Source organism: Ovis aries, chromosome 15, assembly GCF_016772045.2.
Source record: "Ovis aries strain OAR_USU_Benz2616 breed Rambouillet chromosome 15, ARS-UI_Ramb_v3.0, whole genome shotgun sequence".
NCBI classification, from domain to species: Eukaryota; Metazoa; Chordata; class Mammalia; order Artiodactyla; family Bovidae; genus Ovis; species Ovis aries.
This window is the reverse complement of record NC_056068.1, coordinates 54,771,483-54,914,113: the sequence shown is the minus strand read 5'-3', so window position 1 is coordinate 54,914,113 and position 142,631 is coordinate 54,771,483. Positions and strand designations below refer to the sequence as shown.

General features: G+C 50.1%; 2 protein-coding genes across 7 annotated transcripts; both read left to right on the top strand.

The window, feature by feature from the left end:
* The first annotated feature begins 34,716 nt into the window (after positions 1–34,716).
* LOC101109482 (guanylate cyclase D-like) lies at positions 34,717–94,195 on the top strand. The gene is given in 28 exon segments (XM_042232618.1): positions 34,717–35,065; positions 35,068–35,103; positions 35,106–35,424; positions 35,426–35,532; positions 39,605–39,918; positions 42,201–42,546; positions 43,664–43,752; positions 44,702–44,726; positions 46,009–46,093; positions 47,010–47,135; positions 48,368–48,449; positions 50,561–50,624; positions 50,627–50,754; positions 50,983–51,106; positions 51,109–51,138; positions 51,447–51,596; positions 55,459–55,508; positions 55,510–55,617; positions 58,869–59,048; positions 59,576–59,764; positions 67,282–67,456; positions 68,381–68,479; positions 69,814–69,934; positions 88,766–88,845; positions 89,320–89,370; positions 90,061–90,119; positions 92,441–92,495; positions 93,471–94,195. Coding segments are annotated over 28 exon segments (4,266 nt in total).
* LRRC32 (leucine rich repeat containing 32) lies at positions 93,843–107,687 on the top strand. Of its 6 annotated transcripts, none has more exons than XM_042233281.1 (4): positions 93,843–93,992; positions 94,656–94,740; positions 98,643–98,733; positions 103,613–107,687. In XM_042233281.1, the coding sequence occupies exons 3-4, from the start codon at positions 98,647–98,649 to the stop codon at positions 105,515–105,517; spliced, it is 1,992 nt and encodes a 663-aa protein (XP_042089215.1). In that variant the 5' UTR covers positions 93,843–93,992; positions 94,656–94,740; positions 98,643–98,646; the 3' UTR covers positions 105,518–107,687. The 6 variants fall into 6 exon arrangements, with proteins under 6 accessions (XP_042089215.1, XP_027835362.1, XP_027835361.1 ...); XM_027979561.2 differs by having other exon boundaries at positions 94,574–94,740; XM_027979560.2 differs by lacking the exon at positions 94,656–94,740.
* Positions 107,688–142,631: the final 34,944 nt, after the last annotated feature.

Below are 142,631 nucleotides of genomic sequence, written 5' to 3'. Positions count from 1 at the left end.
ATAAAAAAAATCAGATCTGTGTCAAATGCCACCTATACTTTCTCAGACTGACATAGGCTGGGAGCAGGGTTGGGGGTGGGGAGCAGGATGAGATGCTCAAAATGAGTTAAAGAGTAAATAAATGAAAAGGTGAGGGAGTGAATGATTTAATCTCAGGCACTGATCAATAGTGGCTTTGCATAAATCATGGGTCCTCAGGAAAAGGGAGGGGTAATTCCTATCTTGTAAGGTTATTATGAGAATAAAATTAAATAAGCAATTTATTTATTTATTTTTTGAAAATTAATTTAGTTATTTTAATAGGAGGCTAATTACTCTACAATATTGTAGTGGTTTTTGCCAGACATCGACATGAATCAGCCATGGGCACATATGTGTTCCCCATCCAGAACCCCCTCCCACCTCCTTCTAAATAAGGAATTTAAAAGTGCATAGTTAGTGCTCGATAAATCTTAGCTCTTATATAAATTATAACAATCACAGCACAAGAATTAAAAGAAAAAAATCAAGGACTTCCTTGGTGGTCCAGTGGTTAAGAATCCACTTCCCAACGCAGGGGGTCACAGGTTTGATTCCTAGTCCCGGAAGAGTCCACATGCTTCGGGGCAACTAGCCCCAAGTGTCGCACCTTGTGAAGCGCTTGCTCTAGAGCCCACAAGCCACAGCTCCTGAGCCCCAGGGCCCCGGAGCCTGTGCTCTGCAGTGAGAAGCCACCTCAACGAGAAGCCTGTGCACCACAACTAGAGCAGCCCCTGCTCGCTGCAGCTTCAGAAAGCACAAGGGCAGTAACAAAGACCCAGCACAGCCATAAATTCACAAAATCAATACATTTTAAAATTCAATAGAGAAGGATCAATTCTTATCATTACATATGTGGCCAGTTGCCCTATTTAAGCCTAAACAGCTAAGAAGCCTGGGCAAAGGACCCAGTGGACATCAGGCTCAAAGCAGATTGAGTGAAGGGGCCTGGAAGTTGCTTTTACAGGCTCTTGGCCAAGCGGCCGAGGTGGCTACCGAGGAGCCAGAACGCCAAACCAAGGGAAGCTGCAATGGAGAGCAGACTCAAGGGGGCCGGGGTCAGGGAGCCAGTGCTGGCCATGAGGACTGAGTCCAGGGGAGAGGCCGTTTCCGTGGCTACACACTTCACCCCAGCTTGATAGTGGGCCTGGCACATCCTATCTCCAGGTGGGTCCCTGAACCCTTGCTCCACTTAAGCATGGGCCAGCATGGCAAGCCAGACATAACAGCCCCTACCTAATTCTGGCTGCCCACACCCCCAGGCCACCACCCTGGGATATGCAGTCCAGTCTTTTCTTTCTATTATCCCACTCTACCCTTCAGCTGGAGCCTCTGCTACAACCCTCCAAGATCTCCCAGAGTCCAAATGATTCACTCACTAAGCTGACTTCAGGCAGGTTACCTGACTCATGGAGCCTCAGTTTATTCAGATGTAAAGCAAGGCTGTTCATACTTGGCTGTGGGTCTTACGAGCATTTAGTGAGAAAACTCACATGAAAATTCTCCCTTATCTTGACATTTTAAAACATTTATCTTGCTCTTCCCCTTATGCTATTGGCACATGTTCCGCATCAGAATGGCAAGTCCCTGAGGGCCACGTTATTCCCATCCGCAGTGCCTGACCCAACACAACACGTGTAGGAAGTGGCCCCACCCCTGACCCCCCCAAGACAGAGCCACACTCTCTGAGCACTTACTATGTGCCGAGCAATGTGAGGAGCATTCACTTGAGCATCAACAAGTGGTTGGCTTCTACTGTCGGTAGCACCAAGGAACACCAGTTAACCAAAGTCACAAATCCTGTCCTTGCAGAGCTTGCCTTCTAGCAGAGGGAGCAGGTGACAAAGAGCAAGTGTAGTGAGTGTTCGATGGTAACAAGCACTATGGATAAACATTGTGCAGTGCAAGGGGGCATGTGGGGTGCGAGGAGGGGAGTGGGTTACAATTTTAAATTGGGTGGTTGATGTAGGACTCCTTAGAGGAGGACATTTGAGCCAGTGCCTGAAGGAGGTGAGAGAGCTGGCCATATAGATAATTCCATGGGCGGTGTGTTCCTGGCCAGGGGAACAGCTGGGGCAAAGGCCATAAGGCAGGGCCTTACCTGGCTAGAAGGGGTGGAGAAGGCGAACAGGAATACGAGGGCAGGGCAGTTACTGGGCTACTTTGCTAAGGCTTAAGAGGCCATTGTGAGGACTTTGTTTGCCCTGAATGAGTTAAGGAGCCCTTGGAGGGACTTCCCTGGTGGCCCAATGGTTAAGATTTCTCCAGGGCCAGCCTGGTGGCTCAGTGGTAAAGAATCTGCCTGCCAATGAAGAAGACACAGGTTCGACCCCTGATCTGGGAGGGGCCCACATGCCTTGGAGCAGCTAAGCCCATGCACTGCAACTACTGAGCCTGTGCTGCAACTACTGAAGCCTGTATGCCCTAGGGCCTGTGCTCAGCAATAAGAGAAACCACCGCAATGAGAAGCCTGCACATCTTAACTACAGAGTAGCCCCTGCTTGCCACAACTAGAGAAAGTCTGTACACAGCAACAAAGACCCAGCACAGCCAAACATACATAAATACATACAATTATTGAAAAAAAATCAGACTTTGCCTTCCAGTGCAGAGGGTGTGGGTTTGACCCCTGGTCGGGGAGCTAAGATCTCACAAGCCTCATGACCAAAAAAAACCAAAGCATAAGGTAGAAGCAATATTATAACAAATTCAATAAAATTTTTAAAATGGTCCACATCAAAAAAAAAAAAAAAAAAAGGAGCCCTTGGAGGTGTTGAGCCTAAGAATGACACAATTTGATGTGGTTTATCTTATTGAGATATAATTGACATATGACACTGTATTAGTTGTAACTGTACAATGTAATGGCTTGACATATCTATATATTGCAAAATAAATGATAATCACAATAAGTTTTTAGGTAACAATAAGTTTTGTTTTTTTGTTATGATGAGAACTTTTAAGATTTACTCTCTTAGCAACTTTCAAATTTGCAATACAGCAGTAAAGAATCCACCTGTCTATGCAGGACATGCAGGTTCAGTCTCTGGGTTGGGAAGATCCTCTGGAGAAGGAAATGGCCACTCACTCCAGTATTCTTGCCTGGAAAAATCTTATGGACAGAGGAGCCTGGCAGGGTTCCATGGGATTGCAAAAGAGGGGGACACTACTTATTAGCAAGTGACTAAACAGCAACAAGGAGAAGGCAATGGCACCCCACTCCAGTACTCTTGCCTGGAAAATCCCATGGAGGGAGGAGCCTGGAAGGCTGCAGTCCATGGGGTCGCTGAGGGTCGGACACAACTGAGCCACTTCCCTTTCAATTTTCACTTTCATGCACTGGAGAAGAAAATGGCAACCCACTCCAGTGTTCTTGCCTGGAGAATCCCAGGGTCGGGGGAGCCTGGTGGGCTGCCGTCTATGGGGTCGCACAGAGTCAGACACGACTGAAGCGACTTAGCAGCGGTAGCAGCAAACAGCAACAACAAATTATTAACTATATTCACCATTCTGTAACATTATGTCCCCAGGACTTTTCATCCTGTAGCTGGAAGTTTGTAGCTTTTGACCTCCTTCTCCTATGGCTCACGTTTTAGAAGGCTCACTCTGCAGGGTTCTCCTATGAGTTCAAATCCCAGCTCCGCCTCTTTGTAGCCACATCACTGGGCCAGACATCTTGCCACTCAGTTTCAGTTCCCTCTCTGTATAAAAGCAGATGAAGAGTATGTGTCTAACAGATCTTGGCAGAAATGCCTGTCTGCTTTTAGGCCTAAGAATAGCAGTCCTTCTGAGCAGTTGGTCTGTTTCAATCTCATGGGCTTCTCACACTCACTGGCTGCTGGGAAGCAGAAAGCAAAGCTCGTGCCCTGCCCAGAGCAAACTCGTCCATCTTTAGATACTTGCAGCTTTATTCCTGTGCTTGGTTCTTCCCACACCTACTTTAAAAGTTTTTTTAAAATGTTATGCCCTTTAAATAATTTCTTCAGAATAAGTTTTTCATCGATTACAAAAAATTTACATGTTAATGTTAGATATTTTAGGAAGCAGACATGTAAAGCACCATAAAAAAATACATATGACCCAAAGATAATAATTTTTAATCTTTTTTGGTAGTATCTCTCTCAGATTATATATAAAAATATACATTTAAAATATATCTTAAATATATATTAAGATATATTATATATATATATAACAGGTGAAAGGAGATGAGGGTGGTATGTTTGGGTGAAATGACTGAGATTAAGTTTCCACCTCACATAATGGGAGTTCATAATAGAAATTAAATTTAGTCTAAAAAAAAGTTATCACCTTTTCGGTAGATCTGAGTGGTCTGCAGTTGAAATCCACTATATATACCCATGCACATACATACTCCCACAGTTAGCACTCATCTATAAGTACTCTTATGGGCTGATTTTTTTAGCTTAATAAAATGCTGGGAACATCTTTCCATGGCATTAAATATTCTATATCACCATTTTTACAACTGCCTTTAACATCCCATTGGTATTCAATACTATAGATACACCCACATGTATTTTTATAATGTCCTATAGTTAAAGTGAAAGTCACTCAGCTGTGTCCAACTCTTTGTGACCCCATGGACTATACAGTCCATGGAATTCTCCAGGCCAGAATACTGAAGTGGGTACCCTATCCTTTCTCCATGGATCTTCCTGACCCAGGAATTGAACTAGGGTCTCCTGCATTGCAGGTGGATTCTTTACCAACTGAGCTGCCAGGGAAGCCCAGACATCTTAAATCCTTTTTTTACTTATGACATTATAGGAAATCAATATGTTTATGAATATCTTACAAGGGTGGTATGAGGATTAGCTATAATATATGTAAAATTTGAAATTATAATATGTTCAAACCTTTCTTTGCCAAATTTACTTCTTCATCATTTCTTATCACAGTAAAGGTGATGATTGAATTAGAAATTTGGATGCCACTCTTGCCTCCTCCCTTTTGCCAACCCAGTCCTCAGTTGCCAGGTCTCATTCATTCTATCTTTAAAACACCTCTGGGATCAGTGAGTTCTCTGCATTCTCAAAGCTCCTCTCCTTAGTTAGGCCCTTATCATCTCTCCCCTGCACAGCTGCACCAGTGTACTCCTAGGATGTCTTCTTTGGAGTCCCTGCAAAAGCAGATCCTGATATAAGAACTTGGATACACACAATTTTTGGAATGTGGTTGTTATTGTTGTTGTTGTTGTTCCATCGTTAAGTCATGTCCGATTGTTTGCAGCTCCATGGACTGAAGCACTCTGGGCTCCTCTGTCCTCCACTATCTCCTGGAATTTGCTCAAGTTCATGTCTGTTGAGTTGGTGATGCTATCTAACCATCACATCCTCTACCGCCCCCTTCTCTTCCTGCCTTCAATCTTTCCCAGCATCGAGGTCTTTTCCAATGAGTCAGCTCTTCAAATCAAGTGGCCAAAGAATTGGAGCTTCAGCTTCAGCATCAGTCCTTCCAATGATTATTCAGGGTTAACTTCCTTTAAGATTGACTGGTTTGATCTCCTTGCAGTCCAAGGGACTTGTAAGTATCTTCTCTAGCAGCACAATTTGAAAGCATCAGTTCTGCGCTCAGCCTTTTTCAGCATCAGTCCTTCCAATGATTATTCAGGGTTAACTTCCTTTAAGATTGACTGGTTTGATCTCCTTGCAGTCCAAGGGACTTGTAAGTATCTTCTCTAGCAGCACAATTTGAAAACATCAGTTCTTCTGTGCTCAGCCTTTTATATGGTCCAACTCTCATATCCATACATGACTATGGGAAAAAATCATAGCTTTTACTTCAAGGACCTTTGTCGGCAAAGTGATGTCTCTGTATTTTATTTATTTATTTATTTATTTTTATTTTTTATTTTTTATTTTTATTTTATTTTTTTCATGTTTGTGCTTTACATTTTATTTTATTTTATTTTTTATTTTTTATTTTTAAATTTTAAAATCTTTAATTCTTACATGCGTTCCCAAACATGAACCCCCCTCCCACCTCCCTCCCCATAACATCTCTCTGGGTCATCCCCATGCACCAGCCCCAAGCATGCTGCATCCTGCGTCAGACATAGACTGGCGATTCAATTCTTACATGATAGTATACATGTTAGAATGTTATTCTCCCAAATCATCCCACCCTCTCCCTCTCCCTCTGAGTCCAAAAGTCTGTTATACACATCTGTGTCTCTTTCCCTGTCTTGCATACAGGGTCGTCATTGCCATCTTCCTAAATTCCATATATATGTGTTAGTATACTGTATTGGTGTTTTTCTTTCTGGCTTACTTCACTCTGTATAATCGGCTCCAGTTTCATCCATCTCATCAGAACTGATTCAATGCACTGTCTAGGTTTGTCATAGCCTCTTTTTATTGTGCGTCTGCAGTGCTTTTGGAAGGTGATCCTAGAAGTAAATTAGGCAATGGGGAAGTGAGGAGAAAAACCAATAGAACTGTCTCCTTGGGGCCCTTGAGGTGTCTGTAAGGCAGAGCAGGCTCCTGGGAAAGTCTTTTTCCTGGGCAGAAAATAGAGGATGTCTCTTGGAGTAGGAAACTGTCAGCAGGTATGGGAATGGTGTCCTATGCCTAGAACATGGGGGGTGGACCAAGGGATCTGGGGCCAGACATCACAGCAACTGAGACACTGGTCTTTGGCCTTAGTCTGTCTTTCTCTGGTTCATCTATAGCCACAGGGGTCTTTCTGAAACATAGAGTTCCAGGATAAAGTGTATGAGAATGAGGAAGCAGGCAGAGGGATGCTGGGACAGACTGGCTCCCACAATGGGGCTCGTTCAGGGGCTGCAGCTTGCTTCATGGGCTGCCTTGTGTCTAAGTTCAGTTCAAGTTGAGCTGGACTGAGCTGGGCTGGACTAAGCAAGCCTCAAGACACTGGATTTCTTTTGGTTCAGGTTAAATATAAAGACTGAGTCCTTAGCATCAGATGAGGTGGGGAGGTGGCTCAGGAGGCCCAGGCAAGACCCCTGGGAATCCACACTTGCTGTGGACAATCCATATGCAGGAACTGAGAGCTTACCCTGTGCATTTTGACTAAGGCGTGAAAAGTGCACAGATGCATTTAAATCAGCACTGATAATAATTAATATTCTCATCAGTCAGTTCAGTTCAGTCGCTCAGTTGTGTCTGACTCTTTGAGACCCCATGAATTGCAACACGCCAGGCCTCCCTGTCCATTACCATCTCCCGGAGTTCACTCATACTCACATCCATCGAGTCGGTGATGCCATCCACCCATCTCATCCTCTGTCGTCCCTTTTCCTCCTGCCCTCAATCTCTCCCAGCATCAGAGTCTTTTCCAATGAGTCAACTCTTTGCATGAGGTGGCCAAAGTACTGGAGTTTCAGCTTTAGCATCATTCCTTCCAAAGATCTCCTTGCAGTCCAAGGGCCTCTCAAGAGTCTTCTCCAACACCACAATTCAAAAGCATCAATTCTTTGGTGCTCAGCTTTCTTCACAGTCCAACTCTCACATCCATACATGACCACTGGAAAAAGCCTTGACATAGTCCTTTTCCTATTTGGAACCAGTCTATTGTTCCATGTCCAGTTCTAACTGTTGCTTCCTGACCTGCATATAGGTTTCTCAAGAGGCAGGTCAAGCCTTGACTAGACGGACCTTTGTTGGCAAAGTAATGTCTCTGCTTTTCAATATGCTATCAGGTTGGTCATAACTTTTCTTCTAAGGAGTAAGCGTCTTTTAATTTCACGGCTGCAGTCACCATCTGCAGTGATTTTGGAGCTCCAAAAAATAAAGTCTGATACTGTTTCCACTGTTTCCCCATCTATTTCCCATGAAGTGATGGGACCAGATGCCATGATCTTTGTTTTCAGAATGGTGAGCTTTAAGTCAACTTTTTTACTCTCCTCTTTCACTTTCATCAAGAGGTTTTTTAATTCCTCTTCACTTTCTGCCATAAGGGTGGTGTCATCTGCATATCTGAGGTTATTGATATTTCTCTTGGCAATCTTGATTCCAGCTTGTGCTTCTTCCAGCCCAGCGTTTCTCATGATGTACTCTGCATAGAAGTTAAATAAGCAGGGTGACAATATACAGCCTTGATGTACTCCTTTTCCTATTTGGAACCAGTCTGTTGTTCCATGTCCAGTTCTAACTGTTGCTTCCTGACCTGCATATAGGTTTCTCAAGAGGCAGGTCAAGTGGTCTGGTATTCCCATCTCTTTCAGAATTTTCCACAGTTTATTGTGATTGACACAGTCAAAGGCTTTGGCATAGTCAATAAAGCAGAAATAGATGTTTTTCTGGAACTCTCTTACTTTTTCCATGATCCAGAAGATGTTGGCAATTTGATCTCTGATTCCTCTGCCTTTTCTAAAACCAGCTTGAACATCTGGAAGTTCACGGTTCATATATTGCTGAAGCCTGGCTTGGAGAATTTTGAGCATTACTTTGCTAGCGTATGAGATGAGTGCAATTGTGCGGTAGTTTGAGCATTCTTTGGCATTGCCTTTCTTTGGGATTGGAATGAAAACCGACCTTTTCCAGTCCTGTGGCCACTGCTGAGTTTTCCAAATTTGCTGGCATATTGAGTGCAGCACTTTCACAGCATCATCTTTCAGGATTTGAAATAGCTCAACTGGAATGCCATCATCTCCACTAGCTTTGTTCGTAGTGATGCTTTCTTCACATTCCAGGATGTCTGGCTCGAGGTGAGTGATCATACCATCGTGATTATCTGGGTCGTGAAGATCTTTTCTGTACGGTTTTCCCTTGTATTCTTGCCACCTCTTCCTAATATCTTCTGCTTCTGTTAGGTCCATACCATTTCTGTCCTTTATCGAGCCCATCTTTGCATGAAATGTTCCCTTGGTATCTCTAATTTTCTTGAAGAGATCTCTAGTCTTTCCCATTCTGTTGTTTTCCTCTATTTCTTTGCTGAGGAAGGCTTTCTTATCTTTTCTTGCTATTCTTTGGAACACTGCATTCAGATGCTTATATCTTTCCTTTCCTCCTTTGCTTTTCGCCTCTCTTCTTTTCACAGCTATTTGTAAGGCCTCCCTGAACAGCCATTCTGCTTTTTTGCATTTCTTTTCCATGGGGATGGTCTTGATCCCTGTCTCTTGTACAATGTCACGAACCTCCGGCCATAGTTCATCAGGCACTCTATCTATCAGATCTAGTCCCTTAAATCTATTTCTCACTTCCACTGTATAATCATAAGGGATTTGATTTAGGTCACACCTGAGTGGTCTAGTGGTTTTCCCTACTTTCTTCAATTTGAGTCTGAATTTGACAAGAAGGAGCTCATGATCTGAGCCACAGCCAGCTCCTGGTCTTGTTTTTGTTGACTGCATAGAGCTTCTCCATCTTTGGCTGCAAAGAATATAATCAATCTGATTTTTGTGTTGATCATCTGGTGATGTCCATGTGTAGAGTCTTCTCTTGTGTTGTTGGAAGAGGGTGTTTGCTATGACCAGTGCATTTTCTTGGCAAAACTCTATTAGCCTTTGTCCTGCTTTATTCCACATTCCAAGGCCAAATTTGCCTGTTACTCCAGGTGTTTCTTGACTTCCTACTTTTGCATTCCAGTCCCCTATAATGAAAAGGACATCTCTTTTGGGTGTTAGTTCTAAAAGGTCTTGTAGGTCTTCATAGAACTGTTCAACTTTAGCTTCTTCAGCGTTACTGGTTGGGGCATAGACTTGGATTATTTTGATATTGAATGGTTTGCCTTGGAAATGAACAGATATCGTTCCGTCGTTTTTGAGATTGCATCCAAGTACTGCATTTCAGCCTCTATTGTTGACCATGATGGCTACTCCATTTCTTCTAAGGGATTCCTGACCGCAGTAGTAGATATAATGGTCATCTGAGTTAAATTCACCCATTCTAGTCCATTTTCGTTTGCTGATTCCTACAATATCAATGTTCACTCTTGCCATCTCCTGTTTGACCACTTCCAATTTGCCTTGATTCATGGGCCTAACATTCCAGGTTCCTATGCAATATTGCTTTTTACAGCATTGGACCTTGCTTCTATCACCAGTCACATCCACAGCTGGGTATTGTTTTTGCTTTGGCTCCATCCCTTCATTCTTTCTGGAGTTATTTCTCCACTGATCTCCAGTAGCATATTGGGCACCTACCGACCTGGGGAGTTCCTCTTTCAGTATCCTATCATTTTGCATTTTCCTACTGTTCATGGGGTTCTCAAGGCAAGAATACTGAAGTGGTTTGCCATTCCCTTCTCCAGTGGACCACATTCTGTCAAACCTCTCCACCATGACCTGCCCATCTTGGGTGGCCCCACAGGGCATGGCTTAGTTTCATTGAGTTAGACAAGGCTGTGGTCCTAGTGTGATTAGATTGACTAGTTTTCTGTGATTATGGTTTCAGTGTGTGTGCCCCCTGATGCCCTCTTGCAACACCCACTGTCTAACTTGGGTTTCTCTTACCTTGGACGTGGGGTGTCTCTTCATAGCTGCTCCAGCAAAGCGCAGCCACTGCTCCTCACCTTGGACGAAGGGTATCTCCTCACTGGCCGCCCCTCCTGACCTTGAACATGGAGTAGCTCCTCTAGGCCCTCCTGCGCCCGCACAGCCGCCGCTGTTATATTCTCATATAAGAGGATAAATTTATCTGTTGCTCGTACTTGAAAAAAAAGTATGGCACTACTGGAATATTGCCAGTGCTGGAAAATGAAAGACTCATGTGTATCATGAGATCAACTGAGAAAACAGCTGTCTGGAAGCTTAGGACTTTCCCCAATAGCCTGGTGACTGCCGTCACTCACAGGAATCTCAAAGCCTGGGGGCTCGCTTCTCAGTCTAGCTGGTAAAGCAAGCTGAGGGGCTGGCAGCCAGAGCAGACCCCTCTGGGTCCTCTTTAAGGAACAAATTTCATCATGTGTTGATTAAATAATTAGTTCAGCGGCCATTTCCTGATACCTGTTTGTGCCAGGCCCTGGGACTCAGAGGTGGTTCAGACATGATTTCTGGTGATTTCTATTTTCTGCCCAGGAAAAAGACTTTCCCAGTAGCCTGCTAGCCTACTCTGCCTTACGGACACTTCAGGGGCCCCAGGGAGACTGAGCTTTATTAATTTTTCTCCTCACTTTCCCCACTGCCTGATTTACTCCTAGGATCACCCTTCAAAAGCACTACAGCCACGCAATTAATATATGGAATTTAGGAAGATGGCAATGACGACCCTGTATGCAAGACAGGGAAAGAGACACAGATGTGTATAACGGACTTTTGGACTCAGAGGGAGAGGGAGAGGGTGGGATGATTTGGGAGAATGACATTCTAACATGTATACTATCATGTGAATTGAATCGCCAGTCTATGTCTGACGCAGGATGCAGCATGCTTGGGGCTGGTGCATGGGGATGACCCAGAAAGATGTTATGGGGAGGGAGGTGGGAGGGGGGTTCATGTTTGGGAATGCATGTAAGAATTAAAGATTTTAAAATTAAAAAAAAAAAAACTAAAAAAAAAAAATAAATAAAAAAAAATAAAAGAGGCTTGCTCCTTGGAAGGAAAGCTATGACAGACTTAGACAGCATATTAAAATGCAGAGGCTCACAGGAGTAGCTGAAATAGGAGACAGAATTCCATACTGTGATGGAGGGAAGTGTGGAAAGCCCCAGGTAGCTTTTTGAGTCACCGGGGAGACACTCTGCAAGGGTGATATGTGAGACGGGTCTTGATGAATGAGTAGAAGTTTTCTGTGTAGGAAACATGCTGGCATCAGAGCAAGAGGCTGTTACTTCAACTCCGTTTATGGAGCCCATATGTTAGGCCCCCTGCTAGTTATTGTATGCGTGAAAACAACAAAGAGAGGAAACTTGGTGTTAAGATGACTTCACATATACAGAGTCACATAGCACATCAGGGGTAGAGATAAGACTGAACTCTCTAAGTCTCAACCTTTTCCACCCTTACTGGGCATGACTCCAGAGGATAGTGCCAGGCAGTGGTGGGGACACGGCTGCTCGCTCTGAGTGTTCTCATGTGTGCGTACTCCAGATCATCCCTCTCACCCCCATTCCTCAGCACAAGTGGAGGTTGGATATGCCTTTGACTTCTGTTTTCTGTGCTTCTCTCCACATCTCAAGATGGAGACTGTGAAAGTATACACCCACAGTAAGGCCTAGGCCTGGGGCTGCTGGGGGAGGCTCTTGCTGGGACAGCTGGAGAAACCAAGCCCAGGCAAACATCAGCATATCAGATATGGTGAAGGCTGGGTCTGAAGCAAAAAGCAATAATGTGTTACCTGCAAAGCACAGGTGGGGAGTCGGGGAGGAGGCCAGAAGCAGGGGATGGAGGTCAACATACACTGTTTCTATGACCTAGACCTGGAAGCCAACACATCTTCACTTTGTGCCCTATTGGTCAAGGCAGTTACAAACACCTGTTAGATCCAAGGGCAGAGGACATGGACTCTGCTTCTTAACGATAGGAGACATCATTGCAGTCATCTTTGGAAAATAAAATTTGCCACACCACTTTGCCTCTTATGTTTTCACTTTCTTTTTTCTTTTTTCCACTTTCTTTCTGGTATCTTTTGAGGAGCATAAGTTCTAAATTCCATAGCAATAAAATTTATTGCACTTTTCCATTTATGTTTGCATAAGATGTTTTTAACATCTTATTTAAAAAGTCCTTCTCTCAAGTTCATAAAGCAATGTTCCTATATGTTTTCCAAAAAATTAACGGAAAAGTTGGCACTCAAATTTAGGTTCTTAATCCATCTGGAATTCATCTCGGTGTATGGTGTGAGGTGCAGCTCACACTTCCTTTATTGCAGAAAGTTAACCAGCAGTGTCGACACCACTCTGTGAATAGTCCTTTCTTTTTCTGCAACGCAGCTGTCATAGCTCAAGTTTCTGTGTTTCCAAGGACCTATTTCTGGGGTCTCTATTCTTTTTCATTGCTCTAGTTGTTTACCACCTGTGTCAATACCCACACTTTCTTAATTTCTATGGTTTAATGATGTCTTAATAGCCAGTAGAGCAGGTTCCTCATCTGATTTTATTTTGCCGGGGTGGGAGGTGGTGGAGTATTTTGGCTTTTTCGCTTACCTATTAAAAAACCACAATGAAATCAACTTGCAAAATTTTCGAAAAGGTCTGCTGGAATTTTGATAGGAATGATATGGAATCTATGAATTAATTTGGAGATAATTGACACTGCTAATTAATGATGATTTTTTATCCATGATTCTTCACTATCCCTTATGTTTAAAAAGTCTTTTAAAATGTTTTTCAACAAAAGTTTTCAATAAAATATTTCTTCACAAAAGAGCTTGACATCTTCTGTTAAATTTATTCCAAGGTACACATAAAATTTTGTTTTGCTGTTTATAAATGCATCTTTTAGAAAAATTACATTTTTGAGTTTTATGTTGCCAGTATATAAAACTGCAGTTGCTTGTAATGTATTTATCTTATATTCTCCCATTTGTTAAACTATATTAATTATGTTTCAGGATTGTTTGTAGATTCCATGTAGAAAGTAACAATAAACAATAAGTAAACAATGAGAATTTTGTTTTTTCCCTCCTCTCTTTCTTTTTTTGGCTGCACTACACAGCTTGTGGGATCTTAGTTGCCCAACCAGGGATGGAACCAGAGCCCTCAGCAGTAAGAGTGCAGAGTCCTAAGTACTGAGCCACCAGGGAATTCCCTACTTTCTTCCTCTCATAACTTTACACTTCTCATCTCTTCTCTTTATTGTATTGCCTTGCCTTGGGGCTCCAGAACTGGATTCAATAGAAATTGTGACAGCAGGGATCCTTGTTCTGTTCCTAATTTTAAAGAGGATGTCTTAAAAAACAATTCACTGCTGACTATAGTATTTGCTTGTGTGGGTTGTATGGTGTGAAGTCGCTCAGTCGTGTCCAACTCTTTGCGACCCCATGGACTTTAGCCTACCAAGCTCCTCTGTCCATGGGATTTTCCAGGCAATAGTACTGGAGTGGATTGCCGTTTCCTTCTCCAGGGGATCTTCCCAACCCAGGGATCGAACCCGGGTCTCCCGCATTGTAGACAGACGCTTTACCATCTGAGTTATATAGGTATTCTTTATTAGCTTTAGGAGGTTTTTTGTCTGAGTCAGCTTTAAGTTTTTTTTAAAAACTATGAACAAACATTGACTTTTACTTAATCCTTTTTCTTTAAGTCTACCTAATGAAAATATGACTTTTCTCCTTTAATCTGCTATTTATTGCTCACTATTAGTTAAGATTTAACTGTAAATGACAGAAACCCCCAAATAATAGCATCATAAACATAAGAGGCGTTCATGTCTTTCTCATATACCAATCAGGAGTGGCCAATCCAGGGGTAGTTTGGCCGCCTGCTCTGGGAAAGTCCTCAATGGCCCAGGCTGCATCATCTCTCAAAGGACTCTCCTGCCTCTTAGGGAGTGGAGGACCCACCAGGTAGGGGCATGAGGTCGGACAGTTGGCTTTCAAGAAAGGCCCTGGAGTCTGTTGCCTTAGATTTAGCTCGTATTTTTTATTTGGGATTTTTACATATGTGTTTGTATACTCTATAAGCTCACAATTTTCCTTTATCACATCAACTTTGATTTTGGTATGGAAGTATTGAATTTATTCGGGGTTATTTATTCCTTGAAAATTTGGCATTGTTCATATGAAAAACTCTTTATTTGGGAGTTTCATTGTAGGAAGATTTTTTAAAAACTTGTAAACAACCTCACATTTACAGGAAAGTTGATAGTACCCATAATTTATTTTCTCTTGAAATAATATTTCATGTTTCCTATAAATAAGGACATTTTTCTACATAACCACTATAAGACCATAAAAATCAGGAAATGAACATGTATGCATTACTGTACTCCTTAGACCCGATTCATCTTTCTCTAATTGTCCCAGTAATGTCCTTTATTTTATTTTTTACACTTCACTTTTATTTATTTACGTGTTTTTGGCTGTGTAGGATCTTGGTTGCTGCACTCCGGCTTTCTCTAGCTTCAGGATCAGGGGCGACTCTCTGGTTGCCGTCGCTGGCTTCTTGTTGCGGTGGCTTCTCTCGTTGTGGTGCACAGGCTCTAGGGCACGAGGGTCTAGTTGCAGCGTGTGGGCTTAGTTGCCCCCTGCCCCCCTCCCTCTCCAGCATGTGGAATCCTCCGGACCAGGGGCTGAATCTGTGTCCCCTGCATCGGCAGGCAGATTCTTAACCACTGGACCACAAGGTAAGTCCTAATTGTACCAATCATGTCCTTTAGAGCCAAAGGATCCAGTTCCAACTCCTGTGTTGTGCCGTGCCTCTTTGTCTCCTTCAGGCTTAAATGGACCCCCAGCCCTTCCTTGACTTTCATGATCTTGATATTCTGAGAATTACAGGCCAGTTATTCCGTAGGATGGATGCCATTCAACTTGGGTTCATCTGATGCTCCCTCATGATTAGAATTTTGAGCAGGAACATCACAGAAGTGACACTGTGTTCTTCGCAGTGCCTTCCATCAGGTGGATTTCATTTGCTCCATTACTGGTGATGTTCACTTTGATCACTCTGATGGTGCTTGCCAAGTTTCTCTACAAGAAAATTACTATAGAAAATGATCCCTTCTCCATTTGTGATGAAAAAGTATTTTGTGGGGAAGTATTGTGAGACTCGACATCAAATTCTCTCTCCCTCCCCTCCTTTCCCTTCCTCCCTGACCGGACTTCTGGTTTCTTATTTTATTCAACGAATTATAATCTGTTATTCTTATGACTTATTTTGACACACAGAGTATTCCAGATTTGACCAGTGACTTCTGTGTCCTTTTGATATATCCCCATCATTCTTTGAGCACATCCCTACTTTCCAGAATAACAAGCTGTTCTGGGCTCATCTTGCTCCTTCCTTGTCCCAGGCTTGGAATCAGCCTTTTCTACAAGGAGCCCCGGTTCCTTTTAGAAGCTGAGTGTTAAGGGTGTTCTCATTGCTATTGAAATGTTACTGCTCCCATCTCCTCTCAGTGGAGAGAGCTAGAGAGCATTATCTATCCGGAAAACCATGTGTTCATCTCACTACCTCAAATTCCGCTACAATACCACACAGAAAATTCTATTTCTCTCTTTCCATATTTGTAACTCCCTCATCCCACAGTGAGAAAACTGGCTTTCATTATGCTGAATATATTTACTTAGTTGATCATATATAACCAGTCTCTCATTACAGGCCCTGCCCTGCTCCTTCATGTGGGTAACTTCCTAACCCTTTCTGTCCTATGATACCCTATGCTAGGCCAGCCCCCATGTGGGCTCCAGGCCTGACAAAGGGGAGGTAAAGGTCAACACTTGTTTGGCTGACCCACTCAATGATCAGCCCTCAACACTGACCAATAAATTCAAATCTTATTCTATGAAAACCTCTTTTAACTTTGAATTGTCCCTGAAAAGGAAATCATTTGCTTTTGTAACTGGGAAGATAATTTTAAAAATAATGTCAAGTAAGGGAAAGACTGAGGGAAGAAGGAGAAGAGGGCGTGCCAGAGGGTGGGATGGTGGGATGGCATCATCAATGCAATGGGCATGAACTCGGGCAAACTTCGGGGGACGGGGAGGGACAGGGAGGCCTGGCGTGCTGCAGTCCATGGGGTTGCAAAGAGTCTGACACGACTGGGTGACTGAACAACAGCGACAAGGAAAACACATGGTTAACTTCTCAGAGAATTCTTGTACCCTCAGAATTCATTGCTGGACCATGGATCTGAGACCATTTTTCTGAAATGTGTGTTATGCTCCTGCACCTTTGTAAGCAGCATTCACTAGTGTGGTTACACAATCACGAAAACTATGGTTCACTGTTAAGCACCCTCAGTGTTACTGTTCTTACGCTCCTGCTCTGCCTGGTCCCTGGCTGAGAAAAGGTGACCTCTGGCATCTATTGTTCACGATCATCCCACGTCCTTCTTGGTTGTCAGCTGACGTTCCGTAGGCCTGCCCATGTGCCCACCCGCAGGGCGCTTCCTTCAGATTTCTTGGTTTAATCTGAAGAGGTCTGAGGAGCCAAGTCACTGGGCTAGATGAGAATGTGTGGACACGGATTCACCATGTTAGTGTTTGTTCAGCCCGCACCACCCCCACCATGTGTCTCTGCCTTCAGCTGCGACCTGAATCAGGTAGGAAGGCCCTGGGTCTGTGGGCCCATGCCAGCCCCCCAGCTGAAGGAGAGGCCAGGTATTCACTGCTTTGGTGCCCAGGTCTCCCCAGGCACCAGATCCTCTCCCCTTCTCTTCTTGATCCTCTCTCTTTGGGGCTTTCTGCAGGGCTCTCAGCTTTTCTTTAGGTTTCTTCCCCTTTCACTATCTCTGTCACCTATATATTTGAAACCTGATTCTGCCACTGATGTGCTGGGCCTCAGTTTTCTCATCTGGAAATAGGGTGAGGGTTGAATGCGGTGGGTCTGAAGGTCCCTCCCAGCTCTCCCCCTCCTTACCCCGTCTCTGGCTCGCATTGTTCCATTTGCCACCGCTGTTTGCTCCTTGTTTATTCATTACAGCTATTTCCCTATTTGCCTCTGATTCTCTTAGTTTAAGCGCTTCCTCTTCCTATGACTTTATTTCCATCTCTGAACATCTACCTCCTACCTTAATTTTTCTTTCTTGAATTTCTTTGTTTCTTTCTCCCTCTCTCCCTTTCTCTGTTTCTATTGCTTCCAACGCTGTGGTCTCCATTCCCTCTCGCCCTTCTCCCTGGCTTTCTACCTCTTCCCTGTCCATGACAACTTTGTTCTGAACTGTTTCTCCTTCTTACCCCATCGCTGCTTGATCACCGCTCCGTAACTCCCTGCCCAGCGTTGTTTTCTCAGCCTATCCCTAGACCAGTGTTTCTGGGTCCACCTCCCCTCCTGTCTCCGCCCAGAATCCCTTTTCCCATTCATGCCCTGGCCTGGGGCTGGGACCTCAAGCTGATGCCACGAGGTCCCTACTGGAGCCAGGCTCCTCCCTGTAATGGAAGCAGCAGCTGTGAGGCTGGCTCCAGCAGGCACATTGGGTCCAGTGGCTGTCTCTGTTTGAAGGGAGGCTCCCAAAATCAGGCACAGCGCTCAGATGGGGTGTCAGGTCCTGCCACAGCCCAAACCTGGAGAGGAGGCATTGGCTGCACAAGCAATCCCATCTCATGTTTATGCAAGTGCGTGCACACGCACACACACACCTGGGGCATAAGCACAGGCAGTCATCTCTCACTGAGTGGGCATTCAGGTTTGCCGAAAGAGTGTCCCTCTCCTTGGAGTCTACTCTTGATAGGGATAGAGGTGGATAATCAATAGCTCAGAAACCCCATTTAGGGGACTGTAAATGGAGAGGGAACTTTAGTGGGCATTGGGAGACCACAGTAAGTTAAAGATCACTTGAGAAAGCAGGTTTGCTTAACCACAAAACCAAGCAGGCTTGCTTAGCAACAAAACCACGCAGCAGAAGTAGGAGGCATGCCTCAAAACAATAAAATAATGGTGGTGTGAGGCCCACATCCTGCCCAGTGAGCTCAGCAAGTTAATGACCCCAAGACGTGCTCTCTGCACACATAAGAAACAGTAATTTACGGAAAGGTGAAATTTTAAAGACTTTCATTTTACTGAGACCTAAAGTAACTTTTCCATAGCGCTGATAGTCCTGACAAGGAACTGATGATGGAAATGTGATGTCTACTAAAAAATGAGGAAGAAGGCGGTCTTTCCCCCCTCCCCACTTTTCCATTGATTATAAAACTGTAGCCCGTAAGTTCTCAGGATGTGGTACCCACTTGTCTGCCCATTTATAAGCCTCACAAGCATCTTATTCTAATCAATCACTTCTTATCTATCACTTTGCCTCTTGTTGAATTCTTATCAGAAAGGACAAGAGCTCCTTGGAGCCCCCAAAACACCTTCTAGCAGTTTCACTCTGGCCTTATGTGCAAGTTTTCAACCCTTGGAATGTTCCCCATAGAGACACAGATCAAGGATCTGTAGGGAGAGAGAGTTCTGACCCATCCAGGGGTTAGGATCTGGCTTCCATCCTATCAGACCCACGGGTTCTGCACCTTACAGTCTGGCCCCATGCTTTCCAGAAATCCCTACCTAACAGACATTTGCTGAACACCTCCCACCTCCCAACCCTTGCTAGGCACGCCGGTCACCCCACACAAGCCTCACAGCAACCTTGAGGGGCAGGCACAATTGTCCTTCATTCCATAGATGGGGAGACTGGTTCCCAAGATCACAGGTCAGTTCAGAGGCAGAGTTTTAAGCCCAGCATGAGTCTGACCTGTCTACAGTGTCTTCCACCCACTGTAAGAACCCGATGATGAAAATTTGACAGTGGGAGGAGGAGCTGAAAGATCCTGCGGGAGCAGACCACTAGCAGCTGGTTCAGCTCTGGAAAAGGCACAAGAGTTCCAGATCTTCTGTCCCAGGAGGTGTCATATTATAGCCAGATTTCTGACCAAAGGCTTGATGTCTGCATTTTGGTGGGGAGGGCGCATGGCAGAAAGAGTTGAGGGGTAGGCCATATTGATAGCACAATTTTAAAGGAAACAAGACGTCCCCACAGGGTGGCCTCAGATGTCAGAGTCGGAAGTGGCAGGCTGCCTGTTTGGAGGTGCTGGCTGGTGGTCTGATAGCACAGGGAGGGGCCGTCTCCTCCCCCGACTCACTGCCAGGACCCTTGGCATGGAGGCAGCCTCCACGGCCTGGTGTCAGCCCTGTGCATTCAGCCCCACTCCCGGAATGTGGCTAGCTCTGCAGACGCTGGCCCTGTCTGGGGTCTTGGGGCCATGCCGAAGACTTTGACAGCACTTCAGACTGCAAACTCTCAGGGTGCTTGCTGCCAGGCCATCTGACAAGGGTGGCTCAGTTTTTCATCAGGCTGCTGCTCACGTTTTCTGGCTTCTCCCATCTACTGTTTACTATTTGCTGCTGGTTCTTCACCAGTTGACACCTCTCTGCCAACCCGCCCTCTGCTGCCTCTGTGCTGCTCAAGCATTTTGCTGGAGATTGGGGTCAATCTGCACACGTGCGACGAAGGGAGGGGCTGAGATTCACCAGACCATAGGATCCATACCAGAGAGGGTTGTTTCCACCTCCTTTTGTGCCTCCACTTGTTACCAAACACAAGTTTGTGTGCCTGAAGCACAGTGAGGCCAAACAACCCAAAATATAAGAGTGTGGAGGAGGGAAAAGTATATTGCAGGGCCATGCAAGGAGAATGGCTGGGTCACGCCCCCAAGACCCTGAACTCCTTGAAAGGTTTCACCAAAGCACTTTTAAAGGCAAGGTAAGGGAGGGGCTTGGCTGGTTGTTGCAAACTTCTTGGTGCCAGAATTCTTTGTTTGCAGCTCTCCGTGTAGGTCAGGTCATGATGTTCCTGTAAACCACAAGACAAATGTCATTCTCTGTACTACAACTTTCTGTTTCTACATGAATGGGAAAGCGTTCTACCTTTAAGGGTCAGAGCCTTGACAATGGGCTCTCCTGCCTATTTCAGGCTATACTCATTTGAAGCAAGAGCAAAGGAATACAAGGCTCAAGTCAAAGAAACAGATCTAATATGGAGTCAGATTTGTTCTTCCCTACGACACATCCTTTGCATGCATGCACGCTCAGTTGCTTCAGTCATTTCTGACTCTGTGGGACCCCATGGACTGTGGCCCACCAGGCTCCTCTGCCCATGAGATTCTCCAGGCAAGAGTAATGGAGTGGGTTGCCGTACCCATCTCCACACACACCCTCCACTAGGTTGCAAACCTCTGCCTCTCCCACTAGGTTACAGCAAGGGCCCTGACTTAGTAGCCTAGTTCCCCCTGGTACCAAGGACAGAGCTGACACAGAGTAGGGGCTCAGGAAAACTTGAACTCACGGATAGATGGAGGGTTGAATCTGAACAAGATGGATTCATGAATGGGAGGAGCTTTATCAAGGACAAATGCAAAGATCCTGCACGAGCCAGGACGACGAATGGGGCCCTGAGCTGCTGGTGGAAGAGGCAGACCCTCGGGTGGCAGGGCCTGTCACTCATCCTGGGAGCAGCTATGGAGGCTGCAGAAGTGGGTTCAGACCAGGGTGGGTATCGGCAGCTTACAGCGAATGATGTTGGATGGGCTCTTCAAAGAAGATTTAGCTTCGGGACTAGGGAACAGTCTTGATCACTCAAGAGCTTTTGTGTAGCAGAGTTTTATTAAAGTAAAATAGAACAGAGAAAGTTTCTGACGTAGACATCAGAAGGGGGATGGAGAGTGCCCCCGTTGCTAAGTCTTAGCAAGGACTTTATATACTTTTTTCAATTGGTTATTACAGTAAATCGAAAGAATGTCTCAAGGTTGTAAAGTTCTCTTCAGACCCACTCCCACAATTTACATTTTAAGATAATGGGATTAGAACTAACAATAGAAAGATCTTACCAGACTCATTCCCACAATTTACATTTTAAGATGAAAGGATTAGTCAGAAGGGTCTTAAGAAACATGTCCTCAAGCAAGATACATTGCTATATTGACTAAGACAAAGCAATGTAGAAACAAACATTTTCTCTTCCTTAAGAATTCCAGACCCTTCTTTCCTCCTTGGGACTCCGGACTTCTTATCAACCTACCTAGGAACTGACTCTCTCAGTATGGCCCCACTCAAGTCTACACTGGCCTGCGGCACCTTGGCAGGTTCTAGATACTGCCTTATGGGAACAGTTCAGTTCAGTTCAGTTGCTCAGTCGTTTCTGACTCTTTGAGACCCCATGAATCGCAGCACGCCAAGCCTCCCTGTCCATCACCATCTCCTGGAGTTCACTCAGACTCACGTCCATCGAGTCCATGATGCCATCCAGCCATCTCATCCTCGGTCGTCCCCTTCTCCTCCTGCCCCGAATCTCTCCCAGCATCAGAGTCTTTTCCAATGAGTCAACTCTTCTCATGAGGTGGCCAAAGTACTGGAGTTTCAGCTTTAGCATCGTTCCTTCCAAAGAAATCCCAGGGCTGATCTCCTTCAGAATGGACTGGTTGGATCTCCTCGCAGTCCAAGGGACTCTCCAACACCACAGTTCAAAAGCATCAATTCTTCAGTGCTCAGCCTTCTTCACAGTCCAACTCTCACATCCATACGTGACCACTGGAAAAACCATAGCCTTGACTAGACGGACCTTAGTCGGCAAAGTAATGTCTCTGCTTTTGAATATAATATCTAGGTTAGTCATAACTTTTCTTTCAAGGAGTAAGCGTCTTTTAATTTCATGGCTGCACTCACCATCTGCAGTGATTTTGGAGCCCCCAAAATAAAGTCTGACACTGTTTCTACTGTTTCCCATGAAGTGATGGGACCAGATGCCATGATCTTCGTTTTCTGAATGTTGAGCTTTAAGCCAACTTTTTCACTCTCCTCTTTCACTTTCATCAAGAGGTTTTTTAGCTCCTCTTCACTTTCTGCCATAAGGGTGGTGTCATCTGCATATCTGAGGCTACTGAGGTTTCTCCTGGCAATCTTGATTCCAGCTTGTGCTTCTTCCAGCCCAGCATTTCTCATGATGTACTCTGCATAGAAGTTAAATAAGCAAGGTGACAATATACAGCCTTGAAGTACTCCTTTTCCTATTTGGAACCAGTCTGTTGTTCCATGTCCAGTTCTAACTGTTGCTTCCTGACCTGCATACAGATTTCTCAAGAGGCTGGTTAGGTGGTCTGGTATTCCCATCTCTTTCAGAATTTTCCACAGTTTATTGTGATCCACACAGTCAAAGGCTTTGGCATAGTCATTAAAGCAGAAATAGATGTTTTTTTGGAACTCTCTTGTTTTTTCCATGATCCAGAGGATGTTGGCAATTTGATCTCTGGTTCCTCTGCCTTTTCTAAAATCAGCTTGAACATCAGGGAGTTCACGGTTCACATATTGCTGAAGCCTGTCTTGGAGAATTTTGAGCATTACTTTACTAGCATGTGAGATGAGTGCAACTGTGCGGTAGTTTGAGCATTCTTTGGCATTGCCTTTCTTTGGGATTGGAATGAAAACCGACCTTTTCCAGTCCTGTGGCCACTGCTGAGTTTTCCAAATTTGCTGGCATATTGAGTGCAGCACTTTCACAGCATCATCTTTCAGGGTTTGAAACAGCTCAACTGGAATGCCATTATCTCCACTAGCTTTGTTTGTAGTGATGCTTTCTAAGGCCCGCTTAACTTCACTTTCCAAGATGTCTGGCTCTAGATTAGTGATCACATCATCATGATTATCTGGGTCATGAAGATCTTTTTTGTACAGTTCTTCTGTGTATTCTTGCCACCTCTTCCTAATATCTTCTGCTTCTGTTAGGTCCATACCATTTCTGTCCTTTATCGATCCCATTTTTGCATGAAATGTTCCCTTGGTATCTTTAATTTTCTTGAAGAGATCTCTAGTCTTTCCCATTCTGTTGTTTTCCTCTATTTCTTTGCACTGATCGCTGAAGGCTTTCTTATCTCTTCTTGCTATTCTTTGGAACTCTGCATTCAGATGATTATATCTTTCCTTTTCTCCTTTGCTTTTCGCCTCTCTTCTTTTCACATCTATTTGTAAGGCAAAATGATAGGATACCAAAAGAGGAACTCCCCAGGTCATTAGGTGCCCAATATGCTACTGGAGATCAGTGGAGAAATAACTCCAGAAAAGAATGAAGGGATGGAGCCAAAGCAAAAACAATACCCAGCTGTGGATGTGACTGGTGATAGAAGCAAGGTCCAATGCTGTAAAAAGCAATATTGCATAGGAACCTGGAATGTCAGGTCCATGAATCAAGGCAAATTGGAAGTGGTCAAACAAGAGATGGCAAGGGTGAACGTCGACATTCTAAGAATCAGCGAACTAAAATGGACTGGAATGGGTGAATTTAACTCAGATGAACATTATATCTACTACTGCGGGCAGGAATGCCTCAGAAGAAATAGAGTAGCCATCGTGGTCAACAAAAGAGTCCAAAATGCAGTACTTGGATGCAATCTCAAAAACGACAGAATGATGTCTGTTCGTCTCCAAGGCAAACCATTCAATATCACAGTTATCCAAGTCTATGCCTCAACCAGTAGCGCTGAAGAAGCTGAAGTTGAACGGTTTTATGAAGACCTACAAGACCTTTTAGAAGTAACACCCAAAAAAGATGTCCTTTTCATTATAGGGGACTGGAATGCAAAAGTAGGAAGTCAAGAAACACCTGGAGTAATAGGCAAATTTGGCCTTGGAATACAGAATGAAGCAGGGCAAAGACTAATAGAGTTTTGCCAAGAAAATGCACTGGTCATAGCAAACACCCTCTTCCAACAACACAAGAGAAGACTCTACACATGGACATCACCAGATGGTCAACACCGAAATCAGATTGATTATATTCTATGCAGCCAAAGATGGAGAAGCTCTATACAGTCAACAAAAACAAGACCAGGAGCTGACTGTGGCTCAGATCATAAACTGCTTAATGCCAAATTCAGACTTTAATTGAAGAAAGTAGGGAAAACCGCTAGACCATTCAGGTATGACCTAAATCAAATCCCTTATGATTATACAGTGGAAGTGAGAAATAGATTTAAGGGACTAGATCTGATAGACAGAGTGCCTGATGAACTATGGACAGAGGTTCGTGACATTGTACAGGAGACAGGGATCAAGACCATCCCCATGGAAAAGAGATGCAAAAAAGCAAAATGGCTGTCCGGGGAGGGCTTACAAATAGCCTTATGGGAAGGAAAAGGGCAAATAAAGCACCCCCTCTTCTCCTTGGGGTCCTCACCCAGTCTCAAGGAAGCCCCACGCTTTACAAGTCACTTTCTAAAACAGGAGCACTGCTTTAGACCTTCCTCCTCAGGATCAGGGTCAGGGGGCCAGTTCATGATCAAAGACCTCTCACTCTTTTGTGCTCCATGGAGGACTCTCCACTTGATCCAGCGAAACACAACATTGGTTTTCTGTTCATTTTTTTGGAAGGTCTTGGCTTTCTGCAGGTTGCTGCCAGCTGACAAGCTCATTCCAGGGTAATTCAAGCCAGGCCTGGTCCCTGTGATAAATCCCTGGCAAGGATCACAAATGACAACAATACATAAAATAAATGCCTAGGGAAAAAGTCAGCCTTCTGAAACAGATGGCACGTTTACACCCAGCAGCCTGAGGAGATGCAAGTCAAGTTCCACATTAAAATGTTAATTTCCTACATTCCAGAGGTGCACCAGGAGTTCCTGGGCAGGCGGGTAAGTGGTTATTTGGTATCCACCCCAGGTGGCAGTATGAGTTCATTTAACCCAGCGCTTGTCTCTAAGAATACTTCCTCAGCCTCAGAGCAGCTTCTGCCTTCAAGACTTCCACTCTCAACTAGAACTGTCTCCATCCCCCAGAACCACATTGATCCTAACAGAAATTTCTCTAGTCACATCAGGGTCCTTGGTGTTAGTTGCTCAGTTGTATCAGACTCTTTGTGACCCCGTGGACTGTAGCTGGCCAGGCTCCTCTGTCCGTGGGATTCTCAGGCCAAGAATACTGGAGTGGGTTGCCATGTCCTCCTCCAGGGGATCTTCCTGACCCAGGACTGAATCTGGGTCTCTTGCACTGCAGGCAAAGTCTTTACTCTCTTAGCCATCAGGGAAGCCCACGGTCCTTAAAGATCATGTTTGCTTCCCATTTTGTACTTGCTGGGTGGACTTGAGTAAGTGAAACAACCATTCTGGGCAATGAACACATTCTTTGTAAGTGCTGAGGGCATCCAGCATACTGAGCGCTCTCTGCTATACCTCATTTAATCCTCATGACACATCTAAAAGGTACTCTTATTTCCCAGTTTCACAAAAGGCAACTGGGCTCTTGTGTGTGAAGTGTTCTCCCCAACGCCCACTATTACTGGATGCAGGTGTGAGGGTTTGTCTCTAAGCCTGTGCGCTTAGCGCCTCACCCTGAACCCCATGGTCTCTGACCTGGTCTTCTGTTCTTTCACCTGCCAGAGCTGCCAAGATATACAGACCACGACCAGGGCTGGCTACAGTCCGCACCCGCCCTGACCCCACAAGAGGCTTTTATTGCCAGGAAGCTTTCAATTCAGTTCAGTTCAGTTGCTCAGTAGTGTCTGACTCTTTGCGACCCCATGGACCCCATGGAGTGCAGCATGCCAGGCTTCCCTGTCCATCACCAACTCCTGGAGCTTGCTCAAACTCATGTCCATGGAGTTGGTGATGTCATCCAACCATCTCATCCTCTGTCGTCCCCTTCTCCTCTTGCCTTCAATCTTTCCCGGCATCAGGGTCTTTTCCAGAGTTGGTTCTTTGCATCAGGTGGCCAAAGTATTGCCTAGGCCAATTATTGGAGCCTTGGTGCCCTCTGCTGGATAAAGACTGGAAGACCAGTCCGAGTCCACCCTGTTACATTAACACCTTTTCCAAAATGGCATTTATTTTTTTCATTCACCCATCCACCCATCTTCTACCCATCCACCCATGCACCCACCCCCAACCATCTCAGTTTCACCAATGTCTGGAAGCATCACCCTCAGAAGGTATATTAAGCTTTATGAACCTCAATTCCTTCTCTGTAAAGTTAACTCGCCCAACTGATATTCAATGTGCATATGGTCTGTGCCAGTCTTGGCTTTGGGGCTGCAGCAATGAATCGGACTGAAGAGGCATCTGCCCCTTCAAGCTTTACACTATGAAGTTATAAAGAGGCTTAAATGAGGTGAGAATATACCACAATGCCACCTAAGTGCCCTTTATGTCATTTCATGTCATTGCCTATGGGAGAAATGTGAAAGGATTTGGAGATGCTTTCTTGGGAAAAGTAAAGATGAGGAAATATTTGACATTATATTAAAAAAAAAAAAAAAGCTGCACATACTGGGGTTGAGGGCATAGGGTCTGGAGCTTCATCACCCAGTTCTAAATCCCAGCTCTGCCCCTTTGAGCTTTGTGACCTGAAGCAGCAAAATGGAGATAGTAATACAACACATACTTATTATATGTCTAATAAGTGCCAGGGAGGGTCTTAAGGACTCAGAAATGAACAAGACAGGGAAGGCCTGTCCTATTTCATAGGAACATGATGATGCAATGAATCGCTATATGCCAGACACCTATAATGGTCCTGAGCATAATGTGCTTGCTATTAGGACTATCTCGAGTTGTTGCAAAGACTTTGTGGATGATATTTACCAGTATTTTGTGTTTGATGATGCCCCTTGACTGTCTCCAGGAGATAGTGAAGGACAAGGAAGCCTGGCATGCTGCAGTCCAAGGGGTCACAAAGAGTCAGACAGAACTTATCTACTGAACAACTTGACTGGGTTTGATGACCACCAGAGGGGGCAGGCTTGCCCTGTTGGCAGAAAGTGTAGAACACGGAAGTGGAAGTCAGAGGGGCATGGGTTTCTCAGTGCAACAGGACAGGAGATTTAGCAGCTGAGTGGCTCACAGCAGGGCAGCGGCCCAGGGAGCAGTGAGTGGCCAGTAATGAGTGGAGGTGTGTAGACGTGGTTGGAGGTACGTGGAGTTCCTGTCCTGTCTGAAAGGTGGCACGGAAGCAACTTAAGTTCCTTCTTCACTAAGAGCTTCTGTTTCTCTGGGGGGCAGAGAAACATCCAGCATCCCTGGAGAGAGCCTGGATTCCAGTTGGGTTTGGCCCATGAGAAGCCCTAGCAGCAGTCAGAGAATAAGACATGTGGGCTGGGGTTTCTACTGCCCTGGATTCCTCCCTGTAGGGACGCCATAGTCTGGATGTGTCCTTTCACCTTTCAAGACAGCCAGCTGCCTTCTGGGCTCCAGAATACTCTTTTCCTCATCTCTTTGGGCCTGGGGAGACAATGGTTCTGCTACCATTGTTCTCAAGTTGCTGCAATAGTCTTTTTTTTTTTATTTTTTTTTATTTTTTAAATTTTAAAATCTTTAATTCTTACATGCATTCCCAAACATGAACCCCCTCCCACCTCCCTCCCCACAACATCCCTCTGGGTCATCCCCATGCACCAGCCCCAAGCATGCTGCATCCTGCGTCAGACATAGACTGGCGATTCAATTCACATAATAGTATACATGTTAGAATGTCATTCTCCCAAATCATCCCACCCTCTCCCTCTCCCTCTGAGTCCAAAAGTCCGTTATACACATCTGTGTCTCTTTCCCTGTCTTGCATACAGGGTCGTCATTGCCATCTTCCTAAAGTCCATATATATGTGTTAGTATACTGTATTGGTGTTTTTCTTTCTGGCTTACTTCACTCTGTATAATCGGCTCCAGTTTCATCCATCTCATCAGAACTGATTCAAATGAATTCTTTTAACGGCTGAGTAATACTCCATTGTGTATATGTACCACAGCTTTCTTATCCATTCATCTGCTGATGGACATCTAGGTTGTTTCCATGTCCTGGCTATTATAAACAGTGCTGCGATGAACATTGGGGTACATGTGTCTCTTTCAATTCTGGTTTCCTCGGTGTATGCCCAGCAGTGGGATTGCTGGGTCATAAGGTAGTTCTATTTGCAATTTTTAAGGAATCTCCACACTGTTCTCCATAGTGGCTGTACTAGTTTGCATTCCCACCAACAGTGTAGGAGGGTTCCTTTCTCCACACCTCTCCAGCATTTATTGCTTGCAGATTTTTGGATCGCAGCCATTCTGACTGGTGTGAAGTGGTACCTCATTGTGGTTTTGATTTGCATTTCTCTAATAATGAGTGATGTTGAGCATCTTTTCATGTGTTTGTTAGCCATCCGTATGTCTTCTTTGGAGAAATGTCTATTTAGTTCTTTGGCCCATTTTTTGATTGGGTCGTTTATTTTCTGGAGTTGAGCTGCAGAAGTTGCTTGTATATTTTGAGATTAGTTGTTTGTCAGTTGCTTCATTTGCTATTATTTTCTCCCATTCAGAAGGGTGTCTTTTCACCTTGCTTATATTTTCCTTTGTTGTGCAGAAGCTTTTAATTTTAATTAGATCCCATTTGTTTATTTTTGCTTTTATTTCCAGCATTCTGGGAGGTGGATCATAGAGGATCCTGCTGTGATTTATGTCTGAGAGTGTTTTGCCTATGTTCTCCTCTAGGAGTTTTATAGTTTCTGATCTTACATTTAGATCTTTAATCCATTTTGAGTTTATTTTTGTGTGCGGTGTTAGAAAGTGATCTAGTTTCATTCTTTTACAAGCGGTTGACCAGTTTTCCCAGCACCACTTGTTAAAGAGATTGTCTTTACTCCATTGTATATTCTTGCCTCCTTTGTCAAAGATAAGGTGTCCATATGTGTGTGGATTTATCTCTGGGCTTTCTATTTTGTTCCATTGATCTATATGTCTGTCTTTGTGCCAGTACCATACTGTCTTGATGACTGTGGCTTTGTAGTAGAGCCTGAAGTCAGGCAAGTTGATTCCTCCAGTTCCATTCTTCTTTCTCAAGATTGCTTTGGCTATTCGAGGTTTTTGTATTTCCATACAAATCTTGAAATTATTTGTTCTAGTTCTGTGAAAATGTGGCTGGTAGCTTGATAGGGATTGCATTGAATTTGTAAATTGCTTTGGGTAGTATACTCATTTTCACTATATTGATTCTTCCAATCCATGAACATGGTATATTTCTCCATCTATTAGTGTCCTCTTTGATTTCTTTCATCAGTGTTTTATAGTTTTCTATATATAGGTCTTTAGTTTCTTTAGGTAGATATATTCCTAAGTATTTTATTCTTTTTGTTGTAATGGTGAATGGAATTGTTTCCTTAATTTCTTTTTCTACTTTCTCATTATTCATGTATAGGAATGCAAGGGATTTCTGTGTGTTGATTTTATATCCTGCAACTTTACTATATTCATTGATGATCTCTAGTAATTTTCTGGTGGAGTCTTTAGGGTTTTCCATGTAGAGGATCATGTCATCTGCAAACAGTGAGAGTTTTACTTCTTCTTTTCCAATTTGGATTCCTTTTATTTCTTTTTCTGCTCTGATTGCTGTGGCCAAAACTTCCAGAACTATGTTGAATAGTAGCGGTGAAAGTGGACACCCTTGTCTTGTTCCTGACTTTAGGGGAAATGCTTTCAATTTTTCACCATTGAGGATAATGTTTGCTGTGGGTTTGTTGCAATAGTCTTTAGATACTGCTGCTCCCACCTTTAGGACAGGCCTTTGTAAACAACCACCCCAAACCCCCAACCACCACCCCTCCCCCTCCCCGGAGTTACCGTAATTTGAGTCTGCCCTCACTTTCCTGCTGGGACTCTGTCTGGTGCCAGGAGTGGCCTTAGGAACCTGATCCTCCAAATAGGATTCTTCAATTGAGTTGGTCCTGTATTTGAGCAGGGCTTCCCTGGTGGCTCAGATGGTCAAGTGTCTGCCTGCAAGGTGCGAGACCTGGGTTCGATCCCTGGGTTGGGAAGATATCCTAGAGAAGGAAATGGCAACCCACTCCGGTACACTTGCCTGGAAAATTTCCATGGACTGAGGAGCCTGGCAGGCTACAGTCCATGGGGATCGCAAAGAGTCGGACACGACTGAGCAACTCCACTCTCCCTGTATTTGAGCAACACAGGGATAATCTCCTGCCGGGGGAAACAGGATGCAAGTAATCCATGGCACTAGCAGCAGCCCAGTCGGCACAGTAACTCGGTTCATCAGCGGGTAGTAGCAGGGGAGGCAGTGCAGGTTGGAAGGCCATTCTCTGGCGCATCAGATGGCTGTGATGCTTTGCTCGGTGACAACAGTCCTGGTTATAAAGATAGTGGAGGCACTTGGCTTCTTCCTATAGCCTGCGAGAGAGAGAGAGAGAAGAATGTATATGCAATAAATTAAAAATTATGATCATAAAATTGAAAATGTGTGTGAACAACAGAAGATGTCCACAAGAACTTGAAGGAGTCCCTCCTGTCCTGTGAGTGCTAAGGTCTAACTGAGAACCAAACTTGGGGTCTGATGGCAAAAGTTGCAAGGTTGCTGAATCTCTGCCCCAAATCTCTTATATTGAAGGAGGGACACTAATAGGGAAGGACTGGGACTCCAAGAGAGAAGGTGGAGACGAGGAGACATGGGTGGGGCTGGGGATTTTGATCTGCTGACTCCCCTAAGCCTCCTTCATCAGCAGAGGCAGCCCCTCTCTACCTAAACTCCCTCTTCTCCATGAAAGCCTTTCAGTGGTCACCCTGGGAGCAGTTTCTTAATAAATCACTTCATGGGAAATAGATGGGAAACAGTGTCAGACTTTATTTTTTTGGGCTCCAAAATCACTGCACTTGGTGACTGCAGCCATGAAATTAAAAGACGCTTACTCCTTGGAAGGAAAGTTATGACCAACCTAGATAGCATATTCAAAAGCAGAGACATTACTTTGCCAACAAAGGTCCGTCAAGTCAAGGCTATGGTTTTCCAGTGGTCATGTATGGATGTGAGAGTTGGACTGTGAAGAAAGCTGAGCACCAAAGAACTGATGCTTTTGAACTGTGGTGTTGGAGAAGGCTCTTGAGAGTCCCTTGGACTACAAGGAGATCCAACCAGTCCATTCTGAAGAAGATCAGCCCTGGGATTTCTTTGGAAGGAATGGTGCTAAAGCTGAAACTCCAGTACTTTGGCCACCTCATGTGAAGAATTGACTCATTGGAAAAGACTCTGATGCTGGGAGAGATTGGGGACAGGAGAAGGGGACGACAGAGGATGAGATGGCTGGATGGCATCACTGAGTCTGAAAGTGAAAAGAAAGTGAAAGTGAAGTCGCTCAGTCGTGTCCGACTCTTTGCGACCCCGTGGACTGTAGCCTATCAAGCTTCTCCGTCCATGGGATTTTCCAGGCAAGAGTGCTGGAGTGGATTGCCATTTCCTTCTCCAGGGGATCTTCCTGACCCAGAAATTGAACCTGTGTCTCCCACATTGCAGGCAGGCGCTTTACCGTCTGAGCCACCAGGGAAGCTATTTGGAGATTCTCAAGGATTTCTCTGTTAGCTCACTTGCTAAAGAATCTCCACATAAGGTCCACATTAAAAGAGAAGATAGAAAAACCTCTATTATAATTCCCAAAGAATCCAGGTGGTATGATGAGCACTCTCCAGGATGTCCTTTCCTTATATACAAAGTAGGAATAGTAATGATAATACCTGTCTCAGTGCGTTGTGCAAATAGTGCCCAGCACAGGGCTTGGTGCGTGGTGGATGCTCAGTAAGACCAGTTTCTGTAGTGCTCGCCCATCCTTTTTCCCTCCTGGGAGTCCTGGCCAGGTGTGGAGCTGTCCGGAGTGCTGAAGACATCCTCCCTACCTCCTTGCCTCCTTCCCTGCCTCCCTCCCTCAGGTCCTCTCTCCTGCATTCCCTCCTTCCTTTCTGCGCTTGGCTCCCCAGAGGCCTAGGGTCTGAACAGATCAAATTTTCCAAGTGACTTCTTCAAGCCCCTGAGGGGGACAGGAAGGAATGAACCATATATGAGACCCTCTCCACTGGCAGAAGTCTTGGAAAGATGACAGGAAGCAAGAGTGGTGACTGTATGACCGTGCAGGCCAAGGTCGGAATGGAGGGGGATTCGGGGGGCTGAGGGGTGGGGGTGGGGTGGTGTCCTAGGACAGCCTGCATGGAGAGCTTGACATCTGAGGGCCTCATTCAAGAGCCTTAGGGTCTGCAAAGAGACAGTGAGTCATGCCCAACAGCACAGTGTGGCAAGTGGGTCTTTGGGGGAAGTTTTCCTGAATGAAGGCAAGAAAGACCAGGTTGGGAGGCAGGAGGGTGACCTTTGGATACTGGGGTCTAAGAAGCCCCAGCTCTGACAGGAATCACCCACCCTTCTTCCCTGGAATATGTTGGCCACATGTCTGTTAATGGAGCTAAAGGTATCTTTATCTTTTTAGGTTATGGTAGTATGGAGTTTACTAGCTTCATATACTTGTCCCTATGAGCCACACTGTGGCTAATCCTTGGTGTCCGCTTCCTTGAGACTAAAGCTACAAATTGTCTCCCCTAGGAGACCATCCCCTAGGAGGATGGCGCATGAACCTATTGTTAGAGGTGGGCGCACTGGCAGCTCACACATCCCTGGGGGAAGCCTGGAGAGGGGATGCGGCCACCTTCAGAGATGAAAGTCACCTGTTTCCTGGTGTCTACTGACAACTAAAACATTGGTGATGAAGGATCTTTGGAGACCTAAATATCTGACTAAGCCCTCCCTGTACAGATGGTACAGAAAAGGATGTGAATACTGTCTCATGAGTCAGGGGCAGAGCTGGGGCTAAAGTCAGCTTCTGCCTTGGCCAGAGGCTCGCCTCACTAAGGACCTAAGCCTTCAGTGACCCCTGCAGGCCACTGGCTGCAGGATTTCCATGACACTGAGCAGGACCAGCAGGGCTGAATGGCCAGGGGAGCCTGCAGCTGCTTTGTGGGATGGAGAAGTCCACACCCCTTCTGTACCCGGTTCCCTGTCTGTGCACAGAGGAGTTGCTTCAGATGCTTAGATCTCTAGGATTCTTGAGCTCTGATGTTCTAAGTGTTCAATAAAAGAGATGATTTTTGTCTTTGACTGGGAGGTGGGAGCCTGGCTCCAGTCTCAACTCAGCCTTAACTTTTGATGAGAACTTGGGCAAGTCGCTGCCCTGCAAAGAGTCAGTCCCACACCCCCACCCAAAAGGAGGATAAGTGATCTCTCCTCAGTGCCTGTAGAAGCACCAGGCAAAGCAGTGGATCGCAGGTGCTTTGGGAGGTAGAGACTGAAGGCAGAGGTGCCTGTCATCAGTACTGGAAGCATATGTCTATGTTTCCACCCGGAAATGATTCACTGTTTGTGAGCCCAGGACAAGCTAGCTGCTCCGATGGGTTCGTCCCTTGGGGCAGGATGCTAGGAGAGAGACCACTTAGAGCATCACAGAGGAGGGAGTGTACAGAGGGTCCCTCAGAGACTGGTAGATGAGCAGCCCTCCCCGAGTCACCAGCCTCTGAGATGGGAGAAATGTAGCATCACAAGCCAGAAGGGCTCAGAGCTGGCCAGCCTGGCAAACTGTCTTCTACAGATGGGGAGGCTGAGGTTTTGAATGGGGCAGGGGCAGGACTGAAACTCAGGCCTTCACTCACTTGTCCAACTCTCTCTACTTCATACATTTGCCTCCCCTCAGAGATCCAATGATGGTGATGATAGTGGTGGTGATAATGATAACTATTCCATTTAATAAATGCCTACTCACTTACCCACTCACTGCAATGACCATCCTCACTGTAGCCCCTTGAGCCACAAACACACAATGGGAATGCTACCCAGACCCAGGCGCTGCTTGTGCTGTGGGGCCCTCGGAGTCCTGCAGAGTTAAGTGCTATGGATGGGTTTGAGAGGTAAGAGGCAGGGGAGGTTCAGACAGAGAACTTGGCCTACTTTGGAGGATGAGTGAAGGAAGAAATAATAATAGGTTGAAAGAGGTAAGATTTATTGAACATATAAGTACCAGGGACTGTGCTAAGTGCCTCACCTTGCGTCATTTAATCATCACAATAACTCCACAAGGTAGGTTTCATTATCCAAATTCTACAGAAGAGGAAAATGAAGCTCAGGAACTTCAGAGATTGGCCTAGGGCCACAAGGATGGGAAACAGTGACTGGTTCTGGCTGGCTCTGACTCCGGAGTCCACCCTCCAGTCTAGGACTGAGTGTGAGCCTTGCAGGCTGTGAGCCAGTTCTGGGAAGGAGGTTTAGGTCCCCAGATCTGGGGGTCTTTGGGCATCAAGGATCTGAATCCTTCATTTTTACCAATGAAGAGGCTGATGTTCTGGGGGCAGGAGGGCTGTCTGCCCCAAAGCCATGCAGGAAACACTGGCAGAGAATGCTGGAAAGCATGCCCTGACCTTACCCTTCTTTCCCAGGACTGTGGGAGGGCTTTATCCTGAAGATCAGTCTCAGATGCTGCTGCATGGAAAGGCCCGCCAGCCCCGCCTGGGCCTGTGGGGGGCCACTCTCAGCCTTCCGAGCACAGTCCCTTCCCTGCCACTTCTCTCTGTGCTGCTTTGGGGTGCTCTCCTGTGGGCTGGCTCCCTCCCTGATCGGGCCTGGGGGACAGAGACCTTCACTCTGGGGGTGCTGGGTCCTTGGGACTGTGACCTCATCTTTGCCCAGGCCCTCCCCAGTGTGGCTGCCCAGCTGGCTGTGGACCGGCCAACCAGGACCACTCACTGATGCTGGGCTCACGCCTGCTTCCATGGTCCTTCCCATGGGCTGGGACAGCCCTAGTGCCCTGGCCACATTCCTGGCCCTCAAGAACACCATGGCTGCTTTCGTGGGTCCTGTCAGTCCTGGTTACTGCCCAGCTGAAGCTCTGTTGGCCCAAGGCTGGGGCAAGACCCTCTTCTCCTGGGCATGTGGGGATGCAGGGGGAGGAGGTGAGCTAGTGTCCACCTTGTCTTTGGCTGTCCACGTGCTGCTCTCTGTCATGAGACACTTTGGCTGGGCTCATGTGCCCATCGTGTCCTCCCATCAGGACATCTGGCTGGCTACTGCCCGGCAGGTGGCCATGACTCAGGACACACGGGCTGCCTGTGGGGCTGGTGACCTCTCTGGGACCCGGGGAGCAGGGGGCCACGGAGGTCCTGAAGCAGCTTTGCAGTGTGGATGGCCTGAAAAGTAAGTGTATGTGGGTGCCTTCCTCCTACCCTAGCCCAGACTTCACATGGCTGGTGATGGGGAGTTTTCTTGTATCAGACAGTAGGCTGAGCCCTTGACAACAGGCCCACATTTTACGCCAGAGCAGCCCTGTGAGCTATTAACAGTTCTGCCGTGGTCTGCACTTTGCAGCTCAGGAAAGGTATGTAACAGACCCAAGTCACACAGCTGGCAAGCAGTACAGCTGGATTCTGAGCCCCAGTGTACGTGTCAATTGTGGAGTGGGGGCCAAGGGCTTTCTTGGTTCTTCCCTGGTAGAGTGAAGAAAAAGAGAGTGTAGTAGGACCTGAGCCCCAGGAAGGGTGTTAGAGCCATTCTTAGTTTCTTGAAGTTAGAGTCAGAACCTTCATGGATTTGTTGACTGATGGAAGACTTCCTGCATTCATCAAGTCCCTGCTCTGCTGGGAGCTGGGCTGCCTGGTGAACGGGATAGACAGTGCCTTCTCTAGGAGACGACAGAGTGATGGAGACACAGGTGTATAAGCAGGAGATTATGACAGAGGTCACGGTCACCCCAGGGAGTGGAGGCCTGGAGAACAACAGGAGTATGCGGCTGGGCCCTGGGGGAATCTGAGGAGGCTTCTTGGAGGAGGTGGCATTTGGCCTGTCTTTAAGGAAGTAGCTGGGCATGGAGAGTCACGGTGGGGTGGAGTATAAGGGAGGGGCAGCCTCTGGAAGACAGAAGATGCTTAGTGTTTATCTGAACTAGAGCTTTTTCAAACTGTGGGTCATGGCCTATTTGGTCAAGAAACCAATTTAGTGAATCAAGCCTAGCACTGCAGGAGACTTCCCTGGTGGTCCAGTGATTAAGAATTGTGCTTCCAATGCAGGGGATGCGGGTTTGATCCCTAGTCCCACAGGCCATGTGGCATCACAAAAAAATTAAAAAATAATTTTAAAAAATATAATAAAAGTGAATCTAATAGAAATTAATTAAAATCTAAAAAAAAAAGATAAAATTACACACACACACAAAAAGAGGAAGCGACTGAAATAGAAAGAGAGGGACAAGAATGGAACTGACTAGGATAGGATAAATGTGGTGAAGGTGAGAATGGAGGGCAGACAGCTGGGGAAAGTGTCACTCTGCGAAACTTCCAGTTTCCTGGGCTACTCCTTTCCTACACCCAGCTTTCAGAGCACACCAAGCTAAGATGCACTTCTTACTGCGGCGCTGGCAACAGTTTGAGAGCCACAAAGACCAAGCGCTGTGTTCTGTCTGTTTGGAATGTGAGGCCAGTGCCAGTGAGGAGGGCCAGGGTGGGCAGCCTCTGAGCTCGTGAGGCCTATAGTGAATTAGAGATGAGTGGAGGGGGAGGCCTGGCCCAGATGTGCCCACCGCCCCTCAAGACAGGCTTCTCTGAGCCCAGTTTGGCGGGGAGGGGAAATGGGCTAATGAGACCTACTTCACAGGGTCGAGTGCTCTGTATCCACTTCATTCCTACACGGTCACGGAGCATGATCCTCGCTAGGCTCTGGGGACACAGAGGGGAACTGGCCGGGGAACAGCAGGGCGAGCTGAGTCTGGCGGGAGACAGATGTGGATATGGGAACAGAGGAACCCAGAGCCTGGGGGGAATGATCTGCAGGGGTGTGGGCAGGGCTTCCCAGAGGAGGTGACACTAGGGGAGGGCCTGAAATGGAAGCTGATGGCAGAGGAACCACTGACAGAGAGGCCAGCTAGAGCAGAGTAATGGAGGTAGCCTGGTAGCAGGGTTAAGAGGATGAGCAAGTCCTCTTCTGTGTGGCTGGAGCATGGCGGAAGTGGAGGGGGGGAACCTCAGTGGACTCTTGCTCCACCCCTGTTATAGGGGTTGAGTTCCAGCCACGCTGGTAACCAGGAGGCAGAATAGTTAGGTGCACATTCTCTGAAATCAGATTACTGAGATCCCTTTCCTGGACCCATTTCCTACCAGCTGCATGACCTCAGGCAAGCCACTAAACCTCTCTGTGCTGTGGTTTCCTTGTCAGTGACATGATTTTAATGAAAGCCCTTACTTCTTGGGGCTGTGAAGATAAGATGGACTATTGCAGATAAAGGGCTTGACTGTAATCAACGTGGACTTTGATTTTTTTAACCTCCCCTGTTGTGTGGATTAGCTCCCCCTTGTGGCCAAAATGAAGAAAAGCGCCTCAAGAGAAAGGAGAAGCTGAAATAGAAGCACGGCAGAGGGGAGGGGACCAAGATAGTCCCGGTTTTGTTTCCATTCAGTCCTGGTGGATCTTTCTCCCAGGGCCCTACCCACTATTTGAGGGGCAGAGAGGGGTGGCTCGAGGCCATGGCCCGCATATCATGGCCACCCAGGAGTCAGCAGAGTCCAGGGTTCCTGGTCTGTCTTCTCTACGAAGGCCCCCGATTTCTGGATAGGAATCCCTCCTCAGCATGGAGACCCTTGGTCTTCTTTGATGGCTCCATATTCCTGGATTTTTCTGGAGAAACAATTTCAGTAGGAACCTGGCCCCAGCCAAAACAAGTGGTGGCCCTTTTTTGGCAGGGATTGCAACTTTTGTCGGGAATCCAAGATGCAAAAACCTTTACTTGAGCAGCTACATGGGGCCTTTATTTTGGGCAGGATTCTCTTCCGTCCTGGGTGCTTGGGAATGGAATTGCCTGCTTTATGATCATGGGCTTTGTTTCTGTTACATAGGCCAAGGGGAATGTATTCATGTCTGCTTGAGGATGCCTCTCAGAGCCACAGTTGAGATTACAAGCCAATGATAAACGGATAAACAAAATGCTTATACAATGGAATATTGTGCAGCAGTAAAAATGAATGAGGTACTGATACAGGCTATTACATGGGTGAGCCTGGAAAACATTATGCTAACTGAAAGAGGCCAGACATAAAAGGCTGCATATCGTACAATTCTATTTACACGAAATGTCCAGAAGAGGCATATTCATAGACAGAGAAAGATTAGTGGTTGCCTGGGGTTAGGAGGAAAGAGAAATAGGGAGTGACCAGTATTGGGTATAGGATTTCTTTCTGGGGTGATGAAAACGTTCTAGAATTAAATAGTGGTAGTGGTTTCATAACCTTGTATATAAAACTACTGAGTTATACCCTTTTTAAAAGGTGAATTTTATGATATATGAACTATCTAACATTTTAGAAAATGTTAAAATATAGAAAGATTACAAGTTGGGAGCCAGCCTTCCTGAGTTCCAGTACTGGTTCTATCACCCTGGTGGCTGTGTATCCTGGGGAAACTCCTTAACCTCTCTGTGCCTTGGTTTGCTCATCTGAAAGTAGAGATAATGATGAACATACTTCTTTTTTTAATATTTATTTTTATTTATTTATTTGGCTGTGCTGGGTCTTAGTTGCGGTATGTGGGATCTTTAGTTGTGGCCTATGAGGACCTGGGCCGCCTGAACTGGGATCACGGCGTCTTAGGCACTGGACCACCAGGGAGTCCTGAACATACTTCTTCATATTGTTGTTAACTGAACGAGTGAATGTTTTTTAAAGTACTTTAGGACAACACATAATAAGATGTCAATAAATATTAGCAATTTTCAGAGCCAGTGGCAGAGGGAGGGTGAAAATTTGGTCAGAATTACTCAGTGGGAAGATTGGAAGGTACATATTAATATAAATTTATCCTCAGCTGAAGGGTTTTTTTTCACCAGATTAAACCTGGGTTTATCAACCTTAGCTGTTATTGTTGCGGGGGTATCAGATAAAGGGGAAGTTCCTCTTTCGCCCAGACTGAGACTCCCCTGGTGGCTTAGACGGTAAAGAATCCGCCTGCAATATAAGAGACCTGGGTTCGATTCCTGGGTTGGGAAGATTCCCCTGGAGGAGGACACAGCAACCCACTCCAGTATTGTTGCCTGGAGAATCCCCATGGACAGAGGAGCCTGGCAGGCTACAGTCCATAAGGTCGCAGAGTTGGACATGACTGAGCAGCTAAGCACCAGAGTGAGGGAGTGGGAGGAAGAGAGGGACAGCAAGAGGGGCCGGCTGGACCTGAGGGTCGCCGTTGCTCGGCAGCGCCACAGAAGCTTGGGGAAGGCCTGGAGGGTGAGCCCCGGCCTCTCCCCCGGTTGTGGTGCTGCGCATGCTCTCAGCGCTCCTGGGCGGCTCTGAGCAGACTGCCCTGCTGAGCAGGCCATGGGCCCGGGGCCTGACAGACAGGAGGCTGGCCTTCCTGCCCTACGACACGCTGCTCTTCACCTTGCCCTCCCGTGACCGCTCCTCTCTGGCCCTGGGCACTGGTGGGCCCCTGCAGGAGGCGTGCGATGCTGTGCTGACCATCAGCTTGGAGTCTAGCCTCAGAGACAAGGCCTTTGAAGCTTCCGGGGCAGATGGAGAGGCGGCTGCGCACCTGGAGCCAGAGCAGGTGGGTCGGCACAGAGCCTCATGGGGCCCAAGGGGCAAGGGTCAGGCCGGCGCGAACGTCCCTCACCCGCCCGGCCAACCAGTTCTTTCTCCACTGTGGGCACATCACCTGGCCCTTATCTGACAGTGTCTCGCTCTGTCTGTCTCGTTCTCTTATAGGTGTGAGTGTGTGAGCATGTGTGTGTGTGTAAGCATGTGTGTGTGTGTGAGCATGTGTGTGTGTGAGTGTGTGAGCATGTGTGTGTGTAAGCATGTGTGTGTGAGCATGTGTGTGTGTGTATGTGTGTGAGCATGTGCGAGTGTGTTAGCATGTGTGAGCGTGTGAGCATGTGTGTGAGTGTGTGAGCATGTGTGTGTGTGTGAGCATGTGTGTGTGTATGTGTGTGAGCATGTGTGAGTGTGTTAGCATGTGTGAGCGTGTGAGCATGTGTGTGTGAGTGTGTGAGCGTGTGTGTGTGTGAGCATGTGTGTGGGTGTGGGTGTGAGCATGTGTGTGTGTGAGTGTGTGAGCATGTGTGTGTGTGAGTGTGTGAGCATGTGAGTGTGTGAACATGTGTGTGTGTGAGTGTGTGAGCATGTGAGTGTGTGAGCATGTGTGTGTGTGAGCATGTGTGTGTGAGCATGTGTGTGTGTGAGTGTGTGAGCATGTGTGTGTGTGAGTGTGTGTGTGTGTGTGTGTGTGTGTGTGTGTGAGCATGTGTGTGTGTGTGTCCATCTCATTGTTTCTCATCTCTCTCTCTCTCTCTCGGCCACTTTGTTGATTCTCCTTCTCTTGTGGCTCTCTTGCCCCCCCCATTTTTCTGTCTTCATCTCGGTTCCTCTGATTCCCATCTCTAGTCCATCTGCTCTTTCTCACACACGTCTTCCTCCCCGTCCCCACACTTCTCTAACACACTGTGGACGTCAGAAAGAGAGAGTGATGGAAGTATGGGAGAGCGGAAAGGTTTCCTGAAGTCACTGCTGTGGATCTGAAGAGTATGAATGGTTGGGGATGCGGCTGCCGGGCTAGTTTTGATTCACAGGACTCAGCTGCCTGAGTCTCTCCCAGGATGGCTGCTTCCTGGTGATAAGAAGCCAGTAGTGCCTGGAGGTGGTGATGGGAATGCGGATGATGAGGGAGGGTCATTCAACCAGTCATTCATCTGACGAATGTGGGTTGAGTCCCTTTCACATGGCTCTGTGCCAGGCATCAAGGATATGAGGATGGGTAGACAGCCTTGGCCTTCAAGAAGTTTCCATTCTGTTAGGGTGAGACTGACGATAACCAAGCAACTTAATAAACAAATTCAAGTAGTGACTGTGTCATCAAGAAAGTAAAACAGGATAAAGTGACAGAGAGTAACTGGGATGGAGTAGTGTCAACAAGACACAGGACAGGCAGAGAAGCTCACGTGGAGGAGGCGGCACTTGAGCTGAGTTTTGAATGATAGGAGACGGCCAGGTGAAGATCTGCATGGCAAGCAACCAAGCAGGGGAAACAGCAAGTGCAAAGGCCCAGAGGCAGAGTGAGCAACAGTGGCCAGGGAAACAGCTGTGGGAGTGTGGAGTGGGGGGACTGTCATGAGTGATGGGGAGAGGGCTCCGAGGTGGGCTTGGCACCCAGTCGTGTGAGGCTTTGTAAAGTGGGTAAGGCATCTGAAGTTATCATGAGTGAAATGGGAGACAACCAGCAAGGTTTATGTAAGAAATGATTTATGTTTTTTTAAAAAAACATGGTTTGCTTGCTTCGTGGCGAGTGGTCTGAAGAGTGCTGGGTGAAGCAGGGAGGCCCTTGGGAGGCCCTTGGGAGGCTCCTGTGTCAATCAGGTAAACAGTGAAGGGGGTTTGGATCCAGCTGGCTGGAGTAGAAGTGGTGAAAAGTCAGTTAGATTGGGAATAAATTCTGATATGAACCTAAAAAGATTTGATGATGAACTGAAGAGAGAGAGAGAGAGAGACAGGAACTGGGAATCAAGCCTAGGCTTGCGAAACTGGACAGGTGGTAGTTCCAGTTCTCCAAATTTGGGAGGAATGGGGTTTGGTGCAGCAGAGCCACGAAGAACCTTGCAGACCTGGGAGTTTGTTTTAGAAGCATCAGGTAAGTGGCGAGGGTGGTGGTGGTGGTCGTGGAGATGGTGAGGCTTCTGAGTGGGGACTGAGGTCATGGGACTAAAGAGAGAGGACTGTGTTGTGGATGGGAAGGGGGTGGTGATTCAAACAATTGCTGAGGGCAGGAGAGCCAGGACTCAGAACGTCTGGGAGCCTATGCTGGGGGTTATGGAGCTGAAAGGCCCTCTTCCTCAGGTGCCCCCGCTCTTTGGAACCATCTGTGATGCTGTTGTCCTGCTGGCCCATGCCCTGAGCCGCTCTGAGAGCCATGGGGCAGGACTCTCAGAGGCCCACTTGGGGGACCACACAGGGCCTCTGGATGTGGCTGGCTTTAGCCAGAGGATCCGGACAGATGAGAAGGGGAGGAGGCTGGCTCAGTACGTCATTTTGGACACAGGTGGTCGGGGAAGCCAGCTGGTTCCCACCCACATCCTGGACACAGACCCATGGCAAGTGAAGCCCCTGAACAGAGCTATCCACTTTCCAGGAGGAGCCCCTCCAGCTTGCAACTCCAGCTGCTGGTTTGACCCTAATACACTATGCAAAGAGATAATTCATCATTTACCCATCCACCCATCCACCCATCTGTCCATCTGTCCATCCATTCATCCATTTCTCCATAATCTGTCTATCCATCATTCATTCACTCATCCATCCATCCATCATTCATCAAGGCTGTCCATGTGGACAGTCATGTGAGGAGCAGGAGCAAGGAAGAGACTTGACCTGCCGCTGAAAAGACTGAACCAGGCGTTGTGAAGCTCCAGGGAAGCCTAGCAAGGCCACCCCTCAGCCCAGCAAGCTAAAGCATTTGTAGAGCACGTTCCCACCTCTCAGCGCTCCTAAACTTCACCACAGTTTTGTGACAAGGACACTATCCTCTAAGGGCCCCAGTGGAGAACTGAAGCTCAGAAAGTTTAGGTAACTTGCCTAAGGTTACCCGGGGGGCCCCAAGTCTATCAACTCCAAGGGCAAGATTCCCTTTAGCTTATGACCACTGGGGAGTGTGAGACATGAGACCCACACATTCTCATTTCTGACATTCATCCACCCAGGCTTTGTTCTCTGATGAAACTGCACCGACACACAGCGCACAGGTGGAGATGCGCACACTCCTACATGTATACCAAATGCACCCACATTTCCTCATGCACACTTAGTTGCGGTGACTGCTGTTGGGGGGTAACTTCAGGTCGGCCAGGCTTGCTTACATCCCTGCCTGCCCCAAACCTTCAGCAGCCACCCCCCTACCCCATAACCCAGAATCTGCTGTCCTTCCTGCCCCATCTCCTGACACTGTTCCTCTTTGTCTTTCCCCCAAACACGTGACACCCTTTCCAGCCTCCCTGAGCACGTGTGTTTTCCTCATCCTGGAATGCTCTGGCCTTGCCTGGCTAAATCCTTGTTTTCCTTCCAGAATAACTCTCCAGTCTGTGCCATGGAGCGGGGGTGCGGGGGGTGTGGTATGTGTGCAACCACTGTGCTCCCCACAGTCCCTGGGGGCATAGCTTCCTAGGGTGTGTGTCCTGTGTTGGGGAGACCAGTACCATCTGTCCCCAAACTAATCATAGGAGGTCACACAAAGAAACTTTCACCCAGTTGTTTCTTTGCCTCTCTTTTCTTCTACAAATATTGACTGAGGATTTACTGGGCATCAGGCATGGTGCTCAGCCCCAGGGAAGGAGGAATGAATGAAACATTGTCCCTGCACTGGCTTAGAGCACCTGCCCTCCACCCCCAGGACACGGTAAGCTCCATCACGGTGCTGGCAGTGACTCTGGATCTTATCCGCTATTGTATCTTCAGTTCTCGGCACTGAACGCAGCACACAGCACTCTAGAAATGTTTGTTGAGGGATTCATTGAATGAATGAGCAAACTCCTGGCAGAGGGTAAAGTCTGTGAGCCAGGGCCGGTGGAGGTGTTTATGAAGATAGCCATCAGCCTCTGGCTGCCCCTGTCAAAGTTCTGGCCACATTGTATGGTGTTATCTCTGCTGTCCCTGTCTCTGTCACTAGACGGAAGTCCCCGGAGAGTGTAGCCTGGGGCTGGTCTTCAAGAATACCAGCTCTAGGAGGGAAGGGACGATGCTTCATTCAGGTTTCTGCTACCGCTCAGCAGCCTCTCTTGCCTGGATGCCTAGATGGCGTCTTCAACTTGACATTGTCTGAAACTGAACTCCGGATCTGCCCCCAGCCTCCTCCCATTTTCCTCCCCAGGATTTCCCACTGCAGGTGACAGCAACCTCATCCTCCCTAAGGCTCAGGTACCCTCGTCTCCCCACACCCAGGCCCAGCCTATCAGAACACCCTGGGGGCTCCATCTTTAGAATTTGCCCAGAAGCAGAGCCCTGCTCACCACTCCCCTGCCTCCTCCCTGGTCCAGACCCCATCATCTCTTGCTGGATTACCACAGCAGCCTCCCAACAGGCCTCTGTGCTTCTGCCCTTGTCTCTGGACCTCACAATGGCAGTTGGAGGATCTTTGGAAAATATTTTAATAGATCTGGCTTTCCCCTGCTCGGAGCCTGCAGAGGCTCGCCTCGCCAGAGTACGGCCAGAACCCTTGCCACCCTCGGCTCCCTGCCCTCCATCTTCCTCCCATTGAACACACCAGCCACGCTCCTGTTTCTTTGTGTTTGCTTCTCCCTAGACCTGGTCGGCTTTCCTGTCTATGCTTCCTCTCTTACCTCCTCCAGATCAGGAGTCAAGCCTCCTTCCTGGGTGAGGGGCAGGGCAGATGGTGGTTGGGAACCTAGGCTCTGCCACTCAGAGACAGTTGCCTGTCTTTCTATTCCCTCTTCCATGGAATTGTGATCATGACCATATGTACTTCCAGAGGTCACTGTGCAGAATAACTGAGTTGAAATATGTGACATCCTTAGAACAGGTGTTTAGCTCAGTACAATATACAGGAGTATAATAAATGGGCTTCCCTGGTGGCTCAGTGGTAAAGAATCCACCTGTAAATACTAGAGATGCAGGTTCAGTCCCTGGGTCAGGAAGATTCCCCTGGACAAAGAAATGGAAACCCACCTCAGTATTCTTGCCTGGAGAATCCCATGAACAGAAGAGCCTGACAGGCTACAGTCCATGGGGTCGCAAAAGTGTTGGACAAAACTTAGCAACTAAACAACAGAATAATAAGTGCTACAAGCTACTTGCTACTGTTATTATTATCAGGACTAAAACTGGAGGAGGCTCATCTCATCAGAGGGCATACGGACAGTGCTGTCCTTCAGCAAAAGGAAGGAAGGGAGGGAAGCAAGCAAGGAAGAAGAGATAGTCCCCCACTTGCGTGACAGTGGAGATCATTATCCTCTCTCCAGAACAGGGCCTGGCATTTTGCCACCTTGCCAGCCCAAGCTGATGCTGGAGTTGCCCAAGTGGCCCTCCCCACCCTGCCCAGCAGTCCCAAGAAGACTTTACACACCCAATCCTGATATGAGAGCTAGAGAGATTAAGATTCAGTGTAAGATTCAGGCTCTTCTAAGAGTCAAAGTGAATGACACTGAACAGGGCTGCTGAAATAGGTAATGAGCAGCGCATGGTGGGGGTTACTTAAGAAGCAGAGTAATCATTGATAGGGATCTACCATTTTTATTCAGTATCTTGCCTGTCTAGCCCCTGTGTAAGGTGCCCAGGGGCCCCAAGTTGAATAAGAAACAGGCCCTGCTGTCCAGCTGCTCTGTCTAGTGGGAAGAGCCCAGCATCCTGGCAGATGAGGGTCAGAGTGTAGGACAGTCATGGGGTCTGTGCAGGGTCTGTGGGGCCCCTGCGGCCAGGAGCCTGAAGTGAGAACCCTAAGAGCAGTGCTGGGAATCAACTGCGTGTGTGATGGCCAGGCCACAGTCCAGGGCCATTCTTTGCCTTCCCCTGGAGGGCTGGCACTGGACAGGAGTGTGTCCCCATGCGCCAGTAGGTGCGGGAGCTGAGTGAAGCGGCTGAGCACCTGTGTGGTTGTTAATTACTGTTGGGACTCATGCCGCCCCTGCTTCCCGCACAGGTGAGCAGCCCCCCGGAGGCCTCCTTGTACTGGCCCTGGCCTGTGTCCTGGGGCTGGCCGGCAGGGCCCTCACTTGCCTCATCAGGTAAGATCCTGGTCTCCTGAGCCTTGCTCTGCCCTCTGTGCCCCCAACCCTGCTGGGCCTCCCGGCTGTGTATACAGCCCTGGCATCTGCAGGGAGCTTCATCCCAATCTTCATCCCAACCTCAGGACAACCCACCCTCCTGTCCATCTTAGAGCCTCGGTCAGGGCCCTGTCAAAGTTGGCATGCCTCTTGGGATTTAGAGAGACCTGAGGAAGAAGCCTGGGACCTTGGACAAGACCCCATCCTTCCTGAAGTTTGGGCTACACACCTATGTATTGAGGGCTTGGTCAGGATGACCCCAGAGTTCTTCAGCTTTGAAAACAATCGTCTGCGTCTGAAGTCCTCTGTACTCCCTGAGCCTCAGCTACATCCAAGAGGGACAGCCCTCTGCCCCCAGGCGGGTTGGCAACACCGAGGCTGGGGACCAGAAGACACATCAGGCCTGGGGTCCATCCAGCCCAGAGCCAGACTGAGGGGCTCCGAGGGGTAGTGCTCAGTGGTGCCCTCTCAGCCCAGTAGGGACTGATGAGGGGGACAGGCAGGGAAATGGGGAGGACCAGGAGGGCTCTGGGTCAGAGACAGCTCTGAGGAGCCAGATGGGGGGAGTGACGACAGCTCCATGTTCTCTGTGCTACACTTTGCTCACCTCCAGATGGAGCATCTGGCAGCTGCAGCTGGTGTAGGGCCCCCACCGGGAGGCCTTGCACCTTCATCCAGCAGCCCCTGAGCAGACAGGTGGGTAGGCAGGCACCAGGCTGCCACAGCAGGCGCCAGGCTTGAGGGGGGGGTGCCGCTAGGAACCAGGCTAGGGGAGGCCAGGCACCAGTCTTGGTTGGGGGGCAGACACCAGGCTGGGGGGTGGGCAGGGCATGGACAGAGCTGCTTTAGCTGTTGACCACACCTATCGCCTCCAGAGGTTGCAGATGGACAGTGTGAGTCAATCAAGAAATATGGCAGATGGCGGGAGTCTGAGGTCTGTGGCTCAGCGGTCAGCAAGGAGCCTACCGGCCCTCCAGGAGCCTGCCAACATGGCTCTGTACCAGGTGAGGGCCTCTGCCACCCCCAGGCCCAGGTTTTGAGAGCTCTTGTCAGTTTGGGAGAAGCTGAGGGAACCCAGCATCTCTGTATGCCCCACTCCTGCTATGACATAGGAAACTGAGGCTGAGGGACAGACAGTGACTTTTCTGGGTCTCACAGCAAGTCCGCGGCAGCGCTAGAAGTGGGAAGCAGACTCCCAACTCCCAGTTACCCATGTTTTGTGACCTGACCTTGGGAAACAACCAGTCCCCGGCCACTTGGACCCGGGCATTGCTGGTGTGAGTCTGGCCCGGGACCTCTCTCAGCACTGGGCCAACTGGGCTTTGGAAAGGGGTGGTGCAGTCCGGGGTCCCCTAGGCCCTGAGTGTGGGGCAGCACCTGGGCCCAGGACAGCCTCTGGACAGAGCCTGGGTCACCAGCTGACAGGACAGAGGTGAGACCAGTCAGATACTAAAGTTGCTGAGGACACTGATTTCTCCAGAGCTGGCTTCTCAAATCCAGCGATTAACTGATCTCTGACTCTCCTGTTCTCTGTCTCACGGTGGATGAAGCGGGTTAATAGTTTCTACAGGAAGCCACATGAGGCTCGTGCTCCTTCTTTCCACCTTCTCCCTTGGAGAATCCCATCTTTTTTCTCTTCTGCTGAAAGGAGGCTTTCAGGATGTACAAAACATGTTTTGACTGCTCCACGGAAAGCACTTCGGGCCAGGCTGAGGAGGCAGGAATCCACCAATGATGAGAGGAGAGAGGGCGAAGATTACAGAAGTTCTGGGCGAGGACTGAGCCCCAGCTTGAGGGGCTCTGCCTCTCTCACCCTCCCCTCTTCCCCTAGGGTCTCTGGGTCACAGAGCCCCCCTCACTTCGCTGGGTTTGGAATGTTGCAGGTGCCCAAGGCCAGGAGCTAACATGTTTTCTCTCCACAATCTTGTTAGCCTTCTTCATGTAGGTGAAGATATCATCCTGGCTTTACAGAACTGGGACATGAGGCTCAGAGAACTGAAGTCCCTTGTCCAAGGTCACAGAGCTAGAAAGTGGTGGAGTAAGGACTGGATCTCGGGTCTGTCAGCCGAAGGAGACAAAGTCTGACTTTTTATTTCTGATGCCCAGGCTCTTCCTGGCTTGGAGCACACAGAAAGCACACAGGTATGGGGAAGAAGCTGAGGCTGAGAGAGGTGGAGGAATTGACTCCAGTTGGGGACCAGCAGTGGATAAACTTTTGCTGTCTTTCCTTAAACCGGGAGAGTGGGTGTGGCTGAAGAGATTTGAAGGTGAAACAGCCCCTGAGCTGCGGCCAAGCTGCCTTAGGGTCCTGAGAAAGGTAAGGCAGAGGGCATGGAGGGTGGGCTGCGGAGGGGTGCTGTCAGGAGACCCCTACCAATCTGGATTGGTCCCTACTCAATGCAGAAGCTTCTAGCCTCCAAAAAGGAAGGGCTTACTATTATCATGATCACTGGCCCGTTGTCATGACAGATATGCACCATCACTTCAGCATCCCACACCAGCATCCCCCATGTCATACCCCCAGCCCATATGATCATCACCGTGACTACCAGGGGCACAGACATCTCCACCGCTATCATCACAGGGTACGATCAGCACTGCTGAAGGACCTCATCTTGTACCTTTCATCCCTCCATGCATCCGTTCATCCGTCCACTGTTTTTTGAGCCCCTTCTATGCTCTGGGCTTTGGGGACACAGCAGTGGAGAAGAGAGACAGGATCCCTTCCCTCGGGGAACTTCCAGCCACTTGTCATCACTACTCACATAAGCCCCTTCACCTCTGAGATTATCACCATCCTGAGAAGCACTGTGGGATGGAGGGCAGAGCATGAGATTTGAGTCAGGAAGATCCCAGATGGGATTCTGCCTCCCTAGGACACTTAGTTTTCCTGTAAAATGGAGCTAATGAAATGGGAGTTAGGAGGGCTTCCCTGGTGGTTCAGACAGTAAAAAATGCAGGAGTCCTAGGTTCAATCCCTGGGTCGAGAAGATCCCCTAGAGAAGGGAATGGCAACCCACTCCAATATTCTTGCCTGGAGAATCCATGGACAGTGGAGCCTGGCAGGCTACAGTCCTTGGGGTCACAAAGAGTCAGACACAACTGAAGCGACTTAGCACACACAGAGAGAGTATATAGAAAAACCTAGAACTGTCTCTGGCAAGAAGAGTGCCTTTAGTAAATGGTGAATTTTATTATTATTTCCAACATCATGTCATCTGAAATCAGATTCAGAGAGATTAAGTGATTAGAGATTAGGTTAGACATTCCCCAGTGGGTATCTTACAACTGAGACGTGTAGATGCTTCTTAAAAGAGAAGGTCCTATATGTGGTCAAATGAGTTTAGAAATTGCTTGGCTTAGGCACAGGACTTCTCAGAACATTTAATAAGTCTGTTTTGGTTATCTATGACTGTGTAACAACTTATCCCAAAATTAGTGGCTTAAAACATCAACCATTTTATAATATCTTACAATTTTGTGGTAGGAAATTTGAGCAGGGCTCAACCAAGCTGTTCTTCTGTTCCACTTGGCCTTGACTGGGGGTTACTCAGTGGGCTCTTGATGCCTTGGCTGGGTGGTTAGAAAAGTGGACTCAACAGAACTTGCTTCTCCACTCAGTATAGTCTCAGGGCCTCTCCATATGGTCTCACCAGTGGGGTGACTTGGGATGGAGGGACTTCTTATGAACACTCAGTCCTCCAACAAAGAGGGCTCCAAGAAACAGGAAATGGAAGCTGTCAGTCTCTTAAGACCCGGACCCAAAACACACAAGTTCACTTCCACCATATTCTACTGGCCAACGCAGATTCAAAGAGAGGGGTCAGAGGCCCAGCCTCTTGATGGCAGCAGGGTTAAAGGATTTGAAGCCATTCTTACCTCACCACATATACTAGTCAGCATGCAAACCTCTAGGGAGGTAGGGAGAGTGTTCAGGTTCCCTCACTTAGCTGACCCCTGAACTGTATCTGAGAGGAAAGCCATGCCAGTGTTTCCTCTTTCCTGCTCGGGCAAATGCTAGCCTAGCTGGCGGGGCTCGAGTTCTCTGACCTGCTCGGCTGCTTTCTGCTTGTTCCTGATCCCTTCGGTTCTTCTCCTCATCTGTCTCTGAGTCTTGGGGAGAGATTTCACAGTTTTACGGGCCATGATGTCACTTAGGTGGAGAATAGGCCTAGATCCATATTCTGTGGTGTATTGAGTTATTCATCCATGATGCTTCCATGCCCTCATTCCACTGGCTCATCCATCTGTCCATCCATCATCCACCCGTCCATCCACTCATCCTTTACCTACCCCTTCCATTCATCCATCCGTCCACCTATCACTTCCATCCAACATTTCTGAGGCCTCTCTGTGTTCAGCCCTGTGCTGGGTTCTAAGTACAGGGGCCAGATGTCCACCCTTTGAGAGTCCCCAGGGGCTGCTAAGGTGCTCTTGTGCTGGAACATGCGGGAGCTGCGGCATGAGAACATCACCACCTTCCGGGGCTTCTTCATGGCCGCTGGGTTAGTGCTCTGGTGTTGGAGCACTGCGCTCAGGGCAACCTGGAGGACCTGCTGAGGAATGAGGCTCTGCGGCTGGACTGGACCTTCAAGGCCTCCCTGCTGCTGGATTTGATCCATGTGAGAACCCTTCCCAGGCCTGGAGCTGTGGGGGCAACAGGGACGGAAGGGAGACAAGAGAGGCTCATTTCCCAGGCTTCATTTTTCACTTTGTCTTATTGAGAAAAATTTGAACAGTGTGGCAAAGGGTGAAGGGATGCAGGGAGATGTCCTGGGAATTCTGAAAGAAGCAGGAGTCCTTCTCATTCACCACAGGCCTAAGGGACCCTCATGATTCCGCTCTACTAGGGGGAGCAGTATCTACACCATCAGCCTTTCCCTCATGGCCGCCTCAAGTCCCGAAACTGCGCGGTGGATGGGCGCTTTGTGCTGAAGGTCACTGACCACGGTTATGTGGAGCTCCTGGATGCTCAGAGGGCTCCCCACCCCAGCCAGCCCCAGAGGGTCAGCTCAGGGGTGGGCAGGGGGCTGCCAGTAGGTGCTGAGGCCTCTGTTTAAGCCAGGCGCTTGGAGGGAAGGCGAGGGGGAGATGCCTGGTCCTCCAGCACTTCCTGTGGTGTGACCTGGGGTGGATGGCTTTTTCTCTCTGAGCCTCAGGACCCTTACCTGTGAATGGGGGAGGGCAGAAGCACCTCCCTCCTCTGGGACTGTTGGGACAGGGCAATGACACAACTTTATGAAGCACCCACCCAGCTTGGCCAGCTTGGGTGGTCCGCCAGTGACGGCCATGTGGCCCTGCCTTGTGGTCGCAGAGCTGCTGTGGACGGCTCCAGAGCTGCTGCGGGGGCCCGGAGCACCCAGGCAGGGCACCCTCAGAGGAGACGCCTTCAGCATCGGCATTACCCTGCAGGAGGCGCTGACTCGAGGCCCGCCCTACGGTTCCTCAGGGCTCCCAGCGGAACGTACACCATCCTCCTCCTCCTTCCTCAGCCTGTCTCTGGCAGAGTCCCCACGTAGTTGAGGAGCTCTGTGAGCATCAGGAAATCAGGGCCTGAAAATAACCACAGAGACACACATGCCTGATTTGATGATGAGAAATGGGTTTCTTTGGCTTAAGCCAAGCAGCCTTTAGCAACTACCAAAATGGCAGCTCACCGTCTCTAGAGCTAAAAACATTGGTTTCTGGGTAAAAGCCCAACCCCTTTCTTCCTCTCCCAATGTTATTGCCATGTCCAGAGGTCGTTATGCCCTAACCACCAGGCTGCCCAGCACAGACTTTGTGTCTATGGAAACCTCAGTTCTTCCCCTGGATCACTTACTGCATGACCTTACACTAGTTACTTACCTTCTCTCAGCCCCAGTTTTCCCATCTTTAGAGTGGGGATCAATTTTAAAATGTGTCAGGCATCCTATCCTTGTCTGATGTCACCAGTCTGCTGGGTGTTTGGAGACTTGGTCTTCTGCTTGAGTGGGGAAGCTCAGAGTCTGAAAGAGATTTACTCAGAGTCATGAGATGAATTGGTGTAGAGCTGGGCTCATGTCCATGTCCCCCAAAGGCTGTGCTCTGGACATTTCACTCCCTGAGACCCGGAAAAGTGCAGCCAGGAAGCAGCAGGTCCGGGATTGACAGCCCAATGCAGGGGTGACCCTGGGGTCCCCGAAGTCTGAAGAGCACCGTCCTGAAGGGCCCTGCATGGCAGCATGACTCACAGACCCCATCTGGCTGTTCGCCTTCCCACCCCCTCAGCACATATCTTTGTGCTTCTGGGGTAATCACTCACACCTTCCCCGTCATCACCTGGTCTTGCACATTCTTTCCTCTTCAGACCCCAGTGCCAGGGCCCAACTTCAGAAACGCTGCGTCTGTGCTCCCTCTCAGGGCTCCCTTTCAGTAGCCTGCGGCACCCTCCCGCCCCAGCTGCTTCTGTCCAGTCCTGGGGACCTGCATTTCAGCCCGCAGCACAGGCAGTGATGGAGTGATGGAGCCCGCTTTCCTCCCACCCCAGATGGAGAATCTACCTCACAGGGAGGCCTGGCCTCACTTCTTTTCTCCACTGAAGTATTGCTCCATGAATCATGAGCATTCTGGGTCCCAAATTTATGGGGTGGAGGAGTGGGAAGGGGAAGGGCTTGATCACACCATTTGTTCAACTCTCCTTGGCTGCTCCGCCCCCACCAACTCGCTGACATCTGCCTGCTGTTCAGACTTGGGGGACCCCAGGGTCACTCCTGCATTGGGCTGTCAATCCCGGACCTGCTGCTTCCTAGCTGCACTTTTCCGGGTCTCAGAGAGTGAAATGTCCAGAGCACAGCCTTTGGGGGACATGGACTTGAGCCCAGTTCTACACCAATTCACCTCATGACTCTGAGTTAATCTCTTTCAGACTCTGAGCTTCAGTTTTTTTCCTTTGTAAAGTAGGGACCATGATGCCTAGCTCCAAGAGTATTTGTGAGGATTCAGTGAAATGCTTTAGACAAGAGCCTGGCACACGCTAGACCCTGGGTGGTCTTAGGAGTATGCGAGTGGGGAAGAGCCCAGGTTCTTTCCACTCTCCTACTGAGAAGTGGACCTCCTTGCTCTAAGAAATAGCATCTTTGAAAAAAAAAGATTAATTAATTTTTATTTATTTATTTATTTATTTATTTATTTTTGGCTGTGCTGGGTCTTCGTTGCTGTGAGTGGGCTTGTCTCTAGCTGCAGTGAGTGGGGGACTACTCTTTGTTGGGATGCTCAGTAATTGTGACTCACGGGCTCTAGAGCTTGGGCTCAGCAGTCGTGGTGCTTGGGCTTAACTGTTCTGCAGCACGTGGTATCTTCCCTGACCAGGGATGGAACCCCTGTCCCCTGCAATGGCTGGCAGATTCTTAACCACCAGACCACCAAGGAAGTCCCAGAAATAGCATCTTTTTAAGATTCTGTGGTGAGGGTGGACACTCGTGGTTTCCTAAGCACTGTCACTTGTGTCATGCCAGTGGACAATGCTGTGAGGTGGTAAGTGCACTTTTTTCAGAGATGAAAGCAGTGAGGCTCAGAGAGGGGCAGGACTCCCCAGTAGGAAGCTGTGGGTCTGGGATTCCAGTGCACTCAGTGGTGTTGCCCTAAAATCTCCTGGAATCATCCAGAAAGCATCTTTTCCACGGAGGATGTACAGCCTCTTGCCAGCAGGACTGATCCATCCCAGTGATGGGCTGGATGTGGACAGTGGGCTCAGCATGGGGAGGGAAAAAAGAGATCTGGCCTGGCCTGGGCTATGGATTCCCAACATGACCACCTGTGAGAACTCCACTTTAATGACAAAAAAGTTTGGAGCCTCACATGCTACTATCTGACTTTTAGTATCTGGTGACTGAGAAAATGCCCAGAAACAAAAATCTGCTCTGAAATATGCAACACTTTGAAATGGATCTGTATTTTATTCATCACAACACCATTAGAATGCTTTTGAAAAAGAGCTGGACATGTGTGTGTGTGTGTGATATTATGGGTTCCATCTGTGCACACTCCTTTATAAGCATATACCGCTTCTTAGATCCTCTACTGAGAGGCCCTCAGGGTCTGACGCCTGCAGACTAGGAGCCTCTGGGCAGAGAAAAAAGTGCAGGCCGGGAGGCTATCAGGCCCAGTACTAGCATCTACTTTTTACTGGCCCTGTGGCTCAGTTGACTGATGTTACCACCTCCTCGGAACCTCAGTTTCCCTGTCTGTAAAATGGGACAGTGAATCATGGGCTTCCCCCAATAAGGAGGTTGGCAAAGGGAAATTCAGAGAGAAGCTTCTCTTCACTCTCCAAGGAACTTTCTCTCCAAGGAACCCACCTCTTTGCCTCCTCTGAGGAGGGTCCCAGCCCTCCTCAGAGGTGACCCTGTTCAACCCCTAATGGCCTGTGAGGTCTGTCCTATTATCATTAGGTGAGGAGATTGAGGTTCAGAGACATAGCTTAGCTTGCACAGGATTAGAAGGATAATCTTGACATCTCCTCCTGTGCCGCTGAAGGCCTGAGCTTTGTACCCAGCCTCTCCTCCTCCCGGTGTGCCCATGAATCTCTCAGCTCCCTGAGGCACCCTTAGGGCTGCCCGAGGTGGGAAAACCAAGGCACAGGGTGATAGCGAGTGACAGAGACAGAGCTGGATCGCTGATCCATCAGATCGCGACTCAGTCTGTGGTCTGTATCATGTGGGATGGGCACGGGAAGAGCCACAGCAGGGATTGTCCTGGGGAAAGAGTCATGATGATGGTGAACATGCAGGGCAGAGAGTCTTGCCTCACAGTTGTGCAGAGTCCACCCCAGCTGGCCTCCGGGTGGTGGGACTGCCAGACAGACCTGCAGTGCCCAGGTCGGGAGCACATTCTCGGACATTGCTGGCAACAGAGCAGCAGCAAGTCGTGCAGGGTTCACGGGCTGGGGTGAACTTAGCACCCCAATATCCAGCACCTGTCGTTTCCTTCCTTAGCACTCATCTCACGAAGGCAGTTTGTTAAGCTCACTTCATAGATGGGGAGACCAAGGCTCAGAGAGATGGCTGTGTTGTTCACCATCTCATGGAGAGGTGGTGGTGGATCCAGAATTCAAGCCCCGTCTCCAAGCTCCGAGCTGAGACCCTTTCCCCCGCCACACTGTGGAATGGGCCCAGGAAAACAGCAATCCTGGACCACTGGCCAGCATGCCCTAGAGCAGAGAACAAGCGGCTAAGGAACACTCTCACAGCCTGATATCCATACCCCACAGGCCCACCCTGCCCTCCATCTCAGGATCCCAGGCCAGTGCCTTACCACCAGCCGTCCTGGGGACCTCAGCCCCACTGGCCGGTCTGTGTTTGTTGCAGAAATCATCAGGAAGGTGGTATCTCCCCATCCCCTGTGCCAGCCCCTGGTGTCCCCTGGTGTCCCCTGGCCACGGGCCACCTGAGTGCATCCAGCTAATGGAGCAGTGCTGGGAGGAGGCTCCAGAGGACAGACCCAGTCTGGACCAGATCTATAGCCAGGTCAGTGCCACCAGAGGAGCTGGCTACTCACAAGAAACAGCCAATCAGTTCACCTCACTTTGCCCAGTGAGGGCCCCCCTATCCCGGGGCCTGGAAACCCTGTGCATAGAGCGGGCAATGGGCCAGCATCATCACTCCTGAGGGTGGAACCCGAGGTCTACCATCTGAGGGAATCTTTCTCAGAACTCTGGGTTCATAGACACTCCCTTCCTGAGTGACAAGCTCCATGCTAAGTCCTGTGTTTATATTTTATACCCCCCTGATAGCCCTCCAAGGAAGCATTGCTATTATCTGGGGTTTACAAGAGAGAAACTGAGGCATGGCAAGGTGATGGGACTTGCCAAAGGTAACCAAGGAAGTGAAAGGTGGGGCTGGAACATAGACCCACGTTTGTCTCTGCAGCACTGATGCTAGAAACCCCGACCCCATGCCAGGCCTCCTGGCACCAGAGCAGAGGGGCCATTTTCAGCCACGGAGGCAGCACTGGTTCCTGCATCAGGGAGTGGAAGGTGTGGTGGGGGGTGCCCCTCCTACCCCCGGCCTGCCTTGGGGACTGCACCGGGAGGGGTGAGGCAAGTCTGGAGTTTGCTGGGTGGACGTGGTGTGTGTGGACCCGACTGAGCCGGCTAGCGGCTCTCACAGGGCCAACGCACCAAGCCTGCGGTGACAGCTTTTGTGCCTCCTATTTCCTGCCCTCCACTCCCCAGCCACAGTGGAATTTTGCCAGGGAGAGGTTCAGTGAGCCGGAGGGACATCCAGACAGGTGAAGAGGAAGCAAGAGATAGGAAGCCAGGAGAAACGCACAGGCATCCTATGGGAAATCTGGACCTCAGAGTGAATGAGCTCTCAGTGGCCCCTGTGAGGGGGGTGGCAGACCTAGGCCAAAAGCACAGGCCTCAAAACACCAGCCTAGAATCTTTCCAGGGTTCGAGATTGCCGTGGCTAGTGAGGTGGGGAAGAAGGCTCTTACCCTGAGAGGGGCGACTGTGGGGAAAGCCTGCCTCAGGTTCAGCGGCAGAGAAGGCAGAGACTGGTACATGATGTGCTCCACACGCAGAAGATGAGAACCATACCACACTGTGGGGAGGCGAGAGCCTGTATTCAGATCTGTGCTTCCACTTACCTAATACTTGACCTTGGCCAAATCAGTTCCACCGTTGAGCCTCAGATCTCCTTAGGTGACGTCTAAAAGGACTAACTCTGATCCAGCTGGACACACTGGTGGGGCCATCAAGTGAAATAACTAAGAAATTTTAAAAAAGTATTTTTTCTGAGGAGAGAATGAGGAGAAAGAGCACTCACCCGGGAGCTGAAAGACTTAAATCGTGTTCATAGAAGATGGTTCTGGGAGTATCAGCCAATGTAAGTAAGCAAGAAAATGTACGTTCTAAAGGAAGAGGAAAATGGGCTTCCTCGTGGTTTAGTGGTAAAGAATCTGCCTGCCAATGCAGGAAACTCGGGTTCGATCCCTGGGTCAGGAAGATCCCTCGGAGAAGGAAATGGCAACCCACTTGCCTGGGAAGTCCCATGGACAGAAGAGCCTGGCGGGTTACAGTCCATGGGATTACAAGAACCTGGCATGACTGAGAAGCTAAACAACAACAACAAAGAAAAAAATAATTGTGTTTGCATATCCTATGATTTTGTTCCTGGGCAATGCAAGGGAAACAATGGAAAACACACTCCAAATGATAAAATAATTCAGTGGGGTGGCTGGTGATAAAGTTGATATATAACAGAACTCTGTTTGAAACTCAGTTCCACCGTTATGTTGTTCTCAGCAAGTTGCACTTCTCAGATCCTTTGTTTCTTCATTATCAAATGGGAGCCCCCCTTGCAGAGTTGATCTTACAGTCAGCTTCTTGTCCATGTTGCTGTCTCAGGGTCAGCAGCTGTCACACCCATGGCAAGCGACCTAAAGCTTGTGCCTCTGCTTCTCATGGCCAGTACAAAATATGTGCTTTTCAGGGGCTGCTGACACTCCCCACCTTACAGACATTTGCCTGAGAAAAGCAGTATTAATGAAGGTTGGAATAAACACCTACACACACACACACACACACACACACGTCAAGATGCTGGATTTAGACAGGAATAAACTCTTCCACTTTGATCATCATTAATTTGATTTTCCTACTGATTGCACTTTGGTAAGGTACAAACCACACTGGGGAAAGTTCTAGTAAGTCTCCTTAGGAAACAAAGTTTCCTCTAAAGTTGTTGTTGACGGTAGAGTTTATAACACCATCTTACAAAGACCTAGGAGAGGTATTTATCTTTGCTCAGCACCAGCAGTAATTGTGTTCCTTCTGGGAAACTAGTTTAATGCGCCATTGTCTCATGGACTCCATATATTATGTAATCGCTGTTTCCCTCTTTTCTTTGTTGCTGCTGCTAAGTCACTTCAGTCATGTCCGACTCTGTGCAACCCCATAGGCGGCAGCCCACCAGGCTCCCCCGTCCCTGGGATTCTCCAGGCAAGAATACTGGAGTGGGTCGCCATTTCCTTCTCGAATGCATGAAAGTGAAAGGGGAAATTGAAGTCGCTCAGTCATACCTGACTCTTAGTGACCCCATGGACTGCAGCCCACCAGGCTCCTCCGTCCATGGAATTTTCCAGGCAAGAGTACTGGAGTGAGGTGCTATTGCCTTCTCCTTTCTTTGTTGCTAGGGAGCTTATATCCAAAATTGTGACCAAATTATAGCCTGCATTTTACATATAGACCTCACTCCTGGATTGACTTCTTTAGCTTTTGCTTTCCTTTGGTCTCAGTGCTCTTACATATTTATAATTTTGTTTTGTAAAAAAATTTTTTTAACAAAGACAGAAATAAAGAGGTAGAAATAGATTATATACATGAACAACCTACAATAACGCTTCTATGTATCTACCCATCTATCCATTCACCCAACCAACTTATCTTTGAGATAAAGAATGCCTACTCCACAGTGTTTTTGTAAGAACCAAAGTGTTTGTTAATGGTGATACAATGCTGGGCATGGGTTCCTTTGCAAAGTCCTCTCCATGCCTGTCTGCCTCACAGAGAACTAGCCCATTTTCCCTCCCTGCTGTCTCTGCTTTCCCTTGTCAGAGCTGCAACTCTTTGCCTATTACCTACCTGCTCCCCACCATCCAACTCTTCCAGGAAGGGGCTATATCTGGTTCATTCCTGTGGCCTAGATTCTCAACCTGAGGGCCAAGTGCTCTAATGATCTTCATGGAGAAATTGGGATTTTCATTCCATTTTCAGTTCAAAAGCATCAACCAAGGCAAGAAGACCAGTGTTGCTGACCCTATGCTGCGGATGCTGGAGAAGTATTCCCAAAGCCTGGAGGATCTGATCCGGGAGCGGACTGAGGAGCTGGAGCTGGAGAGAGAGAGGATAGAAAGGTTGCTCTCTCGGATGCTGCCCCTGTGAATGGACTTGATTGTGCCTCTAGCCTCAGTGCCTCTGAGCATGGGACCTGGGGAGCTGGGACACAGCAGGTACTCAGTAAAGCTGGGTTCCATGAACTGATTCAGTTCATTTGTTGTTTATTTATCCATCATATTTTCACAGAGCCCTTGCATACTCTATGAGCATGGGACCTGGGGAGCTGGGACATAGCAGGTACCCAGTGAAGCTGGGTTCCATGAACTGATTCAGTTCATTTGTTGTTTATTTACCCATCATATTTTCATAGAGCCCTTGCATGCATTGGGCACTGTGCTGTGCACATGAGTGTTGAGCTTCTGCTGCCTCTTTCCTTTGGGAACAAGGACGAAGTGCAGTGTCCCCCATCTGATTTCAGAGGAAGTAATGTCCAGAGAGGGGCAGGGGAACCAGCACACAGCAGACCTGTCCCAGACCCCCTGACACTCATCCCAGGACTTTCCCACAGATATCCCTCCCTCACTTCCAACTGTGGAAAGAGGGTCCTCCCACCTTGTGACTCTGGCCCTTCCTATCCCTTCAAGTCTGTGACTGAAGCTCTGAAGATGGGGGCAGCTGTGGAGCCAGAGTCTTTTGATCAGGTTACCATATACTTCAGTGACGTGGGCTTTACCACCATCGCATCCCTGAGTGAGCCCGTTGAGGTGGTGGGCTTGCTCAATGACCTCTACACACTGTTTGATGAGGTTCTGGGCAACCATGATGTGTATAAGGTAAGAGGACTGTGAGGCAGGCATTCCATCTCTTTCTCTCTTCTACACTGTGTTTGCATCATACCTATATTTCCAGTCATTTACTTATGCATCTTTTATCAATAAGCTATTCCTGTATAACTAACAACCCCCAAACCCAATAGTGTAAAACAGTACGCATCTATTCTTCCCCACAAGTTATAGGTCCAGCTAGAAAATTCTCTGGATTCGGCTGGGCTCACTCATACATCCACATCTGTGGTCAGTGTGGGTGAGAGGCAGCTCTGCTGATTTTGGCTGGACTCTAGGTGCCTTGGCTGAGACAACTCAGTTCTGGTCCATATGGTACCTCACCCTCCAACAGGCGAGTTGGTATTATTTAAAAGGTGTGGCAGAGTTCTGAGAGAGAAGGCAGAAGTCCAGAAGTCTCTTGAAGTCTAAGCTGAAATTGGGTACATTATTTCTGACATATTCTATTGGTCAAGGTAAGTCAAAAGGCCAGCCCAGATTCAAGAAGTAGGAAAATAAATTCTACTTGTTCCAGGTGAGGGTCGACAGATGAATCAGCTTCTGTGCCTGCCCACAGGGAGCTCTCAGTGCTGTCGGTAAAAGAGGAAGACAACCCACTATGAAATTGATGATCTGGGGAGGCAGAGGAGGCTGAGAGGGTCTCTAATCCAGCTAGGAGTAGATGTTTAGAGTAAAGGAAGGCAAGGAAGGCTTCCTGGAAGAGGTGCTGTCTTCCTAGCATTGTCCATCCTGGGTGTGGTTGCTCAGGGCAAGCAATGGGGTAATAATGTACTAAATTTTGAGGCTTGAGAGGGTGGCCCTAGTAAGTGTGAGAAATGCTAAATGGGCTTTGATGGCTGGACATGAAGTGGGCTATCAGTGGAAGTGGGTGGGAGATCCTGGAGAGGGCAGCAGGGGCCTTGGCAGAGTCATCAACCCCCTCCAAGATCTAGTCATCTCTCAGTCCTGGGTTTGAGACACCAGCTTCTGTGTCACTTTGGTGACACAGGGACTTTCCCCTCTCTGGGCCTCTGTTTCCTTATCTATTAATATAAAACAGGAATAATGGTTCATGTCCCAGGGGGTTCATAGACGATGGGCAGATTGTCTCCCCCTGGTAGAAATTCTGTGTAAAGCTGTGAGCCTGTGAAAGTGAATAGCCTTCTGTCCTCTCTGCCCGCCACGAGGGCCTTCCCAACCCAACCCTGTCGCTATTCGGATCCCATTGTTTGGGGTCCCAGATCAGCCTCAGACATGGTGGAGGAGGTGGGGAGGAGCTCCCAGGAGACAGCCATACCCTGGCTCCCCGTCCTTCGCCTTCATTTGTGACCTGTCAGCCCCCTTCCTGCCACAGCCCTCCAGGAAGACTGGGGCTGGAGAGGGCCAGGCCCTGGGCTGAGCTGAAGCCAGGAAGGGAAGCATGCATGGGTGGGAAGTTTCAGAGGTGAGAACTCACTCTTCGAGGTGCCAGGTAACCTGCTGATAGCATTACACACAGTATCCAGGCAGCAGTAGTCACCAGCATTTATTGAGTGCTTACTGTATACCACACACTGGTATGCAGTCTAGATGCCTTATGTGTATTGTACCATTTGATCATCATAGCAACATAACAAGCTGTGAGGTAGGTCCTAGCACCCCTAATTTACAGATGAAGAAACAAGGGGTTGAGCAGCTGTTCTCAGCAGGACGTGAAGCTGAGACTTGAACTTGGACATTCTGGTCCTGAAAACTAGCTTCCTCAGGGCTCATGGTCCTCCCAGGACCCAGACCTCCTCAGGATAAAGCCACAGGGTCACAGGTGGCCCTCCAGGCGTGGGCCCCGCCTCCCTCCCCAGTGACTCTCTCTCTGCCTCTGTGCCCTCTGCATCCCTCACACAGGCTTTGCTCTCTTGCTCTCTCTAGCCACAAGGTCTTCACACATGCTGTTCCCTCCTCCTGGAACCCTGCTCACCCTCCTCTTCTGCTCCCTCCTGGTGTCAGGTTAGCTTCCCTGCCCTCGCACACATGGTTAGGAGCGCTTGTGTGAGGCTCGCAGAACAACCCCTGGACGTGTCGGTTCCAACCTAAACCACTCTGTCCCCAGTGCTTGGCAATGTCCAACCTGTGGTGGGTCCTCAGAAAATACGTGTTGACTAAATGAGGAGCTCACTAAGGCCCAGAGAGGGAAGTGACTTGCCCGAGATCACACAGCTGATAGGTGACAGAGCCCGGACAGGAGCCTGCCAAGTCCACCTCCACTGCCCAGATCTGTCCACTGCCCCACGCTGGCCAGCGGAGACCTGAGCTGCTGACATTCCTAGCACGCAGCTTCCCTCCCATTTCCTATTCAGGACTCCACGTTCCTGCCCCAGCCCAGAGCCTGAGGCATTCTCTGTCATGCTGGCTGTGTTCCCCTCTTGCCTCCAGAGCCTAGGAAAAGATTCCTCATCCCGTCTTGCGGGGCCCTGCAGCTTTGATGTGCCCTGAGTCACCCCTGGCCTTGTCTCTTCCTCTCCTGCTAGTCTTTTCTCACACATGCGTCCCTCTCAGCTCTGAATCACGCTTACTGATCTGCTCTGAACTCTGGCCAGGAGGTCTGCATCTTTCTGGCAGAGCGGAATGAAATAAAACAAGGCCTGCACACCCGTCCAGATGTGGGGAAACGGGAGGCCAGGTCCTTCCCAAGTGCAGGCGCCTCTCTCATTGCTCACTCAGCTGCCTTGGATTCCCCTCCATTCCAGCAGGATCTGGTTACTGCTCTTTAATCCGGTCTGGGCTGGGAGGCGGCCAGGGGATCATTTCCTGGTTTCCCAGGGGTCTGCGATTCCCTCCCAGCAGGTACTGAAAGAGCACTTTCATGGACAGAACTCCACAGCAGGGCCCTGTGGGCTGCCGGGTTGGGGGGGTGGTGGCTGGGGGGGTGGCGGGGGGTTGCACGCAAAGGTATGGAGGGAGAGTGGGTAGGAAGGGGCTTTTACTCCAGTCCTCAGCCCAGAGGGTGAGCCTGGCCCCGCCCAGATGGCTGAGTCACTCTGAGCACATCACTTCACCTCTCTGAGCCTCAAGCTTCCATTTGTAAAGGAGAGGTGAAAGTGACTCTGGCTTAGGCTAGCCCTGCAGATCGAGCAGAATGTGAGAGAAGGTGCTGTCATTCACGCCAACACGATGACGAGCACAGCATGTTCTGGCATTGAGGCCTCCTCCTGAAAGCACAGAATAGGGGGAGGTGGCGCCAGTGGCGAAGAATCTGCCTGCCAATGCAGGGCATGCAGGAGATGCGGGTTCTATCCCTGGATTGGGAAGATCTTGTGGAGGAGGGCAGGGCAACCCACTCCAGTATTCTTGCCTGGAGAATCCCATGGGCAGAGGAGATTGGTGAACTATAATCCACGGAGTCGCAAAGAGTCAGACGTGACTGAGCAACTGAACTCACGCAGACGCACAAGTTAAGCATCAACAGAGGACTGACCTGGCCTAGGGATTGTCACAGGATATCTCATTTAATCCTCGCAGTGCCCCTCAGAGGGATGTATTATTATCCCTACTGTACAGATAAGGATACAGGCTCAGAGAGGTAGGTGACTCACCCAAGGTCACACAGCAGTTCAGGTCTGTGTCTGTTGGTATGGAAGCCTCTCCTCTGGCTGTGTTCTCTCCGCTGCTAGAGGACCACACCTGGGTACAAGGAGCTGCAGCTCTCAGTTGCAGCTGAGTGCCCCCAGCGACAGAAGTCTCTGGTGATCGTCTTTGGGAGTCTGAGCTTCTAGAGAGCAGAGCCTGTGCCTGGTCACCTTTCTGCTGCTGGAGTTGTAGGATGGTTATTAATCACATCAAACTGTCCCTTCTCGCTCAGGTAGCAGACAGGTGGAGGGCTAGAATTCAGCTTAGCAGCTTGGAGAATATAGGCTGGATGTGTGGCCACCTCGGGGCTTTCTCCTGCTCCTCCGCGCCAGTTTGGACCTTGGGTCACCCATCTGAGGCAGCGCTGGGTGCCTAGAGCGAGTGTACTGTTCCTGAACTGCCCCGGCACACCTGGTGAGCTGGGAGTGGGGCTAGCGAGCAGTAGGACTCTTGGGCTGCTTCGGAGAGGCAGGACTTGGCCCAGACATCCGTGCTAACCATGTGCAGGGCAGGAAAGAGGGAACCCCGCATAGCAGGCAGATTCTCCCCGCAAGAGAGAGAGAAAGGGCCCAAGCCATGTGCATCAAGAGGCCGCATAGAACATGGGCTCTGGATTTGCACTGCACACGCTCACATCTGTGCCGTGTGATGGTGGCGAGTGACTTAACCTCTCTGGCCCAGCTTTCTGTTTGCAAAATGGCACTAGTACTTGCCTCACAGAATTTTTGTGAAGATCAAAAGCATTAATATTTGTAAAGGGTTTGAAATTGTGTCTGGCAGGTAATGACTGCTGTATAAATATTTAAAGGAGCGCTTACTTAGTGCTTCTTCCCATCTTGCCAGTCAGATAATGCACTCGTCCTCCTGAGAGGAAGAAGAGTGTGGGCAGAGGGAAAGCCAGGGCTTGCTCATGTTCTTCCCCATGGGCTGTGAGGTGGGAGGGCTCTCCTCTGCGGAAACGTACACAGTAGGGGGGCAGCTGTGTCCTGTCCCTGCCGCATTCATGCCAGCCCGCAAGTAAGTGCTGGGCGACAGTGAATGATGGAAGGGAGATGGAGGGCACAGCCCCGAGGAAGGAAACGTGTTTCCCAGCTGATGATGAGGAAGGCTTTATGGTCTCAATATGATGTGAACTGGGCTGATGGAGGGCCCAGATCTCAACAGATAGAGATCTCAGCAGATAGAGAACATTTCAGGGGCGATCAGGGCCTGGAGGTGAGCAAGTGCTGAGTGTCTTTGCGTAGAGCAGAAAGGTTCCCATTTAGCTAAAGCATGGAAAACCAGTAGCAATTGTTGGGAGTAAGTCAGGGAATTCCACAAATCATGGGAATCCCTGATCGCTAGCTCCGTGGGGAGTGAATTTTAAGCCATTGGCTGTAAGGAGCAAATTTAAGTATCTGAGCTCAATAGGGCGTGATTAGGGCAGATCACTTCTGGGTACCAGGGCAGAGATACCCCAAGTGAGGGAGAGGGAAAGCTGGGGGACAGAGCTAGGAGGGCACTACTGCTGCTGCTGCTGTCGCTTCAGTCGTGTCCGATTCTGTGCGACCCCATAGACAGCAGCCCACCAGGCTCCCCCATCCCTGGGATTCTCCAGGCAAGAACACTTCTCCAATGCATGAAAGTGAAAAGTGAAAGTGAAGTTGCTCAGTCGTGTCCGACTCTTAGCGACCCCATGGACTGCAGCCTACCAGGCTCCTCTGTCCATGGGATTTTCCAGGCAACAGTACTGGAGTGGGTCCACGGTTAATGACGGGGAAGGAGATGTACTGAATTACAGCACCCCCTGTGGACATGAGAAGCATCATCATTATTATCACTGTCTCAGTTCAGTTCAGTTCAGTCACTCAGGCATGCCCGACTCTTTGTGACCCCATGGACTGCAGCACACTAGGCCTCCCCATACATCCCCAACTCCCGGAGTCCACCAAAACCCATGTGCATCGAGCCAATGATGCCATCCAACCATCTCATCCTCTGTCGTCCCCTTCTCCTCCTGCCCTCAATCTTTCCTAGCATCAGGGTCTTTTCCACTGAGTCAGCTCTTCACATCAGGTGGCCAAAGTATTGGAGTTTCAGCTTTAGCATCAGTCCTTCCAGAGAATATTCAGGACTGATTTCCTTTAGGGTGGACTGGTTGGATCTCTTTGCAGTCCAAGGGACTCTCAAGAGTCTTCTCCAACATCACAGCTCAAAAGCATCAATTCTTTGGTGCTTAGCTTTCTTTATAGTCCAACTCTCATATCCATACATGACTACTGGAGAAACCATAGCTTTGATTAGATGGACCTTTGTTGGCAAAGTAACATCTCTGCTTTTTAATATGCTATCTAGGTTGGTCATAACTTTTCTTCCAAGGAGCAAGCGTCTTTTAATTTCACAGCTGCAGCCACCATTTGCAGTGATTTTGGAACCCCAAAAAGTAAAGTCTCTCACTGTTTCCATTGTTTCCCCACCTATTTGCCATGAAGTGATGGGACTGGATGCCATGATCTCAGTTTTCTGAATGTTGAGTTTTAAGCCAGCTTTTTCACTCTCCTCTTTGACTTTTATCAAGTGGCTCTTTAGTTCTTCTTTACTTTCTGCCATAAGGGTGGTGTCATGAGCATATCTGAGGTCATTGATATTTCTGCCGGCAATCTTGACTCCAGCTTGTGCTTCATCCAGCCCAGTGTTTCACATGATGTACTCTGCATATAAGTTAAATAAGCCTGGCGACAATGTACAGCCTTGATGTACTCCTTTCCTGATTTGGAACCAGTCTGTTGTTCCATGTTCCAGGTGTTAAGGGAGAGTGCACGTGCTTGGCTGGAGAGAAGGCTCCGCTCTTCAGGTCCCGTGATGCTGGCAGGTGCCTGCTGAAGGAGGGGAAGTGCAGGAGCGGGGCTCTTTAACTTGCAAATGGGAAGATTCAAGAAGTAGAGTGGCTACCTTCAAGCTTGGCTGGCCTGGCCTGTGACAGGGGAGAAGGCCACGGCACACATCTGTGTGCCATGTGAATTGAAACGATATCTTCAGAATAGAGAAGGAGCTTGAGAATAGGAAAGGTTTGTGGCTTGAGTTCCGAAGGTAGAGCTGGAGCCAGCAGGGGAAAGGCAGTTGCCATTCAACTCAACTTTTGTAAATTAGAGTTGCGCCGTCTATGGGGTCGCACAGAGTTGGACTCGACTGAAGCGACTTAGCAGCAGCAGCAGCAGAAGGAGAAGCAGCCACCTCAAGAAGGAGATGTGAACAGGCCCAGACAGCCACTGGGGAGGCAGATGGGTGGCCTTTTAAAGCCCCTCCTGGTTCCAAGACTCTGGGATTCTGTTGTCTCCAAAACTGTTGGTGCAGGAGATGATGGTGGTGGTGATGGTGATGGTGGTGATGGTGATGATGGTAAAGACTGAAGTCTCTGCTTATTGAACATCTATGATGAAACTGCCCCTTTATTACTTTATCTTTAATATGCATTTCGTATAAGAGGAACAGAGGCTCACACAAGTGAGGCGGCCAGACTTGGGTAAATGGCAGACCCAGGGTGTATACCCATCTACTGGATTTCAAACTCTACATTCTTGGAGTACACCTTGGAAGATCAAGGGCTGGGGAAGGAGGCTATGCAGCCAATATACGTGCGCTTCTCTCCAGATGAAGCCCTGGTCTGCTGCTGCAGCATGGTGCAGTTGGGACACCCAGCTCTGCTGCCAAGATGCTCATGGCCTGGGCTCAAAGGAGATGAGACAGGCATGGTTACCTTCAATTCAGACAAAGGTGATCTTAAACATGCAGATTTAATCATTGCCAGAGAGGCTGGGAAAGACGCCACTGTGGGCCAGAGACTCGAGGGGTGGGCCAGGGGTTCCTGAGAGGCGGCCTTGTGTGGCACATGGATCAGTCCAGGGAGGGGAGTGCTTGTACTGGAGCACGAAGGCTGTGACTTCCAGGTGGAGACCATCAGGGATGCTTACATGGTGGCCTTGGGACTGCCCAGGTGCAACGGGAGCCGGCACACAGCCGAGATCACCAACATGGCCCTGGACACCCTCAGCTCTGTGGGTGACTTCCTGATGAGGCGTGTGCCAACTGTGCTGATTTGCATCAGGGCTGGCCCTCACTCAGGTAAGGGCTTGGGGCTGTGGGAGCCTCCCAGCCCTGCCTGAGGCGCTGGCTGGGGCAACCCAATGGGTTATGAAATTCTGAGATTCTAAAACTCCATAATATAATTTTTAAAAACAATTTTCTTCTATTATTTTAAGCTTCTAAGATATTATAAATCAAAGAATCTGTTTTGCTTCGATTCACTTTTTTTTTTTTTTTGTCTCAGCATCTGTCAAGGGCATCTAAGTCCCTGGTGAGAAGCTGATAGAAGAGGCAGGACAGAGACCTTCTGTGGTCAAGCAGACAACTAAATATCTGTGGGGTGGGGACTAGGAGATGCCTCGGAGTCTTTACTATAGTATATCCTTTTCATGCCCCTACCCCATAAAGTCCAAACTCTCAGACCCACACAGCCTCCAAGACCCTTGCTAATCTCTGCAGCCTCATGTCCCACTTGGTACTCCATCCATACTCAGCCACTTGCAATTTCCCACAGGCATGTGGGCTCTCTGCTTCTGTGGCTTTGCACCTGCTGTTCCCTGCCCACTCATTTTCTTATCCTTCAAGACTCAGTTGATATACCTCCTCCTCCAGGAAGTCTTCAGGGTTGGGTCAGAGTCCCCTTTCTGGACTGACACAGCTCTGGTGCTTCCCTCTTCATGACATTGGTTATAGTTTACACATCTCCCCCTGCCAGGCTGAGGGCTCCCTAAGAGCAGAGCCTAGATTTTTCTGTGTCCTCTTACCCCCAGCCCAGAGCCAGGCACAGATGTCACCTCTTCTCTTGGTGTTGCTGGAGACGCCACACAGCTTCATCCTCACCCTGTAGCTGGGGCCCAAAATGTAGGGTGGGGACAGCAGTTTAGGGGGAAGGGTGAGAAGGACTAGACTGTTGCAGGGACTTCTCTTGGGTCTAGGAGCTCACTGGGCACATTTGAGTTTCAGGGCCCTGCGTGGCAGGGGTCGTGGGTGTCACCATGCCTCGGTATTGCCTCTTTGGGGACACTCTTAACACCACATCCCGGATGGAGTCTACAGGGCTGCGTGAGTGTCTCATATTTCTATTCTGTCCAGGGAGGAACTCTCTCAATAACCGCTGCTGCTGCTGCTGCTAAGTTGCTTCAGTAGTGTCCTATTCTGTGTGACCCCAGAGACGGAAGCCCACCAGGCTCCCCCGTCCCTGGGATTCTCCAGACAAGAACACTGGAGTGGGTTGCCATTTCCCTCTCCAATGCATGAAAGTGAAAAGTGAAATTGAAGTTGCTCAGTCGTGTCCGACTCTTAGCGACCCCACGGACTGCAGCCTACTAGGCTCCTCTGTCCATGGGATTGTCGAGGCAAGAGTACTGGAGTGGGGTGCCATTGCCTTCTCCAGCTACAGCCTGGCTGTTTGAACCAGTGCTTAGTAACCAACCCACCACCGGATGGCAGCGTACCCTAGTTACCAGTAAAGCCACTGCGGTATAAGGAGATGATGTATGTCGCTTTTTTTTTTTTTTTTTTTTTAAACTTAGCACAGGGCTTTTGTGATGATCTCATGAGAGAATTAGCAGGGAAAATAATGACGTGAGGGGCAGGAAACCTGGGTCCTCCGCTGGACCCAGCATGCACAGTGTCCTTGAGCCAAAATGCTCTTCCTCTAGGTCTTGGTTTCCCCATCTTTAAAATGAATGGGCTTCCCAGGTGGCTCAGTGGTAAAGAATCTGCCTGCACTGCAGGAGACGTGGGTTAGATCCGGGGATCAAGAAGGTCCCCTGGAGAAGGAAATGGCAACCCACTCCAGCATTCTTACCTGGAAAATCCCATGGACAGGGGAGCCAGGAGGGTACAGTCCATAGCGTCGCGTAGAGTCAGAAACGACACACACACACACACACGCAGTGAGTGGACCCCTTTCGATTTTTTGAGATGCCGTTTTAGCTGCTTCTGGCATCAGGAGCCACTCTGATGGCTGATTATAGCAGTGAAAAAGCCCAGCCTCTGCTCTGGCCGCGTAGACTGTGTGCGCTCTGATGTCGTTCCATACGCATCTCGCTTAACCAGATGTGGTGGCCTTAGTAGGCAGTCCTGCCCTTAGAAGTGAAATAACTGCTTATCTGCACTGTTCAGCCTTCAAAGACTTCCCTACAAGAAGAGATTATGTTCTGACTTCAGCTTGTGTTTTGACTTCAGCTTGTGTTCTTCTTAACCTCAATGCACGTAATTTGCTTTTCCTTGAGACTGCTGCTTTAGTGCCCAACAATCTACTGGGGGACAAGAGGGCCAGGCAAAGGGCGTTGCATGAATCAGAATCGTGTGCCTTGCTGGCTGGAACTGGGGGCCGTTACAGGCGCTCAGTGATTTTACCAAACACTAGGTATGCTCTCACCAGGTAGTAGCTTGACTATTACCTTTCTCCTCTGCATACAGAATTCATGTCAGCAGAAGCACCTTTGAGACACTGCTCAGCCTTGATGAAGGCTACAAAATTGACATCAGAGGGCAGACTGAGATAAAGATGCGAGACTTTCTTTCCTGGGATTGATTGGAAATGTCTCTAGAGGTCCAGTTTCTGTGGGCAGTGGGAGAGATTCTCACCTGACTGATGTCGCTGAAGCAAGGCCAGCCTGGGAGCTGATCGCCTTCTGTGTCCTTCTGACTCCCCTAGTTCTGCGGAAACGTTTCTTCCTAGGAGCCACACCCTCATATGGCTCCTCATGAGAAGTGCCAGGGCAGAGAAGTTACTTCTACTGATGGCCTACCTGGACAGCATACTGATGCCCAACAGATATTAACATATTTATTACCACAGGAATGATGAAAGGAGGATCCATGTCCCTACTGTATAGTTGAGGAAATTAAATTGGAGATGCAAAGAGATTTGTCCAAAGTCACAAAGTTGATCTTAGATCTGGTGGCTCCAAAGCCTGTGCCTTCTCCATAGCACTGCTGGGCTCCTACTCATCCTTCAGAACCTGAGCACAGACCTCAGCTCTCACTGAAGCCTGCCCTGACCCAGGAATACTCTTCTTCTTCCTTTCCCCCAACAATAACTATCCTGTCTTCTCGGTGCACCCACCAGTCCCCAGCTGACCCTCTGATGTTCTAGAGTGATGCTGGGTTGTCCCTGCCCATCAGCTCTGAAAAGGCAGGGATTGGTCTGTCACCTCTGTATTCTTTTTTAATATTCACATTCAATAATGGTACCACCCTGTGAATGACTTTTTTTCCTACCCTATCCCCTTTCATTTCCCCAATTCCTCAGGTAGAGCCGGGCCTACTGAGTGACTGAAGCAGTCAAGGCCTTTAAAGGCTGAGGGCTGAGACTGGGCCCCAGCAATTGGGTGCCCCATGGGACTGACTTCATTACACAGTGAGATGTCAGAGCAGGAGAGGGCAGCTCAGAGATGAACAGTAACTTGCCCTGGGTCACGTAGCCTGAGAGGGCCAGTGTGAGTGGAACACTTTGCTCTGGAGGCTGAGGTTATGAGACAGTGAGCTGGAGTAAGGGCAGGCATGTCTTGTTCAGGGGAGTGGGTGCTAGAAGTCCTGAGGAGCGGAGGATTCTGATGACAGGAGGGGACACAGAGTGGGACTGGGGAGGGCAGCATGCCAACCTCAGGTTCTGTGGCCTGACCTGAGGGATCCAAGGGCCTATACCCATCCCTGGGCCAGGCGGGATATGAAACTTCTAGGACAGCCAGCCCTGATCCCTGTACCCCTCATGGCCCCTCCACTTCTAACCTCCAGGCAGCTGCACCCCCACCCCAGGGAAGATCACCGGAAACTTTGGCTGTTCGAGAGACTCATAGATCACAGAATCCTGGGATCTTAGCATTCCATGTCTGCTGGTTATAGAATTCAAATTTCATTATTTATTTACTTCTCTAGTGGATAAACATAAATTCATTGAATCCTCACAACAACTCTGTAAAGTATTTAGGAAATGGAGGCACAGAGAGGTGAGTGTAAGTTGGTCAAAGTCACACAGCTAGTAGGTGATAGAGCTAGGATTTGGACCCCGACAGTCTGCCTCCAGGCTCTAGGCTGCTCTCCCAGCAGTGGGAATCATGCCTCTGCCCTTGCTCTCTGCTTGAGGAGGTCTGCTAAGCTCCTTTCCTCTCTCTTCCAGGGGAAGGGCTGGTGAGGAAGGCGGGCTTCCCCAGACCCTCCCCACACCTCTGGACATCAAACCAGGGTGAGTAAGAGGAATTTCCCCCCAAAGCTTGGCCTCTTTTGTTTGAAATTTGACACTTGTTATTTTTCTAATTATAAAGGTATTACCTGCCTAGTGTGGAAAACTTGGAAAATACAGGATTATTTCATGACTAAATAATCTCCATCGTTCCACTCCCGAGAGACAGCTGCTGTTAGTACTTCAGCGTGGTTCCTGCCAGCCTGTTTCTGGGAGGTTTTTCATGAATGAGATCATTCTGTCTCCATGACTTCTCATTCTGCTCTGTGTTCTCTGCTCAGCGTCCTGAGCGCCCTTCTGTATTATTCAGAGCACTGCACATACACACTTGTTCTTACAGCATCGGGATTGCAGCACGTGGGCACCACGACTGGCTCAACCTCCCTCTCGTCGCCAAGCATGGAGACTCTTCCCATTCTGAGCCGGTTAGAGGTGAAGCGAAAGTGTTAGTCGCTCAGTGTCCCACTCTTTGCGACCCCATGGACTAGCTGGCCAGGCTCCTCTGCCACCGAATTCTCCAGGCAAGAATACTGGAGTGGGTTGCTGCCATGCCCTCTGTTGCCATTTCCTTCTCCAGGGGATCTTCCCCACCCAGGGGTCAAACCTAGGTCTCCTGCATTGCAGGCAGACTCTTTACCATCTGAGCTGCCAAGGAAGCCCAAGGTGATAGGTTGATAAATATCACTGGGCGTCTGTCACCAGTCAGACTATTTCTGCAGATGAGGAATTTACAGATCATATTTTAGGAGGTCAAAAGAAGCAAATTCTCGGAGAGCTGGTGCCTGCCTTGCAGTTGGGCTCTTCCCTTTGTCCTCTGTCCTCTGCGATCCCACATCCTTCTCTGAGGGCAACGCAGGTGAGGTAGGAGGGTGCTGTGCTGTGCTCAGTCACTTTAGTCATGTCCAACTCTTTGCAACGCTATGGACTGCACCAAGCTCCCCTGTGCATGGGATTCTCCAGGCAAGAATACTGGAGTGGGTAGCCATGCCCTCCTCCAGGGGATCTTTCCCACCCAAGGATTGAACCTGGGTTTCCTGCGTTGTAGACAGATTCTTCACCATCTGAGCCACCAGGGAAGCACCCCCCTCCGCCATCCCCAACTTCCTATAAATAATAGTGAGTGGGTGATAAGTCGCTTCAGTCATGTCCGACTCTTTGCAACCCCATGGACTATAGCCCGCTAGGCTCCTCTGTCCATAGCATTCTCCAGGCAAGAATACTGGAGAGGGTTACCATGCCCTCCTCCAGGGGATCTTCCCGACCCAGGGACTGAACCTGGATCTCTTCAGTCTCCTGCACTGAGGCAGATTCTTTACTGCTGAGCCATCGGGGATGCCTGGTAAGGGGGTAGCAAGTACATTTTACCGTAACGTGCTGTTCCTCACTCCCTTCCACTGGAGCCACAGGCAGTCTGCAGAGGCCAGAGGGCACAGGTGCTGCCTCTTGTTGAGAATTAGTTTCCTAGAAATGAGGAGGACCTAGGGACCACAGGGGCCCAGGGGCTCACTCCACCAGAGGGCGGCTGGCCTGGGGATGGACAGAGCCCCATCAGGGGCCCACAGCACAACCACATCAGAGCTTCCTGAGCGGGGCCTTTCCTTCATTAGAACTTACAACTGGCTCCTCTCAGCATTTCCAGGACAGGCTCCATCCCACACTGCCCCCCTGCCATCTCTCAAAGATGAGAAACCCCATGTGGGGCAGACACGGGCTTCCTGGGAAAAGACCAGTGCTGAAGCAGCCTCGGCGGCACACCCTCCGTGTGGAAGGACTGGTGTGGACAGGGGCTGAGGGCAGACAGAGTGGCCATTCCCTACCCCTGCTGCTGGGGTGCCCCAGGCCTTAGGACCCCAGGGAGCCCAGGCAGAGCCATGCCTGGGGGCAGGCAGTGCCCTATTCATCTCCATCCCTGGGATCCAGCGAGGAAGGAAGAGGGGGACACACACACTGGCATATGGAGAAGCCCCCAGGGTGTAGAACACACACAGGTGCACCCTTTAAAAAAAATAATAAGGACATTCCAGACTGCTGGGTGCAAAACCAGCTCGTGTTCACAGAAGCCTCCACAGAGCCTTGGGTCCTTCAACTTGGCAGAAGGCTTGCTGGGTGAGGACCAGGCTCCGGCTGGGCTGTGACCTGGAGTAGGCTCTTGACCTCCCAGGGCCTTCCCCTGGGCAAGTGGCTGCAGCCCCCTGGCCCTGCTCAGTCCCTCCAGGTCCTGTACTCCAGCCGCCTTTCCAGCCCCCAAGAGCCGCTGTCCTCTGACCTTACTATCCTCAGCAGCGGCCCGTTTCTGCTTCCACATGCAGACACTTTTCTCAGAAGGCCCATCTGCTGACGCTGACCTCACTTCCTCATCACCCACTCCCGCCCGGCCCCCGCAGCCTGACTTCCACCCTCACCTACCCAGAAGGCTCTGTGAGGTCACTGGTGACCTGAACCCATGTCACCAGCTCCATGGGCAGTTCTAGTTCCCAACCTGACTGCGCAGTAGCATTTCCCCCGCCTCCCTCTTCCTAGAAAGGCTCCCCAAGGCCTCCGAGGCACCCCGCCTGTGCACCCCGATCTCCATCTCCTCCTCCCCTGGCTCCCTGCCGCGCCTCTCCTCTCCCCAGGCCTTCCACGCTGAGGCTGCACAGAGCTCCTCCACGAGGTGGCCCTTCCTCTCCTGACACTGATGACACCCCCCTCCCCTCCGGGTCTCGGCCCCCAGCCTGCCCTGAGCTCCAGGCCTGTGGAGCTTTCGCTGCCCCCTCAACAGTTTCTTCTGGAGCTGTCACACGACCTCAGACTCGCCAGGTCCACCAGACGCCTGGCCTCCCCCAGAGCTCTCTTCTCATGGGTGGCCTCGCCATCCACAATCAGAAAGCCGCACATTGTCCCGGAGACGTCAGCCAGTTCCGCCGCCCTGCCTCCATCGCAGCCCCAAGCTGACAGCTTCTCCATCACCTTCTCTGTCCTGGCCGCCGCAGGAGCTTCTCAGCTTTCACCCTTATCCATCTTTGCTCAGTAGCCAGAGTGATCGTTAAATAACGACACACACGTGACTCACATGGCGGTTCCCTGTTTAACACCCTCTGGGTCTTCCTACCTGAACTCTTTCATGTTGCCTCTGAGGCCCTGCTCTGTCGGGCCTGGGCCTGCCCCGTGGGCTCAGTTTTCTAGCACCTTGTACTGTGAGTTACCACCTCGGGGCCTGCCTCATGCCCTTTAGGACGCACTGACTGAGCTTCCCGCCTCAGGGCCTTCACTCTCGCTGTGCCCTGCGCCTGGTCCCTTCTGGTCCTGCAGGTCTCAGCTTTGTTGCTGCCTCCTTTGTGAAGAGGCTCTCACCACACACTCTAATCAGAGTCCTGCCGCCATCCCACCCCCATCTCCCAGCCGTGTGTTCCTGCAGCTCTTGTTACTCCTTGATTTTCCTTGCTGATGCATTTACGGAATTTACAGAACTTCCCCCAGGAGGGTCTGGCTGGCTGGCCGATCCGCCTGCAGGTCTGCAGGTGACAGACTCCCAGGGAGGTGAGCTCTCATCTCTCTCTCCCGACTCCCCCGCTTCATCCAGGGAGTGGGAGCCAGCAGGTCTGGCAGCTATGTGTCACCCCAAGCTCTCTCAGCTGATGACTTTTCCACTCCAGGCCAGAAACTTTAGAAAGTGCCAGCAACGTTTTCATCTTCTTGGCTTGGGGAGGAAAGAGCGGAGATTAGGCCCAGCAAGCTTGACCTGACCTGGGAGTCTCCCAGGCCTCTCGGAAGCAGAGAAGAATCGCACATCCACTTAGGCCCACGGACTTAGACACAGCAGGTGGGGGAACGGGAGTCCAAGCACACCCGACCGTGCACACACATCCTGCACCCTGCATGAGTATCAGATACATGTGCACATGGAAACACCACCACGTGCCCCTCCGTTTACTGGGGGGTGAGATCACGGACAGACAGACCCATAGACCCACGGAGAGATGCTTAGACAGCCACACAGAATCTCTGCAGGAAGGACCAGCTGGGTGGGAACTCGCCTTGGACTTTTGTTTATGAGGCAGTTACCAAATCTTTGCTTGAACTGTATGCTGAAACTTGATTTTTTTTTAAATAGTTTGATTTTTAAGTCAAGTTTTCTAACAATGCTTCCATCCTTACTTTCTGTATTTGCCGTATCTGCTGAAGTTACTTACCTTTATTTTGAGGGCTGTTTGGGGAAGCTGGGTGAGATCAGGGGATGGGGAACCCCCTACCTCGTGATTTGATATAGCCATGACCAAGGCCGCAGAGCTCACAGAAGGGCCTCCCGTCACCTGTCACAGAGACACTCCACACTGGGACCTGTTTTCCGCTCTGCCCTTGACAACTGTGTTCAGAAGTGCCTCTGCCAAGCTGCTGTGAGGCCCCGGCTGTCACTCACCGCCTTGCTCCCTTCTCCGTGCACAGGCAATAACACCATTCCACACTCCTCTGGGCATATGTGGGAGGCAGGTGAGAAAATGAAAGTGTGAGTAGGCTGGGGAGCCAGTGTCCCTGCTCTGACTTGTGTTAAAACCCCAGAGCCACAGAGCTCCTCACCCCAGAGCATTAGGGCACAGAGCTGGGGCTAGCTGCCCAACTCCTGGGAGGCCTCTGGACCCACGTGTAAAGGAGTGAGCGGCTCTTCACCTCCCTGGGCCCCGTCCCCTAGAGATGGAAGTGTGGACGGCAGTGGTGTGTGCCTGTGGCTGGGCAGCTGCGGGAATCAGGAGACGCCAAGGACAGTAAGGGGGCTCCTTGTAATCAGCTGTGGGCTCTGAATGCCCACCACTGTTGTTCTGAGTGGTAGATTTATTATTCTTGTCTATCCTTTTCCCCTAGGGATGCCTGGCAGGAGCTCATAAACTAAGAGATCAAGGTGGCCTTTGCCAAAGCCCTCCAGAGCGCAGCGGAACCCTGGGGTGCAGGGAGGGCCTCGGCCAGGCCCTGAGGAGCAGGATGGAGTGTGGCAGGGGCCAGCACCAGCCCAGAGACTCCTGTACTTGGACACCCCCAGGCCCTCTCCCTCCTCCACGCCCTGCAACAAACTCCCTTGCTGAGTTCTCTGGCAGCCAACCGGCTCCCATTAACATGTGCCCTAGGGCGATAGTCACTGATGGCTTGCCTCTGTGAATCCTACGGGTAAACTTACCTCTTGACACAGATATAATAAAAAAAATAGAAATAGTCCCTTCCTTTCATGTTGTGCTTTGTTCTTGACAAACGGTTCTGACTGTCAGAGCTCATTATAGAGCTCACTATTCCTTCCATCGAGAACGCTGTCCCCGTTGTACAGTCACAGTGCCCAGGCCCAGAGAGAGGAGGTCATCCTGTTCCTGTCACATCACTTCTCAGAGCCTCTGTTTTGTCATCTCTAAAATGGATTTGGAGAGGTTCCACACGAGGCTTGTTCCTAACGCAGGGCTCTGTCCACAGCAAATGTTCAGAGCGAGCTGCCTCCTTCCCCACCTCTCCTCCCTAGCTGGCCTAAGCTCCGTGAGCACTGTGTTGGGAGTCCAGGTCTTGGACTCCCAAGATCTCAGGGAAGGGTAAGGAGGGGAGTGATAATTCCTGGGCTCTTAGGAAAATGAGACTTCTGTCCTACAGGAAAAAAAAAAAAAAAAAAAAACAAACAAACCAAACCACAACTAGCTCATTAAACTGGCTTCCAACATCAAAGGGTTACTTTCCAAACCCCCGAGGCTGATTTCAGAGCAGCCAGACCAGGCACACATGGAATTCATTTCCTTGACTGAGGGGAGATGGTGCGGGCCAGGGGACAGGTTAAGCCCTGAACAAACTCGTCCTTCTTCAAGAGACCCCTGGGGAGGGCGGAGCTGGTACTAAACTGAACTGGGAGTAGTGTGGAGAATGTTCTAGTGGGGGCTGTGCCGAGTGTGTGTGTGTGTGTAGATGTGAGAGGGATGTCAGTGACGTGTGTGGAGCCATGAGCTGCCGTGTCGTGGAAAGTGTTAGACTCCACTTTGGGAGATGCCCCTGCCATCCTGACCTGCACAGCTTTGGGCCTAATCTTTTTACTCTGCAGTTTCCTCAAATGCCAAGTGGGATGGGTCACCCTTACCTCCCATGTTGTTGTGAGAATTCATGGAAAGGACTGGAAACACCACAACTGGGCCCCAGCAAGCCTATGGTGTCCATGTTGAGAAGGGAGGGTGTCCACGTGCCCATCCTGGGACGCGCCCGGGGCTCTGTGCATGACTGTGTCTCCGCGTGCCCCTGTGGCCTGGCCAGAAGCATGTCCCTGGTTCCTCCACTGAACTCTCCACAGCTCACAGAAGGCCTGTGGGTTTTCTCTCCAGGCCTCAGCCTCTTCATCTGTAAAAACTTCTGGTCTAATCGCCATGAGGCCCCTGGCGTGAGCCTCTGTGCGTACCCATGGGCACACAAGTGGTGAGTGGAGAGCTAGCAGGGGGCAGACACAAGACCAGAATTCAAACCAGGATTCCATTCCACTTTCCTCCCAGGAGCTGGTCTGTGGGCACCTCTATGCCCCTAGTGCCTCACTGCACACTGGGGATCAGCCCGTGGCCCCATGTGCCTTACAGGGCCGCTGAAGGTCACAGGAGCCAGCAGTGAAAGCTTGGTGTCCCCGGGAGGGTGCTGCCACCGTGACTCAGGGCTCACGTGTGCAAACAGACCCGGTGGCTTCGTGTACGTCATGTGGATGTCAGCACTCGGGGCCCTGAGCAGGCAGGTTTCCATGCACGTGACTGTGTCTGCATATGTGTGCTTATCTATGGACGTCTGTGTGTGTGCTGTGCATCTGTGTACATGTGAACTGATATGTGTGTGCACTTTGGTGCGTCTGCACGTATGCTGCCTTAGCTGTGTACATCATGTGTCTGTGTCTCTCTGGGCACCAAAGTCTGGGAATAGCGGCCAAGCTTCCAATATTTGTGTCCATGCCCACAGTGCGGGTCTGCAGGTGTGGTGTGTGTTGCCTTGTGTGTATGTGGGTGTGTGACCGGGGGTGTCTGGATCCGGCCGTGGGTGGGTGTCCTTGCTCTGCCCTCCAGGATGGTAGTGTGGAAGAGCAGAGCTGCCTGTGCTGAGAAGGGCTAAGGCGGCTCTGTTCTCGGAGGCCTCTACTCAGACCCTCCAGGGTAGAACCTGGGGGCTCCAGGGAGAAACTCTGGTGCTAAAGCCGACACACTGCCTATGAATAGACTCTGCGACTCTGGGGTCCTCATCTCTCCCCAGCCTCCCCCCATTAGTAGAGGAGGCGGTCACCCACGGGGACAGGCAGTGCCCACCTGGCTCCTGCACTGTGGTCCCTCCTGGGCTGGGCCGGTTTCCTCTGTCCCAGAGGCTTTGGGGCTTATTTACTTTACAGTCACGAGCTGCCTGCTGTGGGCCAGCCCCTATGCCTGGAGCTTCCACACACATAATCTTAACCCCAGCCACTCTCGGGACAGGAGTTGTTTACCCACTCTCTTGAAGTGAAAACAGAGGCTCAGAGGAGTGAAAGGACCTGTCCGTGCCACCGCTGTCTCCTGATGCAAGGCGGCTGCACAGCTGCTACTGAAGCCAGGAGAGAACATTCAGAAGGGGTGGCCTCAGGGGCGAGCGACTGTCTTCTCCCTGAAGGAGCTGAGGCTGAGGAGGCGCTTGGAGCTGGCCCTCCCCTCTTGAGGAGCTGGCCTAGCATTTGCATGGGGCTTCCGTGCATAAGCTCAGATGGAACCCCAGAGATGGGGCCCCAAGTCATGACTTTCACGATGAATCAGTGCCAGCTGGTCCCCATGAAGTCCCCTACTCTCCTCCACCAGCCTGGGGCCATCCTCCTGTCCCTCGGGGTCAGTTCCCAGCAATGGGACACCCCTGGCCTCTCTGGGGACTGGGGTTCTCGATATGACAGATGGGGCCACGGGACTCTGGAAGGTCCTTGCGGGGCCTGGTCTGGAGTGGTTCAGTTCATGGTCCTTCAGGCCAGCACAGTTTGGGATGGTCTCCTTGGAAACAACAAATGCTTTAGCCTGGCATTCAAGGCTCTCCTCACGCTGTCTTTAGCTCATCAGCTCCCTGTCCTCTGACATTCTGGCCACGTCAGGCCTCTTACTCTCCCCAAACCCTTCACGATGCCGCCGCTTGCTATTTTCGCTACCTAAATGACCTTATCTCTTTTTCAACATTTGGTGAACACATCCTTCAGTGTCTACCTAAAAAGCTATCTCCTGGGAATTCCCAAGCTGTCCAGTTGTTAGGAATCCATGCTCTCACTGTTGAGGGCCCAGGTTCAATCCCTGGTGGGGGAACTAAGATTCCACGGCCTGCATGGCCTGGCAAAAAAAAGCTAGAACATTTTCCTAGCTTCCCTCTGTATGTAATTAGTAGTTGCCTTGCCTGACCTTCACATCAGTAGGAACCTTCTCTAGTTCATTGCTTTCCTCTAGTGCCCAGACAGAGGTGTGCATTGGGAGACTGAATTGATGAATGATGAATTGATAACTGATGAACTAGTTAGCCCAGAGGTTTCAATGAATAATCTCCTCTCCTGCAACACCAGCTCCTGAGTCTCCTGCCTAGTCTCTCCTCTGCTGTATCTGTATCTGGGCTTGCTGAGTTTAAAGCTTAGGCAGGATCCTCCCCACCAGGGAGGTACGGGCAGTGTGTCAGCCTGTGGCTTCCCTGGCTGCCCTGTCTCTCTTCCCCACCTCTAGCCTCTGCTCTGGCCTGGGTGCTCTTCCCCAGCCCCTCTGCTTGCCACCCCTTCTGGCCAGCTCCTCCGCACCCTCCATGCCTCTGCTTCTCTGCCACTTCCTCCAGGAAGCCTTCCCTGAAACCCTCCCTTCCACCCCTGCGTACTGTAGGAAGAGCCCCTCCTCTGCCCTCTTAGCACCCCTCAAGTCACCCTGTCCAGCCCTGTCCTTGCATACGGGGGGTTTCCTGTGGGCAGGGCTGGGTTGAAACCCTCTTTCTGTGACTTCAGTGGAAGAAGAAATATAACAAGGCAGAGGAGGTAAAGAAGGCCACAGTGATGGTAGGTGAGCATTGCTTTAAGGAAATAAACCTGCCTGCAAATTCATACTCATTCAAAGACTAGAGATGAGTCTACACACTTACAAGGGGGTGGGGGATGAAGTAACAAGAGCGGCGGGAAGGCCCTCACGTGTTCTCGGCCTGTTGTGTGCGCACTGTATCAGGGAGCTGTCCTCGCAGCCCTAGCAAATGGGTGCCTTCACCACAGTGGCTCTGGAGTTCCTCTGGGGCTACGGGACGACAAAGCCTGGGTGCTTTCTGGGGAGCCGGCCATGCTGCCTCTTGTCCTGGCTCTGCCTCCAGACTTGCTTGTAGAAGCCACTCCTACTTAGGGCTCCAGTCTCCCGGTCAAGACATGGACGGGTGGACTCCTTTCCCAGAAGTTTCCTTGAGTCCTCGAGACTCTTCAGAAGTCCACTAGGGGGCAGGCAAGCTGTTCCCAAAAGAACCAGAGCCCCTGCTGCAACCCCAAGATTCCTAGCCCTTCCCCAAGCCCTCAGGGTCCCTGGGCTCAGCCCTCCAGCCCAGGAGGGAGTGATGGGCGGGACCCCACCACGCCAAGGAGCCGTGCTTGAGGATCTCCCTGACGACGGATGGACAGGACAACAGATCTCAGCATCTGTCACCATCAGAAAGGCCCAGCCCAATTTGGCATGTGCCAGAGGTTTGTCTGGTCTCTAGCCATTTGCATTTCTTGCTAAATAACACAAAGTTGATGCTAACCTCATCCAGGGCTCTTTTGGACGCGGCCTCATGCAGCCTACCACGCGCTCAGATGAGAGTGAGCGGCAATTCTGGCAGTTCTCTTCCACTGCTGACTTAGGCCTTTCTACTGGGCTCCAGCTTAGTGCCTGGCCACCTGTCAGGCATCTCCCCAGTGAGCCACAGATTACCTTGACTATACCCTTTCCTGTTCCCTGCCCAGGACCACAGGTGACCACCCTCGCTTCCCTGTCCTTCCCATGACCCTTTGCTTCACCTCCCATAATCAATCCTCAAGTCCCACCTACCATGATGAAGTCTGCCTTGGTCTAGGCTCCATCATCTGGGTCCTTGGCAACTGCCCCAGCCTCCCTGTCGCCCTCTGGCCTCCGTTCCCACTAGCCTATGCTGGCCCCAGTTGACCCCCCGGGCAGCCCTCCCCATGTCGCTTTCCTACTTAGCATGTCCCCCACTGCTGATGACCAGGGCCCTTCCTAGAACTCCTACCAGTGGACCCTCCCACCATCTCCCCCAATGCCCAGACTTTCCCACCCCCATGTCCAGTCCTGTCTTACCCCCTTAAACTGCTCAGACCCCCAGTTTTAACCTAGAGGATCTTTACTGTAAACGTATTCCTATTAGTTATTATAATAATGCCCCTAAGACCAGGGAGCAATAGTCTGGAAACTGTGTAACCTTGCCCTGTCACCACTGTGTCCAGGGGCAAAACCCTTGCAGTCTGAGGAACATCACAATAACCACTTGGCCCATTTCCAGACTTGTCTTTAGGTGCCTGGCCTGGGTGGAGCTAGATCATGGCCCAGGCTCTGTTCTCATGCTTGTCCACCTTGAGCCCACACTCAGTACTTGATACAGCCCTAAAATCAGGCCCAACCTCCCAGTGCAGCAATGAGACATGTGGAGTTTGCTGGAGATTTCCTGGGAGCCAGAGAAGAGAGTATGTCCTCACCCTTCATGCAGCCAAGCTTCATGAACTCTGAACCTCAGTTCTCTCTCCCAGGCCCCTCCCTGGCAGCTGCCTGCTCTTCCCGCTGTCCCTCCCTGTCACCCTCTGTTGCTCCCAGTCAACCAGCACCTCATCTCAGCTTCCTGCTCCATTGGTAGTTACCCAAAGAGCAACTGCAGGATTGATCAAAGGACCAGAGCCTGGAGCCTTTTTGAAGGGCTGATTCAGGCCTTCTAAACACTGGGCTCCCCCGGCAGGCAGCCCATAGAAGGGTCTTTCAGTTCAGTTCAGTTGCTCATTGTCCAAATGTTTGTGACCCCATGGACTGCAGCACGCCAGGCTTCCCTGTCCATCACCAACTCCCAGAGCTTACTCAAACTCATGTCCATTGAGTTGGTGATGCCATTGAACCATCTCATCCTCTGTTGTCCCCTTCTCCTCCCGCCTTCAATCATTCCCAGCATCAGGGTCTTTTCCAATGAGTCAGTTCTTTGCATCAGGTGGCCAGAGTATTGGAGTTTCAGCTTCAGCATCAGTCCTTCCAATGAGTATTCAGGACTGATTTCCTTCAGAATGGACTGGTTGGATCTCCTTACTGTCCAAGGGACACTCAAGAGTCTTCTCTAACACCGTAGTTCAAAAGCATCAATTCTTCAGCACTTAGCTTTCTTTATAGTCCAACTCTCACATCCATACATGACTACTGGAAAAAAACATAGCTTTGACTAGATGGACCTTTGTTGGCAAAGTAATGTCTCTGCTTTTTAATATGCTGTACTTCACTGTAAAGAAGGACCTGAGGCAGTCATGCAAGGTAGACACGTTCCCCTCGTATTTTCGATGAAGCTACTGAACTCAGCTCAAGGTCACCCAGCAAGTCAGTGGTTCCAAAGCCCCCGGAACACACACCATCCTGGTTTCCTTGTCAGCTGCAGCCACACACTACACAGAAAAAAGTGACGCACACTCAGTGATAGCCTCAGTCACCAGCCGCGGGGTGAGACCAACCAAAGGAAGTGGAGTGAGTCCTGGGGTGAGGTCCGGAGGGGCAGGTAGCTGAGGCTGGGGACCCGGGTGAAGCCAAGACCAACAGCCAGGGGCCTGGATGGTGGATGGAGGAGCTGCGTGTTTTGTGGACAGAGGTCAAGTTTGGAACCTGCAGTGTGAGTGGGGCAGCGGGAGAGTGAATTAACTCTGACCATCCAGAAGCCTTTTAAAGAGCCAGTTTGGACACTGGCCAGGATGTCTTCAAGGCTCTCCTTGTGAGCAGCCCAAGGGAGCATGGGTGTCTCATGTCTACAGCCACAATCTCTCTTCTCTTGGCCCCTGGCCTTGTATTTCATGGACATGATGCACCCTTTCAGTCGGAAGGCTTAGCTTTTTTTTCCCCTTTTCTTTTCGTATGCATGTGCGCATGCCCATTCATGTCTGACTCTTTGTGACGCCATGCGCTGCAGCCCACCAGTCTCCCCTGTCCATGGAATTTCCAGGCAAGAATACTGGAGTGGGTTGGCATTTCCTGCTCCAGGGGATCTTCCTGATCTCCTTTACTGACAGGCAGATTCTTGACCACTGTGCCCCTGGGAAGCCCCTTCTTTTTGTATGGGAGCCCCTTAGCTAGTTCTTACAGTCCTCCCGTCTGCCAGCTCTTTAATGGAGACAGAGACAGAGGGGAGAGATGGAAGCGGCTGGGAGAAGGGAGAAGAGAGAGGCGAAGATAGGGAGTTTGACAGATGACTGCACAGAGTTGGGAAAACCGGAAAGGAGAGAGAGGACAATGGAGGATGTATGTGGCCGCTTGATAGGGACTCTGGCCTCACGAGTAGTGAAAGAGACAGGAAAACGGGAAGTGTGACATATGCTTGGACCTCCAGGGCCATCAAAGAGTTTTAAGCAGCAGAGTGACCTGGTCAAACCTGTGTTTTAGAGAGACTCCATCTGGCCACCATGTGGCGGGTGAATGGCTGGCTGGCTGGATGAACAGGAAAAGGAGACTCTGGGGCAGGAAGCTCTCCTGAGAGAAGGGTGAGAAGAGAAATGAGCAAGGCCAAGGAGGAGGGAGACCCATTTAAAGACCAGGAGGAGGAAGGGGTGGGGGTGAGTTGCCACAAAAGTATACAGGAGGTGGCGATGGAGAGGCGGGGAAGAGGACAACGAGAGGGTGTTACAAGGAGCCACTCTAGCAGGCAGCAGAGAAGAATGCAGCCAAGTGACCAAAGGAGCTGGGCACAGAAGAGCGTCCGTCTGTATCAGTTCCAGATGTGGAGGCTGGGTGGAATGATAGGGCTGGAGACAGTGGAGGAGCAGTGAGGTGAGTGGGGGAAATGGAGGTCACAAGAGTAGACAACAGCCTTGATAGGTTTAGCCAGGAGGAGACTAGAGGAAGGGTGGGCAGTGGCTGGTGGGAATCTGGGAGGCCAGTAGTTGTTGTTTAGTTGCTAAGTTGAGTCCAACTCTACCATCCCATGAACTGCAGCATGCCAGGCTTCCCTGTCCTTCACTATCTACTGGAGTTTGCTCAAACTCGTGTCCACTGAGTCGATGATGCCATCCAACCATCTCATCCTCCGTAGTCCCCTTCACCTCCTGCCTTCAATGTTTCCCAGCATCAGAGTCTTTTCTAATGAGTCTGTTCTTTGCATCAAGTGACCAAAATAGTGGAGATTCAGCTTCATCACCAGTCCTTCCAATGAATATTCAGGGTTGATTTCCTTTAGTATTGACTGGTTTGATCTCTTTGCTCTCTAAGGGACTCTCAAGAGTCTTCGCCAACACCACAGTTCAAAAGCATCAACCTTCTTTGTGGTCCAATTCTCACATGCATACATGACGATGGAAAAAACCAAAACTTTGACTATATGGACCTTTGTCAGCAAAGTGATGTCTCTGCTTTTTAATATTCTGTCTAGGTTTGTCATAACTTTTCTTCCAAGGAGCAAGCGTCTTTTAACTGCATAGCTACAGTCACTGTTTGCAGTGATTTTTGGAGCCCAAGAAAATAAAATCTGTCACTGTTTCCACTTTTTCCGCTTCTATTTGCCCTGAAGTGATAGGACTGGATGCCATGATCTTAGTTTTTTGAATGCTGAGTTTTAAACCAGCTTTTTTCTCACTCCTCTTTCACCCTCATCAAGACACTCTTTAGTTCCTCTTTCCTTTCTGCCACTAGAGTGGCATCATTTGCATATCAGAGGTTGTTGATATTTCTCCCGGCAATCTTGATTCCAGCTTGTGATTCATCCGGCCTGGCATCTTGCATGATGTACTCTACATATCAGTTACATAAGCAAGGTGACAATATACAGCCTTGATGTACTCTTTTCCCAATTTTGAACCAGTCTGTTGTCCCATGTCCAGTTCTAACTATTGCTTCTTGACCTGCATACAGATTTCTCAGGAGAGAGATAAGATGGTCTGGTATTCCCATTTCTTTAAGAATTTTCCACAGTGTCTTGTGATCCACACAGTCAAAGGCTTTAGCATTTGAAGTAGATGTTTTTCCAGAATTCCCTTGCTTTTTCTATGATCCAACAGTTGTTGGCAATTTGACCTCTGGTTCCTCTGCCTTTTCTAAATCCAGCTAATACATCTGGAAGTTCTCTGTTCATGTACTGCTGAAGCCTAGCTTGAAGGATTTTGAGCATTACCTTGCTAGGATATAAAATAAGCACAATTTTATATGGTAGTTTGAACATTCTTTGGCATTGCCCCTCTTTTGGATTGGAACAGGGAGTTGTGAAATAAGGGGGTGTCCATGCTGATGGGAGAACCTGCAGGGAGAGAGGCTGTTCAGATTTCCCAAGAGGCAGCCTCTGCCAGCAGAGAGCACAGCCCATCCCCCAGGAGGCCACATGGGCCCTGATGCAGGAGAGGTGAGGTTGATTTTTAGGGTCTAGTTCAGGTCTCAAACCTAATTCTCCTACCCGCTTGGGTAGAGATGGCGAGTGGGAAGAAGCCACACAGCCCAGAGGAAGCCCAGAGAGCAGGAGTCTATAAGGCTGAACACCCATTCCTAAGTTTCCAGACCTAGAGAGAGGGACTGGCTTTGGAAACAAGGCATTCCCTCCTCAGGAGACAGGATCCAGCCCTCTGCACGCTGGAGCCCCAGCCCAGCCTCCAAGTTCCTAGAGTCCTGAGGCCACAGCAGCCCACAGGGATGAATCACAGGATCCCTGGGGCGCCACGGCGGTCTCACCGTGCCCTTTCCCCTTCTTCCCTTTCACACCCCCGGGAATTGGCACTCTTGGGAGCCACTTGACTTGTGTGTGGTCTGCTTCTGAGAAAATCAGTGTCGTGAGCAACGTGAGCTCACAGTCTTGCTCCATGAGTGAGTGTGTGCACACGTGGGCGCTTGGGTCTGTGTGAGGGCACCTGCACACACACATATGGTGTTTATCTGTGCACTATGTCCTGTGTGTGTGCGCAATGAGTTTGGGAATCTGGGTATTCCAAGTCTTTGCTGTATACTTGGGATTTGAAGTACGTGTGTGGAGTGTTTGTGACTGGTGTTTGTACGGGAGACATACGCACTGTGCACGCATCGTGGATGTTTAATGTGCGGGCTTGTGATGTGGCATGCATGGTAGATATCTGAGTGTTGAATTTGTGGGGGGTTGTGACTGCGTGTGGTGGCTGTGTGACTTTTGAGGGTGTCTCTGAAATGTTTGAAATATTTGTGTCCGTGTGACATTTTTCTGTGAGGTGGATGCACGCTTCCTGTGTTCAGGAGCTGTGGCCCTGTGCGTCCGTGTTGTCTTTGAGGATATTTATGAAGGCTGTGTGTGTGTGTTGAAGGGAGAGTGTGCTTTTGCAGGTGTTTGTGTCTATGGAGGGAGCGTGTGTGAGGAGGGATGTCACGGGGCGGGGGGGGATGTGACAGCCCCACACAGCAGAAGGGGCAGAGTTCCCGCACTCAGTTCACCATCTCCTGGTTGGATGACCTGAGCTAGCTACTGCCCCCTCCAGCCTAAGATTCCCACTAAAGACCAGTACCTGGTGAATTCTAGGAAAGCCCTATGGTCTTGAGGAGGAAGGCAACGTGAGCAGGACAAGAAGGGATCGCCGAGAGCTACACTGAGGAGAAGGAGGACATTCCCCGTGACAGCCCAGGATGTGGCCAGGCCTCCACCCGCTTGCCCAGCCCCCGGGGGCCCCACCTGTGCCCTGGCAGGACGCGACTGCCACCTCCTTTCACTGCCCCAGAGGGGCAGCCACAGCCGCGTTTTAGGCAGGTCTCCTCCTCACATCCCTCGAGCACAGATTGGAGAAGCTTCCTGAACCACTTGACTCCCGCCCTGAACTAAACTCGTGTGAAGAAAATAGAGCTGCTGCCCTCAATGGAAAACAATGCCTGGTTACGAACCACAAGCAGTTCCACAGACGGGCGAGTGCCATGGGCTGGAGGGCACTTGACACCAAGGGGCCCTCTCTCCCAACAGCCCTAGTTGTCCACCCACGTTTGCTCCAATTTAGACATGGAATGGGTTCAGAGCGGTGAAGCCACGCGCCCAAAGTCCCACAGCCATGCATGCGCAGAACAGTGAGGACAGGACCCCAGGTTTCAAGTCCCTCTCTGAAACTGGGGCTGCTTCTCTTCCTCAGTTCTGCCCTCTCCACGTCCCTCCTTGCCCCATCCAAGAGGAGGGAATATACAACTCGACACATATGGGGGATGTCATGATAAATTTTAAGAATTCTAAATGACATGCTCTTTTGGCTAATAAATGCTCCACTAGTGACAATACAACGGAGTATTAAGTGGGTGGACCCTAGAGCCCCACTGAGTGGACTCATCCAAAACCGGCTGTGCAAATTAGAGCTAATTACCTAACCTCTCTGGGTTTTCTCATATGTTGTCTGTAAAATGGAGGTAATAATAATAACCATATCTACCTCACTGAGTGTTGTAGGATTAAATGGGTTACAATATGAAAGTTTCCTGAGAAAGCTGCCTGGGCCAGCCCATCCCCTTCTCAAAAGTACAGAGGCCTCACACCCATCTCAGAATTTCACTCCTGGTGAGAAAGCATCAAAATCCTGTTAACCATAACCTTTATATTTCAGCCCTTCATTTCTGCAACTCAGTGGGGAGGGGCTGGTGTTACCTTCATTTCACAGAGAGGCGAAGGTAGCACCACAGTGAGGGGACAGCCCGCCTGCCCCATGCCCACTCAGGGCTTTTCAAAGGGCGCCTGCACCCTGGCAGCATCGGCACCCCTGGGAGGTGGCTCAAGATGTAGGTTCCAGGCCCCAGCTCAGACCTACTGAAGCAGACTCTCGGGGGCAATCTGTCCTCACAAGCCTTCAGAGATGATTCTGATACTTTAAGAGGAACTGGGCAAGGCCTCTGAAAAGATTGCTGAACCAGAAATACCTCACGTGAGGCAAGTGAAGGAAAGTGGAGGGGGGAGGGGAATCACCCCCTCAGCTCACGTGTGACCTTAGCCCACATCCTCACACTCTCTGGGCCTAGAATCTGCTCTCCTTCCAGGAGTGATAGTACAGGAGGCAAGCAGGATTCTCTGAAACTTCGGGAGGTGACCGTTATCTGTGGGAATCGTCAGGGTCCAGGTGAGCCAGTGTCTGAGTTCTGTCAGGCCCTGGGGCTTCGACCACCTAGAAGAAGACGAGAGTCCACGGCCTGCAGGGGTGTAGCACCGTGGGGAACCCAAAGTCTGAGAGGACTGTGAATCTGGAAAGGGACCTCCAGAGAACCCCGAGAAGCAGGGTCCCCCCACTATGGCTTGTCCTATCCTGGCCACAGTGGGTCAGGGTCAGGGTTGGGGCACACCTGGGGGTCGGGACACACCTCTGCCTGGGTCCTGAGCCCACAGTGCTGTGGTCCCTCTGACGCAGGCCCTCCCCGTCATTGCCTCCCACCACTGGGTGCTCCATCTGTCCACAGGTCCTTTCAATCTTCCACAGACTTTTATGTGAGGAAGACCATGTCGGTCACGTTGACCCGGCCCCCATTCCATGGCTTTCTACAAGTCATCCTCTCAACAGCCCCTTGAAGTGAGCATAATGACTGTCCCCATTTGACAGATGAGAAATCGAGACTGCCAAGAGAGAATGACTGCCCAGCTCCCGTGTTCGGTGAGGGGGCTGCCCCACAGCAGCCTTGCCACTTATTAATGCTGCCTTCAGGGCGCTCATGTGTTTGCAGCTGTCTCACCCGGGCTTGGTTCTGTTGCTGATGTGTTAACTTGGACATGACACTTTATGACATCACGGACCCTAACCAAGGCCTGTCCCAGTAACTCTGGATCCTCAAGAAAAGGGTTCGTGTGGTTTAACCTCCAAATGGTTAAAACAGACAAAAAAGCTGTGAGGCTCAAAGGGACAAACCCTCAGGTTCCCAGCAGCCCGAGGCTTGCAGAAAGCTGTGGTTTCATGGTCCACAGAGCAGCAGAGTCAAGCTGTGGAGACGCTTCTGATCCTGCCCTGCCAGCTTCACTCACTCTCAAATTTTCTCACCTAACGTCCCCCCTTCTTCCTCGGGGGCTCTGGGAGCCTCCAGATCCTCAGCCGTGGTTCTCGGCTCCTGTGTGGTGGCCGCGGGGTAGACAGGGTGCTCCCAGCACCTGGTTCCCCTGCATGGACGGCTCCAAGCAGACGAGCAGCCAAGCTGGCCACGCAAGGGGTCCCTGGAGTCTGAGGACCCGATGGGAAGGGCTGCCATGCCCCACCCCACCAGCGGTGTGACCATGGGCAAGTCACAGAACCTCTCCGAGCCTCGGTCTCTCTTCTGTCAAAAGGGAGTAACCACTGTCCTCCTTTTGTCAGGTGGCTGTGAGGAGGAGATGACCCGAGTCAAGTACCTGGCGCCACGCCCGGCCCTGCAAGCCCTCATTTTTCCCCGTTAAACACGTAGGCTAGTTTTCAGAGGAAGGGACACTCCAGCTGTCTCTTTATCAGGATTTGTTTCCGAAGCACCCCACGTTGTCTTTTGGCTCACAAACTCCCGACAGCTGACACCCGCCAGGATTTTCTCTCCTATGCTACTGTACCTCTGCAGGGCGGCCCATGGCTATTATGCTCTAAGCCTAGCTGCCTTAGGAAGCAAGGGGGGTAGGCAAAGAAGAACTGGGGAACCCAGGGTTTTCCCACAGAAAGCAAGGCCCCGAAAGGGGCTGATGAGGGAACTCCCTGACTCCCCAGGGCCCACAGAGGTGCTGGGCAGGGCAGAGAGTGAGGAGAGCCACACTCTTGCACTGAAATCTGGTCTGGGAGTCTGGAGATCCAGGTTCAATTCCTGGCTCCCAAGCTGTGTGACTTGGGCCAGTTATTTAACCTCTCTGAGCCTCAGTTTCCAAGTCAGTAGTTGAGACTAAAGATACCTGAGGCTGTCTGTGGTTATCTTTATCCCCCATTTGCCACAGGAGATGAAGGACTGGCCTGCAGCGGGTATTCAGTGAAAAAGGCAGCAGAAACTAAGTTGGGGGTCCAGGGTGCCACAGTCCTTCCCATCCCATTTCTATGGTTAGATGAGGCCGCAAAGGCTCAGAGAGGTTTAGCAACTTGTCCGAGGTCACACAGTTTGTGCACATCATTGCCTTCCTGGGCCACTCACTCCTACTTGGGATCCTCGGGTATCAGCTTGGTCTCAGAAACCCTCCCAGGGAACTTTGAGCCTGCCTTGTTGCCTGGGAGGGTTTTCTCATCTCAGAGTGATAGTCCTAGAGACACAAGAAAAGACGCGTCTCCTGTCTTCACTGAAAGATTCTTGGGGGAACAGAAGCATTTCCACAAAAAAACCAACACACTGAAGTTGAGCCTCCCATGGAAGGGCTGTCTGGGAGAATTGCTGGAGGGGTGCAAGTAGGCACTAAGCAAGGTTGGATGGAATGTTAGTTTTGGTGGCCTTTAAAAGAAAGCCACCCTCCACGTGGCTGCCATGAAAATCCGAGCCTGCTCAGTCCTGCCCTATCCTTCCCATTCAGATCCAGTTTCGACTCCTGGACTTGGCCTGTGAGTCTTCTGGACTCCATCATCCTACATTCTCATTTGCCTCCCATCTGGTCTGGGGGCTCTACAAGGGTAGGTCCTGGACATTTTGATTCCGGGACCTGCCACAGAAGGAAGGTTATGCTTCCTGGGCAAGGATCACAGGCCAGGCCCCCATCAGATGTTTACACACATTTCTGTGATTTAGGCTTCACAAGAAGCCGGAACATCAGGTGTTACTATTATTCTCACTTTGCAGATCAGTAAACTGAGGTCAGAAAGATCAAGCAATATGCCAAAAGTCACACAGCAATGTGATCGCTGAAGACGTGAAGAGATGAAGGAAGGGGCGCTAAGTACATGGGGTTCCCGCTTTCAGGCCCTGGTCCCCAGAGGCATCTGCAGCGGGTAGGCTCGCTTGATTGCCCATCTGTCTCCAACTCCTGGGGAGCCCCATCTAGGCACTGAGTGAGGTGGACCCCTGTGAACTGACTAACCACAACCACAGTCTTCGGAGGTGTGTGGGAGGAGGAGAGTGGCTCTCCCCCAGCCCGCCATAGCCCCAGCCCCGCCCTACCCCAGCCCCAGCCAAAGCTCTGTGCCAGCCCAGCAGTTTCTGCTTGGCAGCAGCTCAGAGAAGAGTGAAGTGGCGCTGGATGTGGGGGGAGCAGGTTGGGTGGGAGAGCCTGAGAACTGTCTGATTCCAGCTCAGCCATGTTCTGCCAATGCTGCAGGGCTGCTGTGAGGCACTTCCTGGGCATTTGGCCCCTTGGACAAGGATCTGGAAAAGGAAGCGCACAGGGAGTGGCAGAAGCATCATTAATCAGTACAATAGACAGCCAGAAGTTGCCTAACAACCACCGGGTGCAGGCCCCAGGCTGGGTCCGTTATTCTTAGTTTAGGCACCAACCTGAGAAGAAGCTACTATCTTTCTCACTCTACTGATGGGGAAACTGAGGTTCCATTGGATGAGATGAGGACTAGAGCTGGGGGTAGGTGGGGGGAATATTAGTGATGACCAGCAGGGCCCTCCGTCAGCATAGATCTGAGGTTCCTGGTGGCGAGGAAGGAGAAGAAGGTGTAGACACCCTTCCCATGTCTTGTGACCTTTCCTACCCATGCTCTCCTAGCAGCTCAGGTCCCCTCTTAGCAAAGCTTTGCCGATCTCCTCCTCTGAGTCTACGTTAGGCCCTGCCCCATCCCCACCCTGTTCCCCTAGTGCTCACAGATTGTCATCTCTGAGCTGTCCCCATCTGCCCAGGCCTGTACCCACAGTGAGCCAGATGGGAGGAAGCAAAGGCAGATGCCATTGAGAATTCAAGGAACTCGGCTTGTTAAGTCCAGCTTCACCCTGATTTCCCACAAGGCTGTGGGTGGTCCCTTCCCCATCCGTAAAATGGGGCACTGTGCTACTTTCAGGGCTGGTGGCCATCAGGGAAGAGAAGCGTTGAGGAAGAGGAATTCTCTACCACCCTTGGAACCGGGGTCTGGAGGATAGCTGTGACCCTCTTCTGCTTGGCACCCCTCCCTCGGGTCCACACTCAGCAGGGCAGGGCAGCTGTGATTTGGCAGAGTCAAGGCATCTAGAAGAGGAGGTGGCTTTGGGGAAGATGTGTAAAAGACAGTGATACCACTGTGCTGCTTCTTGAATAGCACTTGAAGACAACCTGAGTAAGATGGTGCTGGAAATGGGGATTCAGTTTGGCCAGGGTTGGGATGATCCCCTGGAGGAGAGCATGGCAACCCACTCCAGTATTCTTGCCTGGAGGATCCCATGGACAGAGAAGCCTGGCGGGCTACAATCCATGGGGTCACAAAGACAGGCCATGGATGAGCGACTAAGCACAGCACAGCTAGCTTTTTGTGAAGACTGGGCTGAAATCCCTGTCTCTTATAGTCAGTGTGACTTTGGATGTGCCACTTAACCTGAGACTCAGTTTCCCCAAATGGGGACCTTACTAGTCCCAGACAGGTGATTTTTATCTATACTCGACGACCTCATCCCTAACTTGTTTCTCCACCTGAATCCTGGAGACTTGGATGGTACCTTTCCACAGCTGCTTGAGGGTCCAGGAGACGCTGGAGGAGGCTCTGAACACTACAGCCCAATCCAGAGAGGGGACTGTGGACCCACCAGAGGGGATGGCTGCGGTGTGGGGAACCCCCTTGGAGCCGCCCCAGGGCCAGTGAAGGGTCATTTCCTTCCGTGTTCAGCCCCGCCGTCACCTCTCCTGTTTGCCTCCCCTAAGTGCGGCGGCGCCAACAGCGGGAGAAATCGGGGGCAGGCCGGATTTCCTCTGCGGACCTGCTAGAGCCACCCGCCCCTCCGGACCCCGCGGGGCCACGAACTGCACGTGCAGCGGCGGCCTCGGTGGCACAGCGCTTCCTTAGGGACCCCTCTCCTTCCCCGTCCTTTCATCCTGTCCTCTTCGACCCGCCCCTCCCCAGCCTCGCAGTTTCGGCCGCGAGAAAATGCTTCCTCCCCTCGCCGGTTCCGGATAAACCGAGTCACGCGGGGGCGCGCCGGCCGGGCGCTAGGACCCCGCGGCCGGGCCGAGGGGGGGCGTGGTGGGGCGGGTCGGCGGGAGAGGTATTTAAATTGGAGCCCCGGTCGCCCTCTCGTGGATCGGGCTCCCGTGGGGCGGTGGAGCCGCCGTGCGCCTCCTCGGGCCGTGACCCCGGGGTCTGGCGCGGGGTGGGACGGGGAGGGCAGGTTTGCGCAAAATGTGCCGGGGCTGCCCGGGAGAGGAGCGGCGGCCGCGCTGAGCCAGGTAGGAGCCGCCCAGCGGGCGAGGCTGGCCGGCCCCTCGGGGAACTGGCGGTCCCGAGCCCCTCTCGAGCACCCGGCGCGGAGCTGGGCTGGGGCTGGTTCATCGAGACACTGATCCTCAACAATCGCCCCCCCACCCCACCCCACTACCAATACTTTGTGCGTGGGGCCAGGGTTGACCCTGCCTCGGCTCCAGGCTCCTAGCTCAGCGGATCTTTCCCGCGAAGGGCAGGGCGAGGCCGGCGTTCCCATTTGACAGATGGGAAAACAACCGCAGAAAGGCCAGCACTTGCCCAGGGAACACACAAGCTAGTCAAGGGCCGTTCAGGATTTGTCTCTGGTCTCCTTCTGCCCTCTAACCCTGGCGGGGGGGAGGGGGCTGGGGGCGGGTATGTGGGTCTTCCCATCCCACCGCACCAGATAGCCTGCCCATCTCTAGGGGTGCAGAGGGTGAGGCACCCACCTCTCTCCTAGGGTTTCCGCAGCCAGCCCTCTTCATGGGTGGTAGGACGTGAGGGACCCCCACCCCCACTCTCAGCTGCCTGAAATTCCGCCATCACAGACACATTCCTTTGGGTTAAGGTCTAATTCCCCCGTGGGCTGCACATGTCTCCAGAACGGGGCTTGCCCTTAGTGATTCACTGCTGGCTGGGAACATCCACAGCAGCTCTCCCAGGACCCGACTCTGCCCGTGATCCAGGCTGAGAGGAGGGAGAGGAGCACCCAGGAGCAGCCCGAAGCCCGGCACTGTGAGCCTGTCTGCTGCTGTGTGGGTTGGGGGTTGGGGGATGTGTGGAGTGAGTTAGAAAGGAGATCTTGGCCTGGTGTTGTGGAAACACTTGCTTTAGGAGGCAGACAGACTGGATTCTGATCCTGACTCTGCCATTAACTGCCTATGTGACCTTGGGTAAGTCATCTCCCTGAGCCTAGTTTTCCTCGTGGGCAAATTCTGTAGGAGGCAGGCAGCTCAGCACCTGCTGGAAAAAACACAACACACAGATGTGGGCTAAATCCCAAAACATTTATGAGCTGGGTAACTCTGGGGTAAGTCACTTCACCTTTCTGAGTCTCAGTGTTCTCATATGTAAAATGGAAATTATAGTAACTGCTTCACTGGGCTGTTGTGAGAATTAAATGAAATGATACGTGTCAAGTGCTAAGAAGAGTATCTAACATCCTTAAACACTAGAGATGGGCTTTATGTTTGTAGTGCCCCTCCACCTCATTTCTCTCTATCCCTCTCTCTCTCTCGCACACACTTTCACACACACCTACACATTTTCTTGGCACTTCTCCTCCCAGAGTCCTAAGATGTTTTTTGCCTCCTCTTCCCTGGGCCACTTGTCTGGCCAGAGGCCTTCCTCTTGAGCGCTCCTCGCCTCACCTGGGCTGCTCAGCCCTGCAAGTTTGTTCCCTCTGGGAAAGACAGTATGTGTCCAGGATACCTTCACAGCCATCTCTGCTTGATCATCACAACCACTGGGGGCAAACAGTGGCAAAACAGGAACCAGGCTACTTGCTTTACAGATGGGACATGGAGACCCTGAAAGGTGAAGGGACATCCCCCAGGGCACAGGGCTGGTGAGCAGTAGAGTCAGGATGGGAGCCTGGGTCTCAGTGATCCCAGTCCTCCCTTTTGAGAGCGAGTAGCCCTCAAATTCTACACACTGTCTGGGTACTGCTGAAGGGTGCCCACCATCAAGGGGCCCCTCTCCTTTGGATGGCAGGGCAGAGTTCCACATGCTGCAGGGAAGGGCCCCCCTGGATGTTCAGCTGCCCACCTGGGAGATAAGATGGGATTTGGCAGGGGAACAGGAAACAAGAGCCCCTTTAGAAGGTTCAGAACTAACCCACGTCCTCTCTTATCCTTACCTACCTTATCCTTACTCACCACTTGGCCTTTTGCAGTGGACTGCTACCCCTCACTTTTCTGTTTATTCAATAGATCTTTAGTGAGCACTGCTTATTAGACCCCTGTTCTCAGAATAAGAAATAAGCTATTAGGAAACAACCAAAACGAGGAAAACAGTAAAACATATGCAGATCTGGGGAGGTGGAGGGAGCAAGCAGGGCAAAGGCCCTGAGGCAGGAGGGCACTTGCTTGAGGAATGGAGAGAAAGCTAGGACTCGGTGAAGGGAGGGCAAATGGTAGATGGAGTTAGAGAGGAGGTTGTGTACATCTGGATTTTATGGGAGGCTTTCAAGCAGTGAGATTCATGGTCTGATACATGATTTAAAGACATCACTCAGGCTACTATGCTTAGGGCAGACTGGAAGAGATCAGGGTGAAAACAAGGTGTTGCTGGGATTGAGGCCCAGGGTCATGGTGGTGCCTCAGTCTGTGGGGTGATGGGCAGATCCAGAATCTGGTTTTTTAGGAAGAGCAGACAGAACCTGCTGATGAGGGGAGGGAGTGTGGCAGGGAGGTAAAGGGAGGGTCCAGGAAAGAAACTGCTTTCTCCAGCGTCACCGTGTCACCGAGGCGCCGCGTGCCGATTCTCACTGCCTTCCTGGACCTGTGCAGTGTGAGATGGGGCCCAGTGGAGAGTAAGGCCCCTCTGCCCTGGGGACACACCCCATGGTGATGGGGGAGGGGTGAAGGGAGGGGAACCAGGGGCTGATGGGATGCTTGGCGCCAATATATAGCCCAGACTCGGAGAACCAGAGAAGGCTTCTTGGAGGAGGTAACGTCTAGGCTGAGACCCAAAGAATGAGGAGGTATTCAGCACAATAGAGGGGAGGAAGTGAAGGTTAGGGGCAGTGAAAAATGCTTAGAGAACTGAAGGGAATTTGAGGCTTCCAGAACACAGAATAGGAGAAGGGACAGTGAGAAATGAAGCTGGAGGGAAGAGCTGGTGAGGCAGGCACACTCCTCAAGGCCCTCGAAGGCCCTGCTGAGGGGTTTCCACTCAATTCTGAGTATACTGGGTTTCAAAAGGGTGGTGATGTTCTGCTTTTTAAACAGCAGAACAGAATTTCCTGTAAGAGCCCAACCTGTAACGCAGGTGAGAGGAAGAACAGCTGTGGGGCAGGGAGCCCATGGCCCCGGGGGAACCCAGGGAACAGGGCTTAAAAGACACCACTGCGTTCTTTGCCTATCTGAACAAGGAAGGACCTCAGAGCACCCATCTTCATTTACAAATCATAGCAAGGATGTTTATGGGTTCTAACAGTAAAGACTCAGCCCATAAAGGTTCTATACATGCATCTTCTAAAGCATCCCTCAGATTCACAATTCAGCACTTACTTATTGAGCACCTGCAGGAGACCTTATAGCGTAGAGGTTAAGGGCACAGATCCAGAAACCCAACTTCCTGCGTCTGTCACTTGTTATTTGTGTGACCTTGGGCATGTTGCTTAATTTCTCTGAGCCTCCATTTTCCTGTCTGCACAGTGGGAATGGTGATCATAAAACCAAGTCATTGAATTATTGGGGAGAGTAAATGAGTTCATAGCTGTAAAGTGTCGAAAAGAGTGCCTAGAGCATGAGAGCTCTGTGTGTGACACTTTCATAGAATACGTCTCATTTGATCTTTAACAAAACTTGGCAAGGTTGGCATTAGCCTCAGAAGAGGAAACTGAGGCTCAGAGAGGTGAAGCGGCTTGTGCAAAGTCACATAGCAGGTAACTGGAGGAGACAGAGGAAGCAGTCTGGTGTGGGTGACTCTGAGTCCAGTGCTCTTGGAGAGCATTATATGTCTCTCCTTGTTAATGTTTTGAATGTATTTATATTATGGTCACTTCTGGGCCTTTATCTGTGTCCCCAGTTCCCAGTACAGAGCCAGACATGAAGAGGCATTCAGTAAAGATGTGGGCGAATGAATGAATGAATGAATGAAATTGATGGACTGAGCTGTTTGTTGCTAGCACTTGACCCAGGTTCTCAGTGAATGAGCCCGTAGCAGCACTGGGATGCTACCCATCTGGGGGCTTTGTGGTGCCCCTCAACCTCAACCAGGCTGCTCATAGAGAGAAGGGCTGGCCCAGCAGGCCTGGGTGTCCCACTGTGCAGGCGGTGGCTTCAGTGAAAGTTAAGGGCCTGGCAGCCTGTTCCTGGGGAAGTCCACGGGCCACAGTGCTGGGGGCAGGGCAGGCCTCCTGGCGGGGCTTCCTGTCAAGGCTCCAGGCTCAGCCTTCAAACAATGGCAGGGACTCGGGGATCAGAAAATCAAAAGAGAAAGGGCAAAATAAAGTTCTGCGGGTGGGGGGATTGAGGAATTCCGTTTGGAACTTGAGCTCAGATGGGGGGCCTGCTTGTGGCCTGTGTGGACCTGGAGTCAGAGGCCCAGCCCTGAGCTTGGCCCAGGGCAGCCTTCAGGCCTGTCTGTCTCCTGCTCGCCTCCTCCATGCTGTTTCTGCCTGATGGGGCCTTTCAAAACCCAAATCTGACCTTGTCACCCACTGCTTAAAAACTCCTGTCCAGGGTAATGGCTTAGCCCCTCCATCTGGCACCGAAGGCCCTTTGTGATGGGCTGCAGCGCTGTTTCCCACCACCTTCACAAGGGGCCCCATTCACAGCACCTTCTGTCCAGCTCCCGCTGTGGTCTGGGGTTCCCTGAGAGCAGCTGCAGACAGAAGGGGGCGGTGGGAGCCCGCGGTGGGAAGGAGCCTGCGGTCTTACCATCTCCCCCTTTCCTCCTACCCTGTGCAGAGCCATGAGCCACCAGATTCTGCTGCTTCTGGCCGTGCTGACCCTGGGCCTGGCTACCTCCCAACACCGAGACAAGGTGCCCTGTAGGAAGGTAAGACGCTCTGCCTCGGAAGGGAGAGCTCCTCATATCCCCTGCCCCCGGGGGTCCTACTGCCCCAGAAGCCAGAGGCTAGAGGGCTCAGAAGAGGAAAGGGGATCCACTTAATGGCATTAAAGCTGACATTTAATGAGCACCTACTAGAATGTCCAAATGCCCTGTTTACTATTAATCCTGCCAGGTAAGTATAATCATTCCAGTTTCAGAGAATTGGAAACCCGCTTGGAGAAGCTAGCCAACTTGTCCGAGGTCATTCACTTCTGGCCTTTAGGGACTCTATTTCCTCAAGCCGCCCCCACAGGGCAGTGGGTCCAGCTGGCTGCTGAAGAATATGTGTGTATGCATGCTAAGTCACTTCAGTCGTGTCCGACTTTTTGTGACCCCATGGACTGTAGCCCACCAGGCTCCTCTGTCCATGGGGATTCTCCAGGCAAGAATGCTAGAGTGGGTTGCCATGCCCTCCTCCTGGAGATCTTCCCGACCCAGGGATCGAACCCACATCTCTTACATCTGCACTGGCAGCCAGGTTCTTTACAACTGGTGCCACATGTGAAGCTCTGAAGAATATGTATATGTGTGGGGAACCTGGGGTGGGCAGCTGGAAAAGGCTCTTCTGTCCTGGGCAAATCCCCTTCCTAACTGGGCTCCTTAGCTTGGGCCCAACTGCTGTATTCCTGTGTGATGCCTCTCACTTATTACTGCCCAGATCAAATGCCGCCTTCTCCAAGAAGCTTTCCCTGACCCCTCCCAGGCCATCTATTTTCTGGGCTCCCACAGTCCTAAGCCTCCCTCCTTCTCAACACTGAGCACATGGGGTAGTTGGTAAATGGGTCCACGCCTGACTCAGCTACCAGACCAAGAGGTCCTCAAGGGCAGTGACAAGGTTTGATCCATTTTGTCCCATTTTCCTGGAGTCAGGGAAACTAGCTCTGAGGTTACTGTGACCCTGTGGGATACAGAGAAAAGAGATTATCTAGCCTAACTGGAAGGCTGGACAGTCACTGAGGTCAAGGCCAGAGCTTGGGCTGGGGAAGGGACAGGGCCTCCAGTAGCCTCATTTGGACCTGGGACTGGAAGCTCGTGACACAGAGTTGGTGTTGTTTTAGTCACCCCGTCATGTCTGACTCTTTTGTGACCCCATGGATTGGGATTTTTCCAGGCAAAGGAGTGGGCTGCCGCTTCCTTTCTCCATGGGATCTTCCCAACCAAGGGACTGAACTTGCATCTCCTGCATTGCAGGCAGATTCTTTACTGCTGAGCCACTGGAGAAGCCCTAGAGACACAGGGTGGGCAGCTGCTTCGGGAGGTGCCTGTGCTAGCAGCCAGGGCCAGCAGCACTTCCCTGGGGTCTGCAGTGTCTGCCATCACCACCTCACTCGTGCTCCTTGGAGCCCTTCTAGGGTTCCCAGAATCCAGAGTAATGGGCAGAGAAGGACCGACATCGCCACATGCAGCCCCACATCCTACCTGGGGCAGAAGGCTCAGAGGGAGGAAGGGCCTGGGCCACCCAACAGGCGGAAGGGAACTGGGTGAACTTTGGATTTGGGGCAGAGGAGATAACAGGCAGGAAAGGACTTTCTGAACTCCTACGGAAGGCACTATGATGCTTTTCAATACTAAAAAGAAATGGCCACATGCCGAGGGCTAGCAAGGGGCCTACACGAAGGACTATCTCTCATTTTGTCCTGCCCAGAACTCCTCTTTTCAGCTGAGGAAACTAAGGCTGAGAGAAGAGATGGGACCCCCAAGGTCATACAGACAGGAAGTGACAGAGCCAGGATTCAGACCCTTCCCTCCCAAGTGTATGCTGTCCGCTGCCGGGAGATTCTCCCTGCTCTGCTTCCCTCCGTGTGCAGATAGTATGATGGGGTTGAGTGGAACCCTCTTCCCTCCTTAAACAAAAAAGAAGCTGGGAAATGGCATCCTGGCGCATCAGAGAGAGTGGATAGGGGGTCATCGGGGGAAGCTCGGAACCAGACTAAGGGTGGATGCTCCCAAGATCCCTCCCCACATGTCACTCATGCTGGGGGCTTGGCAATCAGGGAGCAGTGGGTGCCCCACAGACGGTGTCCTGAGAGCTGCCCTGGCCTTCAAGCTCCTTCCTGGACTGAACTGGAGAGCTGAGCAGTCCTGCCTCGCGGCAGCCCCCTCTGGGCCTCTGTGACAGGGGTTCTGGGCACTGGGCGGAAAGCAGGATTGGGTGCTAGACTGGGCCAGCTTTGTGTCCTGGCTCAACTCTCAGGGGCTGGTGCCTCAGGGGACCTTTGAGTATCCAGAGGTGAAATGGGGCTGGGTGTATACATGGGGTAAGCGCTCCCCACCCCACACAACACACGTTATGTCTGTTCATTTTGTTGTTTCTTCTTTAATCAGGATGGTTCAGGGAGCTGAGAACATGGATGAGGAGTCTATACCCAGTAGCCCCAGCTGGCAGAGAGGTTGTGAGGGAGGAGGAAGCAAGGAGCTAGGCAGGTATGGCAAGGTGGCTAAAGTATGAGGATTCTAGTTTGCACTGGCGCCCAGTGGCAGGGGTTGTCCCTGGGCCTCTGAGTAATGCTGGTCACTGTGCCGTGTGGACTTGGAAGAGTCGCACATGCCTGATGGAAGACAGCCCGTTCCTCCCCCCGTCCCTCCCGCTACCTTGGGCTCTTGGGAGGAAGCTGAGAGCTGGGCCAGGCAAGGAACACCCAGGCTGTATTCCTACCCTGTCGGCCCGGCTGCTGACTTGTGACCTCATTCAGGTTACTGCCATCTTTAGGCTTGGTCTCCCCATCTGGGGAGGGGGTGGGCTGAACCCTTTGCGCTCTAATAGTCTTTGACTTTAGTCTGAATAAATGGATCGTGTGTCCTAAGCTGCTTCAATCATGTCCGACTCTTGCGACCACATGGACTGTAACCTGCCAGCCTCCTCTGTTCATGGGATTCCCCAGGCAAGAATACTGAAATGGGTTGCCATTTCCTCCTGCAGGAGATCTTCCCAATCCAGGGATCAAACCCTATCTCCTGCATTGGCAGGAGGGTTGATTACCACTAGCGCCACCTGGGAAACCCTGAATGAATGGATCATCCCTTTTCTTTTATCATTCAGAAAGGTGACTGAGTCAGTCCCTCAGACCTGTATTAAGCTGATGATGTCTTTCATCTACTGAAGAATGTATTGAGCGCTTTCTGGTGCTCAGAAAGGCCAGGTCCAAATATCCACTCAATCAAACCCTTTGCCCGGAGCTCACTTTCTAGCTGGTCCACACACAGATAGTCACAGGGAGAAACAAAGGGAAGCATAGGGACTGTGAGAGCCCAGAGGAGGCCCCGACCTGCCTGGCATTTAGGGAGGTCTCCTGGGTGGAGGAGACCCCGGTGCTCAGCATACAGAGTTCACGATCCTGCTCTGGTTGGGCAGAGCACAGCCAGCTCATGGAGCAGCAGGAAGGAGGCTGAGAGGTGGGTGTGGGAGGATGCAGTGGGCCGTAGTCAGGTGTGGGCTGGGCTAGGGTGGGTTAGGAGAAGATCAGCAGGGACCACAAACGTCGAACCCTGCTGAGGGTCCTGGCTCTGCCTGGAAGGGGTTTAAGTCAAGGGCAGCATGGTCAGTGTGGACTTTCTGACAGTTGCCAGGCATTTGGCTGGCAGACCCGTCAGAAGGGGTCAGGGGAGACAGGCTGGGGTGGAGTGGGCCTGAGCTGGGTGCTTATGGAAGTCAGAGCCTTTGCTGGGAAAGGCTGGGGTTCCTGGTGTGCCGGAAATGACAGAGGGAGACTGCATTCACATGGAAAGAATTCTGGCCCCTGAAGGCACATGTGGTGGAGGACAAAAGTGGGGTCTTCGGTTGTTATGAGACTGGAGTTCAAAAGCTACTAGCTCTGTTCCTTACCAGCTGGGTGATCCTAGACCCTCTCTTCCCCTTTGTGAGTTTGGGTTTCTTAAAGAGGCGTGATCATGTTTGATGGGCAGGCTACCATGACAATCCAATGAGACCATGGGTCTGAAAATGTGAAATAAAATATAAAATGCTGAGTAGGCACTGGGGAAGGATGAGTTACATTCTGGATCAGAACCAGATGGAGCTCACACAGCAAAATCAGCTCTTGTCAACAAAGAATATGGGTTGGGACTCTGGTCATCTTTTTCCCTGCCCCAACCCCATCTCTGGGGGCCCATCTGGACTGGACCATGAGAACTGAAGCCACTGAAGGGGTGAGGGTGGGGTGGGGTAGATGGGGCAGCAGGAAAGAGGTCACATCTAGGGAGTTTCAGCAAGGAAGGCAGGCTCTGGAACCAGAGCTGTGCCCCATGGAGTGAGGGTTTGAATGAAATCTGAAATTGCGAGACCAGAATTAAAACAGAAGACTAGAGTGGAAAGAGCATTTTTCCTTTTTGGAAACATTTCTCCCACAGTGGTTTCTAATCTAACATCAGCTGGGTAAGTTTAACTCTCTGGGTCCGTAGAAGGAACTTGGGATGTGGAACGAGGAGGCCTGGGTCCCAGCGTGGCCCTGCTCCTCACTGGCTCTGGCTCATTCTAAATGATACGTGGCTTAGTTTCCTGTAAAATAGGATAATAATCAGTACAGAATTTTTTTGTTTTTACATTTTTCCTTCTGTCTATCATCTGTATGGTCTACCCCTGAAAGCTTCCTTGAGTCCCTCCCTGATGCCAGTCCTGCTGTACTGAGGACCAAAGACAGCGGCAGGGAGGGGTAGGGATCATGCAGACCTAGGGGGATTAGGCTGAATCATGCTGGGAGGACAGAAGAGAGGCGTAGTCAAGCCTGGTAGGGGCTCAAGTCATCCTTCCTAGAGGCGAGTGTCGGGTTCTACTTCCTACCGCATGCACTAATGCCCACTGCTCTCCCTGCCCTCCCACCCTCCCCAGGTGGACAAGGAGGTCTGGTGCCAGGGCCGTGGCCTGCTCCAGGTCCCCTCGGTGCTCTCACGGGACATCGAGGTCCTCAACTTATCTGGGAACCAGCTGCGGAGCATCCTGGCCTTGCCCCTGGGCTTCTACACGGCACTTCGTCACCTGGACCTGAGCGCCAACGAGATCAGCTTCCTCCAGCCAGGGGTCTTCCAGGCCCTGCCCCACCTGGAGCACCTCAACCTGGCCCACAACCGCCTGGCGGTGGGCACGGCGCTGAATACTGGGGGACTGGGCCCCGTGCCGCACCTGACGTCCCTGGACCTGTCGGGGAACAGCCTGTACAGCGGCCTGGTGGAGCAGCTGCTGGGGGAGGCGCCTGCCCTGCACACACTCTCACTGGCAGAGAACAGCCTGACGCGCCTGGGCCGCCGCACCTTCTCGGGCACACCCGCGCTGGAGCGGCTGGACCTTCACAGCAACGTGCTGATGGACATCGAGGACGGCGCCTTTGAGGCCTTGCCCCGCCTGGTGCACCTCAACCTCTCCAGGAACTCCCTCACCTGCATCTCAGATTTCAGCCTCCAGCAGCTGCGCGTCCTGGATCTGAGCTGCAACAGTATCGAGGCATTTCAGACGGCCCCGGAGCCGCGGGCCGAGTACCAGCTGGCCTGGCTCGACCTACGGGAGAACAAACTGCTCCACTTTCCTGACCTGAGCGCACTCCCGAGACTCATTTACCTGAACGCGTCCAACAACCTCATCCGGCTCCCTGCGGAGCCACCCCGGGGTGGAGGCGAGGGCCTCCATGCGCCTTCTGAGGGCTGGTCATCCTTGCCCCTCTCCAACCCCAGCCGCAATGCCAGCACCCAACCCCTCTCCCAGCTCTTGAATCTGGATTTGAGCTACAATGAGATTGAGCTCATCCCGGAGGGCTTTCTTGAGCCCCTGACCTCCCTGCGCTCCCTGAACCTCAGCCGAAACTGCTTGCAGAACTTTGAGGCCCGGCCCGGCTCCCTGCCCTGCCTGACGCTCCTGGACGTCAGCCACAATGCGCTGGAGACACTGGATCTGGGCTCCAGGGCCCTGGGGTCCCTGAGGACGCTGCTCTTACAGGACAATGCCCTGTGGGACCTGCCCCCGTACACCTTCACCAGCCTGGCCAGTCTGCAGAGGCTTAACCTGCAGGGGAACCGGCTCAGCCCCTGCGGGGGCCCCGCTGAGCCTGGACCCTCAGGTTGTGTGGCCTTCTCTGGCATCTCCTCCCTCCGTGTCCTGAACCTGGCGGACAATGAGATGGAGATACTGCGGGCTGGTGCCTTCCTCCACACGCCACTGGCCGAGCTGGACCTCTCCTCTAACCCTGGGCTGGATGTGGCCCCAGGGGCCTTGGCGGGCCTGGAGGGCTCCTTGGAGGTCCTGGCCCTGCAGGGCAATGGGCTGGCCATCCTGCAGGTGGACCTGCCCTGCTTCAGCTGCCTCAAGCGGCTCAATCTGGCCGAGAACCGCCTGAGCCGCCTGCCTGCCTGGACACAGGCTGTGTCCCTGGAGGTGCTGGACCTGAGGAACAACAGCTTCAGCCTCCTTCCGGGCAGTGCCATGGGCGGCCTGGAAAACAGCCTTCGGCGCCTCTACCTGCAGGGGAACCCCCTCAGCTGCTGCGGCAATGGCTGGCTGGCGGCCCAGCTGCACCAGGGCCGTGTGGACGTGGATGCCACCCAGGACCTGATTTGCCGCTTTGGCTCTCAGGAGGAGGTGTCCCTGAGTCATGTGCGTCCCGAGGACTGTGAGAAGGGGGGTCTCAAGAATGTCAACCTCATCATCATTCTCACCTTTGCAGTGGTGTCTGCCATCCTGCTCACCACGCTGGCCACCTGCTGCTGTGTGCGCCGGCAGAAGTTCAGCCAACAGTACAAAGCCTAGAGAGTTTGGAGGCCACACACGGGCTCTGTCGGGAGACCCTGCTGGGGCAGTGAGGGAGCCAGAGGCACGGAGAAGGGTGGGGACTGACCCACGACCACACAGTAAGCCAGGGTCCAAGCCCCCCGGTCTCTCAGTTCCAGCCCAGGGCTCCTTTCCCCATGTCCTGCTGCACCAGTAGGTGACCCACTTCTCAGGCCGCACATCATGTGGTCCAGCTGTGGAAGCCGGAAGTTGGGGAGTTTCAGGAGTGACAGAGTGTAAGGCTGACCCCATCAGATCTACAGATCTTTGTCAAGCATCTGTTTTGTGCCACACCCTGCCCTGGGCACCGGGGGCGCCGGGGAATGAGACACATCCCTGCCCTCAGCGTTGCCCAGTCTGAGTGGGCAGGTGGTCGCAGAGTGTGTGGGCACCACGTGGAGTGTGAAAGCCAGGGCTCCAAAGTTCTGCAGCCCCAGCTGGCTGTGGATAGTCCTGCCCTGGCCGGACCAGGGCACGAAAGGGGCAAGACCAAGAGGATTTGTCTGAGACATTTCCAAACAGACTGTTTGTCACATCTTCTGATAATGACTTTCAGCTTCTCTGGAACATGAAGAGCTTGTGACCGGAAGAGAGCTGCAGCCACTTGAGTAAGGCTTGGATCCAGTGCTGTTAGGCAGGCTGCGGCAGCTCTGGCAGGGTCAGTTAAGAGGCAGTCTCCCTGGGCTCTGGCCCAGAACTGGACTGGTCTGTTTCCTGCTCTGAACAGGTGCTTTACTACCTGGCACCCTCAGGTTGCACACATGGGTCCAGATAACTGCCCTAGCCGCACCCCGCCACCCGCCATTCCCTGCCCAGGTCCTGCTCAAGCCTGCTGCTCCAGCTCAGCCCCACCCTGGCCAGTGAGCCAGGAGTGAGACCCTTAGGTTTCTGGTTCTATTTTACACCACACTTGGCAGCAGTGACAAACCCAAGCCTGCATTTGCCTCTTTATGACAACCCTCTGAGGTTGGTATATTATCCCATTTAACTAGAGGCTCTGAAAGTCTCCCTCCAGGGATCTCCAGCTAAGAAATGCCAGAACTGAGCTCCAGGCTCACATCCTCCTGTGTCCAGAGCCTGAGCTTGGCCACTGCAGGGGCTGCAGGCAGTAAGATGGACAGGAAATGGCCCCATATGGCTGGAAAGGGGCCAGGGAGCATCTGGGCACACCCTTTCTCCTTCCTCTCTCCCAGGCGGGCAGAGAGAAGACGGACAGCCACAGGCCCATTCCTCCTTCTGTGCCTCTGTTTCTCTTATTCCATCCTTTGCTGACTGGGTGGGCTCTCCTATTCTCATCTAGCCCTTCCCTCCCTCCTTCTTCCTCTGTTGAGCATAGCCTGGAATTTGAGACCATGGAGTCCAGGCTCCCTGGTACATAGGTAGAACAGCTGAGACTTAGGAAGAGAATGAGGCTTGCTCAGAGCTGCTCAAGTCAGGACAGAGCCTGTGAAAAGAGCTGGATTCAGACCTCACTGAGGGAGTCAGGGCTGGGGGGCTTGGGGGTTGGACCTGGGCAGTTTCCTTCTCTCTCTCAGCTGTCACATCACAAGACGATGCTGGCTCCAACCTCCCTTTCTGGTCCTCATCATGCAGGGAATTTTTCCCCCTAGAAAAACGCATAGAAAAATCCCATGCAGATATAACCCATGGAATCGTGGGCTGTCTGGGGACAAAGGAAGCCCTGGGATGAACCCAGGAATCTGTGTCATTATCTTCACCTTCTTACTGTGCTTGGCCTGCATTCAGGCTCACGATGGTGCTCGGTAAAGTATGAGATGATGAAAATGGCCCTCTGTCCACCCCATTTTACAGATGAGAAAACAGGCTGAGAGAGGGTCAAAGACTCAGGGAGTCCATGGCAGAGCAGGGCCAGAAGCTGGCCTGGTGGCCTGGCCCCAGCCGGGGGCCCTCGTGGTGAGTGGGGCAGCTGGTGGGTCCAGCCCTGTTCGGGATCATGACCACAGGTGCTCACTGCACACAAACACTCTTCCTCAGGCCTGAGGGCATGGCGTGGGCCCCTTCATGCCTGATCTTTGAAAACACTACAGGATGCTGCTTTCACCTCCCGGGAGCCAGGCCACAACCCAGGCCTCAGGACCCACTCTTTGTGTAACCCACATGAATGTATTAAAAAATAATTTTGGAGAAATGGTGCAGCCTGCCAGCCTCCTCCTTGCTGCTGGGAATCTTTGCATCCACTTGAACCCTACCCTCCTCTACTTCCCTTCCAGCCTTTGAAGCCTCATGGCAGACCCCTGGGGAGACAGGCTGGGGACCACTGGGTGGGAGACTGAGGCCCTGGGTCTCACCATCTTGACCCTTGGTGCCTTAGCCACCATCATGCCCCCTGCCACACCTCTGTCTCCTCATACTCGGCAAACCCCGTTCCCCACCTGCGAAGAAAATGGTGACTTCCAGCAGGAACCTGTTAGTGCCTTTCTCTCTCTGCTTTCTCTGTACCCGCTCCCCACCCTGTTCAGAGGCAGCACTGGGCATGTCCTGTCCTCTCTCACTCATTTATTTTCTCACTTTGCTCTCCCTTCAGCCTCTCCTCTCTGCTTCTGTCTTCCTCGCAGATTTCAGCTGTGCTCAAGTCTTGCCCATCTTAAAAACAGTACAAAGACCCTTAAACCACTTTCCCCCTTCCTTTCCCGACATCATGGATAAACTTCTCAGTAAAGTAGCTTCCTCCCCCTCCCCTCTATCCTAATCTATTCCAGACCGCTTCCAGCTGTCCCCAGCAATCTCCCCAACCCAGGGCTGAGGTCACCAAGGTTGTACTTTTCAGACCACGCCTCCCTGACCCCTCCACTGTGGGGCCCACCTCTATCCCCCTATCACCCGCACCCTCCCCTTGGGACACTCCCCTGACATCTAGGACCCTAGATGCCCCTCCTTTTGGGGCTTCGCTGTGTGCTCATCTTCCTCAAGCCATCAGAATGGCAATCAGCAGGACTCTTCTCCCAGGAACATCATCATCCTCACTGATGTGGCTGCCCCATCGCTCTGATGAGGCCCACATCTCTGTCTCCAGCCCCAGGCCTTCCTGAGCATCCAGCCCTGCTACCCTGATCCCCAAAGGCCTCCCCAGCTAGAGAGTTAAAGACCTCCCAGGGGCTGGAGGATTGAGAGTGAGCAGCCAGGCTGCTCAAGGTTGAACTTGGAAGAATCAAGAGGGGTCAGAAGAAGAGCATTCATGGTTCCTAGAAGGGAGTTGGAGGGTGAGAGTGTGGGCTGTGGGGTCTAGGGGAAGCAACAAGAGCCACCTCACCTGGGGTGGGGGTGGGAGTCCGATGAGGGGCACTGAGGCCAAGTATAGAGGGCAGAGAGTGGGCCCCCGGCCTCTCCCACTTTGCAGCCCCCTGTGCTTATCTTCATGTGGTCCCATCACCCCTTCTCAGCTGCCTGACAGCGAGACACCACCCCCTCTGCAGGTGCCCACCTTCTCTTCTCCACCTTCTCTCCCACAGGCTCCGGCTCTGCCTCCCCCATCCCCCAAGTACCCTGGAGATTTCTCCAGCCCAGCTTCTTCTCTGGCCTGTGGCCTCTCACCTCTCTGAGGTTTCTGCTCCCAGCTCCTAGTCTCCAAAGGAAAAATTGAAATGCCTATTTCATGGATAGGGTGGGGGGGTGAGCATTTATGTGACTCAATGCCCTGGCACACAGGAGATGCTCCTTGATGGCCCACGGGAGGACAGTAGCACGGACTGAGCTCAGCCCAGGGCTCTGCGGGAGCCTCCAGGCCCCTAACCTCTTTTCCTGGCAAACAGAGGCGTGTGCTCACCTGGCCAAGACCCCCAGCAAGGCAGAAATTCCTGTTTTCAGCTGAACATGGACACAGCTGCCAACTAGGTCATCAGAGCATCCGGCAAGCTCCAGAGAGAGACCAGGCCAGTGCACAGGCCCTGTCACAGACAGACTGCAGTGCCAGGTCACCAGGCTCACTTGATCCAGTGAGCTGTTGCGGCACTCCACCAGGGCCAGGGCCCAGCAGGAGCTAGGCTTGCAGGCCAGGTGGGCGGGCGGGAGGCTAGCAGCCCTGGCCCACCAGCTGCTGCACGCTGTTGGTTCCCTATGCTGGCTCAATCCCCTTCCCTGGAATCCAAGATCCACTGTCTGCTCTCTGCACCCTTGCTGTTTAGTAGCTCACAGGTCCTGCAGCCCTCCAGCTCCATCTCTCTCTGGCTGCCTCCCACCTCTTATTCCAAGCTGACCCTTAATTAGCACCTCCAGGTTGGGGCCTGCACTGAACGCTTGACATACATGGCCGAAGATAATTCTAACACACTTTAAAACCGTTTCTGTAATTGTCATCCTCACTTTAGAGACACCGAGACTCAAGATCCCACAGCTATCAAGTGCCAGAGCTGAGACTGAACCCAGGTTCACCCTGCTTCTCTCTGGAGCCAGTGGTCTTATCCATTAGGCGGCACTGCCTCCTGACCCTCTCAGCTCCCAGCTCTCTCCCACCTCCTCTACTCAAAATGTCTCACCCATCCTGACCCCTTTGCCAAACCCCTCCTTTTCAGCCCTTGCCAGTATCACCTCCTCTGAGAAGACCATCCTGATTTCCCTCCTCCAGCCACTGACAGCTCTGGCTGCCCTTGGGCCGCAACATCAGGGTGTCGGCCTGACCTGCCACTAGACCAGGAGCTCCTGGAGGGAGGTCCTACCCAGAGTCCCTCCTGTATCCCCGGGGCCCGTGAGCCAGCACAGAGGCAAGTTCAAAGAAAAGGCTTCCTGAATGGATGGCCCTGCCCTCTAGGACCTAAAGTCTTGTGGGGATTAAGATCAAACCAGGAATGGGTGACCGGCTTCTCAGACAGACCCCGGAGACCCAGTGGGACTGCTTTGGGGAAGAGGAATCTTCTTTCACCATCCTCGTTCCCCTCGGTTCCTCTTGCCTCTAGGACCCTGGCTTCTCTTCTCCATCCCCCATTTGCCCCCCACTCTCCTCTTCTCCTTCCCCTCCCTCAGTCATCTCCCCTCCACCCTCATCTCCCTGGGATCAGCTGGGGCTGTGGTGCTGAGAACATGGAGGGGAGGGAGGCCCAAGCTGTTTATAGGAACTGGAGCAGCTCCATCCATCAGCTCTGTTTGGAGCTGGAGACCAAGCATAATAAATACCTTGGCTCCTCCCCAGTTGTGCTTTCCCTGAACTTGGCCATTCGAACTCCAAATCTCTCTGGCCTGCTGGTTCTCAGGACCCAGCTCCCACCCCACCACACCCTACCCCCACCTCCCATCAAGCTGCCCTGGAAAGAGCCCTGCCGCTGGGACCAGATATGCAAGCTGAGCCTAGGCTGTGCTGCAGCTTTGCTTTGGAAGCAAATCATGCCCTGCCTCTGTGCCTCCATTTCCCCATCTGTAAAATGGGGTCATTATCACTGCCCTCTGAACACACAATGCTGCTCACACATTAGGCTCGAGCATCCGCTTGGTGCTGGGCCCTGGGCCCCTTGAGATCCCTGGGAACAGGCAGGCAGAGCCTCTGCCTATTGGGCAGAAGGAGGGGCCGCACCATAGCACAAGCAGGAAGTGGTCAGCACCACGAGGGAGGTCCAGACTTTGGAAGTTTGTTTGCAGCAGGGAGCGGCCCTTCCAGCTGGAGGAGTCAAGGAAGACTTCGAGGACATCTGGTCTGGCCCTGCGAGGAAGGGGAGGATTTCAACATGCAGAGATGGGGAGAGCCTCTGCCTGGCAGACCAGATGCTGGGCAGCGGGAAGATGCGGGCCTGAGGGTGGTGGGGGCAGAGAGAAGTCTCCATCCACCCGGCTTCCACCCTGTCACTCCCAACTTTGTCCTCTTCTCTGATCCTCCAGCACCTCATGCTTTTTGAAATCTTTCCTCCTTCCCTAGAGAGCTTTACATTCACCCAACTCTCCCAATTTGTAGCTGCATTCCCGGAATTCTGCAGTCCTGTCTCCACTCCCAGCCTCCCTTTCTCCCCAAAGTCATCCTAGAAAGTGGAAGATTCAGATCAGGGGAAAAGTCATTGGCCAATAGAACGTGTTTCTGGAATGAATCAGGGAATAAATGAATAAAGGAATGAATAAAAGAGTGAGTCAATAAAAAAGAATAAGTGAGTAGGAAATTGTTTAATTCAATTGACATACTATGCTGTGCATACAAGCTCCCTCCCCTGGTGGTGCTGTTTTTTGAGGGGATGGGTGGGAATAGGCAATAAACACATGCTCACGTGCACACACACACACAGACACACACAGACACACACACACACACACACACATAAAGAGGAAATAATAAACGTCTCCTTCATTGGCAGGTGGGTTCTTTACCAGCAGCGCAACCTGGGAAGCCCATATATATGATACATAATTTTAATAAAGCTACTTTTCAAAAAAAACAATGATGTTTCATGTTTCCACAATCAACTTGTGAGATAATCTTTTCCTATGCTTCCTGCCAGAAATGTGGGTAATAGCTACAGATATAAAGCAGTCACTCATTGTTACTTTACATTGCATTTCCCTGCTACTGAATCTGAGCGGTTTTTCATTTGTTTGTTGCTTGTTTGGATCTATTCTTCCATGAATTGCCTGTTTTTGTCCTGTGTTCACTTCTGTTGAGTTATTGGTTCCTTATCAGCTTGTTAAACCTCACTATGCATTGCAGTTTTTAACTTCATCTAACATTTTTACAACATACATTTTCCAAATCTCTCATCTGTCTGTTGACTCTGCTTATGTATCTTTGTTCTAAATTGCTTTTTGGAGCCTCATTTTTCTTTCATAGCTTCTCAATTTGAATATTTCATTCAGATTGTTCATATAGTCTAAATGTTTTTTTTCCTTTTTTACATTTAAATCTTTAAATAATCTGAAATTATTATGAAGATGGAAAAATTACTTGCTTCTGGATGTACTATTTCCTTTCCTGAAGGAAATGAGTCTTGAATATTCATTGGAAGGACTGATGCTGAAGCTGAAGCTGAAGCTCCCATACTTTGACCACCTGATGCAAAAAACTGACTCATTGGAAAAGACCCTGATGCTGGGAAAGGTTGAAGGCAGGAGAAGAAGGGTACGACAGAGGATGAGATGGTTGGATGGAATCACCAACTTGATGGTCATGAGTTTGAGTAAGCTCTGGGAGTTGGTGATGAACAAGGAAGCCTGGCGTGCTGCAGTCCATGGGGTCTTGAAGAGTTGGACGTGACTGAGTGATTGAACTGAATTGAATGTACTGTAATTGTGAGAGCATCATGTATTAAATAATCAAAAGCTCACTCTGTCAAATGCTAAATTCTGATATATATTTGGTATCTATTTCTGTATTTCCTGTTCTGTATATTTCATTGATCTACTTCTCTATTCCTATAATAGAGAAGTTTGTTGTTTGTTCTGATACAAAATAATGCAAGTTCTTTTGCACTGTTATTATTTTCCATAACTTTTTGGCTATTTCCAGGTATTTACTCTTCCATATAAACATTTCACTCTATTTGGAACTGACCTGGGGAGTTTTGACATTTCTATGATATTAAGTCTTCCCATCCAGGAGTATTGGTACTTCTTCCCATATATATTCAGTTCTCATGTTCAGTCCTTCCACAAGACTGTATAGCTTTCTTCATATAGGCCCTACGTTTTTCTTGTTAAATCTATTCCTAACCTATTTTGGATTTTTTGTCAAGATTATAAATGGAATATTTTTCCTATTTTCATTTTTATGTGTTTATTGTCAGAATAGAAAAAAAGTACATAATTGATTTTTGCATATTTATCTTGTACCCTAAAATTGATGTAGCCCATCAATTTTTCTTAATTCAAATAGGGTTATTTTGTTTGTTCATTTGGGTTTTGTTTTTTGCTTCTCTGCTAGAGGCTCTTGGGTTTTCTGGGTACACAATCACTTAATTGACCTTGTTGTTCCCATAGCTCCCTTGATGCCCTCATCACTGTAGCATCTGTCTCCAGCCACCTCTCCTCTCCTGGATGGCAGCCAGGTTGCAGCGACCCCCACCTGCACCGTAACCCACCATGGAGCTCCTGCTCCTATGTTTTTTCTCTTTCTAAGACCAGGGCTCCAATCCCGTCTCTGATTTGCAGGAGTAGAGTGGAGGTGTTACACGGCAGGGCAGGGTGGACACTCAGAATCCCAGCCGATTTGTTCCACAGAATGATTCGTTCCACACTAACTGAAATTCTGTTCTCCTCCTAGAGCAAAGGTTGAAAAGTGGTGGCCTTTGAGCCAGATTTAGCCCTCAGACATGCTTTATTTGGCCCACACAGTGGTTTATAAAAATCTGGATTGGTTGCCAACATTTAAAACTTGAAAGAGTTGTTTTATATGGGACCATATAAAAAAAGATCTAGATTTCTGATTTATTTTTTTTTAATCATGGAGAATCTGAGAACCTGGGTCCCCAGCCCACAGGACAGTGAGTGGCAGAAGCTGTGAAACTGTATCTCCCATCGAGACTGTGAGCGCCTCAAGGGCAAGCGGCCATCCAGCCCTTCCTGTATCCCAGCACCCGACACAGAGCCTGACTCCAGGCTGGGGTCATGAAAGTTTAATTCCTTTCCTTTTGTATCATGCACAAGTTTCAAGAACAAGTGAGTCAGGAGGCCCATACAGGAAGGGCTCTGACCATGGCTGTGCATAAACACTTTGGCAGTCTGATGACCCTGTGGACCCCTTTTCAGAACAAGGTTTTCTAATTCATAAAACAAAAAAAAAAATACGTGATTGCAAAGGAAATCAATCCTACTGAACGCAGCTTTCAAACTACTAAAAAATAATTGTGATTGGATGATACATGCTTTTTATTAACATGTTAAAATAACAAAATCTAGTTGCAGATATGATAATTACTATAACTTTGAAGTGCTGTTGAGCATGAGTTCAACAGCTGACATGAAAACATCTGTGATTTCTATAGGTAGTGGGGCTGCTAACCTCCCATTACCTCCCATTACCTCCTGGTAATGGTTCAGGGATTTGTGGCCCACGTTCAGGATGGAAAGATCTATTACATTTTACCTAGAGGCTAGTGATGAAAAGGAAGATATAAATTTTTCTCATCTGAGTTCACCGCCCCAGGAATTCTACCCTTGTGTCCCAAGGATCTCAGGTCAAGACTCCTGCTTTTGGGAAAAGGCGCTAATGGCAGCTATGACCAAATCAGTAACAGGGAAACAGTCCCATAGAAACCACCGCAATCTTGGGCATTCTCGTCCAGGGCAGGGTTGGGATGTAAATTAGGTCACTTTTTCTGGAGGGCTTCTTGACAATATGTTCCAAGAATCCTAAAAATGTGCATCTGCTTTAACCCAGCACTTCTGTTTCTAGGAGTTTATCCTAAGGAAACAAAAATGTAGCCAAAAGAAAATTGACTGTGAGGATGTTTATCATAGCCAAGGGCACATCCAGCTTTTGTGGGGCCTGACGCTTATACAATTTAGAGGGCCCTTTTCTCAAAAAGAAGACAAAATATTGTTAAGCTCCTCTCCTGGGCGTGTAAAAATGTTCTGTGCAAAGTGAGGTTGTTGTTGTTCAGTCGCTAAGCTGTGTCTGACACTTTGGGACCCCATGGTCTGCAGCACGCCACTCTCCCCTGTCCTTCACTGTCTCCTGGAGTTTGCTCAGATTCACATCCATTGAGTCGGTGATGCTATCTAACCGTCTCATCCTTGACCACCGCGTTCTCTTTTTGCCTTCAACCTTTCCCAGAATCAGGGTCTTTTCCAATGAGTCGGTTCTTCACATCAGGTGGCCAAAGTAAGTGAGGACCCTACAGTTAAAGTGCCATCAACTAGACCTAAATTGGCCCAATCATAGCATTGTTAATGAAATCTAAAATTAGAAACACACTGCCAACAATCAGCGTTCAAGATAGTAAGTCACAATATATCTATACAAGGGGAAACTGATCAGCTGTTTTAAACAGTATGAACATAGACATGTCTATTGACATGTGTTTATTGACATGAAGAGATGCTCCAAACAGTGTGAAGTGGAAAAGCAGATTATAAAACATGGGTGAGATCCCAGTTTTGTTAAACTGCATGCTAGTTATGTGTAATAGGATGCTAAATGGGACTTCTCCTGTCTCAGAATTACTGCAGGACTCAGCAAGAGATTGCAATATCCTCACGCCATCACCTGCCTCCAGACTTACGCTGACCCGAGAGAGGAGAACAGCTGCTGAGACTTTCCACCAAGGGACAGTCCAAGTGTTGTGCTTCACCCCATGTGGCTCAAGCCACCAGGACTTCCTTAGAGCTCAGAGGACCCAGTGCCTGAGCTCACCTCTCACACAGAAAAGTCTGAAGATGAGGGGACCATGGGAGCTGTCCCTGGGGAGGGTGGGTTTGGGGGATGCGCCTTCCAGAGTTTGGCAACAAAAGAGAGGACTGTCTCCCAAGGGACCTACGGGACACAGTGCAGGGTACTAGGCATGAGTCATCCCCAAGTATCCTTTTGCAACAAGTCTGCTCTCCAGGGCAGGGGAACTAGAGAAGGACCCCCTCAGCAAGAATGGAGGGGGGCAAGAGTGGAAAGGGCAGGTGGTCAGCCAGGGAATGTGTCATAAGCCCAGGGCCCAGTGAGGGGAGACCACAGAGGGAGCTCCATATACCCACAAAATTGTTTACTCTGTGACAGCAAGAACTAGAGTTTGGGTATCTGCTGCTTAGAGGGATCTAACTACAGTTTACAAAGTCTTCCTTCCAAGCAGACTTTCACTTTCCTTGATCTCCCCGACTCCCACTCAACCCTGAGCCCAATCTGAAGATGCAGAAGAGAGAGAGATAAGATTCCCTTTCCCCACCGCAGGTTTCTGAAGTGTGTCTGCCTGGGAGCTGTAGGGGAGGAGAGAAGCTTTGAGAAATTCTTTTCATTTGTCTTTTTGTATAACTGAGATATAATCTAGTCATGGTAAGCTATGTTAGCCACTCAGTCCTGTCCGACTCTTTGCAACCCTATAGACTATAGCCTGCCAGTTCCTCTGTCCATAGGATTTTCCAGGCAAGAATACTGGAGTAGTTTTCCATTCCCTTCTCCAGGGGATCTTCCTGACCCAGGGATCGAACCCGGGTCTCCTGCATTGCAGGCAGCTTTCTTTACCATCACCCTTAATACACAATCCTGTGAGTTTTGACAAATTCCTACTGTTGTGTAACTACCACCACACCCACAATGTAAAACATTCCCATCACCCTAAAAAGTTCCCTTGCACCCCTCTATTATCAACTCCTTCCTCCATGCCAGCCCCTAGAAATTACTGATCTATTTCTTGTTGTCATTTTGCTTTTTCCAGAATAAATGAAACCGCACAGTCTGTAGCCTTTTGAGTGTGGGATCTTTCACTTAGTACAACCCACTTGAGTGTCATCTGTATTGCTGAATCAAGTTTCCTTCTCGTTACTGAGTAGTATTCCACTGAGTAATACATGACCCTTTGTCCAGCCATTTACCTATTGAAGAACATTTGAGTTGTTTCTAGTTTGGGGATAGAATTATAAATACAACTGGTATAAACATTCATATATAGGATTTCTGTGTGAACATAAGTTTTCCTTTCTTTTGACTAATAGCTAGCTAGGAGTGGGAATGTTGGGTTCCATGGCAGGTGTGTATTTAATTTTCAAAGACACTGAAAAACTGGTTTTCCAAAGAGACTGTACAGCGTTCACTTCCCAGCAGCCATGAATGAGTTCCAGTTGCTATTCATCTTCAGCAACAGTTTGATATTGTTGTTGCTCTTTTTAATCCATCTAATAGGAGTATAGTAGGAGACTAAAATTTTGTTTTAATAGATTTTTTAAAGAGCAGTTTTAGGTTCACAGCAAAGTTGAGCAGAGAGTACGAAGGGTTCTCACATATTCCCTGTCTCCCCAAAAGCACAACTTCTCCCCACTGACACCCCCACCACAACAGTACATTTGTTATAACTGATGAACTTACACTGAGCCAGCATTATCACCCAGAGCCCATAGTTTACGCTAAAGTTCACTCTTGGTGTTTGACATTCTTGGTGTTCTCAGTGTTCGAATTTGGACAAATGTACAATGACATGTATCCTGCATTGTAACATCGTACAGAAGAGTTTCACTGCCCCCAGACTCCTCCATGCTCTGCCTATTCATCCCCTTTCCCAGCATCCTCTGGCAACCACTGATCTTTTTACTGTGTCCATGGTTTTGCATTTTCCAGAATGTCATATAGTTGGAATCATACAGTATGTAGCCACTTCAGATTGGTTTCTTTCACTCACTAATATGCTTATAAAGTTCTTCCATGTCTTCATGGTTTGATAGTTCATTCTTATTTAGCTCTGAATAATAGTCCATTGTCTGAATGGGCCACAATTTATTTGTCCATTCACCTATTGAAGGACGTCTTGGTTGATTCCAAGTTTTAGCAATTATGAATAAAGCTGCTATAAACATCTGTGTGCAGGTTTTTGCGTGAACATAAAATTTTAACTCATTTGGGTAAACACCAAGGAGTGCAATTGCTGGGTCATATGGTAAAAGTATGTGTAATTTTGTAAGAAGCTGTCAAACTCTCTTCCAAAGGGGCTGTGCGTGCCTGCTCAGTTGCTCAGTCGTGTCCGACTCTTTGTGACCCCATGGATTGTATGTAGCCCACCAGGCTTCTCTGTCCATGGGATTTTTCAGACAAGAATACCATTTTGTATTCCCACCAGCAATGAATAAGAGTTTCTATTTTTCCACATCCTCACCAACATCTGGTGTTGTCAGTGTTTTGGATTTTGGATAGTCAAACAGCTCTGTAGTGATATCTCATTGTTGTTTTAACTTGCAGTTTCCTGATAACATATGATTTTCATGCTTATTTGCAACTGATATATCTTCCTTAGTGAGCTGTCTGTTCAGGTATTTTGCACATTTAATAAATTGCGTTGTTTGTTTTCTTAGTGTTGAGTTTTAAGAGTTCTTTGTATAATAGTCTTTTATTGGATATATCTTTTCAAATATTTTCTTCCAGAGACCGAAGTTTTAATTTTAATTGGACTGGACTTTTTTTACCTTTTAGTTTTTAAACATATTCAAACTTGCAGAAGAATGCAAGAATAGTACAAATAACTTCCAAATATACTTCACTCAGTTTCGCCAGTTGTTAGTAATTGTCGACATTTTGCTTTGTCATGTTCTATCTCTCTCTATACACACTTTCCCCAAGCTATTTGAGAATAAGTTGTATAAATCGTTACCCAAATCTTTAAACATCTTTTTCCTAAGAAAAAGACATTCATTTCCTCTGAGAAAAAAGACTTTCTTTTTCCTAAAGAAGAGTTCAGTTCAGTTCAATTCAGTCGCTCAGTCGTGTCCGACTCTTTGCGACCCCATGAACTGCAGCACGCCAGGCCTCCCCATCCATCACCAACTCCTGGAGTTCACTCAAACTCACGTCCATCGAGTCAGTAATGCCATCCAGCCATCTCATCCTCTGTCGTCCCCTTCTCCTCCTGCCCTCAATCCCTCCCAGCATCAGAGTCTCTTCCAATGAGTCAACTCTTCGCATCAGGTGGCCAAAGTAGTGGAGTTTCAGCTTTAGCATCATTCCTTCCAAAGAACACCCAGGACTGATCTCCTTTAGAATGGACTGGTTGGATCTCCTTACAGTTCAAGGGCCTCTCAAGAGTCTTCTCCAACACCACAGTTCAAAAGCATCAATTCTTTGGCGCTCAGCTTTCTTCACAGTCCAACTCTCACATCCATACATGACCACTGGAAAAACCATAGCCTTGACTAGACGGACCTTTGTTGGCAAAGTAATGTCTCTGCTTTTGAACATGCTATCTAGGTTGCAGTTATAAAATTCAGGAAATTTAACATTGCCATAATACCACTATCTAATCCAATTCACTAAGTGCTCCAATAATGTCCTTTTTAAAATTAAAATTTACTTCTTTTTAACTGGAGGATAATCACTTTACATTAATGTGTTTCTTTTTGCCAAAGGTCAACATGAATCAGCCACAGGTATACATATATCCTCTCTCTCTTGAGACTCCCTCCTACCCTCCACCCCATTCTACCCCTCTAGGTTGTCACGGAGCACTGGATTTGAGCTCTCTACATCATACAGCAAATTTCCACTGGCTATCTAATTTTACATGTGGTAATGTATATATTTCAGGGCTACTCTCTCAGTTCACCCCACCCTCTCCTTCCCACTGTATCCACCAGTCTCTTCTCTGTCTGCATCTTCATTGCTGCCCTGCAGATAGGTTCATCAGTACCGTCTTTTTAGATTCCATGTATATGTGTTGATATATGATATTTGTTTTTCTCTTTCTGACTTACTTCACTCTGTGTAATAGGCTCGAGATTCATCCATCCTGTTAGAACTGAGTCATATGTGTTCATTTTTATGGCTGAGTAATATTCCACTATGTATACGTACCACAACTTCTTTATCCATTCATCTGTCGATAGACATTTAGGTTGCTTTCATGTCCTAGTTATTGTAAGTATTGTAAATATTGCTGCAATGAACATTGAGGTACATGAGTATTTCAATTATGGTTTCCTCAGGGTATATGCCCAGTAGTGGGATTGTTGGGTCATATGGTAGTTTGATTCCTAGTTGCCTTTTTTTTTTTTTTTTTTAAGGAATCTCCATATTGTTTTCCATAATGGCTGGATCAATTTGCATTCCTACCAACAGTGCAAGAGGGTTCCCTTTTCTCCACATCCTGTCCAACATTGATTCCTTTGCAGCAATTTCCTCTCTAGCCCAGGATGAAATCCAGAATCATTCATTCTGTTTGGTCGCCATCTCATCTCCACTAATCTGAAGCAGTTAGTCTTTCACTGTCTTTTTCACTTTATGACGCTGACACTTTGGATGAGTCTGGACAAATAATCTTATAGACTGGTTCTCAGTTTGGGTTAGTCTGATGTTTCCTCTGTCAGGTTCTGCCTTTTTGGCAGGAATACCACAGACATGAGGTGTCTTTCTCAGTCACCACATCAAGAGGCACTTTAGACTCCACTGAATATAGCTTTTAAAATGCATTAGGGGAAAAAGAAAAAAGAATGGAAAGAGGATATTCACCAAAAAATGAGTAACATTTCAGGTGATTTTTATTTTCTTATTCAACTTATCCATATAATGGACTCATACCCAGCAAACATTTAATCTATCTACCCACCACCTCCAAATAGCCCTTTCAGCCACTTCAAACTAGATCTTGGTCCTTGATGCTCCATGGAAAAAGAGGTCACAGTCAAAAGGTTGTTATACAACATAACCTTTGTCTTCTGAATTTCTAATATCCCAGGTCCTTCCACTTAAGGGATTACCCAAGGCTGCTTTTATCAAAAACAGTTTTCACCTTACACTCATAAGAACTAATGCTACTACCCTTTCAGACATTTTTTTAAAGATACAGTTAACTTACATTAGTCATGAATGAAAAGAAAAAAAGTTTATATATGTTTTTTAAAAAAGGTGAAAAATCACTTGCTTCCATGACATTTTGAATACTGGACCAGAAACCTCAGCAGCCTGAGGTGGGAGTTACTCATCCCTCTGCTCCATCCCCAAGACTGACAGCTGCCACAGAGGTCACAGGGGTGGGGTGATTTATACGTCACTGCCTACATCATGGAAATTCTCAGCGTGACATCTTCAGAAGGAGGAAGAGCTTGGAGACAGGCACCTCAAAGGGGAAGATATCTCTAAATTAGTCATCGGGCACACATTTCTTTCTCCGAAATGTCTTTCATCTTCTTTTCATCCTCATGTCCCTGAGGGTTCAGACCTCTGTGATCTTTCACCTGGATGGTGGCCCCAGCCACTGACCTCCCTGGCCTCCCTGTCTTTGGACTCTTCCGTAGCTAAATAATCTTCCCAGAGCCCCTCTGTTGTTCCCTCTCTTATCCATGATTCTCCACCACTCCATTGCCTTCTCATTTAAATACATTCCCAAACCCTGAAACTCTGATGCCCACTTTTCCCAACCCTCTATCCCACCCTGCCTCCATCTCTCCCAGAATCCCGAACCCCATCTCCCAGGCAACAGTGAGTTACTCACTCACTCCTTTAGTGTGTATCCTGCCTCTGAATTTCGCTAGCACCATTGTCATCCCTCTAATGCCTTCTCCGGATGGCTCTGCCTGTCCAAAGGGCCAGACTTCAAGGGCAAGCATCAGAGCTACCTCTCTCAAAAAATCTCCAGCAAACCTTAATTAATGACTCCTGCGGGCCAGGCTCTGCGCCAGGCCTTGAAGATACAACAATGAGAATGACATTTAGCCTGCCTCCAAGGGATTCACAGTCCAACTGGGAGTCCAGAAAGATAAACACGAACAGAGAAACCAAGGGATAATATGGGGACAGGAATACTGTTCATTTATAAATAAATATTAAATAATAAAAAAGAAAAGAGGGCTAGAAACATGATATATGACACAGAAAATAAGTTGCCTTTTTAGGTGGTATGTCAGTTTGCTCAGGCTGCTGGAACAAGGCACCAAAAACTGGGAAGCTTAAAACAAAAGGAATACATTGTCTCCCAGTTCTGGAGGCTGGAAGTTCAAGATCAAGGTGTTGGCAAGGCCGTGTTCCTCTGAAGGCACTAGGAAAGGAACTGTTCCAGGCCAGTCTCCTGGCATCTTGGTGGGTCCCTGGCATGTACAGCACAATTCTGGTCTTCACAGGAAGGTCTTCTGTGTATGTGTCTCTGTCCAAACTTTGCCTCTTCTTTAGGGTGCCTGTCACATTGGGTTCGGGGCCCACCCTACTCTATTTTGATCTCATCTTAATAATGAATGTCTGCATCAACTCTATTTCCAAATATGGTCACATTCTGAGATGCTGAGAGTTAGGACTTTAACATACGAAATTGTCGGGGGGGAGGCACAATTCAAACCATAACAGGTGGACAGAGACCAGAGGCCAAAGTGGAGGGCTGAGCATGGAGGAGTAGAACTGGAAGTTTCGGTTCAAGCTAAATTCACCCATGTGAGAAAGGCAGCTGGGTCAGAAGAGGGGTTGGGGGGAAAGACAGAAATGGTTCATGGAAATTTAGAAGAGTGTTATTGCTGTGTGGCACGCATTGACGTCTCTTCCATGTTCCACAAAAGCTACTTCAGCTCTGTACCCTGGAGCTGGGGAGGGGATTGCAGCTATGCTGACCCCAAAGCCAGGTCAGGAGGCCAGGGCTCCTGGTAACACAGGCTAAATCTACAGCATGGAGGAGCTGGGGTGCTCTTGGCTGAGGGAGCAGAGTAAGGAAGAGCCTACAGCACCAGCTCTATGAGGGAAGAAAGAAACAAACACAACCAGCTCTGCGTGGCATCAGGCTTTGCCATATGCACTCATTTCTGATGGCATGGTTGATTCTCATAAACACCTTATAATGGTAGAATTTATTGTCCCTATTTTATCGACATGGAGGCTCCAGTGTGGTGTGGCCCACTAGAAGACCTACTGCAGGCGCCAAAGTTTGAACCCAGGAAATAAAACAGCAAAGCCCAAACTCCTTCCGGAGGTACACTCTGACCACAGCCTCCTCTTCAGCAACTTGGGGCACCTCATGTGCACTGAGCCCCAGCAAGCCAGGCCAGGAGGATATAGTCATAGCCCTTGGCTCACTTCTGATTTCAGACAAAGGTCACCTCCCACAGCCAGCATCTTACCCCAAGCTTGTGCTGCACATCTCCGCATTGGCTGCAGGCTCTTCAGCACCTGACTAGCTGGGGCAGGCTATGCAGACAAGGGGCGTAAAGGCCCTTATCCAATGGAGTGAGTGTCCGGAGCAACTTTCTGCAGGTAGACGATTTCTGGGAGGTGTTCCGTAGGCTCCGCAGGGTCCTGGTGCAGCGCAGCCCCATCGCACAGTGCACAGATGATAGAATACACGAGGGTGGACTTTTCTCCCTTCCCTGTCGCATTCTTCATACCCCTTTCCTCCTGCTTCTCAGAATCACTTCCCTATAAACTGCTTACACTGGGACCTTGAGTCATGCGTTTGGAGGAACTCAGACTACGACAACAGTGTTGATGCTGGTGGGAATGAGGAGGAACCCTTTCCAAGGGGCCCCTCTGAAAGAGACTCAGAGGCACGCATGAAGAAGCCTACAGAGGCTCATGGATCACAGACCATCGAATAGGGTTTTGCTTCCAAGGCAAAGCTGGAGAGGGAGGCCTGAGTGTATGACTGAGGTTAGAGACCCAGGGCTCCTTCTAAGCATGGAAGAGACATGCTTAACTAGATTTGTACTTCTGAAAGATCAGGCTAGCTGCTCAACAGAGGATGGATGGGAGGTAGCAAGACTGGCACCAGTGAGAGAAATGAGGAGGCCGTTGTTGCAACTGAGTGTAGATAATGAAGCCTGGACTAGGGGAGTGGAGATGGCCAGGGGAGGAGAGGGCAGGGTCCAGAGCAGTTTAGCAAGTCAGACTGCTGGACTCATGAGAACCTGTGTAAGGTCAGAGGTTGAGGATGGAGAGAGACTGTCAGAGATGACTCCAGGCTTCTGGTGTCTTCCCTGATGGAGGGGACATGGGAGGAGGGGAGTGTATTGGGTGTCAGTGATCCTGGGGCACTTGGAGGCCTGTGTGTGGCACTCAGGGGACAGCCTGGGTGTGAAGCAGATACAGGAGGCATCCACCTAGTGTGTGCATCACTCACGGGCCTGTTCCTGCTGCTGAAACCAAGAGGGGTCACCCTGCAGCTGCTGCTAAGTCGCTTCAGTCGTGTCCAATGCTGTGCAACCCCATAGACGGCAGCCCACCAGGCTCCCCCGTCCCTGGGATTCTCCAGTCAAGAACACTGGAGTGGGTTGTTATTTCCTTCTCCAATGCATGAAAGTGAAAAGCGAAAGTGAAGTCCTCAGTCGTGTCTGACTTCGCGACTCCATGGACTGCAGCCTACCAGGCTCCTCTGTCCATGGGATTTTCCAGGCAAGAGTACTGGGGTGGGGTGCCATTGCCTTCTCCAAGGGGTCACCCTAGGTCACTCCTAAGTGTCCTGCAGCTTGTGGGGAGAACCTCTGCCGCTTCTTCTTCCTTGTGTCCCCCAGCTGGGGGAGGAGGAGACAAAACCTAGTTTCAGACCCCACCCCCAACCTCGGGACACTCTGCTTCTTCTAGGTGGAAGCCCAGGAGACCCAGCATGTCCCAGGAGATGAGGACTCCAGAGGAACTCAGTCCTAGCCCCTGGAAACCCGTTTCATTGTTTTCACAGCAGCACCAGCCCAGAAAGGCAGGAGGTGCTGGAGACTCGACGGGGAGGCAGGAGACTCAACGGGGAGGCAGACTTTGCCAAGTCACCCTCCTGTCTCAGGTGGGTGGGGATGGGGCTGTGGGGAGCATCCCAGTGGAGATGGGGAACATGGTAGTAAGGCAGGAGAAGGTCCAGCTTGGTCTCAGCTGGGATCCCAGCAGGAGATTGGGCCGTTCAAGGTGAGGAACTGAAGAGAGATGAATGACATGATGGGCAGATGAAGGGAACCGACAGAGGGTGAGGAGCGATGTCCAGACCAGCAACGGAGGGGCTGGAAGCAGTTCCCCACTTGCAGCAATGGTGTTCCCAGAGCCAGCAGAGCCTGCACTGTGGCCAGGCGGGAGGAGCAGAGAGACTGAATGCTTTGCCCTCTCTCTCCTCCCTCCCTGGCCTCCCGCCATAGCTTCTTCTTGGCTGAACCTAACAGAAGGGTGAAGCCTCCACAGAAGTCAGCCCCCCGGGACACAGAGCAGAACGGAGGACAGAGCTGGGGCGTTTGGAGAGTGACCAGTGTGGCATGGATTCTGGTGAAAGTGCCAGCTGCTCCGCTTTCCAGATGTTCAAGGAGGCTTTTCACCTCTTCATTTTCCTCATTCGTAGAGAGACAACTGGCGAGATGCCTGCCACATAGAGAGCACTCAATGTTTCCTTTCCATGGTCCAATCTCTCCCACAGTTCTACTCAGCAAAAAGCTCCCTACTCCATGTACACATGGGCACTCCCACTGCACCTCCAATCCTGTTTATCTCCACGTCAGACGAGATGTTCTTTGAAGCATCTTGCTGTGCAAGGCTTGGGGTCTGAAGACTTGGGTCAAGGCCATGGCTCCATCCCCTACTTTAAGAAAGTCCCTTGACATGTCTGAATCTTGACTTTTCTCATCTACTAAAATAGTCACCATAAACAGTGCATTTTTATTATTTTAGCTCATACCCTTGGTACACCTTCCCATGTCCTCTGAGATTCTCCTTCAGGAGGAAGCTGTGGGTGCTAATTCACATGAGTGTGTAAATGACTGACAACTCACTCAGAGCTCTTGCAAGGGCCTGGGAGGACAAATAGCTGCCTCACTCATCGAGATTACAGGGTGTCTCTTGTTCATATCTGCATCACTGGTACCTCACACAATGTCTTCCTCATGGGCAGAGGGTAATGGTTTGTAGAAAGGCTACATTCTCCTCTGATGTACCTCTGTGTTCTGGATACCCAGCTGGAACCTGGCCCACAAGGTGCTCATGGGGATTCTCCAGGCAAGAATACTGGAGTGGGTTGCCATGCCCTCCTCCAGGGGATCTTCCCAAACCAGGGATCGAACCCGGGTCTCCAGCATTGCAGGCAGATTCTTTACCACCTGAGCCACCAGGGAAGTCCATGTGATCGGTATGTGAAGGGATTGCTGAGTTCAGTGGGGCCCCAAAGACCATGTGTGAGCGTGGGGGTTCCTGGCTGCCACAGTTGGGGGCGGACAGGATCACACCTCTCTGCATGCAAGAAGTCAACGCCTTGGCAACAGCTGCAGCCAGCTGGCACTAGGTCCCGGCAAGAGTCATTGTTTGGCCAAAACAGGAAGCCACCAGAGGGGAAGTGTGGCCTCGCCTCAGTGAACCCCTGAAGAATGGCCCCTGAGAAACCTGGGGACGTGCTGGCAGGCACGGACCACACTGCAGCTGTATCACCACCACCTCAGGCTGGGCAGCAGACCTCACCTGACCTGTGTGACTTGGTGCCGGAGAACAGGGCTGAGAGCCAGGGTCTGGGTTCCAGTCCTCTGTGACCTTGGGCAGTTACTGCCCCTCTCTGAACAGATTTCCTCATCTGTCGAGTGATGCATCGAACTACACATTTCACCAAATGGATCCATGTCTGGCAATCTCATTGGCAGTCCCTCTGGCTGCCTGTTTCCTGTTGCCTTTTAGAACAGACCAGGCCCATGGAATGACCGCTTCCCACCAGGAGAGGGGAGGCATGATGGTTCAGATGCACGATTAGGGAAACACCATCTCCTCATTTCATTACATTCTCCCGACAATTATGCCAAGAAGAGAAGGTGGGGTTAGCCCTCCCATCGCACAGAGGAAAACACAGAAGCTCCAAGTCAGGATTTGAACCCCCAGCCCTGGCCTTGGGTCCCAGAGCTCCTGGGAAGCCTTGCGTCATGAGTGAGTGCATACTCAGGCTGGAGAGGCAGGTGGCCTTCCACACCACAAGATGGGCTCTGACCCTGAGCCACTGGGGACAGGCGCTGTGGATACCCAGAGGAGCTTGACTCAGGCTCGCAGCTGGAGGTCTGCTGTTTGTTTGCTGTGTATTTTTCTCAGTTCAGGCTATGCCACTTACCCACTTGTGTGACACAAACAAGGCACCCCACCTACCCTCTGCCTCAGTGACCTCAGCGGTCACCTGGAGAGGATGCCCATCCTGCTGACCCCAGGCTGAATGGGGGTTGGATGAGCCAAGGGGGGACAGAGGCTTATCATCCTGTAGACATGTTGGTTGCCCATCCAGCCTCTACTGCAGTCTGCCTGCCTTACTTACAGGACTTCAATTCTGCTCAACCTCTCAACCTGCAAGTTTAACACTGCGCGTGCTTAGTCACTTCAGTCGTGTCCAACTTTTTGTCACTCTATGGACCATAGCCTGCCAGGCACCTCTGTCCATGAAATTCTCCAGGCAAGAACACTGGAATGGGTTACTGTGCCCTCCTCCAGGGGATCTTTCTAACCCAGGGATCAAATCTGCATCTCTTACGTCTCCTGCATTGGCAGGCAGGTTCTTTACCACTAGTGCCACATAGGAAGCCCAATTAATCTAAGCCAATTGATCTAAACCAACCAGCACAGGCATTCTCTGAGAGACTATCACCAACTGGAAACATGACCCAGGTTGTCCTATTCAAACTAAAGAAAAGGACTTTAGTCCAGAGTTGGGAGAGAAGTCCTCTCTTACACTTTCTTGCTGGACATTTCACACGGAAATGTGTAGCCTCTGTTGTCACTGATAGCTGTCATGGGGCCACAAAGAGAACCAGCCAAGGACAAGAAAGAAATAGAAAAGCTTATGTTCTTGATTATACAAGGAATTGCTGCTGGAGCCAGAACCACCCACTGAGGGCTTGTAGTGGTGAGAGGTGATACATTTCCTTGTTATATTTAGACGCTAGAGACAGTTTTCTCTTACTTGCAGCCAAAGGCATCTTCAGTGCCCCTCATTATCGAGCAGGTTCTGGTGCACAGCAGGAGAATGAGCTGCCTTCCCGTGTTGGGTCCCTCATGTTATTCAAGCCTTTGGACGGTTGTGAGGGTGGTTGCAAAACCTCTGGGCACCCAGCCAGAGCTGATGACTTGTTCACAGCTTTTTGGAAGCTCTGCATTCTTTCCTCTCTGTTCCTCGAGCCAGAGACAATTCCTCCCTCCCTGCAGCTGGCCTCTGGCCTCGGCCCAGCCACCCCACCGACATGAATGCTGCAAGATTGATGGGAGTGAAGAGACTGTGAGCCTAGGCCCCGAGACCCCAGCCCTGGCTGATCTTTCTGCTCAGCCTCTGTTTTTCTCTCTCCTCTTCCCTCCAGGGACCTCGGCCTCTTCCCAACTTAGGATCAAAGAATTTTCAGAATATAAGAGCCCCTAGAAACGACCTGGTACAAGCTCTTTGATGTACAAAAGTGGAAACTGGGGCCCAGATGGAGGTGAGAAACTTGCTCCAGATCATATGGATCTGGGACTAGAACCCAGGTCCCTTGATTCCCAGTCCAAGACTCTTTCCCATAGGCTATAGAAACGTCATAATTTGACATAACTTTTTCTTTTTTGAATATTGACGGTAGAGCTGGCATCACTTACCCCAGCGCTCCTTTTCTGTCCCTGTGACCGCTGCTCTGATTTGGGCTTCCCAATCTCTTGCCTGGTGTTGGTTTCATTTTAAGTCTGTCCCGTTCCCATCTACAATTCTACCATCCACACAGCAGCCAGAGGGATTGTCTTTAACACAGACCTGATTCTCATCTCCCCGCTTCACTGCATAGGCCGTGTGACCCAGAATCTATAATCTGGTTTACAGATCCCCTCAGGACTGGTCACTGCCCAACCTCATCTTCCAGGTAAGATCTATATTCCCCACTACGAAACTTGATTGATGCCTCCTCCAGGCAGCTCTCCCACATCCCTCTGTAGTGAACAGTACTGTATTAGAGTCTATCACAGAGCTCTTCTCAGGGTGGGAGGCTCTGACCCAGATGTCTGCTCCCTGGATGGTGAGTGCTTCCAAAGCAGAGGCTGCATCTGCTCAGTGTCCCTGCCCGCCTGCCCTCTCCACCAGATTTGACCTTGCCCTGTACTCTCCATCAGGCTCGAACTTGCCCATGTGTGGTTTCATCCTGTTGGTTCCAGTAATCTGTCAATCGTCCTGGGAAGGCAAGGAGCTCAAGGGCGAACGGCAGGAGATTCTGATTCCTCCTCCTGAGTGGGCTCCGTCCTTCCCATCTTTGCCCCTCCTCAGAACTGACTTGGGTGTGAGTATGTCTCTGCTCCAGAGCACAGACATTAGACACTAGCCTGGGGCTATAGGAAGTCACAGGGGCAAAGCTTAGCAGACAGTGTCCTCTGAGCATAGCCAAAAAACCCTGAACTTGGAACTCAGTGCTGGGATTCTAGGAGCTCCATTTCCAGGAATCAAATCCTAAGGGAGAAAATTTCAGAATGTGAAAAAAGATAGACATGGGAAATTTATAACAGCAAAAATCTGGAAACAATCTAGAAGTCTAGCAATAATTGAAAGGTTAAACATATGCTCTAATGGTGAAATATGGTACCGTCATTATTATGTTTGCAAAGAGTTGTTATTAACATGGAAAAGTATTAAGTGAAAAAGAACAGAATATAAAGCCATATATATAGTATGACCATAACTGGAAAAAAAATACATAAAGACTGGGAGGAAATAGACTGAACACTAAAAGTGGTTGACTTGGGGTAGAAAGATTAAATTTTTCCTTGGCTTATACTTTCCTGACAACAAATGTCCGTCTAGTCAAAGCTATGGTTTTTCCAGTAGTCATGTATGGATGTGAGAGTTGGACTATAAAGAAAGCTGAGTGCCAAAGAACTGATGCTTTTGAACTGTGGTGTTGGAGAAGACTCTCAAGAGTCCCTTTGACAGCAAGGAGATCCAACCAGTCCATTCTAAAGGAGATCAGTCCTGAATATTCACTGGAAGAACTGATGCTGAAGCTGAAACTTCAATACTCTGGCCACCTGATGCGAAGAACTGACTCACTGGAAAAGACCCTGATGCTGGGAATGATTGAAGGCGGGAAGAGAAGGGGACAACAGAGGATGAGATGGTTGGATGGCATCACCGACTCAACGGACATGAGTTTGAGTAAGATCTGGGAGTTGGTGATGGACAGGGAAGCCTGGCGTGCTGCATTCCATGGGGTCGCAAAGAGTTGGACACAACTGAGCAACTGAACTGAACTGAACTGAAACTTTCCTGTGCTTTCCAAAGTTTCTACTGTAAACTCATACTCATTTTATAGTCAGAAAACTTCTACTATAAACTTCTATTCATTTTATAATCAGAAAAACAAATTAGACAAGGGAAAAAGATCAGTTCTAGTTCTAACTTTGGTGATAATCAGACACATGACTTGGGGCAAGTCAACCACCCTCTATGATTTGACTTCTTCTGTTTGTTCACCTGTTCCTTCCTTTTTCCATTCTAGGAATCTCTCCAAAAGGCCTCACCTGTGCCAGCTGGGTACTAAGGACCCAAAATTGAATCAGAACATAGATATGTGAAAAGATAGTTAACCTTGTTCATAATGAGAGAAATATAAATTAAGCCAAGGGTTATGTTTAAGTTTATCAGATTGGCAAAGCCTCAGAAGTTTGACAACATACACTTTTGGCGAGACTGTGGGTAATGACATTCTCTCATACTGTATGTGGTGGCTATACAAAAAGGGGCAAGCTCTCTATGGAGGGGATTTGGTAATTTCCGGAAAAATTTCATATGTGCTTCTTCTTGAACATTATTTGTCACTGCCTTTCTTTGGGATTGGAATGAAAAAAGACCATCTCCTGTCCTGTGGGCACTGCCGTGGTTTCCGAATTTGCTGGCATATTGAGTGCAGCACTTTCACAGCATCATCTTTTAGGATTTTAAAGTCTTAGGTTTTATTTAAAATACCAATATGAACTCTTGGTGTGAATTTTGTTAAGCCGCAAGCATATCCCAGCTCTGCACCCTGAAATAACTGGACATAATGACAGCCAAATAGCACAGAGCACTCCTCGCACCCAGGTTTGTGGCCTCTCATGTCACTTCTCCTTTAAGAAACCAGAACTTCTTGGATAGATAGCTGATTCCAGATCTGGGCCAGAAATGCACAAGACAAATCTGGACATCTTGTCCTACCAGAAAGTCAGGAAGCTACTAAACACTACTTAGGATTCAGATCGAAAGGACTCAGAAGTCAATTAAAGAGATCCCTACTGGCCAAAAATGGGATGATTTGATAATAACTGTAATAGAGTAAAACATATCAAATGCACTAAAACTATAAGATAGGAATGATACAAAAACCCAAAACAAACAAAACCCTGTTGGTCACCTTTAGAGAATATTAGAGACTCAACTCCTTATTCTGAAAGCTGATAAATAAGAGGAAAACATCAAGCACTTTTCTTACAATTCATGAATAGATTGTACCTCAGAGAAACCAGAGTTGATGACAGAAGTTTCTCTCTATAGAAATATTCCAGTTAATAAATGAAGAAGAAAGTAAAATATTGTTTTGAAAATCTCAAAAGTAGTGGATCTAGGCAATGATCTTCAAAGTCGTTTGGTGCTGGTTTAGTCACTAAGTCATGTCTGACTCTTGCGATTCCATGGACAGGGGAGCCTGGCAGGCTACAGTCCATGGGATTCTCCAGGCAAGAATGCTGGAGTGGGTTGCCATTTCCTTCTCCACGAGATCTTCCCAACCCAGGAATAGAACCTGGGTCTCCTGCATTGTAGGCGGATTCTTTACCAACTGACCTACAAGGGAAGCCCCTCAAAGTCTTTTAGAAGCCTCCCAAAGAAAAGATAGATAATGAAATATTACGTGCCTTTTGAGGGAAGCCCGGTAGTCTCCCCTCTTATGCATGATTTCACCTTCCACAGTTTCCAATACCTCCTGTCGACTGTGGTCCAAAAATATTAAATGGAAAATTCCAGAAATAATTCATAAGTTTTAAATTGTGCACTGTTCGAAGTAGCAGGAGGAAAGCTCACATCATCCCTCGTTGTTTTGCCCGGATGTGAATCATTCAGTCCACTTGTCACTGAGCAGCCACCGGTGTTATCAGATCGACTGTCGCAAGTAGCGCGGTGTTTATGGCCAAGTGATTCTGATTTTACTCAATAATGGCTCCAAAGTGCAAGAGTAGTGATGCTGGCACTTCAGATATTCTCTTTCTGTGCCTAATTAATATTATACATTAAAATTCATCATAGGTATGTATACATAGGAAAACATATGGTGTATATAGGGTTTGGTACTATCTGAAGTTTCAGGCATCCACCAGGGGTCTTGGAACATACTCCCCGTGGATAAAGGGAGGCTACTGTACACACACCTCCTATGAAGAATTCTTTCTAAAACTTTAAATATGAATGTAATTAAGTCTTTAGATCTGTCCATTTATAGAGAAGGCAGGGGACTGAAGAATATGTTAAACACCACCATGGGGGATGCAGCGGGAAAAGTCCAGAATGTGAAAGACTATCGGGACAAACAACATGGTTTATTCCACAAACGAGGGAAGAAATAACAGAAGAGGGAGAAACCTATAGACTGGAGAAATACCAAAGACCCAACAAACAAGCAACGTGTATGGACCTTGCTGGATCCTAATCTAGAGCAAATCAATTTTAAAAGACCATTTATGTGACAATTGGGAAAATTTAAACCTGACTGGATATTTGATAATCATTTTAAAATATTATGGAAATGTATGTATGATAATGGTATTCTGGTCATGCCATTATAATTTAGAAATACATACTGCAATATCTAGGGATAAAATAATTTGATACTTTGGATTTGCTCCAAATAATAAATCCAGTGGGGGAGGACTTGGGGGGTAGAAATGAAGCCAAGAGTGGCCTTGTACACAGGGTTCTTTGTACGGTTCTATTTTTGGGTATGCTTAAAATTTTCCACAATAAAATGTCTTTGCAGCTCTCACGGAGGTGGGGAGGAAGACTCAGAGACATCAGCCAAGGAGGTCAGTTTCCTCTGAGGCAATGGCGGGGGCAGATACCGGAGCACGGCACCTCCCTCCGCAGTGAACAAGCAGGAATGGGCATGCAGAGGGAGGGGCTCCCATAGAGGGAACAGCACGAGCCTGGGCAAGAGGGTTCCCTAATCTGGGACATAAGGAGAGTGGCTAAGACAGAGATGGGGGGAGGGCCTTGAAGGCCCCCTGCAAAGCCACGGAGGGCCTTGAAGGCCCAGCCAGGAGGCCCAGGAAGGGTTTATGCTGGTGAGTAACACCGTGGGCTGTGTTTCAGCCATGTCACCCAAGCAATCGGACAGGCTGGGGGAAGGAGCCTGAATGGGTGTGGGGAGATCCGAGCAGAGGCTGGGCAGGGGTCCTAGAAAGACTCCAGGAGGCCTGAGCTGAGGTGGCCAGGGGACAGGCTGGAGCAGCTGCGTGGCTACATGGAGGAGGTACTTGAGCAGTTTCTGGCTCAGGCAACTTAGTGGATGTTGGTGCTATAATTAAAATGGGGCAATGTGGGGAGCAGTTTAGGTGCCCCCATCTAGAGCCCTGGCTGAGAGGCAGGGGCCTGGGTTCTGGCCCTAGCTCTGCTGTGTGGCTGTGGCCCTCAGGGCATACCTCTACCCCTTTCTGGCCCAGGGGTCCCCATCTCTGAAGCCTCAGAGCAGAGGTTCTCCAGTTCCCCTTGGCCTGTGCGTGCATCCTTCTCGCCTGCGGAGTTGATGAGTCCTCATCTTGCCTCGCTGAAAATCCAGTTGTGTGATGTCAATGGCATTTCCCTTCAGAAAAAGGAAATGAGGTTAGCGAGCGTGTTACCAGGAAAGGAAAGTGAGGTGGGCCCCACCTTCGGCAGCCCCATGTGCCCCACCTCACCCCCACCCTGGGCATGCTAGGCCCCTCTGCCTGGAGCTGGGGACCGGACACAGAAATGTCAGTCATGCTTCAGACAAAGACACTGATACAAAACGGGTGAGTATTGACTATGACAACTTTGATTTCCAAGCAGGGCTGGGCTACCCCCAACAGAGTCAGCATCTTGTCTGGTGCCCACAGCCCTAACCCCAGCCACATTGGGCAATGGGGGGTCACAGGAGGCTCCAGGGTCTCCTTAAATATCAGCAGGGCCCTAATGATGAGTTCTTTGTACATGAAGAGGCAGAGGCCCAAAGAGGAAAAGGGACATGGCCAAGATCACAGGGCAAGTCAGAGAACACAGGTATGGGTTACATGACACCAACGGGGTCAGTTGGTCCCGGACAGCCTGTCATGTCATGCCACAGAACTCCCAGAATGTCCTGCTCCTGATGGATGTCCCCAGAAAGTCCTTCTCTGGTTACAAATATTAAGTGTGTTTATTAAACTGCACCACTCCCAACCCTAAGCTTTTGACCATCTGGACATTCTTTAAAAGTCTGTCATAAAGACAAGATAAAAAACAAATTCTAATCCTTCCAATAAAATTGCTGTGTACATCTGAACTGAAAAAAAGAGCCCTGAAATTAACAAATTGATAACTTGGTATGTGCAGCAAATCAGTCTTCTGTAAGGCTGATCCCTTGGCAAATGGATCATTAAGTGGATACACTTCAAGGGACTTGATCTTGAGCCTCCCACTGATTCCACCTATCACCCCACCTCCTGACGGTGAGCCCCACAGGCAGGGCCCAGTCCAGCTGTCCTCTCTCTGCCTCCAACCACCGGCCCAGCACCTAGCACACGGGGCGCGGGGCGGGGGGGGCGGGGGCAGGTGTTGGTGAGTTAATTATTGAGTTAACTAAGGAGACAGAGTTCTGAGGTTGGACCTGGCTGTCCTCAAGGGTTGAGGGGCTCCTTGGAGGGGGTTAGCAATGGTGTCCCTGGTCACTCCCAGCACAGTGAGGTAACAGGGTGGAAAAAACCCTCACTCTTGCTCTTTGCAAAAGTCACCTTGGGTCATACTTTCCACTGTGCCCCCTCCAGGGAGGGCGTCTGGTTCACCCTCCCACACACCCAGGGGCTGGGGGTTTTCAGGTGAAGTGGAACTAGGTGCTTATGTCTCTGTACCTTTGCAGACTCACTCAGCAACAAGGGAGCCAGACAAGGCAGTGTGTATGTACACTGCTGTGTGATACTGGTGAGCTTGTATGTGTGTGTATGTGCAAGGGTGTGTGTGTGTGTTTGCACATGCACGTGTGGATGGCTGTGATGTGTGGTTTTGTTCTGTGTATACTGATGCTCGTATCATCTGTGTTTATTGTTTCTGTGTGTGCATATGTGTCAATGAAATGTATATACTCACCCAGGTTTGTATGAGTCTCTGTGTGTTTGTGGGAGCATTCATTCAAATACCAGCTTTCACAGTGTGAGTATACTGAGTCTCGGTACTTGTCTGTCCATGGAAGTGTATGATGACTGGGTGTGTGTGTACCTTTTGCATAAATTCATCACTTGTGTTAATCCATGTGTGTACGAGACATGCACGTGTGTTTTGGGTAAGGTGTGTTTGTACTCCGTAGGTGCACCTTAATGTAGGGCTATGGATAAGTGTGATTCCCACATATGGGTGCCTTTGGGCATAGGTGTTTTGTGTGTGCCTGTGTGAACATGTGTGTGTGAAGGTCTAAAAATATGTGGGCACAGGTGAATTTGTACATGAAGCGGGCTTGTGCAGTGCGTGTGGTGTGTGTGAGTGCAGGTGTGCGCAGACATGAACATAGCCTCACTGCCCTTTGTTTCCTCCTGGGAAATACAGAGCTTCTGAGCTCTAAACACAGCGGGTGACTCTTCCAGGAGTAATGCTTCCTGAACCTGAAAAGTGAGACCACCAGAGGTCCTATGTGAATGAGGAAGAGGCATGGACCCGAGGCTTGAGCTCCTCTAAGCTGGGAGGTGGCCCCCAGGGCCACAGCTGTGGGTCAGGCTGGCGAATGGCAGGGACACCTGGGACCTCAGCCCTCACTCTGAGCCCTGGGGAGCGTCACTGCCACCTCCTGTGGCAGTTCACCCCTCAGTGGCTTTCAAAAATGTTTAGGGGTCATAGGGGGAAATAAAATCTTACAAGGATCCCCATGTGTGGAAAATAGATGAGGAAGTGGGAATGCTGTGGCTGAAGGCTGGAGCTGGGGAGGGGTGGGAAGGGGTCTCCATGGAACTGAGCCTAGGCTGTCTCTGAGCCTGTTGGTTTACAGTTTAGAGTCTAGTTTACAGTTTAAAAAACATACTGATATCCATGATCTCAGCTAATCCTCCTGAACTTCTTCCAGCTGTTTGAGGAGGCTGGGAGCAGAGTTGTAAAAAGCCCTAGTACTCTGGCCCCTCTTCTGTCTGAGCAATTTCTGTGACCCAGACCCCCTCATAGCAAGAACCATGTGAGATCTGTATTTGGCACTTAGTAAGCAGTGCAGAAATGTGGGCTCCTGTGTTTATGGCTATCCTCATTTTACAGATGAGGAAACTGAGACCTGGGGAGACTGACTTGATCTCACGTCAGTCCGGAAGTGCTGGGAAGCACTCAGGTCCTTGCTGACCTCAGATATTCACCCTCTGTCATCAGAAGTGTTTTCTTGTTCTTCTGGGCTTGGCCTGGCAGTGGTAAACCCCACATGTGGTTCTGTGGTTGCCCACACAGGCCTAAAAATAGCCAGCAGGAGCCCGGGGCTCCCCCTTGGTGAATGGTAGAAGGCTTATGCTCCAGACAGCTTAGCTCTGCCCACAGATGAACAGGTCCACTCTAGGGAGGGCTGGGTGGTCTGAGTACCCTGCATGACATGCCAGAGGCTTTGCCAAACTTGTAACAGAGATTATTACACTCCACTGACTTGTGTTGTAAAGTCTGTGATATCCCATTGGACAGATATGAAAACTGAGCCTAAGAGGGATGAAGTGATCCACCCAAGGTCCAAGGAGCTTCAGTGAGAACCAAAGGCCCATATTCTTATCTAAGGCCCATATTCTTACTGCTTCACCTTATCACCCATTCCTTATCTTGAACCTGGGACAGCTGGTGCAGGGCAAGAGCAGGACCTTTGGAGTCACACAGACCCAACTTCAGGTCCCAGGCTCACTGATGACTCCGTGTGGCCTGGGTTAGTCCTCACCTCTCTCAGCCTCAGTCTCCTCACCTACAGAACAGGGAGCCGCGTGGCCCACCATGTGGAATCACGGTACGGATGGAATGTAGTAAAGCATGGAAGTGCCCAGGGTAGGGCCTGGCGTATGTGCTCAGTAAACAGCCATTCACACTCTCTCCCCATCACACCACTGAGGACCAAGCTTTCATAGTTGGGATGAGAGGAGCAATGTCTCCTGAGCCTCCGAAAGTGTCTTGCTGGTTACTGAGGAGAGGTCAGGAGAGGAAGTCCCAGTGAAGGGCGTATTTTCCGAAAATGGACTCAGGAGTATTTTCAGATCCTCATACTGAAAACCTGCCATTCTCCATCAAGAAATGGAGTGCACTGCCCCTCCCCTTGAAATTAAGCAGAAGCCTGTGACTGTGTCAGTGAAGAGGATATGGCAGACATGACGTTACATAAGTTGCCAGGCTAAAATCTACAAAAGTAATTCAGCTTCCACCCATCTGTCTGAATGCCTCTCTGTCACTGTTTCTCTCTCTCTGAGATCCAGAAAACATATTGTGAGGAAGCCCAAGCCACATGGAGAGGCCACTCCAAGTGTTCTGGCTAACCCAGTTAATCTCTTGGCCAGTGGCCAGCTTCAACCACTGGACTTACCCATGAATGACTCTTCAGATGATTCCAGCTCGCAGACTGCCAACCATCCCAGGTAATGCTGAGTGGAGCAGAGATGAACTATCCCCTCTGAAAGTGAAAGGAAAGTGAAAGTGAAGTTGCTCAGTCATGTGCGACTCTTTGCAACCCCATGGACTGTAGCCCACCAGGCTCCTCCATCCATGGAATTCTCCAGGCAAGAATACTGGAGTGGGTTGCCATTTCCTTTTCCAGGGAATCTTCCCAACCCAGGGATTGATCCCAGGTCTCCCACATTGCAGGCAAACGCTTTAACCTCTGAGCCACCAGGGAAGCCCTGAGCCCTGACCAAATGATTTGAGGACAAAATAAATGTCATTGTTTTAAGCACTAGGTTTGGGGTACACAGCATTAGGTGACAGGTACACCTCTTTCCTCTTTCCCCTGCAGCCCTCTGAGTTCCCCCAGCCAGACAGAAGCAAGCTCCTTCCCGTGCCCCACTTCCGCTCCAGCAGGTACAACTTGGAGTCTGTCTTCTGCCCATTGTTGAGCCCTCCAAGCGAGGTTGGACAGCCCTGGCTCAGAGGCCAGCTCTGTTGCTTCCAGTTGTGTGCCCTTGGGCAAGTCGTCATCCATCTAGGATGTGACAACTGGGCAAAGTTGGGCAAGTCATCAACCATCTAGGATGCTTTATTTTTTGTGCTGATGGTTATCAGGATAGCACCTCTTGTGAGTCTGGTGTGCATCATCAGTCGCTCAGTCGTGTACGACTCTTTGCGACCCCATGGACTGTAGCCTGCCAGGCTCCTCTCTTCATGGGAGTCTCCAGGCAAGATTACTCGAGTGGGTTGCTACTTCCTCCTCCAGGGGATTCTTCCCAACCCAGGGATCAAATCCATGAGTCCTGCATTTCCTGCATTGGCAGGTGGATTCTTTACCACTGAGTCACCTGGGAAGCCCCAAGGAGTCTGGGGGACTCATTAAACAAAGTGCCCAGGCACATAGTGAGTGCTTCTTAGAAGGATATGGGCATGTAAGGCTGGTGAGAAAGGAAGTAGTCAAAGATGTAACTCCAGCCTCTGCCTTAGTCCAGAGAGAGGGGAGGAGTGGGTTCAGGGAGCCTGAAAAGCCATGAGTTCTGGCGGATGTCTAGCGTGAGAGGCCCAGCCCTGTGCAGGCAGGATGGGTCCCAGGTGATGCTGCCCTCAGGTGGCTCCCAGATTAACTGAGCCATAGCAGCCAGAGGAATGGTGCTGGGTGGGCCTGGCAGGATCCTGTCGTGGGTGAATGAGGTCGGGGAGTGGAGTGCAGCAGGCAGCAACAGGAGAGGGAGGGATCGGGGGTTGGGTAGTCTGCACCAGAACCACACGGGCTCAACCACCCTTGAGCATCGCACTGTGAAACTTCTCAGAAACCCAGAGGCACTCTTCCTCTCTAGCCAGAGCTAGCCAGGCCCCATCTAGAGATAAAGTCACTGCAGGGGTTCCCAGGCCAGAGACATCCTTATCAGTCATGGTTGTCTGGGATACTTGGGAATGTAAACACGCCTGATGAGATGGGCCAGCCCTGGGAAGACACAAAACAGATGCTCAGGGAGACGTCCCCTCTCCCCATCACCCCATTCCCCACCCTGCAACCCTGAAAGCAGGAGGAGAGGGAGCCCCAGCCTCACACACAGCTTGAGGGGTCCTCTACTCCCAACACTGGGGATGTGTTCTTGAACTTCCGGTCACACTCAGATTTGAAGAGGCCACAAGGAGCCCCCTCTGTTAAGGCCATGCTGACCAATGTCACAGCATGGTGCTACCCAGCGAGGATAACTGGAGGTCAAAGGCACACAGGCTGAAGTGCCTTCACATGCCACTCGGGCTCTCCAACTTGCACAAACTTTGGGCCAGGCACGGGAATGGGTGCTGTTGTGAAGTGGGACCCAGAAAACACAGCCCTCCGGATTCAGTGTCTAGTGGGCATGCGTGCTAAGTCACTTCAGTCGTGTCTGACTCTTTGTGACCCTATGGACTGCAGCCTGCCAGGCTCCTCTGTCCATGGGATTCTCCAGGCAAAAATACTGGAGTGGGTTGCCATGCCCTCCTCCAGGGGATCTTCCCAGGGATCGAACCTGAGTCTCATATGTCTCATGCATTGGCAGCCGGGTTCTTTCCCACTAGCATCACCTGGGAAGACTTGTCTAGTGGGCAAAATGGCCAAAAAATAATAATAATGAGCTTGTTGTTGGCCACTGACTATGCATCAGGCACTGTTCTAAGTGATGTACAGGGATGAACTTTTTAATTCACACACAGCCCTATAGTATAAGATGGTGAATACGTCTATGTCACAGAGCAGGAAGCCTAGACCAAGGGAGGTGGCAGCATGTGCACAAGATCCCAGCACTGGGATTCAAGACACAAAAGCCTGGCCCCAGGGACAGAGTGGTGAGGGCTGTATGGGGCTCCAACTGCAGTTTCTCCTGGCTCAGCCAGTGAGCTGAGAAGACACAGGGCTGGGGTCAGCAAACAGTAGATGTCCCTCCAGGCTCAGACCCTGACCTCTTCTTCATAGCCCATCCCTACTTACTTTACCTGGGCTCCAATCCTTCCTTCTCATTGTGCTCAGGCCCGCTCAGGCCTGTGACTTAGGACTCCCAGTCCTGGTGAGGACCCTTCACAACCACATGCTCCTGGGGTCCAGAGATGCCAACATCAGACAGTGAGAGCGGAGAAAGAGCACTAGGTTTGGGGTGGGACAGAGTTTACATCCTGACTCTGCATCTCTGGGCCTCATTTGTTGTGTCTGATTCTTTGCAACTCCATGGATTATAGCCTGCCAGGCTCCTCTGTCCATGGGATTCTCCAGGCAAGAATCCTGGAGTGGGTTGCCATTTCCTCCTCCAGCGGATCTTCCTGACCCAGGGATTGAACCAGTGTCTCCTGTGCCTCCTGCATTGCAGGTGGATTTGTCACTGCTGAGCCACCGGGGAAGCCCCACCTGTAAAATGAGGTATAGTCTAAATGACTTGCCAGGGCCTCAGGCTCCACTGACATCTCAAGACGGTGTCAAGGCAAGTAACTGTGACTGCATCTGCGGAGATGCAAGCGAGGAACCTAAGCGGCCAAGACAAGGAGATTCTGCTGTCTGGGGGCCTTGCTGGAGGAGGAGTCATTGAGCAAGCACCTGAAAATAAATTTCTTCTTTTCTCTTCCTTCTCTGCCTACTTTTTACCCTTTTCCCTGACGGACTCCCAGGCTGAGCAGGGGCTGTATGCTTGGTATCACTGAGGCTTAGATCAAGGTCTGTACAGGGTACAGTCGGGGAGGGAGCATAGAGTGAGGGAGGGGTCAGGGTCACCCTGTGGGGCAATCTTTGGGCGGCATGATCCTTGAAGAATGGGTAGGTATTTGCCAGGCAGACCAGAGGGAAGAGGAGGAAGGAGCTGCGGGCAGACGGAGCTGGGACTAGAGCAGGAAGCCTTGGAGGCTGTCTGGTGCATGGATGGCCGAGCTTGGGGACTCCTGAGGGCAGTAGGAGCTAGGGGAGCAGGAAGCAGGGCCTGAGCTGAAAGCTGAGGAGCTGGGCTTTCCCCTGAGGATGCTGGGGAGCCATGGATGGGTTTTGAGGAGAGGAGGGGTGTAATCTGACCAGTGTGTCCAAAATATGTCTCTGGCTACTGTGAGGAGATTGAACTGGAGCAGAGGGCTGGGTGGGAGGCTGGGAGGCCACTGGGATACAAGTCTGGAAAGTGAAAGTGAAAGTTGCTCAGTCATGTCCGACTCTTTGCAACCCCATGGACTATACAGTCCATGGGATTCTCCAGGCCAGAATACTGGAGTGGGTAGCCTATCCCTTCTCCAGAGAATCTTCCCAACCCAGAAATCGAACTGGGGTCTCCTGAATTGCAGGTGGATTCTTTACCAGCTGAACTATCAGGGAAGCCAACCAGGGAAGCAAGTGTGGGGCTACAATCAAAGGCAGTGGGCAGAGAGGCTCTATATGAGAGCTGAAGAGGGGGCCCTGGAATATGAGGTCTTGTCAGAAGAAGGAAGGGGAGGCAGGTGACTTCACGGATCTGGCTAGTTGTATGGTGGCTGGACCCTGGGCTGAGCCCTCACCTGGGGTCAGGCTCCAGGTCAAAATGGGAGGCAGGGGTGGAGAGAGGGTGGGAAAGGCTGTCACAAGGGAGTGAAGAGTGGGGTGACTAGGACAAGGAATGGGACTTTGGGAAGATGCCCATGGTGTCTTCCTCTTGAGGGTCCAGAGAGGAGGCCTCAGGGCTCAGGATAATAGAATCCTCTCGCGGGTGGTGTGGGTCACTCGGCCTGTCCTTCTCTCTGCAGGCTGGTCTGCGCTCATAACTGTGGGTGATTTGAGCTTTACAGAGTGCTGTTCTGTGTGTGCAGTGTGAGGCTGGGACCAGAAAACCTCCAAGCCTCTTCCCTTTCTTACCATTCCCGGCTTCTTTGTTTCCCTCTTCCCTGTTGACCAGGCGGCTTTGTGTCAGGCTTCCCCCACTCCAGGCCTCAGCTGCCTCCTCTAATCCAGAGCCTGTGTTAAGCTGAAATGATCTCGAAGGTTCCACAGAAGGCCTCCGTGTTTTTTCAGAGAGCAAGCGAACAGATTCCAGCTGCCAAGGCCCCAGATTTCATTCCTCTCCAAGGAGTCCATGCTCAGCCCTGCCTCCCTGGCCAGTCAGCCTGCCCCCTAGCTCTGCCCTCAATTAGTCGGCTCCTAGGGCAGGGACACAGCCTGTCTGCTCCCAGCCCTCCCACTCCCTGAGGCCCCCAAGCATCCTGGAGCTGGGGAGGTGCAACCTGCAGGCCTGAGGCTTTCCCGCCAATCTCAGTAAAGCCCTGTGCTTCCAGGGAGTGGGTGTAGCAGTTCTGCCGGCTCTCAGCCGACCCTGGAGTTCAGA

What these genes read in the sequence shown, in the direction of transcription:
- LRRC32 (XM_060399496.1), top strand. An exon ending in ACAAGGTGCCCTGTAGGAAG is followed by an intron (nt 98,734 to 103,612) that starts GTAAGACGCTCT and finishes CACCCTCCCCAG; the next exon opens with GTGGACAAGGAGGTCTGGTG.